At 35.6% G+C, this 111541-nt stretch overlaps 2 protein-coding genes across 3 annotated transcripts; one reads left to right on the forward strand and one right to left on the reverse strand.

Annotated features, from left to right (window-relative positions):
* Positions 1-1528: 1528 nt before the first annotated feature.
* Positions 1529-83186, reverse strand: LOC136026387 (ran-binding protein 3-like). Of its 2 annotated transcripts, XM_065702939.1 has the most exons (11): positions 83063-83186; positions 72427-72467; positions 65565-65631; positions 45254-45400; positions 38016-38150; positions 31649-31754; positions 19524-19632; positions 12019-12255; positions 8606-8758; positions 2747-2839; positions 1529-1815 (listed from the first exon to the last, which is right to left on the reverse strand). In XM_065702939.1, the coding sequence occupies exons 1-11, from the start codon at positions 83070-83072 to the stop codon at positions 1654-1656; spliced, it is 1260 nt and encodes a 419-aa protein (XP_065559011.1). In that variant the 5' UTR covers positions 83073-83186; the 3' UTR covers positions 1529-1653. The 2 variants fall into 2 exon arrangements, with proteins under 2 accessions (XP_065559011.1, XP_065559012.1); XM_065702940.1 differs by lacking the exons at positions 65565-65631; positions 72427-72467; positions 83063-83186 and adding an exon at positions 48217-49412.
* Positions 83187-91451: 8265 nt separating this feature from the next.
* LOC136026388 (small nuclear ribonucleoprotein F-like) lies at positions 91452-102480 on the forward strand. Its single transcript, XM_065702941.1, has 3 exons — positions 91452-91592; positions 97684-97812; positions 102311-102480. Exons 1-3 carry the CDS (start codon positions 91587-91589, stop codon positions 102437-102439), a joined length of 264 nt encoding a protein of 87 aa, XP_065559013.1. The 5' UTR covers positions 91452-91586; the 3' UTR covers positions 102440-102480.
* Positions 102481-111541: the final 9061 nt, after the last annotated feature.

Raw genomic sequence — 111541 nt, forward strand, 5'->3', positions numbered from 1 at the left:
GAACATTCAACATAAAATTGTCCATGGGAAAAACAATCCGTATTCAGATCTATACCTCATTATTCTAATGATTGCCCTTGAGCTTTGTTGATGGTGATTGCTAATCGAACATTCCCTGTGTCCCCGTCGTCATTTGTATATCCCCCTGTGCCCCCGACATCCCCGTTGTAGTTGTGTCCCTGTGTACCGGTCGTCATTTATATTCCCAGTATCCCGGTCGTCATTCGTGTCCCAGTGTCCCAGTCTGTAATTTCTCTTTGAGCGTCCCGGTCGTCATTTATATTCCCTGTGTCCCGGTCGTCATTTGTGTCCCGGTCTGTAATTTCTCTTTGAGTGTCCCGGTCGTCATTTATATTCCCTGTGTCCCGGTTTTTAATTTTCTTTTTCTCTTTTATTTTTCAGTTTTTTTCCTTTTTTTAGTTTTTTTCTTTTTCAGTTTTTAGTTTTTTTTTTCTTTTTTAGTTTTTAGCTTTTTACCTTTTTTTAGTTTTTTTTTTAGTTTTTTAGCTTTTTTAGTATTTTCTTTTTAGTTTTTTTTTTGTAGTTTTTATCTTTTTTAGTTTTTTTCTTCTTTTGTATTAATGCTAAAGCCAAGGTTCGAACCTGGAACCTCTCGGACCTAGAACCTGGAACATAACGCTTTACCAACTCAGCTACTTCGGCTTGAATACATTCGTTTTTGAATTGGTATATGATGAAATAATTCAGACGTCATATGCGGACAGACAGACAGACACACAAACAAACAACTTATTTTGTATATATATATATATATATATATATATATATATACTAGCTGTTGGGGTGGCGCTTCGCGCCACCCCAATATAATGTTAGAAATATAATGTCATTACATTCCATATAATGGAATGTAATTGCGGACAAAAAGTTAGAAATCAGTTGTTTAAAATTATGATTACAATTAGAAAAGTATAGAATTCACTAAAAGTTTAGAAATACAAACTGACAATTTTTCCTCTCCTTCATTGGCATGCCAATTCAACATATTACAATAACTAGCCCAATCTCCAATGTCACCCTGCTTTTGCCCACATTTCCATTTCATTCTCCTCTGCTTCAATTACTATCCTTTGGTCCTTATGTCACCCACAACTAATCCTAATTAGGCACAAAATAGAATTATCGTTGATGAATCAGATAGCTTGATTTGAATCAGTAAGAGCCAACAAGCAACGGTCTCACGCTAATTGTGTGTGTGTAGTGTCGGCAACTTCTTCTTGTTTGGATTATTATGGAGACATATTTGCATAATCTCATCACCAGAGTTAAATTCCGAGCTCTGCAGCAAATATTGGCAAAAATCTATACAAAGAAGCCTCCATTATTTTGACGATTAGAACCTGTTTTCATTGAATCTGAATCGAATTATTAAGCACAATTTGATGACGCAATTCCATATTAATTGATAAACGTTAATGGCAAGTATGTGTCTTTAAGGGTAAAACTCCAAAGGTTGTAGTACCTAAGCGCTTTTTTTTCAATGATAAATATATTAATTATCCAGTGGTCTACATAACATTCTAGTTTAAGCCACAGATTTTAGCAACATCAAATTAAGATCAAAAATATAAAAAAAACGTCAAAATTTCAGCATTGCTCTAAGTGAACAAGAAAGTGCAATTTCGGAATTGGCTAAGCTTTTTCGGGCGCTTCGTCTGATCCCTTGCGTCGTTTTGAGCCCATTTCTTCTTTTTCCTCTTCCTCGTCATCTTTCTTTGACTGTGAATGCGCCTTCGTTGTTGCGAGGCGATATTCCAAGGCTGATTGAAGTAAATCGGCATCTTTAGGACTTGCCTGTAATGAAAAGACTGCCGTGAAAAACTAATATATTTTACAACATGATGAATGTAAAGCATAAAAATTACTTAAGTTTCATAAGAAAGCAAGTAATCATTCTAAAATTCTTCGCCAACTTCATAAATTTGTATTACCAAGGACTGAGAAGCACTAAGGCACCTGATAACTAGAACCTGGAAAAAAATCTTCCCATTCCCACAAATTTTAAGCTTTCAAATTGATTAACACAAATGCAATCCAGAAGGATTTTAGATCAGTCTTTAACATTTTGAATAGGTATAATCCTTTTATTAGACAGTGAAAAACAATGGCAAAAAATCTGAACATTTTGATCACATATACAGTGACCGTCAGCAGCAGATATATTCAAAGTGTGTTATCATTGTTATTCACTATCTAATAAAAGGATTTACCCCTATTTAAACTGTTATTTGTACGTCACAGAAAGGCAGTGTGGTCTTCAAAAATACCTTAGATAGGTTTTTGTAATCCAAAAAATTAAATCTGCTTAAATAGGACCAACTGCTTCCGCCTATGTATCCACAAGAAACAGACGATTAAATCACTCTTGCTCTCATTCTCTCACTCCTCTCAGTCTTCCTCGCTTAATTTCTGATATTCCATCACCGAAGATTTAAATAAGAAATTCTGAAATATACACATTGCTTATCTGAATATTTGAACCTGATTGAAAAGACTCGAAAACATACCTATGGTAGCCCGAAAGAAATTTCTTCGTGAAAGAGAAGGCAAAGAAGAAAAAAATTGTACAAATTTTGGGTTCGATTACGCCTGCCAAATTCCTTACAACAAAAGTCAGAAACAACCAATATCTCAAGAATACCACTGCAAACTTTTAACTGTTGGACTTACAAAAAAAGGACCTTTTTTACGAATTAGCTAGTTAATAAAAAGGCGTTATACTTACAGTGATTAAGAAAATCTTTATCTGTCCATTATCATAACCGGTAACACGTATGCTTTTATCGCTCATCCTATCAACTGTCATATCAGGCCATACCTAAAAAAGGGGTAGGAACTTTAATCAACTTACATCTATATGAAAAAATAAACAATAGTAATAGTTACTGATAGGAAAAAAAAGTGCTGAAAAATCCCCCTCCCTCTGCTCAATACATATTCTGGCAAAATGAAGCAAATTGACAAATTAGGCAGACAAGTTGAGTCAGAATATAAAAGGCAGGCGTTGGTTATATTGTCATTTATCTTATAAAGTCAAGTCTTTAGCTATAGTAACCTATACTCTGATTCCCCTTCCGCCGAGGTTTATAAAGCCATTGCCTTGGTAGGATGGGTAAGTAAATATTGCCTCTACGTTTCAATCCCAATCTAATCAGTTCCTAAGTCATTTCAGACAAATTCGCTCACAAGAATTTGATCCCAAGAAATATACCTTTTAGGAATTCTGGAGCCCCTTCCACAAATAAAAAAGATCCATTGAGTTTCTCACCTTCCCTTAGACTTGTATGCATTAATGCAACTGTGTATAACCGTCCCTCAAGTTTGTACAGAATGTATAACTTTATGTTTAAAGACAAATTTAGCACGATGTGGCCTCTAAAATTAGGACGATATTCATACAGCTTTTCAGAAGTTCCAAGTCAATTAGCTATCTCCTAGTTTTCCGGATAAGTCGGGCCAAAATCGACATTTATCTATTTGAAATTACTGTAACAAGGAGATTCTTGATATAATTTTTTTGTTCACAATTTCATTCTTCAGAGATTCAATTTGGTTCAGAGAACCAAATTGGTTACTGGAGCAAGTCATGTGCATGTAGTTTTCTCTTTTTTACTAGACTGTCTAAATGTTGAATCTGCTAAAATTATTTAAACTTACACTCTGGTTACTTGAGCTTTATCTTAATATGTTTAAGCATAAAATTACTTTCGATCTAACTGGTTTAAAATTAACCCTGCACAGAATCAGTTTTCAGTACCATAATTATAAGAACGTTCAAAATGTGTTGTTTTTTGGGGGGAGGAGGGGGGATACAAAATTAATTTTAAGCAAATTGGTTTAAAATTGACCCTAGACAAAGTTAGTTTGTTATTACCATGAGTAATAAGAGCTTTCGCAACATACTTTTATTATTATATTTTTAAGCGTAAAATTAATTTTGAGCAAACAGGATTAAAACTAACCGTAGACAAATTCAGTTTGTCAATACCGTGACTTTAATCAAAGGGATTTAAAATCAGCCATCGACAAAATCTCTCGGTTCATGCAGACTTTATGCACACTGTAAGATCAGCTTGTAGATACAATGATCGTTCACACTTTTTTTTATATTTTTTTTTTCGCAAAATACCTTTTGAGCAAACTGGTTGAAAATCGCCCCGTGACACAATCTCCCGTTTCATTCACGTTTTTTTTAAATAATTATCAAATCTGTTTGTTAATACCATATTTAATGTTCCGTGAATAAGGTGTTGTGAGATAGTTTGGGGTCACCATTCCTGTATAAGTTCCTTTATCCATCCCTATCGCCGAAAGGGAAATTCTGCTTGCTCGATTTCATAGTGGCGTCAAGATGGACCTGTCACAAAATTTTCCAACCACAGCCGGACAGCAAAGGACACTGCAGGGTGACCTTGGGGAGTGGCACCCCTCAAGATAATTATGGCCTAGTAAACCAAAGAGCATTTGTAGTGGATTCTGACTGATAGTTAATGGTTCCAGGTTTTGTCAATTTTGGTGGGGTCCTGAACTGAAAAATTTCTTGCTAGCTAATTATCTTTTATGGGCTGCCTCCCATTGCAGTATAATGTTTGTAACCATGGATATATAATATGTCGAAGGTAATAAGCTTGAGACTGTTAGCGCAGGACTTCGACTCTTGTTGATAGAAGAGGTTTTCCACCAAATGTGGAAAACCATGCAGTGACTAAGGTAGGGCCCACTAACTTTCATAAGGCTGTAATAAATTAAATGATTTCAATAATATGAAATTTGCAAGTTGGAATGTCACAACGTCAATAAATAACTATCATATAAACATATGACTGAAGAATTCAAATACTTTGAACTGGACTTCTTACGAGTTTAAGAAACTAATATCCCATGGTAGGAATCACGGAATTAGGTGATATGAAATTTACTTACTCCGGCAGGAAGGAAAAAAAGAATAAGCAGGGACTAGGGATCATGATGAGTAGGGTAGCTGCTAAGTCTTGCTTTGGTTGGGAATGTATTAATGATAGAATTCTAGTTGCTCAATTTACGACTAAAGAGTGCAAGGTCTTAGTAGAATATGCCCCTGTAGAACCAACTGATGGAGATTAGAGTGAATCAATTGCGTTGTAAATACAGCTACTGGAACAAATAGACAGGATACAATGTAGAAATATGATGCTTTGATAAGGGAATTTTAATGTCCAGATTAGTAGGAATTTGTTGGTAGAAATAGGAATAATTGTATCCTAGCCTATGTAAATTTGATGTGGGAAAAGAAAACAGTACCGGTTATAGACTGCTATAACTTTTTAGGTGCAGCAATCTAGCTATAACCAGTCCACAATTTGATCATAAAATGGCCAATAAGATAGCATGGTACTCAACTGATGGTATGGCGGCAAACCTTATTGATTATGCTATTGTAAACAGAAGACTGGCGTGATTGACATAAGATACTAGGGTACTTAGGATTGCTCTTACTAATCTTAAAAGTAAGGATCATCACATAATTGTGTCTAGGCTCAATCTAATACTGAAATCTAGGAAAGGTAACTATCTTCCGGGAAGCTAGGTCATTGGTCGACTCCAGGATGAGAATTTCAGAAAAACTTTCCATGAAGAGTTGAATATCAAACTAAACAGCATAAAATTGAACAACGTGATCGAGTTATTTTAGGAAAATAATATGGGAAGTAGCAGATAGTATCTTAGAAGGAAAGTTAGAAGCACAGTTAGGAACATCAGTGAAAATACTTTAACTTTAGTAGAGAAGATGGGGGGGGGCTTCTTCAAGAAGTATTTGAGAAATAGATCATATGAAAATAAGAGTAATGTGAGGAAAGTAGAAAAAGCATCAAAATATGACTTAAGGAGGTGTTAAGTGGAGGCCACGGATAAAATTGCTGAAGATCTAGAAGATGCAGTTAGACGGCAAAAGTAAAATATTGCATTGGTATACTCAAGAGGGTATAGTCAATGTGGACTTGTCCCAGTTAAAGATAGGAACCGGTCCACAATTAGTGTTAAGGAAAGAGCTAAAGAGAGATGGGCAAAACATTTTGAAAATATGCTAAACCCTGGTATAGTTACAGGAGATAATATGATAAAGAACGGAAATCTTTTTGAAACTTTGGAAAAGAAGGAAGATATATTTGCAAGGAAGAATTAGAGAAACTACTATAAGGATGGAAAAATAATAAGGCTCCTGGTGCATAGATTTTTCTAGATATGGTGGTTGGGAAGTTATGGCTAAATTGGTAAAGATTATGAATATGCTTTTTTTTTATTTTACGGGAAATACCTACTGATTTTCGGAAAAATTCAATTAAACCCCTCTATAAGCAAGATGATGAGTCAGTTTGGTAATTAGGTTTGTTTCTGTAAGACGCAATTTACTTTGTGTGATGATAATTTTTATTGATGATTTAGATAAAGTTTTAGAGAAGAAACGTGTAGTTTTAGGAGGGGGAAGATGTGCCGATCGAATTTTCACTCTTCGATTAATAATTAATAAGTGCCTGAGTCATAAGGCCTTTTTTATCCATAGCTTTATAGATCATGATCAAGCGTATGATTCAGCCGATAGCGAGGGTCCTATCCCTGTATGGTATACCATATAAATACATTAAAGTGACTAGTGTTATGTACGAGATTTACATTGCTGCATATAAGGTAGGAAATGACGTTCGTAGCTGGTTTTGTCTTGAATAAGGAGTTAAACAGGGTTGTGTCCTATCCACATTTAATATGGATTAACTTGATGGGCTTTGTCCTAAGCAACCCGGCAAAGACTATGGGATACCATGGAATCAAATAGGAAAATGAAACTCCACCAGAATTAGGCAATTCTGATGATTTGAGCGTCCTAGATGAAACTGCTAACAAAATGTGTGTTTTGACTTATTGGAATTTATTGCATGTTTTCAGAGCTCAGTGCGCAAGAACAGTCTTGAAAATTAATGTTGAAAGGACTAAATCGCTTAGATTGGGAAAAAGTGAAGGTGAAGAGGTAATGTTGGGTAACGAGAAAATCGATCAAATGGATAGTTTCACTTTATTTAAATAGTTTTAGTTATTAACGATACTAGATGAAGTAAAGATGTTAAAGATGGAATAGCGAACACTTTAGTTATTCTAGTGCCTCTAGAGGCACACAGGGCGTCAGTGAGTAGCCTCTAATATTCCATCAAGTAAATTGCTACGGGGACGACCGCCCAATCTGGGATAAGACTTGCCTGGAGGGCTCTTCTGTGACGTTCGTATGGTCTACAGAGCATGTTTGTTGGTCTTCCTCGGTGACGGATGCCTTCCGATTGCCAGTGGAGGAGTATTTTGGGAACTCTATGATTTGGCGTACGGAGGATGTGTCAAAGGTATCGCTTTCTTCGTTGCCTAACAGCGGAGGCGATATCTGGTTAGCATTTGCGAGTACAGATCTAGTCGCTGCTGACTTGGTATTTCCAGCTGATCCTTAGGATCCGGCAAAGACAGTTATTTTAGAAGACAGTAAGATGTTTCTCCTGTTCCGCAGTTAGCCTTAGACAATCCATTGAGTAACTAGCCTTAGGCATTCCATAGGGTAACTATGGCTATTAGAAAACTTTTTTGTTTAAATTTTGTGTTTGACCATTATGTTCCATTAACCATTAATTAAACCATTATGTTCTATTTGACGAAACAATTCTAATTAGCAATGACCTAGGAATCAAACAAACTGTCCGCGAGGCAATCGAAATCAAACGAAACTTAAATAATAATACATCCCTAAATAGAGACTTGGGTGAATACACACTCAACCCTATGTACACAAAATTAATTATAGAAAATAATCTAATTCAACATGAAACAGAAACAGGAACAAATAAAAACAAGCCCAATCCCAAAAGAACTACAAGATTAGCTGCAGAGAAGGCAAATATCACAATAAGAAATTATTCCAATTTTTAATAAATACAGTTAGTGAAATGATTGAACCTTTTTAGCTTGTAAAATGTTAGCTTTTATCACACAGTCTTGGCTGAACTTTTCGTTAAGAAGTAATGATGCCAAGGCTATTTTAAAAAATGGATTTTAGCCGAGAACTTTTATTGTAAGTGTGTTATTATCTATTATTTTTTGCTGAAGACGAACCTTAGATATAGGGCCAAAATATTCAAATAGGTGTTGTTCGGTTACTATCTTGGGAAAAAAGTCCTCATTATTCTCTCTTCTGTATTTGTAGTAGTAGTAGCAACAGTAACAGTAGTAATAGTTTGGTAGTAATTGTAGTAGTAGTAACAGTAGTAGTAGTATGGACGGATGATAGATAGACTTACCTATCAACAAATGAAATTACTTCATTTTTGTACAATCCTAAAAAGGGCTTATGCCAGATTTGCCTCTTGCTCACACAGACTGTCTGTCTTGGCTTTTTCTACAATTAGCCATGGCTTGATGCCATCAACTATTAGATTTAATTCAATGTATAAGAAATTCAATGTATGAGTAATTAGAAAATTAACAAAACATTTTATTTTCCTTGAACTGTTTTTGCCATAGCGGGCTATTTTGGCCTTGCGAATCTTTTCTGAAAACAAAGGACAACAACTACCTTTGTATTAAGAACAATCCTCAACGTTCCTTGGCATCTCATAACAATTCTGGAAGTAGTTGTCTCATCAGATACGCTGTCATTAAGTCGTAAATGTCCACGGCCTCGTTCAGCCCATAATCCCTTGTCAAACACATGAAGCTTGCAGTGAACCTAGTAAAGAAGAACCATTAATAAATTGTTCAGGCTGAGTTCGCTGTAACATGTACCAACAGTTTCTGGATATTCAAAAGGAAATAATCCTAGTATAAGATAATAAAACAGTTCGCACTATCTAAGTATATATTTCGAATAAATGTAGATTACTGTTCAGCTTACTCAAACATCGACAATGCTGACCTTTGTAGATGGGAGTGAAAATTTCGTAGAAAGATTTTGAAAAGGATAACACCATACCTTACCTTGGACCTTAGTTCCTCCAGAGTCATTAGCGGCCCATAGGACGTCAACGAAGCTTCTCCACTCTTCTCAAAGTAATGCTACAGGGGTGATGTTTTTCCATTCAGGTAATAATGGGGTGTCAGTCGTCCTCAAATCTCGGTCAAAATTTCGCCGCAGTGTTCTTTTCACGACCTCATCTTCTTCTGTCGCCTGGTTTCCGGTCATAGGCTGTCCAAGGAAGGCGGTTTTCTTTCATGCGGAGTGGCGGCCTCTTCTTCCTTATAACCGCAGTAATGAGAGGCTGACCGGTTCTATTACGAATTTCAGAGTTATGGACTCTCCTTTGTTAGCTTATGTTTAAAATTCATCACAGGCACATATGTAAGAATTCTCTTTCCGAGCTGTTGATTCATTTTCCAGCTTTCAGTAGCGTAGAGGAGTATGGAGAGCATTACACTGCTACTGAAGAGACGTAACTTCAGTCACAAAGAATATTTGCTACTCCTCCCAATAGGCTTTAGTCTATTAAAAGCTCCGGTTGACTGACCAATGCTGCGTTAATCTTGGTTATTATTTCACCATCACAGTTGATTCAGCTACCCAGGTATTTGAAATCCTTCACCTGTTCTAGACTTTTATTCTTGTGATACACAACAAGCGGTGAGCTTGTGATGAACATGCTCTTTGTAAAGGATAAGAAGGCTATTTAACCTATCTTTAATAAAGAATGATATCTCTTAACGAAATGAATTAAAGACAAATTTTCAGCCAAGTTTTTTTTGTTTTAAGAAAAGTTAATAGCGTTATTAAAACCTAAAATGAATAGAAATGTGCTCTTATAATAAGTCAAATTTTAAACAAGCATAAATTACTATGAATACATCAATAAAAACTAAATGAACAAAACTTAAAGTTAATAGTAATACATTCAAGCCTAAAATAAACAGAATATACTAGTAAGGTTGCCATTCTCTCCAAACTCCCTAAAGAACAGAGTGCCTTTGTAATTTACTATAAAAAACAAGCATTTTGCAAAATATTTTATTTTTCAAAAATGAAAAAATATTAAAATGAAAACACAATGCCAAACTAAAAAAAAAAAAAAAAAAAAAAAAAAAAAAAAAAAAAAAAAAAACATCATAACGTATATATGTGACGATGAATTTTGTTTTGCTGTTGTTAAATACCCACTTTTTTCCGTTTAAATTTTTTCCTTTGAAACCCTCCAAGAGAATATAGTGTCATTTACACTTTACTGAAAACAATTTTCATTCTGAACTGTTTTATAATTTCACTTCAAAATCAATCGAAATATTACTTAATTTTAAGAGAATACTTATTTGTTACAATTTTTCCTTTTTTAAAAGGGGGAGTACCCAGTGATTTTAGGAAAACTTTAATTAAACCACTAAATAAGAAAGGTGATGAGAGCGAGTTTGGTAATTATTGAGCCCTTGGCTTTGTTTCTGTAAGAAGTAAATTACTTATTACGATGGTACTTTTAGACAAAAAAAATACTAATAATAAACTAAAAAAACAAAAAAGAACGTATATTTTTGTGACGAATAGTTCCATACCTAGTTACACACGATACGATTGCAAACATTCACTAAAACCATTAAAAATCCATTTGATTCAAAATTAAAGAAAATTTATGGCTAAATAAAGTTTTATTTTCTTGAACAGGTTTTTGTAAACCACTTTTTAGTTAGACTTCACTTTTTCCAATTTTTTGAAAATTATAGGAATATTTGTAGTATTTATTATATTTCTAATAGTTTTTGTGTTTAAACACTAGAATATTGGATTGGAATTTCATTTCTTAGCGAGATTGGAATATGCATTTGGAATTTTCAACCACTCCTAGTTCTTGTGCAATAATGTTTTAAGATATGCATTTGCAAACTTTGTTTTTTAGTTACATAGTTACAGTGATTTTTTCAAATTACAACTTAATAAATTACAAAAGTATTCACAAATTATAAGAAAATTAATAGTCGGTTAGACAACTAAGAAAGAAAATAAATAACTGGTTCGAAACTAGTGTCACATGTTGAAACTCTTGTATTGCAATCTACTGTTTAACAGACTTTGCCACCACTTTGGTAACAATCACACAGTGTTTGTGATTAACACTGCGTTTTGATTTTGGACTTTTATAGTGATAAATCTAATCAACAGTTTGGAAAATCCTGACTGCCCTCCAATTTTTTTGGTCACTTAAAAATGGCACTGAAACTTTTAATTTTCGTTCGAATGAGCCCTCTCGCGACATTCTAGGACCAATGAGTTGATACGATAACCCCTGGAAAAAAATTGACCCCTGATCAGTCTTCTGGCAAAAACAAATACAGAATTCCACATTATCTCCCTCAGATTTCTAATCAAGAGTCTGGAAAATCCTTAAATATCAACTCTGGAGGAACACTATTCGTGAAATATGTACTTAACGCGTTTTTATTATGTTTTGTGTTTTTTTTTCAAAGTGGTTTTTAATTTAATATAATTATTTGCTGTTTTATGCTCATTTATGCTCTGAGTCTGCTAAATTTTGGTATCTGAAATTGCAATATTTTACTCACCTTTGTAATCTACAGCCTGAGAAATCATTGGATACTAAATTTCCAAAAATTGCACTTGTTCATTCTGATTTATTGTATCAAACAGTTCGTGGTAACGAAGTGTAAGTAAGATGCGAACCGACTAAATAGTAACCAAAACTCTAAAACACAGAATTTTGATACCAATATATACATCAAAAGAATCGGATTTTTCTGCTCATTTTAAATATATAAATTTCATCAAGTGTAATCTTACCCATTAGTTACCAGTGAACAAAAATTTACTAGAAGCATCTTTCCCCTTTCTAACTCATTTTTAAACAGTGAGAATCACCTTCCATTCGCTCAACATACAGATTTTCCTTTCATTTAGGGAATAACGATATTCACTGTACCTAAGAAAAAACCTAATTTTATAGTCAATATATCATTATTTTGATTCTGTGATAGCCAACATTGTCATAAACTCACTTGCAATACATTTGTTTCATCTTCTTCTCCGGTAAATACTTCAACTTCGTCATACCTCCTCTTGGCAGCTCTTGCAGCTTCATATTCCTGGGCAGATTCAGTTAAGGATTTCGTCACCGCTGGTGTAACTAATGCAGGAGCTGATGAAAATAACAAACCTACGTGGCTCTCACCATTTGACGAGGAGGACTCTGTTTCTAAAATAGGGGCCTCAGACTTCTCTCCTTGCTCAACAACCTAGAAAAATTAACCAACCTATGACTGATTACCTGGTATTACTAAGATAATACTTGCAATCAAGATTTTATTATCTTGAACCTATACACACTATACATAACTGGATCGTTGTCCCAGTGAAATTTTTTGAAACAGTATATACAAATGTTTGGAATTATAAAACAACAGGAATTTACTTAAGACAGTGAAATTTGTTTAGACCTTAAAAAATATTTTGGCTAGTTAGGGGGGAGGGGAGGGGAATACCTCAAAGGGTGCGCTTTACTGCAAATTTCTCAACTCTCATTGAGTCCTCGTATAAAGACATAGTTAGTTCTAAGGGAGAGACGAGGGGAGGTGTAGGCAAAATTGATGTATACCCTAGGGCCGTATCAAGGACTTTTGTTGGGGGGGGGGGGTACTTTTGATTTAGTTCAACATCCACACAAACATCCATCGAAAGCTTTACTTTAATAACCTTAGTTTCAGTCGGAGCAGTAGTTGTAGTAGAAGTAGTAGTAGCTTTAGTAGCAATATGCACATACCACCTACTTTGTTTTTAGCATCCCCCGCCCCAACACACGCTGAAAATTTCAACTTCATAAAATAGACTGGTCCTGAGGGATTACTAATATGCCCTCTTGACATCCTGTATGCGTAGTGTGTTTTAGCTTAAACCAACACTGTTTGAACATTAATGTAATAGTAAAATAGTAATGTAATAGTAGTAGCAGTAGAATCAGTAGTAGTAATCTTGGCTTTAGTAGGAGTAATAGTAGTAGTAGGATGCAAATATTGCCTTTTGGTTAGTTCAACATCCCCTAGCAAGCCCTGTAAGTTTAAACTTGACATTCCTCGCCCTTATGACAACTCGGATACCGAAGGCATGGGGTGATTCAATTCAACTTCCCCCTCAATACTGCCTAAAACTTTCACCTTTATACCCTTTGCTATATTTGGAACAATTATCACAGCAGTAGTGGTAGGAATACTAGTAGTAATGGGTGTAGCACAAGTCGCATTAACAGTAATAGCACTAATACTACTAGTAGCAGTATTAATTTAACACATTGCATTTTTTTTCAGTTGAACATCCCCCTCACCAAGCCCAGGAAGTCTCAACTTAGTACAATTAGCCGTTGTTATGATACTGCCAACATGCCCTTTTGATAAACAGTATGTTCATAGTGTATTTTAATTTAGTTCATATTTCCCCTAAATAAAGAATAGACATCCTCCTGACCCATTGCTGGAACATAGGGCGTCGATTACTCCCTGAAGTTTCTATCTTAATACCCTTAGCGTTAGTAGTAGTTGCAATGGAGTTAGCAGCTGGAATGGTAGTAGTAGTAGTAGCAGTGATAGTAGTATTAGTAGTATTGTGCATACATTGCCTTTTCGTCAATTGATCTTCACCTTTAAGCACTCCCTGAAAGTTCCGACTTAATACCCTAATCCATTCCTAAGATAAACCTTTCTGACAATTTTCTTGTAAATAGTGTGTTTATCTCCAGAGACGGAGGTGACATCCCCAGAGACACGGTTACAGGGCCTCTCAACTAAGGGGAAAAAAATGGTTTTCTCAAGATTGAATATGTTTGGGGAATTGATGGGCGTAAGAAGGGGGCTCCTTGTACTCCAATTCTTTTGACTTTTAAAAAGGGCAGTAGAACTTTCAATTTCCAATTGAATGAGCTCCTTCTAACGTTTCTACGGCAACTCATTCTATAGGAAGTGCCTTGGTTAAAAAATGAAATAGATAAATAAATAATACAGTGTGCCCACATCGCTCTTTACTTAGCCAGCGCTAATGCGCTGCCAAAGACAACTTAGTCCGACTATTTGCACTAATTTGTAGCATACAATTATTTTCATTATTTAAATGCCATCGATCTTAAAAGCAAAATGATGATTTTTCTTGTTTCCTAAAAAATAAATCTTGACAAGTCTCGCCCTTATCTACTGAATTTATAGTCAAATGTACTTCACTTTTTCTATGGTGTGGAATAACTTTCATCAATATTTTGGGAGGAGGGAGTGACAAAGGGGTAAAATTTCTCTGAAGATAAAGGGAGGGGATACAAATTCCATGCATAAAATTTGCAATATTCGTAAGAAAGAAATATTTCTTTAACCTGTTTTCAAGACCTCTGCCACGTGAATAAATTATGTAAAATCTATCAATACCCCAGAAGAATTTAAATTGGACCCTTCGTTTCCCTTATTTAAAATCTTTCTTTACTCATATAATGACTCAATGATACAATGATGCAGAAAGTGAAAAAGAATTACCAAAGATTTCTGCAAAGAGCTTAGAATCCGAGAGTTGGTAATAACATCGGTAAACGTTGGTTTTCCACTTTCCGTCATATTTCTACCGACTCTTTTGACTATTCTTATGCTTTATTAAAATTTTCAAATGTCCTTTCCCTTGATCATTCAATCCCTTTGCTCAGGTCTCAGGCAGCTCTTATTTTGTACTTAGCCTATTGTGGTTACGTTTGATCAGGTTGAATGCTGCGAACACTTCGTTGTTAGTATTTGACTTTCCAATATAGACAAGGATCCACAATAAAGAAAGATAGCTAGCAAATAGTTATAAGGCTCCAGCGAGCTAACGAAGATTTGAATATGGAATCTAGGGCAAAAATAAGCACTGAACAAATATCTGGTGGCACATTCAAAATTCCTTGCGCCAGTGGCAGAAAGGACGTATTCGTCGTGCATTTTTATTCTCGAGAGCTTTTTTGATCATTTTGTCTGGTAGAATATTTCTCCATGAATGCAGTTTCAGATCAGATTCCACGAATGAGGGAGTTCAAGGGTAGAAGGGGACTTTTATCTCTCTACTCTATTTTTTGCATTTACCTTGTCTTAGTTTGCACTTGCAAGTATGAAGAACTCATGAGTTCTTCAACTGATCGACATTACCGTGAAAAAGCTATACTCTGTTCAATACAAGTATTTTTGCAAGCTCTGTGTTTTTTTAAAGCTTCGTTAAAGAAATTCTTCCTCAAGTTTCTCTTTAAAAAAATCCTTATGAATGTGAAAACCAATGAGCAGGCACGTGCATCGGTTGTGAGCTCCTTACTTGCAGCTGAGGAACGAGAACTTGAAGCTGTAGTGCCAAACGGGTATGTCAAACGTGATGAAAAATCCCTTTCAAAAGTTAAAGTAACCCAAATGGAAAATCGGACAAATCGCCGATTTTTTAGAGCTTATTACAGTGAAGGGAATCCAGTGTGGGATAGATTCCAGCACTAACAGTTGTACTGAAACAGCTTAAAAATATTCTGAATTTTGAACTTGTTTCACATGCTCCTTCAATTGTTGAGCTCAGGGATTCTACGTTGGTGCTTCGAAGTGGTTTTAAATCTACCGTGCTAGAATTTCTGAGTGAGGCCAGTGGCTTGCGTGAATGGGCTGAACACCAGAACTTCAAAGAGAGACGTTGCTTCTATGGACATGAAGCCTTTGATATTGACTTCATACCACTGGTTCGTAAACGCCACCGGCTGAACATGAAACCGTCGAAATCTATGCCATGCGGTTGCTTAAAGCCATGTTGAAAGAGATACTTGAAATAGCAAATAAGACTCATATTAGGGGTGACAGGTATGCCAGACTGCAGTGGGTATCACCAGTTATGTGGCCACTGGTCGACAGTCTACTCCTTCTTGACGAGTTCAAAAATTATAAACTAGACAAAGATTGTTGCAAGTACTAAGAGCAAAGGAAAAATGATGAGAGGAATTTACGAAAACATGGGAAGCTTTCAAATTTGACTATATGAGCAGCTTAAGTAATGCCGACAACTTGCGTGTACGACTGTCTACAGGATTCGAAGACAGGATGAGAGTTGTATGTTTAAGTCATGATGTTGATTCAGTTTTGAGGAATTTATATGTAGCAAACATGGGTAAGCATGTTTAAGTCATGGGGAAGCATGTTTAAGTCTGTATGTTTAAGTCAAGATGTTGATTCGCTCAGTTCCGAGGAATTTATGTGTAGGAACATGGGGAAGACTGGAGAGATACTTGGAGAAGACTAACGGCGTTGTCAACCAGTTCCCTCTACGCTGGCGACCCTGCTGAGCAAGAGAGTTAAGTCAAGTCAAAGTCAAAACATGGGGAAGCGGACACCAGAAAAACTCTGCACGTTGCCTTTTGTTTCAGGGACGGCTTTGAAAGGGTGACTGTTTGTGCTAACGAAATTGACGTAATTGTGACGCTAGTGGACCAATTCCCTCGTCTCCTCAACATTTTTCCTGGGGGGAATGCTGGGCCTCAATTCCTCGTGAAGTTTTCAAATCATCATGTCCCCATTGATATTTTGTTCCAGAGAACGGGGAAGCAAATGTTGAAATCCCTGGCGTTCATTCACTGCATTTGGGACATGACACAACGATTAATTTTTTTCTCCAAAGGAAAACGAACATTCTTAGCCACCAAAAAGAGCGGTCTGTACATGGAGATTCAACGCGTAGTTCAGAACTTGAGAGATGAAACCTTCGTGGAAGCCAGTATGTTCTCCTTCCAAGATTTTGCAAGTAAGCTGATAATCAACGCTTATGGAAGGGATCCTAGTCAGTTTACTCTCAGTGATTTATGAGTACACTTGTACCCTTGTAAGAAGGAGCTGAAAGCATTTTATCCTATAGAGGAGGAGTTTGTGGAACATTGTGAGCGTTCTTATTATCAGCTAGCGAACTTCGAATGTCTCGTTGATTGCAAGACCATGTCTACCAAGCCCTTTGAATTATGGATGGCAATTTTCTGTATGTTGTTCCTGTTGTTTCAAGCGGTTCCTCTCTTCCGTCAGGATATTCACAACTCTTTTGTGAGTTTAGCAAAAAGTGTACCAAGAACTGTGAATGCCTTCCTCGATTGTGTGATGTTTTGCGTGCTTGTGCCGGAAAGTGTGATAATTCGCCCGAATAAGTATAACATATACGTAATTTGTGGTCGTTTTCTTTATATTGAAATGAATTGAATTTGTTTAAATTCTTTATTCATATTCTTTTTCTTTCTCTTTTTTTCCTCAAAATTTCTATTTCTGAAGCTAATTTTTGTATTTTGGACGTACTTATGTCGAGGCTAGGATTCAATATCTGTGCACTTTAATTCATTCTAATTGGCTTTTGTACTGACACCACTAGCGGAATGGAGTTGCAAACGTGTTGTCATCTTCCTGTGCAGTCCCAATTGCACTGCCCCCCCCCCTTTTAACATAACTCTAATGCAAGTACAGGGAAGTTGGTTTCTGGTGTCTCCACTTAGGTAAGCTTTAATAATGAGCAATTAGGCAGCTAAATCTAATTGTGCTCATTATGTGTTCTTTTCTCTCTCGGTACCTTATTCTATTTCACGTTCTAAGTTCAAACCTCACATCTAGGTCAAAACACAGAAAATATAGCTGATGACGTCATCGATTAAGCAAATTGAAATCTCCTTTGACACACAAAATTTTTGTTACATCCGCCTATATTCGTCTTCAGCAACCAATTCTATCCCTGATAAAGTTTTCAAACCTTCTTTAGCTCGTTGAAGCCTGTGATGTTATATTTTCGTTTGCTGGGTCCCTGACTAATACTCAATGGTATTTAAAAAGAAAGTGAAAGAAAGTGACTCAATGACAATTAAAAGAGAGTTTATTGACAGACATCATAATGGCGAAACATAACTGTCTACAATCTCTTTATTATTATTTTTTTAAAAACAGTGCGTGCAAGTTGACGATGATGGTGCTTCGATTCGTACTGTTCCAGTTGTTGTAGCAAGGGTAGAGGCTACTTTTCGCATCTCATTTCTGGTAAAATCAGTCCACTCAAAGGGATTATTAATCAATGGCATTTTTATTTCTTTATTTTTTCAGTTATATAAATGAGTTCCCTATTTTCACGTTTCTAAATGCTCAAGAGGGATTGGACATTAAGAATGAAACAGATTAGCCCTATAACAGCATTGCATAATTATTTTCAACATTGCTAACCAACATAAAAACCACAGCAACAATTTAAATACCTTATCTCACTTCAAATTCAAATTAAATACTTTAATTGTAAATTCGAACCTTTGCAATACATCATCTCTCTTTACTACCTTAGAGAAGTTAAGAAATTCTTGAAGTTTTTGTAGTTATAAAGCAGCCCCCAGAATTCCTCAATCATATGGATTGTGTAAATGGTCTTACGACAGAATAGAGGTCTTCAATTTGGTTAATTGATGTGATTATTTTATCTGTTTCAGGTAGCATAGTAAAAAATAAGCTCACAAGGGGACTATGACAGTAATATTCTTAGCAGCTGGTAAGTTCTTGGAGCTTCTGTAGCTTTGAGTTGATCCCCCCCCCGGACAGAAATCATAAATACGCAACTACTTGCAACTCCAGGAACAGTGGTTCTAAGTTGCATGGGATACCCATTATTCACAGATGCTTTTTAGCACATGTTTGGTCTTGGCGGTCTGATCAGCCAAGAATTCTTAGGAACTTTCGCTAAGTCAAGACTTGCCAGAGTTACACAGAGTCATGGTGCTCCTGAGAGTAGAGAAGAGAAGAGAGAGGAAATAGACGAGAGAGAGAGAGAGAGAGAGAGAGAGAGAGAGAGAGAGAGAGAGAGAGAGAGAGAGAGAGAGCTCGAATTTAAGAAATGCAATTGAAACCAATCTAATTTTTCAGAATTTTGGCTTAACAGTCGTTGGGGAAGTCGCTAGCTTTCAGAACTTAAAAACACCAGGTAGAGAGTGCCAAGCATGGCAAAAGCACAAAAAGCGTAGCGGAACTGTACAAGCGTTAGAGAGGCTTTGTCACGCATGGCAGAACTGTGCAGTATACATGGTTTGCCGAGATTTACACCACGTTGCAGAATGTGGGGGATATATTGAAATCCATCAAAGTCAGTTTTTGTTTCTGAAAGTTTTTAGTTTCAATCCCTTTACAATTTTCTTAATAATTTTTTTTCTGAGTCTCAATTTAAGTCCTCTGTCACCGATAGCTTTCCAAGTCTAAAATCATTTTTGTATATTTTTGACTCAAAACTCATTTGGCCCAAAAATACACAATAGGGAATAGGAAAGCCCACTTTGGTATGTGTAGAAGCGTCAGACATATTTGGAAGAAAATACGTCAATATGCATAACAGCGTAGGCGTTTGGATCCAAAAGACAATTCTTTTCAGCATTATACCCTCATCCAATACCCCTACTACATGTCAACCCTACGATAAGTCATATAATTCGTTTAGACATGTGGAAATACTCAATGTTGTAAAATAAAAAAAGAACACAAACCCGTGCACGCTCGTGTAAGTTTTGGCCAAAGATAAAGGTGGGATTGGCATTTGAGGTGGCAGCCGAGGTAGCTACTTGGGATTGAGCCGTCACTTCGGTAGATATCGTTCTAAAATAAATACAACAGATTACTTCCAAAAGTTTTTACTTCAGTACACTGAAGAGTCTATTTGAAGAACTCTGTTTCTGAAGGGGACTCAAAGAAGCATCACTCTTTCTTGGAATTTTCCTTGGAAGTTCAAAATAAAGCCATCTTGACAGTATTAGGACTAAAGACTAGCTTTAGAATTTGTATTATAGCTTGAAATTCACTGTTGTATAGAGGGAAATAATCGTATTTCCAAGTTTCATTTTATTTCTTGTTTGATCTTCATTCCGAGTAATACTAAAGCATATTTCTTGCAATTAGAGATTGTATACTACTCACTATGGGTATTATAGCTGACGTGACCAAAATGCTACCTGATAAATCAATCCAATATTTCTGTATGATGTTCAATTACTATGCAGTTATTTTAAAAATAATTAATTTTACGCTTAGACCTATGTTTTAAAGATGATTTTTAATTATATACTGAAAGTTACTGATGTCAAAGCTGGTGTAAGATTAGTTTAACAATAAAATAATCTTTATAGATTAGTTTATTGTTGTCAGGCGACATACTCACTTTTTTCTCCCCAGTCAATATTCCTGATTCTTATACTTGACTTCTCTGTTTTCAGTAAAGCGCTAGTTTCTATAACCCCAGAAACATAGGGAAACATAATTAGTTGATTTATTTGTATTAGTTTTATTGATATATATTAGATAGGCTGTGAAGTAATAGTTTTTGTCTGTTTTAAATTTCAACTTTGCTCTTTACTTCCATCAGAAAAACTATTCACTTCAAACGTGCAAAAGATTGTGTTTTGTCTTTGAGACTCTGTGGTACTTGTCTTTCGGCAATCAACTTGTTTTGTTTGTTTCTACACACATTAGAACTAAATATCCTTGCAATTCCTTGCCTAGCTGTAAAAAGCATTTGAATATAGCTTTACGTACGAAAACATATGTCTATATGTACTGTAAAATATGAATTAGGAGGGAAATTCTAAAAGTATTGGAATTTCTAAGAGCTTGAGGTTTGCTGCTAAGTCTTCTTATCTAGATTTCATTGTATTGTTACAACCCCCCCCCCTCCAACTGACGCCAATGATGATTGCAATAATGAAAATGAATACATTGCGCAAAGCATTTAAATCAGTAGTTCCCAACCGAATTTGGGCAATGTCCCACCAAGCCATTTCTAAAATCCTGATGCCCCTCATGATATTTAAATTTTGTTAATAACATTTTCACATTATTTTACAAAATATCACCCCTAAAAGTCGTAACTACATACTTATGACCATCAGGCGTACGGTAAAAAGTGAAAATTATGTCTCCCTGTAGCCTTATACTTAGCGTAGTGTCCTAGGAATATCAAATACATATGAAGTCTAAAATGTCTGATATGGTTTTTAAGCTTACCAGCGACTATATAGTGTGACGCATTCAATGTACAACCACAACCACTGATAGTATAGTCAATCTAAATTAATTTTAGGGTTACCTCACAAATTGCAAAAGTTTTTATTATGGTATCATTAGAACCGGAATTTTTTTACAACATATACAAAATCAGCCAAAATCGATCGAGGCAAAATTGACGTTTCTTACTCTTTTCTTCTAAAATAACAACTTAAAAAAAATTAACTTGCACTTTTAAATAGTCGGTGATAGGAAAATCTGGCACGTAGATCACGCATATGGACTCGGTTCTATGTTTTGACCATCTCTGAGCCGTTTGCTCCACCTCCCCCCACACGCGGCATAAAGCAAGCATTAATATACGTTGGATATTACACGAAGTCGGATCAAAGCAGAGAAAATTTACGCTTCCTATGCCGAAATGTCAAGAAAAATGTCGTGCCCTAGTATCTTGCATATTTTGTCCCCCCCCCCACATACACCCAATCAAATAAATGGTTTTACACACATCTCAAAATTGTGCGGGATCTGCAATGACCTTAAACGCTCTTGGTGAGAAATTATTCAATAGATGCGGTGATGCCCAAGAACAAGGTGACTCATTTTGTCGACATTCGAGTTTGAAAGAACGTGTAAGCAGTATCCTTAGTGATCAATGTTGCCTTCTAGTTAACTTTTTAGTTACATTCAAGATCCAAGGTAAGTTTTCCCAAGCTGAAATCACAGCATAGCTAAATAATGAAAGGACGTGATGGGTATATTCAGTCCTTGGCCATCTAGTTACTATGTTGACACTTTAATCCCTATAAAAACTTTATTATTCCACCTAGAAACTTGATTTTTTCACAACTAGAAACGCCATTTTTATACAATTCAATGGGTTTGAGTTCCCCTCTGTGATAGACATCTTGGGAATTCCATTTTATTACCTTTCAAGTAAGGTGTATATTTGAATAGTTTTGCTGTATACAACGCTGCCAATTTCACGAATATAATACCTGAACAGAACGCCTAGTCTTCGTCATATGGATAACAACTTGAAATTACGTAATAAACCCGATTCAATAGGCAGTTTGAAGTTCAATATAATTAACACAATTCTTACACAAAAATGTACAATCTACTACAGTCTAATTAGATTTAAGAAAATCATTGTTTCCAAATTTTGGCTGACAGGTTAGAAATAAACCGCCTGTTGAATTACAAATTATTATGGAAAAAATATTTAGTTTATTATCTGACAGGTTAGAAATAAATAAACAATCCCTAGCTCTAGGAACAAAAAGTAGGCTGTACAAGAATACAAAGAAACAATGTGTAGGACGAAAGGTGTTGTTAAAATCACCCAATGACGAAAAGTTTAACTGCATGGATAAGAGTAAAATGTATTAAGACAGGAAAAAGGACAATCAATTATTAAAAAGATATTAGGCGTATGCTGATAAATAAATGGGACCACATCTCCTTAATAAGGAGGTGTCTTGCTAAAAAATAACAAACAAGTATTCGTCCAATAAGAGAGGCATAGTAACTACCGCTCTTTACTCGTGCCATTTAACCAAACACTTGGAAAACCATAGATTCTATGACTATCTTAGCTCTATGACTATCTGTCTTAGTTCTTCAGCCCTAGGAATGACACATGGACGGATAATAAATAGACTTATCTATTAACAAATGAACTAATATCATTTTTATACAATTCTAATAAAAAAAAAAAAAAAATCAGGCATTAACCCCCTTAAACGCCCACAACTATTTGATTTTAATTCAACATCTCGGACAGATCTTAGGTCGGTTTATCTACAGATTTGGTCATAGAAAAAGAATTGATAAGAAGTATGAAAAAGGCAACCGGCTTGACTAGAGGCAGAGGAATTTTCATTGCTGTTTCAGCGTCTTCTAATTGTATTCAAAAGACTGAATATGGACGAGGAATCTTCATTTAAATATGAGCTTTGCTCCTATCCTGGGTCACTTTTTGACGATTCTGGCACGTTCCGAAATCCAAATAAACCAGAGCTAGCAAAAGCTATCAAGCGACTTTCAGAAATTGTTACTATCGGGGAAAAGCTTAATCTGACTTGCATCTACCTCTTAGATGGGGACACTTTGTTGCTCAGGATTCCCTGGGCGAAGAAATATCGGAGATCTTAGAACGATACTGCAACTACGTTTCGGCCAAATACACAGACGCCATTATTGTCATTGATGGTTACGACATCGCTGCTTCGACAAAAGATATGATTCATCTTAAGCGAAACCGTGTCACTGGACGAGAAGTACTGTTTAGCCCAAAAATGAGACTCACGACAAAAAAAGAGGAATTTCTTTCGTGCAAAAAGAATAAAGTCAATGTACTTTCTGATTATTTACAAGGCAAAGGTCGAAGAACCATCCAAGCTAAAGCTAATGCTGATTTGTTTATTACGCTTACCGCGGCTGAGTGTTCGAAGACTTGGGATACTGTAGTTATCGGTGGCGATACCGACTTGTTGGTGTTGTTAAAAATATCATTGTAGTCCTGAGCACCACAAGGTCTACCTGCACAGTGAGCCTAAGACAACCACTTCAGGCGCAACTTTGGACATCGAAGCCTTTGTTAAGAAGATTGGGACTGAAACCTCCAAACTGCTTCCTCTTGCTCACGCAATTCATGGCTGCAACACAACTTCCCGTCTACATGGCCTTCGCAAAGAGATTGCGCTTAAGCGGCTGAGAGACAACGAACAGTTTAGGGGAAATGCTTCAACGTTTTCTCGAATTGATGTCTCGAAAGAAGAGATTAAAGCAGCAGGAGAGGCTGAAATTTCTATATTGTATGGTGGAAAATCTACAGACAATCTTGACAGTTACCGGCACCGAGTCTTTCAGCAGAAAGTAGCAACATCTACAACTTTCATCCATCCCAAAGATCTACCTCCTATTTCAGCAGCAGCGAAATTTCACTGTTTTCCGAACCTATCTTCAAGTACAAGATTGGATCGGGCTTCAGAGCACTGCCCTTGATCTTGAGAATTGAAGATGGAGACCCCGGAACAGCATGCTGTACCCTATCCTCACGGATCTTTCCGCGGCACCTAAGAAAATTCTCACAGCCGTGAAGTGTAGTTGTAACAGATTCTGTGATAATGGCCGTTGCAGTTGTCATCGAAACGGCATCGAATGCAACATTGCTTGCAAATCTTGTAAAGGAACTAGTTGCTTTAATGCTCAGGTAAATCAAAGATGAAGAAGACATGTGAATAATTAAATAAATGTGATGAATCTCTAATCCCTTAGCAATTTCCCTTTCCCCTTTCCCTTTGCAATTTCAAATTACCTGTGATTTTTTGTTCAAATTAAAGTCAATGATTTACCTAGTTGTGAGAAGTTACTTATTGAATTCTAAGAATTTGAGGTGGTCACGTTTAGGGTGGAGAGTAAATTGACGTGCAAGACTTCTTCCCTGTATTAGCAGTACTATTTGTTTCTGTATGGATTCAACTTCGTGGAATGTTCTTCTCAGACCTATAGCGACGCTTGATTTGTGGTCGGGAGAGGGGGGGACTGAGCATGAGCGTTCAAAACAAAAACAAATTGCATATTCGTGTTCTACGTACCAGATTTACCTATTACCGATTTTCTATACGTGTCAATTAAGTTGTTTTTAAAACGTCGTCATTTTAGAAGAAAAGACGCAAAACGGTCAATTTCGTTTCGTCCGGTTTTGACCAATCTTTTATATGTTGTAGAGAAGTTTTTCCGGTTCGAATAATTTCAAAATCGAAACTTTTGCAATTTGTTTGAGGTTAAACCTTAGATTGACTGTACTATGAATAATAAGCCATTTCAGTCCTTTTTCCGGATAATCTTAGTGAGTTGCACAATCTCATAGACAAACATTACAAAATATTAGTTGTTTGGTTTGATCTAGTTTGAAGTAGTTTTACGAATCAATATACTGGTTTGTTTACGCACAAATATGCAAGTACGAAGTATTTGGTAATCTCTCATTATTGTAAGATTATCTTAATTGCCGAACATTCGTGCTCAGCGCAAGTGTGTTGTAATTTCAAAGGGATTATTGTGTGCAAATATATAGCCCAAATTATATATTCCCCGTTATTATGTCACTTGTCTTAGTCTTGTCTCACGCCAAACAGCGGGTACCCAATTTAAGAAAAAAACAGAATAAGAAAAAAATGTAAGCAAATAATCACCAAAATTAAGCTAAAAACCTATCCCACCAAAAGGTTTGAGTTCATATACGTCATAATTTATGTTCGTTTTATGTTTTGATGTTACTCCTTACTTTCAGTTGACAAAACGTACATTTCGCGTGGAGGTATTTTCCGGGGGTGGTATTCTCCTCGGGGAGGGGGTAAACACCGGCCTTCATGACAAAACATATAGTGAAGATTCATTGCTAACTTTGACGTTAATGCAAAAGTGGAACGAAATGGCTGGAATTGATGTTGCTTGCATGTCATAAAAATCGGACTAAAAGGTCGCATCAGACATTCCCCGCTTCCAAGATAATTGCCAAGGAGTCTTAGCCAGCCTTAAAAGGAGGATTTGCTTGGCAATGTATGTGCAATGACACGTCGAACCCCTTGATCTACTTTACCCTGCTGTAAAACAAGCAAACGCTCTTGGGAAAGAGTAGAGGATGTTTCGACCAAATTTTCAGTCTTGGGTTAATAATTGAGAAGTGCCTGAGTCACCAAAGACCTTCGGTCCTCAGTTTTATAGATTATGAGCAAGCGTTCAATTCATCTGATAGAGGAGCTCGTATCGTTGAATGATATACCAGACCAATACATTGAAGTGATTAGTGCTATGTACAAGAATAACACTGGTGTAGTTAAGGTAGGAAATGAGATTCGTAGCTAGTTTCATATTAAATCCTGAGTCAAGAAGAACAGGAAAGGCAGTGGGAGAACATGGAATCAAACGGCAAAGTAGAACTTTCCTAGACTAGCATTATGCTGATGATTTAAGCATATTAGATGAAAGTACGAGCAAAATGAATGAACTTTTAAAGGTTTTGCGAGTTCAAGGTGCTAGAATAGATTTAAAATTTTTGCACTAAGAAGACTAAGTTGCAAAGCCTAGGAATAAGTGAAGATGAAAAGGAAGCGTTGGGTAATGAAAAGATAGATCAAGTAGACATCTCCGCTTACCTTCGTGGTATTATTAGTAAAGACGGCGGGAGCAATGATGATGTTAAAAGTAGAATAGCCATGGCTCAGAGGGTATTTTTCACAGTTGAAAAAAAGTTTGGAAGAATATCAAGATTAGAATATTGAGTACTAATGAATTAGCCAGACAATACTCAAGAATTTTCTCAACTGAATCAGCTAAAAATAGGTTTACAATTGTTTATTGGGAGACAATTAGCTTAGGTTCATTAAAATAAACGACGGTGTAGCTATATTTTAGTTAAATATTTAATATATAGAATTGGTGCTTTGGTTAGGTTGTGTTAGGTTTAGGTATTTAATTTGATACGTTCTGGGTGGCCTCTTTTACATAATACTTTGTTGTAGTTTCAATATTTCTGTTGCTAAAGCATTATATTTTAGGGTATTTCATTATGATTAACCTAACTTCATTTCTTGAGTGTGGCCGGGCTAAGATGTAAGTACCGAACATTGAAAGCTACAGTGACGACAATGGTCAAATATGGTTCTGAAGAATGGACGCTCCGAAAAACAGAGGAAGATTTGCTAGATGTTTTCCAGAGAAATTGCCTACAGATTCTTTTGGGTACCCGGCTGACTGGCCGTATTTCAAGCAGTGGGCTGTGCGGAAAATGTGGTTCAATCCTGCTTTCTAGGGCAATAATGAGAGAAAGTTTGAGATGGCTAGGACACTTCCTGCAAATGAAGCATGACAGATTGCATGACAGATTTCTCCCTTTCGGTAAACCTTCTAGGGCTAAACAGAAAGCAGGTCGTCCGCAAATGGCGTTTGAGGATGCCGTAAAGAAAGATTAAAAGAAAATGAGAACTTCCTTTGAGGGCGTAAGCAGGTGGGCTTTGAATAGAGATGGAGGAGAAGCGTGCATAGGTGTGTTGGCCTCAGGCGACTTGGTGCTGCGGTGAATTGTTAGCAGTAGCAGTATTTTTTTTTCCACTGGCTGACAATACCCTCGTTTTCTAGACTATTTATTATTTTTCATACGTCAGGTAAAGTTAGTATGGTCTTAGAATGTATTTAAACCGTTTATCGTTAAATAACTATAAAATAAAGTATCATAAACGACAAAACAGCAAAATTCGTGCTTTACGTCATGAGTAGTTTAAACAAAGGCATACTTGTATGATAAACCCGATACCGCTCAAGTTGTTCATTCATTAACACATTGCAGAACTGGTTATGGCACTTGGTATTTACCAAGTGACCTATAGCGATCGCAAATTATGTCCGTCTGTCGGTCCCAGTTTTGCTAGCTTAGGCACTTCCAGATAAGCTAGGACGATGAAATTGGCAGACGTATCAGGGACCAGGCCAGATTAAATTAGAAATAGTCGTTTATCCGATTCTACCATCTGGGAGGGGGGAGAGTGGGGGGACGGTTAATTAAGAAAAATTAGAAACAATGAGGTATTTTTAACTTATGAAGGAGTGATCGGATCTTAACAAAATTTCATATTTAGAAGGACCTCCTAACTCAGATCTCTTATTTTAAATTCCGACCATATCCAGTGCCATTGGGGGGAGCTAGGGGGGACCGGAAATCTTGGAAAACGCTTAGAGTGGAGAGATCAGGATGAAACTTGATGGGAAGAATAAGCACAAGTCCTAGATACGTGATTGACATAACTGGACTGAATCCGCTCTCTTTGGGGGAGTTGGACGGGGTGTTAATTCGGAAAAATTAGAAAAATTGAGATATTCTTAACTTAAGAACAAGTGACCGGATCTTAATGAAATTAGACATTTAGAAGGAAATCATGTCTCAGAGATCTTATTTTAAATCCCGACCAAATCTGGTGACATTGGGGGGAGTTGGAGGGGGACCGGAATTCCTGGAAAACACTTAGAGTGGAGAGATCGGGATGAAACTTGGTGGATAGAATTAGCAAATGTCGTAGATACGTGATTGACGTAGCCGGACTGGATCCGCTCTCTTTGGGGGAGTTAGAGAGAATCCAGTGCTTTGGCGAAATCGGTACTTCTGGATGTGCTGGGACGATGAAAATTGGTAGGCGTGTCAGGGACTTGTACAAATTGACTTGATAAAGTCGTTTTCCTCGATTCGACTATCTGAGGGTCTGAAGATAGAGGAAAAATTAGAAAAAATCAGGTATTTTTAATTTACGAGTGGGTGATCGAATCTTAATGAACTTTGATATTTAGAAGGACCTCGTTTCTCAGTTGGGATATATATTTGCACATTAGGGAGAATGGGGGTAAAGTATTTGGACAGTGTGAAGTAAGAAAACAATTCTTACTACATACTATGCAGAAAGATTGTACCCAAAACATTATGCATTCCGACCCCCTATAATTTACCCCCACCCCCTACTGTGCAAATATATAGCCCAAATTTGTTTCTAAAGCATTATATTTTTATCATACTTCGGTATATTTCATTCAAAATATCAGAAGAGTATTAGGTAGGGTGCATATCATACAAATATCAAAAAAGGTTACCAAAACTTTATCGTTGGAAAATTGTCACATGAAAATGCATGATTTTATAAACCTGCTCATCCAGGCGTTTTCTTTTTAGTTAGTAATGCTCATAGGAATTAAACGCGAATTAGAAAATAAAATTAACGGTAGAGCTTCGTCAAAGGCTCTGGACAGGGATGCCACCTCCTATTACCATTTCTAGTTATTTTCTTGGTATTTGTGTATTATACGGCCAATACACAAGTACTTCATTTAATTAGAACCTGTTCTTTGACGCTCAATCCTAATGAAATATTACAAAATATGATGAAAATATAATACTTAACAAACAAATTTGAGCTATATTTTTGCGTATTAGAGGGGGGGGTAAATTATAGAGGGTCTGCATGCAAAATGTGCTAGGTACAATTATTCTGTATATTATGAAGTAAGGATTGTTTTCTAACTTGAAACTTCACAAATGCTTTACCACGACCCACTCCACCCCCTAATGTGTAAATATATAGCCCAATTTATATATTTCTCATCTATTCTGTCACTTGTTTTTGTCTTGTCTCAAGCTAAGCTGAAAGAGACTAACGAAGAAACCGGGTTTTACATATTCTCGAGTTTATATAGCGTTAACTTAAGTGTTTGTCGTAAAATACAAGTAAGATTTTCTTTGTTCCCTAGTGATTTTTTTTTCGGTTAGCAATTTTTAGTGTTTTTTTTAACTAAAACTAGCAATTTTTTTCATTAAATCAAGTGATTCTTCAGATATAGCGCATAAATGCAACCGAATAAATCACCCAGGAAGCTAATTATCATCAATAATTATATTAATAATAAATTGAAAGCAAGTGGTGCTTTAGTGAAAACTTACTGACAGCCAAAGACAACCAAAACTGCTCTCTTGTTCTGTCATAGATAACACATTTAATCGAAAAAAGGTTATTCATGTTTGACAGAGACTGAGTGAATATAATTTGCGTTCTAATTCAAAAGTTGATAATAAATTGCATATAGTTGTACTGCCTAATTAGGAAGTTTTATGGCAGTAAGCCGGCATAATAAGGAAGCTGATTTGTCACTTTTATTGAACATTTGAATTGAATCTGTATTGATTAATCTGTGTTGCCTTTTTTGTCTTTTTATTTTCATTAGTAGTATCCTTTTCAAAACTTCAGTTGTTACTTTGACATTTAGGGGTTAATATACTTTGGTGTGGCGAAAGTAAGACAAATTAAATGAATTCCATGCCTGAATATGGAAAAATTCACCCAACTCCCGTGTAAAATTTCCCAATAAAGTTCTCCCTGGAAACTTCCCTCCCGCAGAAAATTTATCCTCAAAAAATTACCAGAAAAAACACTAAATGCAAAAAATGGGCAAATTGCATAACTTACAACCTTTTCCCTTTAGGTCATGGGGGCCATTTAATCCCCAGAGATGTGGTTATTGGACCTTTCAACTGTGCTGAATCAAATGGCTATATCGGAATTTTAACCAGATCTTTCTGGGGGAAAAGAGGGCCCGAGAGAGGGACTAGTTACACTCCCAACTATTTGTTCACTCAAAGATGGCACTACAATTGCTAGTTTCTGCTCGAATGAGCCTTCACCCGGTCTTCTAGTATCATTGGTTCGACACAATCACTACTAGAAAATAAAACAAACAAATAAACACCAATCCGTGATTAAACTCCTGGCAAAAACAATACAGAATTCTAAATTTTAGTAGATACAGTACATAGAAGCTTGAAACCGCCACGGTGTTGCTGTCTAATACGCTAAATCTGGTGGCATGACTTTCATTAAGATCACTTGACGTTTTGGGGATGTTTCGTCCTTTTTCGAAAACCAGGCAAATTTTCTCAGGCTCCTGGCTTTTGGTGGGTAACATTAAACTTAAGAATTTTATATACTTTGTATCAGCACAAAAAGCCAATCCTTTTGACGTAATAAATGTTATCAGACGTCCCTTTTTCAGAGTTTCGGTTACTATAAGGCTGAGTTGCCTTACTTACTGTTCCTTGCCAGGTACTGTTTGAAAGATACAAAAAATAAAAACATTTTCCAGAGAGGATTTGTACTTAGAAAAAGAGTAAAATAAAGTTGTTTATCTTAAAAAACTAGGGGGAGTAGTTCCACCCCATCCCCATTGGTACCGTGATGAACATACCAAAGAAACATATAGATTAATCTTACTAAAAAAAAAGTCTATAAAACAACTAAAACCACCGATTTCAAAATACAAAACCATGTTGCCTGTTGAAGCAGCTATATTGTAAATTAGACGTTTATTTGATAATTTTCTGATTGTTTGATCATTTAACGTTTTCTCTTTTTCTTTGCAAGATCCTAGTAAACTTTTGCTGATTCGGAGATTTTTTCCAGAATCAAGCCATTTTCTTTTATCTGGTAGCAACACGGGCTGCTGGCTCTGAGAAAAGCTTTTATCGTTGGTGCTTAAGTCATATAAAGTGTAGTTCCGACATCTATGTGTCAAATCTGTTAAAATCATATATTTCGTACAGGCAGAGATTCAATAGTTGTTGCATAAAAAAGCCACCCATTTAAACTGCTTCTTCTACCTAAATTTTAGGTTTTTACCACCTAAGTTTTAAGCAAAATCCAAAACTTCAAAGAATTTATCGACACACCCTTGTTCGAAAGGTAGACCCTTTGTGGCAATCCCGAAGTAATCCTACATTAGGGTCTAAAAGTAAGAATGAAACGTGCCCGGTGGGAAAAATGCAGCCTATGGGCAACAAGTTGTGAGCAGCTAATTTAAACCGTATCAAAAGATCTTCGTGACTGTAGATCTCAATTCGATTTTCAAGGCAAAACCCTATATTTTCGCTCTTCCGAAAAATAATTTATCAAAATATAATTGTGATCATTGGAACAACGCCATAAAGCTTCACAATTATGAATGTAGTGTCGATTCATTATGAAAAGAGGGGGGAAAATGCAAAGTTCAAGTGAATTGAATTAAATAGGTAGCATACCTGAATAAATTATTGGACATCGGATGAATTTCTCCTTCTGGGGGATGGTCTGGATCTTTTGAACCATTGCTAACAGATACTGCCACTTCCTTGTCTAGATTACCCACTAAAAAGAAGATAAGGAAATAAGTTACTAAAGATTATGAATATGATTTTTGAAAAAGGGGAAGTACCTAGCAATTTTAGAAAAATCCCTAATTAAACTCCTATATAAAAGGATGATAAGAGTGAGTGTGGTTACTATAGACGCATTGACCTGGTCTCTGTAGGCTGAGCGCGGTTTTAAGAAGGGTGGAGGATATGTTAGCCAAATTTTCACCCTTAGGGTACTAATTGAGAAGTGCCTGAGTAATCAAACACCTTTAGTCCTCAGTTTTATATACTATGAGCAAGCGTTCGATTCTGTTGATAAAAGAACTTCAGTGAGGGTTTTATCCTTGTATGATATTAAGTAAAAAAAATAAGTTTTTTTAACTGAAAGTAAGGAGCGACATTAAAACTTAAAACGAATAGAAATTACTTCGTATATGAAAGAGGCTGCTTCCTCATCAACGCCCCGCTCTTTACGCTAAAGTTTTTTACTGTTTTAAAAAGAAGAATTGAGAGAAAGAGTCAAACTTTAGCGTAAAGAGCGGGGCGTTGATGAGGAAGCAGCCTCTTTCATATACGAAGTAATTTCTGTTCGTTTTAAGTTTTAATGTCGCTCCTTACTTTCAGTTAAAAAAAACTTGTTTTTTTTTTAATTTCTGAACGTTTTTGAATCAATGCATGTTTTGATTTTGGCTCTCCGCAGAGGAATAATCAAAACGAAATTTGCATATTTTTTTTTTGGCCCAATGGCTTTCTCTTAATTTTGATCGAATGATTTTGAGAAAAAAGAGCGGGGGACGAAGCCTAGTTGCCCCCCCCCCCCGATTTTTTGGTTAATTAAAAAGGCAACTAGAACTTTTAATTTTTTACGAATCTTTTTATTGGTAAAAGATTTACGTAACTTATAAATTAGCTTACGTAAAGAACTTTTGTATTCTCATGTTTTTATTACATATATGAGGGGATTCGCCCCATCGTCAGTACCTCGCTCTTTACACTAAAGCTTAAATTTTATCCCAATTCATTAAGAAAGACCCCCTGAATCACAAAAGCCGTAAAATAAGTAGTTGAAATTACTGAAAATACTTTAGCGTAAAGAGCGAGGTATTAGAAGGAGGTGAGCCCCTCATATGGGTAATAATTTCTGTTTGTTTTAAGTTTTATTGCTGTTCCTTACTTCCAGCTGAAAAAGCTTTTTCACTTTTATTTTTTAATTGTTTTTTTTTTTAAATAATGCTAGTAAATCCTGCTCTCCCTTCATGGAAATTTTCTTCTCCCATTACAAATTCTCGAAGGAAAGTTCCCCCAGCATATTCCCCTCTTCTCAACCCCTCCCCCAAACCAAAAAAATCCTCCTGAAAACGCCTGTATACTTCCCAATAACCATTACTATATGTAAGCACAGGTCAAAGTTTGTAAATTGTTGCCCCTCCCACGGGGACTGTGCGGAGGTAAGTCGTCCCCAAAGACATAGTTATAAGGTTTTTCGACTACGCTGAATAAAATGGCTATCTCAGAATTTTGATCCGTTGACTTTGGGAAAATAATTAGCGTGGGAGGGGGCCTAGGTGCCCTCCAATTTTTTTGGTCACTTAAAAAGGGCACTAGAACTTTTCATTTCCGTTAGAATGAGCCCTCTTGCAACATTCTAGGACAACTGGGTCGATACGATCACCCCTGGGGAAAAAAAACAAAAAAAAAACAAATAAACACGCATCCGTGATCTGCCTTCTGGCAAAAAATGCAAAATTCCACATTTTTGCAGATAGGAGCTCGAAACTTCTACAGTAGGGTTCTCTGATACGCTGAATCTGGTGGTGTGATTTTCGTTAAGATTCTATGACTTTTAGGGGGCGTTTCCCCCTATTTTCTAAAATAACGCAAATTTTCTCAGGCTCGTAACTTTTGATGGGTAAGACTAAACTTGATGAAACTTATATATTTAAAACCAGCATTAAAATGTGATTCTTTTGATGTAGCTATTGGTATCAAAATTCCATTTTTTAGAGTTTTGGTTACTATTGAGCCGGGTCGCTCCTTACTACAGTTCGTTACCACGAACTGTTTGATACCAGACAATACACTAAAGTGATTAATGTATATACAAGAATAACACTACTGCGGTTAAGGAAGGAAATAAGGTTAGCAGCTGGTTTCGTATTAAATCAGGTGTTAAGCAGGGGTGTGTTTTATCCCCCTTTATATGAATCATTTTGATGGACTTTGTCTTAAGGAGCACATGAAAGGCAACGGGAGAATACAGAATCAAAGGGAGAGGAAAAAATATCCTAGACTTAGATTATGCTGATGATTTAAGCTTCAAAGATGAAAGTGCGAACAAAATGAATGAACTTTTAGAGGTTCAGGGCGTTAGAATGGGTTTGAAAATTAATGTTAAGAAGACTAAGTCACTAAGGCTAGGAATAAGTGAAGATGAAAAGATGACGTTGGGTAACGAAAAGATTGATAATGTGGACAGCTTCACTTACCATGGTAGTATTATTGGTAAAGACGGTGAGAACAGTTAAAATGTCAAAAGCAGAATAGCCAAAGCTCAGGGCGTTTTTTCACAGTCAAAAAAGTTTGGAAGAATAGGAAATTAAGTCTACCAAGACTGGAATATTAGAAGCTACAGTGATGACAGTGGTCAAATACGGTTCTGAAGCATGAGCACTCCAAAAAACAGATGAATATTTGCTAGATGTTTTCCAGAGAAATTGCCTACGGATTGTTTTGGGTATCCTGCTTACTGGCCGTATTTCAAACAGTAGGCTGTACAAAAAGTGTGGTACAATCCCGCTTTCTAGGGCTACAATGAGAGGAAGTTTGAGATGGCTAGGGCAGGTTATGTGGACGAAGGATGACAGATTGCCGAAGATTGCCCTTTTCAGCCAACCGTCTAGCGCTAAAGAGAAAGCAGGTCGTCTGGGGTGTGGGTGGGAGGATGTCGTAAAGAAAAATTCAAGGGAAATGGACAATTGCTGGATGGGTTTAAAGAGCGAGGCTTTGAATAGTTTAGGACGGAGGAGAAGCGTGCGTAGCTGTGTTGGCCTCAGGTGGCTTGGTGATGCGGTAAGTTGTTAGTAGCAGTAGTAAGGTCAATTGTAGGACATAGACCCTACCGGCGATTCTTATACCTGTTTCATAGCCCTGCAGCTAGGACGAGAGATCGAGGCTGGGGGCCAGCCGTCCCGTGCTTTCGCACACCCTTCCTGTTTACCTTCCCCAGACTTCTCCCGGAGCCCATTTAGAGCTGGGCAGACTCTGGCTGAACTTATATAGCCACGCCACTGACCCCCGTTCCAAACCAAATAACCAGCGGTACCAGAGTTCGAACCGCTGTCCTTTTGAACAAAAGTATTTCAAGTCTAGAAAAAATATACTCCGGCCAAAATAATAGGACAGTGACATTTTCAACATTATTATACACATACGGGTTATTACGTTCCAGAGTCCACATGTTGTTTCCGCCATTTATGTTATATAATATTTGTATGAATATACAGACTTGCGACTCTAAGATTTCTGCTACTTAAGCTCTAATTCGAAACATTGACTTAAGCCCCTTCTTCAGGCCACTCGACATACCACTCAGTGTTGGACAAGGGTTGTGCAGATCATCACTTTGAATATGTGATCGGGTTTTTCAAAAACCGTGTCCAACCACATCATTCTAGGGCGTTCAAATTTCGAAGAATCCAAGTCCAACACGGTTGGACCCGGTAGATGATAACGTTTAAAGTATTGTTGGGTTGAAAACAGGGAACCTGAAAACAAAATCTGTCGAACCCTCTTAAAACAAGCTTCAAACCCGATGCCTGAAAACCCAGGGGTGGATCAAGAGCAAAATCGGGAGGGGGGTAATGTGACAAGGGCGCCAATAAGCAAGTCTTTTGGGGATAGCCACTGAGCAAAGGACACCAATAATTGACCAAATTGACATATTTATTCAAAAAAAGAGTGAAAATAGAAAAAAAAGGAATGAGGGTGTCATATAAAAAACTTGGAGACGAGTACCTCCCGGTCCCCTGGGTCCGCTAGTGTGAAAACCGGACTTAAAATTGTCACATTTTAATTAGTCGTAAACACATATACAGTGTTCATCATCAGCAGTAAAACTGTTTTACTGCTGATGATGAACACTGTATATGTGTTCGAAATATCCAGTTAAATAATTTTATATTTCACTGTCAATAAAAAGGTATCATCCCTATTTTGAACTGTTTTACTTTCGTCATGGAAAGGCAATGTGGTCTTCGAAGTTATCTAAATTAAAAATACTTTGAAAAATAGAGCAAGGACAAGGTTCCCATGATTCTTCTGAATTTCTACAGGCTCAGTTCGGTATTACAAGTTATCTGGGCTTTTTTTGCTTTCATATTCTTTTTTTACTTTTATATTAAGATTTAACTTCAGAAATATAATCTTACATGTAAAAAGTAGCATTTGTTACACAATTCTTTCTCTTTTGAGTTTTCGTGTAACTTTACCTGTCTTTCATTTTCCTCAATCCTTAAACCATTGCAATATTTTATCTAATTTAAGTTTCAGGTTCAGGTCTGAAATGATCTCAATTTGAACTAAAAACAGCCATTTCATTTATTGCCTTTGAAACAAACCATTGAGTACAATTCGGCATGATTTAAATTATACATACAAAAAAAGTCCAAACCTTGGAAGAAGGATATCGAAGATTCTTTCAGAGGGGTGATGCTTTCCCCTTTGTAACCTCCCATGCAATAATATCAAAGAGAAAGGCCCAAACCAGCCTAATTCTTTTGAAGAATGTCAAAGGAAAAAACAAGTGTGATAAATACACCAGCCGTGTCGTGTAAATGACATCCCATCATTGTCAGACCAATCAAATCATGACCAGCCAGTTATAAGCCAGTGGTAATGAACAAGTTTATAAGCAGAGTAAATAGAAATTTACAGTAATAAGGATCAGCAGCAGTAATTTAAAGTTGCATAGTTAAGAATATTTCTATCATATGCATGCATATAATAGAAATCGATAGGAGATCAAAAACAGATCAATGAGCTTCGTGTTTTTCAACTTTGAATGACGACGGGTAGGCCATTCCGCAAAATTATAATTTTTAGCCGGTGCCTCCAAGAAGATGACATTAAAGCTATATACAAAATCAAGCATTTACTTGGTACTTGGCAAAACTAGGTGGATTTTAAATACCTTATTTGAGGTCACTATTAATTTTAGAGACAAATTTTATTTTGCGAAAAGGTGTATTTGGTGTACAAGGAAGGCTTTTTTAATACCTCCAAAGTACCAAAAAACTGATTTTGCACCCTTATTTTCATATGATCTATCACTCAAATAATTCTTGTACAAGCCCCTCCTTCTCTCTGTTAAATATAAAGCATTTTTACTAATGTTCCTAGCTGCGATTTCGATAGCAGCCCCTTCAATTTCCAAAGTTAGAAAAGAAGACATTACAGTTTTGGTGAAATTATAGCCATTGATTATCTTGAGAAGAATAAGAGACATTGGAAAACGGATTCGATCAACCACGTGCAAATACGTATGTTCGATTGGCGTGTAGAAATCTGTTTCGCAAAATTGTAAAAAACGGTGTTATAAATTGTCACAACTAAATTATTACAGAACTGTGCAAAATCTAGTCAAAGAAGTCTCCTAATGGAAACCCAAGAAACCAAAAGTTAAGCGGGAAAAGCAACAAGTGCGAATAAAAATCAAAAATTTCCAAATGTGCTACCCATCTCCCTCCCCGCTATTGTCTCATACCCCCTGTTATTTTGTCTTATGCTAGGGATAAGTTCATTTTCTATTTTCTCTTATGACCTTTTTTATCATTGTCTTGTATTGTCCATTCTGCTAGCGAGAAAAGGAGACATTATATTTTTGGTAAAATCAAACCACTGATTATTTTGAGAAAAAAAAGAGGCCCTGGAGAATGGATTCGATCAATCGCTTGCACATACGTAGTTTCGATTTGCCGGTGTAAAAATCGATCATAAAATTGTAATATAGTGCGTTTTGAATTGCTTGAGCTAAAATATTTGAGAACTGTGCAAAATCTATCCGGAAATATTTCATTGAGTATGCATGGTTCTTTTGTCAACTCAGATCAACTATATCGTAGAATGGTTTTTATTTTTCAGTAAGTTAAATATTTATCTATATCCGAACGACTGATAAAACAATAAGTCTGCTAGGAGAATATTACCTTTTCCAAGGAAACTGCAACGATAATTTGATTTGCTAAAAAAAAAGAAAAAAAAATTGCATATGGCTTACCTCTAAGAAAAGAATTCGACACGGACTCCCCAAAGGTAGATGCCGTTGTCGTTGGCTCTGTTGTGCCATTTGTAGTCACTTGCGATAGTAAAGAAGGTCTTAAAAATATTCTAGATTTTGCACTTGAGGACTGGTCTAAAAATGAAGAGAATCCGATATTCAATCGTTTTCACTGCTTAATTTCATGAATATTATTAACTAGCAAAATCAAGTTTTATACTAGACATTAAATTACTTTATAATATAGTTAAATAGATTTTAATCTTTTTTTAGTCCACAACACTTTATTTACGACTGTTCTTAGCGTTTCATCCTTTGACTGTTCCGTTAGTTTCATGCTATTCAGTTGTGCCTATTCTTCAGATACTCATCAATCTCCTTTTTTTCTGTTGCTTCTTGTTTTTCTTTTCCGACTTTTCCATATTCAAGAAGGGAAAGACAGGCTTGAAGATAATTTGAACAATAGTTTTCATAATATTCCACCAACTTGTTGATCCCGTAACAAATAAGTTTAAACAAAATGAACTGTTTATAATATCCTATGAAAGTGTCTTCAACTTAAGAATTCAGAAAGAATTATCCCCAAAATCCAACCGGAAGAAGAAGAAGATAGAGATTTAAAGAGAATTTGGATGAGCTTTTGAGAAGAACCAAGCGACATGATATTCATGATATTCATTCAGATGAATGTGGAATACAGGCACTTGAGAGATAGCTAACTACTTCAAAAAAGACACATGTTCCAGAACAAGAGAAAAAACATGAAAATGATTAGCAGAGAAAACACGGAGAAACATTAACTTCATGGCTAAATTAGGTAAGTAGTCATTCTTGAAATACGCAGTAAATATTATCTGTTTGCAAAGCGAAGTAGTAGGATGCTTTCCTTAAAGCCGAAACTTTTTTTTAATGAAATTCTTTTTAACGTTTTAACGCTTGCGGTTTAACGTTTACTTAACTCACGATTTAGATTATACAAGTTGCATTGATATGTCTCCGACATTCAACCAGAGGATTAGAGGTACTCTAGGGGATGGCTGAATACACTGGGACCTAACAGGAATTTTGGAAAATATTCTTTGATGCTATTACTATACAGATTTATAGCAATGTTAAGCCCTTTAAGGCCAAAATTCTTCTTCTACTCTACCCTGTTTTAAACTTCTCCTTTGGCTACCGTCCAAAAATCTCCGAATATTTCAGTTCTTTTTTCTATCAAACCTCAACATATTCTCAAGGGTCTTGTTTTTTTCATTGCCATCTTGCGAAACATTGAGCAATTGAGGAAATATTTCGGAAAAACTAACGCTTGGTTAGTCTACATAATTACTATGCTTTACTGCACTTACATAATTTCTTTGAAAAGCCCGAGCATATGCTCCACTTCTTTCTTTAGTGCCCATGGTCCCATGCCCTCCACTAATTATTCCTTAACCCCTCCAACTCATTTTTCCCCTAGTTTTGGCATATCCGCCAAGGAGGAGAATTAGGGGGCAATAGCCAAACTCCTGTGTGCAGTATTTTTGTTCGTTTTAAATTTGACTTGAATGTTCAATTTAATTTTTACTTGTCTTAAGATTTATTTATTCATTTATAATTGTTCCTGTTTTCTCTATGAAACACGTGACACACGCACAAGGTTGCAAGATCTAAGAAATATGTGATGCTTTCAAGCCTGCCAATTAGAAGGAAATGTCCCCCTTAGATTAAAAAAAAACTTTTTGGTATTTTCATTAAATAATAAAACGTCCCTCTACCCATATTTTGAAAAATACTTTTCTAGTATCTTTATTATAAAAAAAAATCGAGAAACATTCTGCCCCTCCCCACTCTCTATCTTTTGAATTGCCGTATCTGGACACGTTTCTGGAAATATGTGAAACTTACAGGTGTGATGATTAGGGGGAAGGGGAATTTGTCCTTCTTATATTTTGAAAAAAGTATTTTTTTATATTTTCATTAGATAAAAAGAATACCCTCCCCCCTTAGATCTATAAAAATATGTTTTTCGCATCTTCATTAAAAAAAAATCGATAAACATTTCGTTTATCGAACCTATGATCGTTTATTTTAATTAATAAAAAAAAAACAAGTTTCTTTAACTGAAAGTGAGGAGCGACATTAAAACTTAAAACGAACAGAAATAATTCCGTATATGAGATTGGCTGCCCCCCCCCCTCAAAGCCTCGCTCTTTGCGCTAAAATTTTTATTGTTTTAAAAATTCGAGTTGTGATAAAATGTCAAAGTTAGCGTAAAGAGCGAAGCGTTGAGGGGGGGAAAGCCTCTATCATATACAGAATAATTTTATCATATGCGGAATAATTGCAAAATTCTACATTTTTGCAGATAGGAACTTGAAACTTCTACAGTAGTTCTCTGGTACACTGAATATGATGGCGTAATTTTCATTAAGAATTGAATTTTAGGAGTTGATTTTCATTAAGATTCCTTGAATTTTAGGAGTGTTTCCCCCCTATTTGAAAAATCAGGCAAATTTTCTTAGGCTCGCAACTTTTGATGGGCAAAGTAAGTAAGATCCGTTTGAAGATAAGTACACAGTGAAAGATTATTTTTAAAATGTAAATTTATTTCCAGAAAGTACTAACTTCCTTCTATTTAACAGCATAGTTGACAAGTTTGTTCAAACAATTATCATACCTCTAAACTAATATTCAAGTAACCTTAGAAGTATGGGTTTAGGCGTTCCAACAGGAACAAAATTTTCCTTAACTCCAACATGAATGCCTGAGGCTCTAAAGGTTAGCCCTAAACCTTATCGCATATACCCTTAACCTCATTGGCAGACGGAACATCTTGCTTAGCATATTACAGGACGGTACATATTTAATATTCAGTAATCCCATGGTAATTCTATGAATAAATTTTTATTCGGGTTAAATGAAACTGGTTTCCATTTTTATAGGCTTCCTACACTGACAGAATATACACTCACAGAATGTGGAATTTTAAACGCATTTTATAATACGAACAGAATTTTAATGAATCGAAAAGCAACAAGTCTGCTAGCCCTTTTTTCTAATGACGCGCGCTTGGGTAAAGTAAACCGGCGAACTTATGTCCCCAATGAATCAATTGCTATAGTATTTTTTATAGAGTGAACTTGTGGTCATCCACGACCCACCTTCAATCAGCCCCAATGTCCCCCCTCCGAACTCTTTTCCTCCCCCCTTTTTTAAACTTAGAAAAAAAATGTCTTAAAAATTTTTGAATTTTTTTTTGGGGGTAGGGGGACTTAAAAAAAATTTCATCTTTTTTATATGTCTTAAAATCATAAGCAGCGCAATATCACTAACTAAGTAAAGAGCGACGTGGGAACAATATCTTATTTATGTTTTTTTTGTTTTTTTTAGACCAGTTCACTTCGCATCGAAGGAGTTATCATAGACACTTCGAAAGGGACTCATTCGATTGTAAACTGAAAGAGTCAGAGCCCTTTTTAATATTCAAAAGTGATTGGAGGGCAACTAGCCCCTCTCCCAAGCCCAAGTGAGCTCATTGGATCGCCAATCAGAAGTTTTAGTGCCCTTTTTGAGATTGGGTGGCTTACCAATCTCAACAGTAGGTATTCACCCACCGAATGATGGGTGGGTGGATACCCCCCGCACACATACACACACACACAGACCTTGTACTTTCCCGAAATGCATCTGATAGAAATTTTGAGATGGCAGTTTGCTGTCGCAGAAACTTCGAAAAGAGCTCATTCGATTGAAAACTGAAAGGGCTATTGCCCAATTAATATTATTCAAAAGTGATTGGAGGGGAACTAGCCCCCCTTCCATGCCCACCATTTTCACAAGCCCATCCAATCAAAATTTTGCGATAGCCATTTTGTTTAATGGAATTAAAACTTCCAGAAATCATGTCTTTGAGGATAAAACCCCCCTCCAAGAGCCCTCAGGTCAAGGGCTATAAATTATGCCTTGGAGACATATAAGGTATATATATATATATATATATATATATATATATATATATATATATATATATATATATATATATATATATATATATATATATATATATATATATATATATATATATATATATATATATATATATATATATATATATATATATAGAAAGGGTAATCGCAAAAACACCGAAATGGGCTCATTTGATTGAAAATCAGAAGTTCTAGTGCCCTTTTTAAGATTCAGTGATCAGAGAATGGATACCCCCCCCCCCCCAAACGTCGTATTTTCCCGAAATCCATCTGATAGAAATTTTGAGATGGCCATTTACCGTCATTAAAAACCACAAAAAGTGCTCATTCGATTGGACATTTAAAGGACTACTGCTCTTTATAAATGACGAAAGTGATAGGAGGGAAACTAACCCCCCTCGTATTTTCCCGAAATGCATTTGATAGAAATTTTTAGATGGTCATTTGTTGTCGATGAAAGTTCGAAAACAGCTCATTTGATTGGAAATTGAAATGGTCAGGGCCGCTTTTAACAGTCGAAAGTGATTGGAGGGCAACTAACACCCCTCCCATGCTCAGCATTTCCCCAAACACATCGAATCAAAATTGTTAGATAGCCATTTTGTTCAAAGTAATAGAAAGGTCTAAAAATTATGTCTTTGAGGAAGACAGCCCCCCAGAGTCCTCAGCGAAAGGCTTGTAAGTTATGTCTTGGGGGGATATAAAGTATATAAATATATATTACCGTCCCAATAAAGATAATATATACGCTTAATACCCTGACACCTTTTCTGTGAGCATCCCCTTCCGGCTTCTAAAAGCCAGACGCAAGACATCGCATCCTTATTCCAAACTCAGATTGAAAAGTTAACGAAAAATATCATGAAACTTCGCTTGTGTTATGGAATCGCAACGAAAGTAGCCGAGTAGACAGGGTGAATTTTGCTAGTTCGAAAAATTCAATAATAATAATAATAATTTATCTGTAACCCACTATACAAGTTTAATGTAGTGAAATATGAAAGAAAAAGAAAATACAACAAACTACAACTGAAAATCACTCAATGAAAAAACCGGATGAGACCATGGTACGCACCAAGACGGAAAGACGCATCAGCGCCAATATTGGTCTTCAGGTTCTTCAGTGAACACAAAATTTCGGTAGCTCCGTAACGATCCAAGGTGTCTGTTTCGAACCGATCTGGGTAGGTACAAAGAAAATTTCCAATAACGAAAATAATTAACCCTCATTTGCCTAAGATCAATCTTTATAAAAATGGGATACAGTCTAGACGCAGACAAAACGGCATGGTCGCAAAAACTAGAATACAGCTAAGCCAGTCCACATCTCCTAAAACGACCAAGATTGGCAACAACTTTTGCATAGCCTATTCTTAACTTATCTCTAGTATCAATTAAAAACTTCCTCCGGATGCAAGCAAGTAAATCGCAAATAGATATACTTCAGCCACTACAATCAAGAAGAAGGATCTTGCAGTCAGACAGAAATTAAGATAATATAATTTAACCTAATTGTAGCTGTACATAGAGCCGTTCATTGGGTTGGTGGTGTCAGGGGAAAATTATTTACAGCGATATTGCAACTAGGCTGTGAAAGGTAATAAAACCTATAAAATCATTTACGGCAACTATATAAATAATAAATATGCTCCTATTCCGGAGATTTGGGACTTTGATATGTAAAGGGAGATTAGTGGCTCTTCATAATTATGTGCTTCCATCCTTTCTCTCTCCGAATGGCACTGACCTTTGATGATCTTAGAATACGTTAGAGTGAAATTATGGAACAGTATTCTGCTGGAAATAAAAGATTCTGTTTCAGTTCCATCATTTCGATAAAATTATAATAAAAAAACACCTTCTTTCTACCAATACAAATGAATAATGTTTATTCTCTCTTCTCTTTTCTGTATTCAACAGTGCCTTTTTCAGTATTCTTTCTATTTCAAAGTTTAACACTTTGTTGTTCTGTCAATAATCAGTGATGTTTATATGAGTACTCAACGTTCTGCAGGGACTACATTGGGGCCCTAGGGATCATTGACCAGTATCTAGAATTGTGGTTTATTTGTGTGTTTATATTCAATAAAGTCAAAACAGTCACTTATAAACTATTGGACATCTCCCAAAAATGGCATCTGGGAGTTCACCTCTTTCTTTTGTTACATTTCTCAAGACAAGGAAGTACGACTTGTCTTAGCCTTCGTTCGGATTTACTAATATTATTAACGATAATGTGAAAAAACTAATGTGTTTGTTGTGTTCCAAAGTTTTGGCTGCTGATAGTATGAGAACCGGCAAATTGAAACGGCACCTTGAAACTATTCATTCTGAATACGTTGGTAAGCCCCAAGTTTTTTTTAAAGAAAATTGGATGAAATATCTAAAAACAAGCAAAAATTTCAAAAAACTATTCATGTTCCATCAAATGCCTTACAAGCATCGTATCTAGTCTTGTACAGAATCGCGCAATATAGAAAAAAAAACATGTAATAGCAGAAACCTTAGTTTCTTCAACAGCTATTAATATGGTCAAAACAACGTTCGGCCAATCTTATTCGAATCAGCTTCGAAAAATACCGCTTGATGTTAATACAATTGGTAGAAGAATCAACGATATATCTGAAAATCTTTCTGACCAATTAGTTTATCTGATACGTTATTCGAAATTCTCCATACAAGTAGATGAAGCTCTACTTCGAAATTCTCCATACAAGTAGATGAAGCTACTGATGTAGCTAAAGACGCACATTAAATTGCATATGTTTGATATGTTAACGATACTAATATAATTGAAGACATCTTATTTTGCAAACCAATTCTTATTTTTCCAACACATCCAATGAAATTTTCCAGCTAACTGACAGATTTTTCAACGAAAACGACATAATATGGAATAATTACATTGGGTTCTGTACTGACGGTGCACAATCAATGGCGGGACACAATACTGATCTTCAAATAATACTTAAAATGAAAACCCCCGAGCTTCTTTGAACAAACTGCATGCTCCACAGAGCAGCTGTCGTATCAAAAACTATAAGCGAGCAACTTCAGTGTTTTGCAAAAGTAACGAAAGTTATAAATTACATTAAAAACAGTAAACATACATTAAAACATAAATATAAAATATTTTTAAGGGAGGCGTGGTATAGTATATCCTAGAATAGTTTCAGCAACGCAAAAACAAATTCTTAACGCAAAAAAGGGGGAGGGAGTTCAGAGATGGCGGTAGCCCCCCTTATATACAGGATAACAAAGTCAACTTACTTTCATTGGCTAGAGGACGGGCACCAAACTTACTTGGTGCTAAAATAGGTCTTTGAATAACATCTGGTTCTCTAAGTCGAGGAGGACTCCTGCTACTAAATGGGTTAGGTGGTCCAGAGGATATGGACTTTGGAGTAGCGAAAACAGCTGAAAGAAGAAAGGACGATTGAAAGCTTAAAAAACCTATGCACGAAAAAAAAAAAAATCATCCGGAAAACATAATAATAGAAATAATATTTCTTGTCTTCAAACAGCTGAACACCGGCAATTCTTATTTTAAGGAAAAACGACCGAGATAAATCGCTATGTGAATTCCCGCTGGTATCACTGAATGAGCTTACAATTTAAGAAGTCTTCCTAGAACCCCCCCCCCCACACACACACACCAAAAAAATGATTTGAACATCAATACAGAAATTAATCCCAGTAATAAATTTTTACCAGTACATAATCAGAAAAGTTTTATTTACTTTAAACCTGTTTTTCACGTCGAATAATTGTTTTTTTTTCAATCTTTGATCCTAATCAAATATTGAGCATGATATTAAATGAGCTTCATTTCTAAAAAATACTATTTAACAACGTTCAATCCCCCCTCCCAATCTTTTCCTCATTTTACAGAGCCCAATGCCGTTTTTCATGCACGCAAAGAGGTTACATTCTATGCCAAAAAAGGAGAGGGGGTGGTGATATTGACTCACTGGTGTTACTGGACCCAGATCTTCAAAAAAGAATGGATACATTTAGATTGTATTCCAAGTATCGTCTGGTAGTCAACCACCACGTAGATACTTTGGTGATGTCGCGATGTTGAGAAATTTTGCTATTCCAGAAAAGTTTATTATCCAGTGATGTAATTATTTTACATTCGATAAGCTTCCCAATTTGTAAACGCGCATTTAGAACCGTTGAAGACACAAAAGGGTCAGACACAGAACATACGACACGGAACAGAAACACAGAAACACAGAAATGTTTCGACAGAAACACAGAAGACATGGAAACATACTACGAAAAAAAAGCTTTGAAATAAAAGTCAGAATCTTTGAAATAGGCAATTTTACATGACAGTTCCAAGAAATTCTACATCATTTTCCACAAGCTTCATAGCAAAATTGCTTTGGCTCTAGAAAGTTACACTTGTTTAGAATGAAAAAACGAAATCAGAAATAATTAGCAAGTTTGCAGATGTCACTAATCGAAAAAGCACTCTGTATAAACACTCATTATGCTTGTGGTTCAGAAGACAGCTTGTTCAAACATAATCAAGATCCTAGAGTTGCAAAGTAAATATTTCTAATGCTTCCGAAAACGGCCTGATTACAGGGGAAAACCATCCGACCTGTCTTGGACAGCCTAATTCAGTTCAGATTTCACAGATATTGATGTATTTAGTCTCAACCAAATTTGCAGTCGTATCGAAGTTTTCTTCATATGGTAACCGAGTACGAACTATGCACTGCACGGTAAGGATACTCCGTATACGTTTAGGGATAAAATTAAATGCCTGAAGCACTCTGAAGCATGGTCTTGGTCTTGAAGCATAAACTCTGAAGAAACTTGTCATTCTTATATTCTTTATGATACTTTATTTGAATATTTGAAACCTTCACATTTTCAAACAACAAAATGGCATCTCTCACAAAGAAAAGTCATACTTTTATGTGAGTAGCCCAGTGCCAGCAATCTTGTTTAACACCTTCCAGTTTCAGCATACTAGTCGTTACAATCAAAGACACAGGTTAAACTTAACTAACCAAAATACGACTTCTTTCACATAACATGAACACAAATTACTCAATAGTTAAAAATCATTTCAGAGTGCGTGGCTTTTTTTAGAGTGCGCTCCATTTTAACTCTTGACCGTTTTAAGGTCTTAAATCAACACAATAATTAAAATCAAAAGCAAGTCAATGCTTACTATTCGATTCTAACCATAATTTTCGATTGCTATGGGCTGGAATTCATCCTTTACTAGACCGTACCTGACACTGCAACCATGAAAAAACACCCCAAGTAACCCTCGACCACTCCAAAAGTCTACGGCAGCTACGCGGACAAAAAATAGCTTGAGCGATGATAGTCACCCAATCGAGAACGCTCGGGCTAATTTTCCAAGTTAGGATTATTGCCATTGAATAAAATTATCCACATGTGTTTCAAGGGATCTCATGACAGACAAAGGAAAGAGATATTTTGGAGGCAATTTGAATAATATTATCAAAAAATAGAGGACTATTTGAAGCCAATGCTTTTGAGAAAATTGGATATAATAAAGAATATTTAAAGCAGTTGAAGTCAGGATTATTTATTCATGCTCTTTTCTGATCCAACAGTGTTTTTTTTTTTTTTAGAACTACAGATTCTTCTTTGCAACCGGAATTGCCAATAACTAATATCCCTTCTAAAAGGTTCAAGCCAAAACGTGAGAGAGGAATATACTACATTAATTTTAAATATACGTAATTTGGTTGAGTATTCGTAATCTCAAGGTGGTATTTTTTTTTTTTGAGCAGTATGACTTACTAATGGCAAATTTGTTGTTGCCAGCGTCAATTTTTCTCAGACTGACTAAAAGATTCCAACTAACACGTGGCAAAGTATCACCAAATCAAGTATATGGTGATACTTGAATGAAGATAGAGAAAACTTACTTGAGTTCCTCAGAGCAAAAATAGAAGCCCATATTTATATTCATGAAACCGAAAGATTGACAATAATATTTGATAGCAGAGTCTTGACATGATCAAATTAAGCAGGTGAAAAAAGAATTCCATATCTGAATATATTTTTGATTAGTGTTTTTTCATCAAATATTTTTTAAGATATTTATCATTTTTAAGTCAAAAATGTCTAACACTCAAAGTCGGTGCTTCAAACGCAAAGGAAATGGACCCGTGCTAATCAGATAAGAAATATTTAAATGTTGAAGCGAATAAGTATTTCACAATATGAATGCATACTTTTCTGACTCTTTAACCAGCATGAGTATCTGGCAACCATTTGTGTCCGATCAAGGGGCTTTCTCTTTCGTCCAGCCGTCGTGTCGAGTTTTTCTAGCCTTACGTCGGCACTTGCTATGAAACAGGGTAGTCTCCTTGAAAGTTGAGATTCGAGCTCGTAGTGATGTCCTAGGGTATTGATAAGCGCCCAATCTCGGGTGCATTCCCTGGATGTTTCGGCCTGTAGGTGATATTTACGTCAAAGGTGCTTTTTATGGTATAATAAAACATGTTCTATCTAGATATGGGGTGACACATCGCTTTCCGAACACGCAACTATCAGTCCCTTACATTGACAGAATTTATCTCTCAGCTTAAAAAAAACTAAGAAAATACCAATATTTGACAGGGATGTAGACAGAGGAGGGGAGGGGGACACCTAAAATCCTGAGTGTCCCGAAATTTCTGGGTACTTCTTGTTCAACTTGATAAAATTTGGGTTTTACAATTATGGGCCCGCCCATAAAAAAAAAAATAATAAAAAATCCTGCGGAAGTGTCTGATATCTGTTGCTAATAGATTTCAGCTTCTTTATCATTTTAATTAACCTCCATAACCTAAAATTAGCTATCACCTATGCTTGTTATCCAATGAAAAACAATATAAGAAAAACTGTATTCACCCTTAAGGAACACAGATTGATTCCCCATCATATGTGACATAAATAATAATACACTATGCCTATTTCTTCCAGCATACAAACAGAATAGTGTTAGTTTCAATCGTGCTAACAATTGTATTTTCACAATTAACAGAAAATTGTTAAAATGTAAAAGACATTTGATAACAATTTGAAACATTGTTAGAGAAAAATTGCTGATTCATTTTGACCACGAAATCGGAGATAAAAAATAAACCTGGAATTCCATCAATTAAGGAACAAGGGTGAAAGATTAGTGTTTCATGATTCTGCACTGCATTTTTATACTTGATTTGAAAAGCTATTTTAAACCAGTTTTAACAATTAGATGTTCTATTTTTAAATACTGCACCAAATTAATTTTAACGAATTGTTGTTTAAACATTTCTGCCAGTTAACAAATAATTGTTAGTAATAACTTTTTGGTGGTTTACAATTCTGTTTATACCTTATACTATAACGATCAATCTTTCACAATGGCTGAACCATTCAAACTGGAGACGTGAAATTTTGCCACGATAATATTGAAACCAAGAAAATGGTTGTGCATAGATTCCCCCCCCCCCATAAAATATACATTAAAAATCAAGAAATATCCCAGAAATGCAATACTGCCAAAAAAAAAATACAATCGTGTTAAAATGCTTCGACTGTTATTATCAAACAGCTCGTCGCAACGAACTGTAAGTAAGGAGTGATTCGGCCAAATAGTAATCGAAACTCTAAAAACGGAACTCTGATATCAATAGATATAACTATAGATAGGATATATAAATAGAATTGACTTTTTGTGCTGATTCCAAATATATAAAATTAATTAAGTGTAGTGTTACCTTACAAACGCTACGGGCCTGAGAAAGTTTGCCTGATTTTTGAAAAAGAGGGTAAAAACCTCCCAAAGGTGAAGGAATTTTAATGAAAACCGAGCCATCAGATTCAGCGTATCAGAGAGTCTGCTGTATAGGTTTGAAGCTCCCATTTGAAAAATTTTTAAATTTAAATTTTTTTTTTTTTTTTCCAGAACAGAGATCCCGGATGCGTGTTTATAGGTTTTTTTTTGTTTGTTCTTTCCCCAATGATGATCATATCGACCCAATAGCCCCAGAACAACGGAAGAGGGCTCATCCTAATACAGACTCAAGGTTCTAGTACCTATTTAAGTGGTCAAAAAGGTTGGAGGGAAACTAGCCCCCCCCCACCAAGTTTTTCAACTGGAACAAGTTTTTTCAACTGAAAGTAAGGACCAACATCAAAACTCAAAACGAATAGAAATTATCATGTGTAAGAGGTGGGTTGCGCCCTCCTAAATACCTTGCCCTTAAAGTCAAAGTCTAACTTTTTGTCTCCATTCTTTAAGAATAACTCCTGACACACAAGAGCCTTTTATTTGGAATAAGATACTTTTTTAAATTACTAAACAAACTTTATCGTGAAGACTGTAGTATAAAGAAGGAGGCAACCCTCCTCATACACAGAGTAACTTCTGTGTTTTAAGTTTTAATGTTGCTCCTTATTTTCAGGTGAAAAAACTTGGGTACTTGTGTATTATCCAGAACACACTCAAGAAGTTAGACCAATCATAATGAAATATACCAAAATATTATGAAAATATGATACTTTAAAAACAAAATTATGGAAACTACAACAAAGAATTATGTAAAGCAGGCCGCCCAGAAGGCATTATGTCAAATACCTAATTAACCCTATCTTCCTCTATATACTAAATATTTAATTAAAATACCCTGTACTGGCATCGTAGTTTTTCTCATAGACACAAAGCTAATTATAACTGATTGTAGACAGTCAAATCGATTTTTCTGAGATAAACAGAACAAACTTCTCTAATGTGTTCTGGATAATACACAAGTAGCCTACCAAATTTTTTTTGTTTTTCGAAAGGGTCGTATCTAGGGGTTACAATTTACACAATAACAGTTTTACTGGAGATTTTAATTATTCTCCCAGCAATATCTTATCAATTTCTTTTTTTAAATCTTCTGCTAAGATGCACCGTCGTCATCGCGGATATACTCATATTCTGTAAAGTGCCTATTTCAGTTGCAAGAAATATATAGCCTACTAAAAATATACAATGCTTTTCATTTGCAATGAAAATGATTAAAGCACATGTGAGTACAAAACAATCATAGAATAATCGTAATAAATGTTAATGTCAAAACCAGGCAATCCATAATTAAAGTGACTTGACATGCATCTATTCCTCAAATTTATTTATAGAAAAGATGTGCATTCTAGCTTCATGCGCGAACAAACTGTGCGCAGCATCCCCTAGCCCTCCACTTATTATATTCTGGGTTTGAAAAGGGTGCTATAGCGTAACTATTTTACGTCATCTATTGCGGTGCCTATTGCACTAACACATATACTACAAATTATAAACTTTTTTAGTTGAGTGGCAAGTCTTGCCATTCCGTGTGGAACTTGGATAAGAGATCCAAATAAAGAGACAAAGAACTAAAAGCCGGCAGCTTATTTCCTGGGAATCTAAGAAGACCATTTACCTTCTTCCGTTTTATGCCAGGGATAATAGATATTAAGTTTCAATGAAACTTGCATCATCAGAGAGTTGTTTTTGTTTTTTTTTCATAAAACGGAGCAGAATTTTCGTTTTAAAGTTTAGGAAAAAGCAGCCCCTAAAACTGTTCTAGCATACCAGCAAAGAAAACGCTAAAATACAGCTAAAATGAAATTATAATTCAATCTATTTAACCGTCACAGGAGTTCCCTGTCGTGTTAATCCCTTTGATTGACAATCGCGGGGACAAAAGGGACGTAAAAATTCACTATCTTTAAGTCAAATTTCTCCGTCTAGCCATAGATTCTCGACGACTATCGATAATAGCCGGCCCCCTGGGGGAATCCGCTAATTAGTCCTTTGTCTTTGTGACTATAATCCGACAGTGAGGCTTGCAAAATCATATTAAAATATCGTATTCTTCTTTTATATAACTTTTTTTCTCATTGTAAACTTGGTCAAGGATCTTCTGGGGGGAGGGGTAAATGACGACGCGTTTGCTCTTAGTTTAAATTTATCTTTGAATAAATTTATTGAATAAGGCGATCCATTTGTGTTGGGTTGAGCAGTTAAGGGTTGAGTTATGTGGGACCCAAACATTACTTGAAAACCATTTGTTGTGCATCACTAGAAAAATAACATCATAGAAACAAGGGTTAAACGTTATTTCAAAATCTTTCAGTGTTTTTATGGATTAACAGCTTGATTGTAGCTAGAAGGGCAGTAGCCCCCCCCCCCAAAAAAAAGAAAAGAAAACCCTTGTGTTCCCAAAGGAACTCTAAATTCTGGCAGAAGGTAAATCTTCCTCCTCTAACCAAGTTGGTCGGTCACCCACCCTGGAAAAAAACCCTAGCTATGTCCATACTGGAAAGCCGAGTTATTTATAACCCTAGCAATTCCAGTTTAATTTTAAAGTTAAGTGCATTGATGAGGATTTATGTAATGCGATGTTTAAAAGCAGACGACTGGTTTTCAGAAGGAAAAAAACGGAAAAAAAAACTAGATTTCGTCGAATAGTTAAAAGTTGCGCAATTTGGAGCTTTGACAAGAAGATCTAATTCTGGTTTGGCTCGTCAATTCCCTCTATAATTGTGTACCTTTATATAGGAAAACGCAAAGCGTTAAACATTTTTTTTGGGGGCAGCTTGATTAGATTCTCATTAAAATGCGCTGAAGTATAACTCTTCATGTTTAGGCCCACGAGCGAACTCCCAAAAAAAAGTCCTGGGTATTAAACATCCATTAGCTGTGTAAGAGGGCTATCAGGTATTACATGAAGAGGTTGGGTACAATATCAAGAGCCACTGCTCTGCTATAGCTTGCCATGCTCATTTGCAGGGTCGGGACTAGGGGGTGGCGAAACGGGGCAACCGCCCGAAGCCCCGCGCGTAGCCCTTTAAATGTTGTAATATAGGATAGGGTCTAGTTCAGGATCCAGTAAGCAAAGGTTATCATGAGACCTACTTGTGAGTTTCATTACTGGTAAGTTCAAGTCTTTGGTTTACAAGAATGTTCTTAGTTGAAAGAAAGGAAAATGTTCACTACAAGAGCTTCAACTTCACTACAATATATCAATCATAAAAATTATCATTCGTTTGATTCAGTCCCTTTCCGTTCTGCGTTATTTCCTAATTGAGTCAGTAGTTGCCAACTGGACACATTTTAAAGGACACATTCTCAAGTGATGGGACACAATTCCCAAGCACCATGAACTTGGGACATAAAAGGGACACATATTGCAAATTTAAGACATAAAACGAAACATTTCCCAACTACATATATACTATGATAAAAAAAGTCACTTTTTACCACAATCATTGGCCAATAAGTTGGCAACCCTGTGAGTAAATTATGAATAGTTTCTAGATTGAGCGTTGGTTTAAGGGGGTTCCAAAAAAATCAAATGGCTCTATTCGAGTTAAAGAGAAAAATAAGCGTACGTTAATTGACAAAGTTATCTTTAAATTTTTACTCAGAATCTTGGTTTTCAAACGGATGCCTTTACTTCCTTTTGACGATTTTTTACCTTTTTAAGTTATTTTACGATCTTCGCCAGGCTAGTTAGAAAATCGATCATAGAAGACCAAGTATTTTCTGTTATCTTCCGAAAATGTCATCACTTGATAAGGATCAAGATATCACTTGAAAAGGATCAACAGATACTTTCCTGGAGGCATTGTCAAAGCATGAAATAGAAATGGGAAATTACGGAGCTTTAATCGAAAAGGGTACTTCTTTATAGAGATTTAAAAATTTGGTCGAGAGTTTTAAACTTGGCACACCAACCCACCTCTGAGTATGACCCCGGCCAAAGAACATACTGTAGCACTCCAAGTATGAATCATATTTAAAAGTGATTGATAAATCAATACCTGAACTAAAGTTATGAAGGATTAAATTCTAAAATTAGAGCCGTTCAGAGACAAAATCAATCAAGCCAGCTTTTTTCATTTTTTTGAAATAGTAGAGCAACAGCACTTGGATAACGTTTAGTTTTGTAGGCCTGAGGGATTATCTCTGAGATGAAGGATAAAAACCAAAATGACAAGCACATTCTGGCCATAAAATACTAAGAATTTTTTTTGAGACCAGGTCTACACTGAAGCGGGCATAGAAACATTTTCATTCACACAAAAACACACGTATACACCAATACCCCGGATTTTTTTTTTCAGCAAAATGATTGGTACCGTTCATTCAAATAAAACAATATAACTTCTTCTTATTTTCTCCATTATTTGGTTTACCGACTTTCAATTTGGCTTCTGAATGGCCCAACTGGGGGCTCAAAGACAGAATTGGTGAGACAAGCGGTAACGTAGACGCTGCACATCCTAAACCTATAATACTAACTACTGGCTGAGGTAAAATTTGAATAACTGATAAAAACAGCAGAACTTATCGAGCAGCCTAAATCTAAAACCAAAAGATGCCTCACTAACAAAGAATGAAGAGAAACTGGAATGGAATCAAACGGTTTGCCGCTAAGTTTCGTAACTAAATTGATCTCTGGAAGGACACTTGGTTCTGGATTGAACCGGATAATCCATCTCTCTGATTGGTACAAACTTGAGAAGTACTTTCCTACACTAGTTCTCCAATATTGAAATCTTCCAAGGGGATTTTAGGAGATTAGGGAAACAAGGATACTGGTTTCACACGTAATATATGCTATCAAACGAAGAATGACTATAGGGGACTTGGATATACTTAATCTTACCGACGTTCCACATTACCAATTTAAGTCTCAAGTTACACATCTTACACACAAAACATGCAGACACGCAGGGGTGAGGAGGATAGAGACACCACACCCATATACAGTTTCATTATTTGCTATTTTTCATTTTCATTTTTCATTCCCCATCTTTTTTGCGGTTCTGACGACTCGGCGCATTCTTAAGTAGAAACTACTAACGTGATCTTGACATAGTATGTTGAAAATCAGGGCTTTGACTAACGAATTTTAAGAAAAAAACAAACGCAATAGAATTATTTAACATCCGAAACATTAATCCACATCTAAAACATGACTTAGGTACATCAACTATTGTTTCAGAAATAAAAATTAAGCTTCAACTTCCCCGAATTCAAAGAAAAGATTTCAATTTACGTTACATTGCCACCATCGTTGCATAAAAATAGCGTCAGTAAATAGAGTAAAACTTCGGTTTAATAAACGTAAATACAATGAAACAAGGTTTAAGCGGTAGCCATATTGTGGCTTCAAATTGCAACTTAGGGGTTAGATTATAGACTTTAAACCTCATAATTGACAAATGACCCCCCTTTTCGAAAACTATAAATCAGTTTAAACACTGAGGAGGCGCTACCCATACTACAGGCTTCAATCTGACAATTGAGGATCCCACAATTACAGCATTTTACGAAACCTGGTCAAATGGATTTATCAAAAATATGCGTTACCGTAAAGTTGGTAAAGTGTAATGGCCGAATAAACCTTGGGGATTCCTTCAATCGCAATCTTAAAGTTTTGGTGCCTGTTTTAGGGGGGGGGGTCAATAGTGATTGGTGTGCAGCAAATATATCTCATCCTTCCTTTTTGCCTTAGGGTACCTCTATAGCCTCTCATTTCGAAGAAAATGCTGAGGCAGCTATTTCACTCAGATTGATGAAAAAATCTAAAAACACAGTTCCAGAGAAAAAATAACGAGCGTAGCCCATGGGAAACAAATTGGGGTTTTAACTCCTCCAGACCACCACCCCCTCTGTCCATAGTCAACTTTTTAGCAAAAACCCGGGCGTTTCATCTTGATATAATCAAAACTCATTGATGATTTTTACTCGGTGTGATTGGAAAACCAAAGTGGGTCAGTGGCTGCCGAAAACCCTCATTCTCCCACCACTTGACATGAAGATTCCCAACCTATAGATTGAGGAATTAAAGGGGGTCAGTGGTCCCTCGAACACCGTACCCACACTACCATCAATTTGGAATCTGAGTCATATAAGGGTTTTCAGTCTACTGCAGGCACCATGTGGGATCATCCCCTCCCCACCTTACCAACTTTTCAGCATAAACACAGGCAGGTTTTTTCAACGAATCAGCAAGAAACTTAATGGGGAATTATCTTTGGATAATGGGACACGAGAATGAAAATTTCAGAGGCATATACCCTTTTCCAATCTTTGCACGGAAGTCCTCAGCTGTCTAACCCAATTCAAACTTACGGTACAAATTTCTTTTTACAAATTTGCACACGTTCACCAGTTCCAAGCTCCACTTACCCTCAGCAAAGGATTGATTTTAGCCTCATTGGTTCTAGGTACCTGTAAACCGAATTTTAATCGAATCAAAACATCCTGTTTTCATTTATTTTCAGCAGAAGGGTAGGTTCAACTTGACATGTTTCTTTCCAAAGAAATAATTAATCAGCTTACAGAACTTTATCAGAAGAATTTACTGAGCTATTGTACAAAAAAAAAATGCTTACGGCATTACTTCACTTAGCTGAGAAGGTCAATAGTATACATTCATGCTTAAGGTTAAAGACTTGCCACTACCTTGGGTTTATTTTTGCATTAATTTTGAAAGAAGTTTTCCACAAAAGAAAATTTTTGCAGGGAAAGGTAAAGAGCTATCAATAAATAAATGAAACACCAAACGAACAGAAATTACGGTAAATAACCAACTCAAACCAGAAACTACCGCAAAGAGGTAAAGGACTAACGCCTGCCGTGTCTTCTAAAGATTAAATAAAAGAAAACAAGTTTTTTCAACGGAAAGTAAGGAGCCGCATTAAAACTTAAAACGAACAGAAATTACTTCATATATGAAAGGGGCTGCTCCCTCATCAACGCCCCGCTCTTTACGCTAAAGTTTGACTCTTTCTCTTAACTCTACTTTTTAAAACAGTAAGATTAAATAAAAAAACAAGTTTTTTTTAACGGAAAGTAAGGAGCGGCATTAAGACTTAAAACGAACAGAAATTACTTCGTATATGAAAGGGGCTGCTTCCTCATCAACGCCCCGCTCTTTACGCTAAAGTTTGATTCTTTTTCTTAACTCTACTTTTTAAAACAGTAAAAAACTTTAGCGCAAAGAGCGGGGCGATGATGAGGAAGCAGCCCCTTTCATATTCGAAGTAATTTCTGTTCGTTTCAAGTTTTAATGCCGCTCCTTACTTTCCGTTAAAAAAACTAGTTTTTTTATTTAATTTCTGAGCGTTTTTGAATCAATGCGTGTTTTGATTTTGGCTCTCCGCAGATGAATAATTAAAATGAAATTTGCATATTTTTAATTTTTTGGCTAAATGCCTTTCTCATAGTTTTGATAGAATGATTTTGAGAAAAAAGGAGCAGGGAGGAGGCCTAGTTGCCCTCCGGTTTTTTGGTTACTTAAAAAGGCAACTAGAATTTTTAAATTTTTACGAATACTTTTATTAGTAAAACATATACATAACCTATAAATTAGCTTACGTAACGAACTTCTCTATTCTCATGTTTTTATTACGTATATGAGGGGGTTCACCCCCTCGTCAGTACCCCGCTCTTTACACTAAAGCTTAAATTATGTCCCAATTTCTTAAGAATGACCCCTGAATCACAAAAGCCGTAGAATAAATAGTTGAAATTATTAAAAATACTTTAGCGCAAAGAGCGGGGTATTAGGAGGAGGTGAGCCCATCATATGCGTAATCATTTTTGTTCGTTTTAAGTTTTAATGCTTCTCTATACTTTCAGTTGAAAAAACTTTTTCATATTTATTTTTTCTTTTTTTAAATAATGCTAGAAAATCTTGCGCTCCCTTCATGAAAATTTTCTTCCCCCATGACAAATTCCTCCAAGGAAAGTTCTTCCAACATATCCCCCTCTTCTCAACCCCTCCCCCAACCTAAAAATACCCCTGAAAACGTCTGTACACTTCCAAACAACCATTACTATATGTAAGCACTGGTCAAAGTTTGTAACTTGTAGCCCCTCCCACGGGGACTGTGGGGGAGTAAGTCGTCCCCGAAGATATAGTTATAAGGTTTTTCGACTAAGGTGAATAAAATGGCTATCTCAGAATTTTGATCCGGTGACTTTGGGAAAATAATTGGCGTAGGAGGGGGCCTAGGTGCCCTCCAATTTTTTGGTCACTTAAAAAGGGTACTAGAACTTTTCATTTCCGTTAGAATGAGCCCTCTTGAAAGATTCTAGGACCTCTGGGTCGATACGATCACCCCTGGAAAAAAAAACAACAAACAAACAAATAAACACGCATCCGTGATCTGCCTTCTGGCAGAAAATACAAAATTCCACATTTTTGTAAATAGGAGCTTGAAACTTTTACAAAATGGTTCTCTGATACGCTGAATCTGGTGGTGTGATTTTCGTTAAGATTCTACAACTTTTAGGGGTTGTTTCCTCCTATTTTCGAAAATAAGGCAAACTTTCTCAGGCTCATAACTTTTGATGGAGGACTAAACTTGATGAAACTTATATATTTAAAATCAACATTAAAATGTGATTCTTTTGATGTAGCTATTGGTACGAAAATTTCATTTTTTCGAGTTTTGGTTACTATTAAGCTGGGTCGCTCCTTACTACAGTTCGTTACCACGAACTGTTTGATCAGAAGGTAATTTGCACTTTGCTGTGCCAGGCCTTACGACTCAGGCGCCACAGGTTCAATTCAGTCATCCTGTAAAAAATACGAATTCCTTCTTAAAGTCCTGACTTATTTCGATTGTTTTCACGGCCTATGACCACTGTTCCTCGTTTTTTTTTTTATTTAATTACCATGTTTTTATCATTTAACAATTTCTATTTCCGGATTTGAGCTTTTATTCCTCATTAAATAAAAAAAAATCACTATAATAACCAAGATTAGTGAAAAAAAATCACCATAATAACCAAGATTAGTGAAAATATTTGCCACCGGGCCCAACTCTCAACCACCACAGACTCAATACAGCCACCCTGTAAAAAATACGAATTCCTTCTTAAAAGTCCTGACTTATTTCGATCGCTTTCACGGCTTATGGTAACTGTTCCTCGTTTTTTATTTAATTACCTTCTTTTTTCATTATTTAACAATTTTTATTTCCAGATTTGTGCTTTTATTCCTCATTAAATAAAAAAAAATCACCATAATAACCAAAATTAGTGAAAAGAACAAATGAATGTGGAATATTCGCCGCCGGGCCCCACCTCTCAACCACCACAGACTCAATACAGCCACCCTGTAAAAAATACGAAATCCTTCTTAAAGTCCTGACTTATTTCGATCATTTTCACGTCCTGTCACCGCTGTTCCTTGTTTTCCAACCATAGATTTGATTATCTATTTTTGTTCATCTTTACCTCAAAATTTACTAGATGTTTTCCAGAGAAATTGCCTACGGATTGTTCTGGGTACCCGGCTGACTGACCGTATTTCAAACAGTAGGTTGTACGAAAAGTGTGGTTCAATCCCGCTTTCTGGGGCTATAATGAAAGAAAGGTTGAGATGGCTAGGCCATGTTCTACGGATGAAGGATGACAGATTACCGAAGATCGTCCTTTTTGGCCAACCGTCTGGGGCTACACGGAAAGCAGGTCGTCCTTGTCTGGGTTGGGAGGATGTCATAAATAAAGATTTAAAGGAAATGGGAACTTCCTGGGAGGGTGTAAAGAGGGAGGCTTTAAATAGATTAGGTTGGAGGAGGAGCGTGCGTAGCTGTGTTGGCCTCAGGCGGCTAGGTGCTGCAGTGAGTTATTAGTAGTAGTAGTAGTAGTTATAGCTAACAAATACATCTTTTCCAGTTTCCAACCACAGATCAACGTTCAATATATCTTTTACAATTCAATGTGATTCTCGCTGCAGTTTGTTCCATGTCTTTTTCTTTAGCTGTTTCAATCCTCACTTTCACTAGCTTTCTAATCACATTTATCGGTGCTTCATTTTCATCAATCAAATCCTTAAACATTTTAAACGCTTTAATTAGATTTAGCGCCTTTGTAAAATTACGTTTTCTTTTATTGGACCTTTAACTTTTGCCTTGGCTTGTCTTTTGTCATTATGCAAAACATATCAATCGATCAAAACATATGCAAATCAAGGGCCGCATAACCTATGGAGTTCTAAAGGCCGACGGAATTTTAACACCGTCATATAGCCATTCTCTTCTACTTACCTTGAAAGTTTCAACTTAATTCCATCAACCTTTCCTGCGATATTATGGATTCACCCTTTTGACATCCTTGAATGCACATAGTATTTTTTGACGTAGTTCAATTTCCCACTCAAGACGTTTTTAAGATATTTTAGAAGTGTCCTTTTGATAAAATTGGGCGAACATAGTATCTTATAATATAATTCAATATTCCCAAAAACGAGCCCTGAAGTTTCAACGTAATACCCTTAGTTTTCAAGAGATATTGCACACACGGCCTTTTAAGAATCTGGACACACTTAGTTTCTGTTGATTTACTTTTACATCCCCCTCAACTTCCCCTGAAAGTTTCAACTTAATACCTTATTCTATTCCTAAGATATTGAATCTGTGCCATTTTGACAACCTGAATGCACTTAAAATATTTTGGGTAAAATTCTAGTTAATTGACTTCTTGCTATCTCAGAAAGGCTTTAGGTTAGGAAAATGAAACTTTCAGGGATGAATCTACAGACTAAAGTATGTCCCGGGAAGGTATTTTGAAGCAACTACCTCCACTCCTTCTCCCTCTAGAGGGCCCTGACCTTTGATGACCTTTGAAAATGTGTGTTATAAAAGTGAAACCTTGCAAAATAGATCTTCTGCTTAATTGAAGTACAACAAAATTGTTTTCAGCTTCATAAATTTGCTCAATTCCATTTTATAAGGTTTTAAAGATTTGCAAATACATTTCCTAAATTTTGAAAAAAAACATTGATAATAATGGCTCAAAATTCTACTCAAATAACAGGAATTGCATTTTCAGAACTAATGGCAGAGAAAAAGCAACTAGTAACTGAAAATTAAGGTAAAATGTTGTTTTGTCGAAATTTCAATAGGTATAGTAGACCTGTCATGTAGGTAAATTTCGGGGCCCTCTAGAGGGAGAAGGAGTGGAGGTGGGCACTTTAAAATACCTTCCCGGGACATACTTTAGCCTGTTGACCCATCCCTGAAAGTTTCATTTTCCTAACCTAAATCCTTTCCGAGATAGCAAGAAGTCAATTAACTAGAATTTTACCATCTTTTGAATTAGTTCAATAATAGTAGTAGTAGTAGCAGTAATTTCAGCAATAGTAGTAGCAATAACAGTAGCAGAGGTAGTAATAGTAGTAGTAGCTGCAGTCACAGCCGTGATAGTAGAAATGGTAGTAGCAGTAATAGTTGTAATAGCCGCAAGAAATCGCGGTTGTATTTCCAAGTAGTCACAGTCAAAATTAGTCACGGTCACTGTGTAAAGAAGTCACAGTCAGAAAAACAAGAAGTTGCAGTCGCAGTCAAAAGCAGTTGCAGACTTAGAAGTTATTGTAGTCTAGTTGTGTGTAGACACAATCACAGCTCCAAAAAATCGCAGTTGGAGTCACAGTTGGAAGCAGTCAGAGTCGCAATTAGTCGCATTTGAAAGTAGACACAGACACAATCAGCAACAAGTAGTCACAGTCACAGTCATAAATAGACACAGTTGTAGTCATAAATAGTCGCAGTAACAGCGGTAGCAGTAGTAGTAGTGATAGCAGCCCTGAAAGTTTCAATTTATATCCTCAGCCATTCCTGAGACATTGCTGATACACCCTTTTGATAGCCTGCATGATAGCAGAGGCAATAGATAAATTATCAAAGATCCAGTAAATGCAGCCAGACAGCACAATAGTAAAATATTGTTCTGGCATGTTAATAAACTGAGAGGAAATGGTTAATTTAGACTTGCTCCACTCAAAGATAGGAAGGGGCCACAATTAGTGAGACTAGACGAGTTAAAGAGAGATGGGCAGAATATTCTGAGAAGATCTCCTAAAACTCAGGTCCAAGAAGAAAAACAGCGAAAGTGAAGTTTCTTATCAGAAGCTCAAGATACTTAACAGCATGCAGCAGAAAAATTGCAATTGTAAAAACAAAGGTTTCTGTAAATTATACTAGCTCTACATAAAAATTCCTTTTATATCCTTCTGTTTTCTAAAATCTCTATATATTTTATATAAGACAATATTTCACAAGTAAGTGACTTTTTTTCTGCAACTTCTCAAAGACACCGATGATAATATACTCCTTTCTACTCTTTATTTGACAAAACTCCACATTTTTTGGAGGAAAATTCTAAGAGAGGTAGGAAATAAAACCCGTATTTAATGCCCGACTTTAACATAAACTCATGTTGGCTTCCTCTGATTTCATTGCCTAAGTAAAACAAAGATCTTTTGTAAGGTCTAACGCGTATATTTTAAAAACCTAAAAACAAACAAAAAATAATTTTGAAAAAACGAAGTTTTTATGGAAATAAATAGCGAAGTGGAAGCTTCAAACTAGCAATACAATTCGCACGTTTTCTAAAGCCCAAACCAAGTGAGACATACCACAATGACAAATCTTAGCATCCATGTCCAGCAGATATGAGAAAGAAAAAGGACTTTCCAAAACCTGTTCCTACAATTTTGTATCTTCATTTTTTTTTTTTTTTTTTTGCCGTCCCAGAAAAAACGCGGTTCCACGATTTTCTCGAAAACTTGAGAACTGCACACACTTTTCTGTGACAGATGACAACTGAAAACTGAATTCGGCTTTTTTCGGTTACATCAATAACATAGATTAGCAACCATAGAACAACGTACAAATATTCGAATTTAAAATTTAAATGAATAAAAACAGGTACAGATGGTTCTGAAACTAAAAATAAAACTAGCATTAGACGTCAGCATTGGAGTATATGGTTTCAGCGAAAAGTCTGTTGGTTTTTATCATTTCACTTTGCTTTGAAAACTTAGTTGGTGCAGCTCCTTAACCCTTTAAGTCCGGATGTCCTTTTAAAAGGACAAGCACGTTTGATTGGTAACAATGACTCGCGTATGGTTTCAATCGGCATACGCCATCTCTTTCAGCAGTTCAAGACGCGTCGAACAAGATGTCGCACAAGGCGGTGGGACACTCATTTCAGTTTCTAGGCGAGGATTGATGAGAGGTCCAAAAGGGGTGAAAGGTGGGTATTGATTAAAATATTATTAAAATTATTAAATGAATTTCAAAAAATTCTAGGAAAAAATCAGAGTGCAGTTAGGTAGTGTTAAAATTAGAATTTGATAAGAGGCTAGGTTCCAACGGTAACAATGCTGGTGTATAAACTAGTTTCTGACAAGCTGTCCTTTTGAAAGGACATCCGTCCATAAGGGTCAACAGCCTGACGATTATTGCATGAAAGAACATCGAAGAAAACTAATAAGTAAATTTAATATATTTGAGTATGTTTTAACGAACTTATATCCAAAGTATATTTCCAGATAGGTGACGAGCTTGAGAAGGCATTGAAGAAGTCACGAAGCTTGCGCGCTCGGCGAAATCTTGAACCAGAACGAGCCTTAGAAATTTTTATGTAACCACCAGATGGAGATGTTTCCGAGATGTCGGATCTTTCAGATTCCGATAATGACGAGAGTGATAGCCAGTGTTTACCGCCAAATCCCAAACTAACCGACTTCTACGAGTTAACGCAGCTGGAACCGATGCGAGACAGCCCCCCTTCCAATAACTTTCTTGAGTCCCATGATCTTGAAGAACCTGGGCCCTCTACCAGCTCTGACAGGGCAACTGAAGATCAGCAACCTTGTGCCAAAAAGGTAAACCGACAAAATAGGGGCGAATACAAGTCGTGTTACAAGAACTTCGAACCTTATATTGAAGATCAGCAACTTATGTGTGCGTATACTCCCCCACCAACAGTGTCCATGTCCCCAGCCGAATAATTTTCTATGTTTTTCTCTGATGAAATGATTGATAAGATATTGTAAGAGACGAATCGCTATGCAATGATGAAGGGCAACAAATTTATCGATGTCACACAACAAGAAATATACTCTTATCTTTCAATAACTCCCTACATGGGAATAATAAGATTGCCTAGCTACAAGCTCTACTGGGAGGAGCTGAACTATACTGTCGTCTCTGGAAAGATGTCCCGAGACCGTTTCACATTGATTCGAAGGTACTTGCACTTCAATGACAACAGTAAGTGCAAGCCAAAAACCGATCCTAGACATGATCGTTTGTTCAAGGTGAGGCCCATAGTTGACCTGCTGCGAGAAAATTTGATGAGAACTGAGCCTGAAGAAAGACACAGTATCGATGAACAGATTATCCCATTCAAGGGAAAATCTGTTATGCGGCACTATCTCCCAAACAAGCCGCACAAGTGGGGGTTCAATGTATTTACTCGAGCTGGAAGTAGTGGGATCATGTACAGCATCAAAATATACCAAGGCCAAGGGACTGCGGTAGCTGGGCCCTTCGGTCTTGGTGGAGATGTTGTTATAAGGCTCTTGAGATCCCTGAAGCCCAAAGGGGGGCGCAAGATATTTTTTGACAAATGGTTTTCGAGTGTAGACCTTGTCGTTCATCTGAAGGAGATTGGATATGAGTGCGTTGGGACTATTCGTCAGAACCGTCTTCCAGGATGCAAACTGATAGAAGAAAAGGAACTGAAACGGTTTGGCCGGGGACACGTCGACTGGAGAGTTGAAAAATCGATAGAAGTTTGCTTGGTCCGCTGGTGCGATAACAAGGCGGTCACGCTTTTGTCGAACTACGTTGCAGTTGAGCCCAAGGATACCTTTAGACGTTGGGATTCCTCCGAGAAGAGATACGTGGAAATCGAAAGGCCCGCAGTGATCAAAGAGTACAACAAGTACATGGGCGGCGTGGACTTGGCTGATATGCTTATTGAGCTCTATCGCTGAAACCTGAAGACAAGAAAGTGGTATATGCGCATATTGTACTACGTTCTTGACACTGCAGTAGTCAATGCCTGGCAAATTTATCGTCGTCACTGCTGGCAGTCCAATGACAAACCAATGCCTCTACTGAAGTTCAAAACCTCCATTGCATGCTCTCTCGGATACTCCGACACACCCCGAAGACGCCTTGGTAGACCATTATCTCTGGAAGCCGAAGATACTCCTACACGAAAAATACCTACAATACGGCATTACGGGTACAACCATTTTCCTGAATTCGGAAAAGATCAAAAACACTGCTGAATTTGTCAGAGGAAGACAAAAATCCTGTTTAGCAAGTGCCTTGGAATTGCACTGTGCTTTGTTCCCGAGAGGAACTGTTTTCTCTCCTACCACAGGAAGTGAACGCTTTTTTACTTTTGTAGCAGTTACTAGTTTTGTCTGATACAAAATATGCGGCATTATTTGAAAAAAATACTACACTAAGGACGGATGTCCTTTTAAAAGGACATGATGGATCTTGAACCCTGAACCAGATACCATAAATGAGACTCCATATTCGAGTTCAGTGATTTTTTTTTTCATCTGGGAACATCCTTCAAATATTTTTTTGCTATCGATTTCATAATTCAGTACTTAAAGGGTTAACTGAATTTCTTCAAAAATTTTACATGGAAAGAGTGCATGCAATCACAACCTTATGCAAAATCCTAAGTTAGAAAATGGATGTCATCTCTCTTTTATTTTTTTAAGCTAGAACAGGGAGGAGAACTTACCCCTTTGAGTATCTGGCGGTGTTTCACACTCTTCTTTTACGTTTTCTTCTTCTTGCTCATTGACTTCCTAGAAAAGGGATCATTTCAAGGATATGACAAAAAAAACTGTCAATAATCCACAAACAGAACTGTCATACCATTGAATCATTTTAGGGATAATCCGTCCCAGTCCATAGAATAAACTGTGCAGAGATTTCAAAAATTGGATTCTAAGTTGGTTCTCGGTTTTCCTGCAGCAGTCATAGGGGAGGGCGGGGGTTCTTAAAGTTGTTTCGTATTTGCATATGAGCTGGACAATGGTAAGTCCTTTAGTGGATTTAAAAAAAATTAAACTAATCAAATAAGCAGGGACGTAGCTACAGTATTTTCATTGGTGGGGGAGGGGGTAAGATGGGGTGCTATGGAATTAGTTGCTATTCAGGCTGTAGTCAAGAAAAGTAACTATTTAACAAACACGCTAATTGGTGAATTTAAGAATATTATGCAATACATTATAAACAATAAACATACATTGAACAATCATAAATATAATTGCTGGTGTTTGGCTTTTACTAAAATTGTCAGCAATGAGCTCCTGCAGATGACAGGAGTAGAGCATAACCAAGCTTTCGGTTGAGCAAAGGTGAATGTCGTATACACTTGGCTTTTATCAGCTAGATTCACCACTAATGCTGCAGTACATATTGCACCTCCAGTTCCACCAACCCCACACCCATATCAGGATGCTCAAACGCATAATTGAACCAAGCTCTATACAAATAGCCCCGGGTATCGCGCTATTCATTTGCTCGCAATTTTGAATGGATTACGAGGCTGAAAGATTTAATTTGTTGTTCTAAACTTTTAATATACGTGATTTATTGAAGTAGTATGTATGATTTTTATTGAATTGATTTGTTTGAAGGTACAGCGATTTATATTAATAAATAGTATTGATATCAAAGGGCCTAATAAACCGAAACAAAAATCATAGGCAGCGCAGTAGCGCTGTCTAAGTAAAGATACAGGATAAGTCAAAGTATTACCAGAGATTGTGTAACATTACATTGTGACATATTCCCCGCATGTAAATAGCAACCGTATTTCAAATTTGAAAATATTAGAAAAATAAAATAAGAATTATTAACTTATCCATTGGGCGTTGTTTGACAAAGAATTTCCAGAAAATTTGAAAGATCATTGGCATCATTGCGGCAGAAACCTCAAATTAAATAAATATTGCTGGTATTCCAATTGGAAGAGAAAATTGAATCCTAGACTTTGAAAATTACCTTTCCTTTTGTATCTTTGTTTTAAAAAAAAATCGATAAAAATCACGCAAAAGTTTTTCTTGTGTAAATCAAGGTATGGGGGTATATATTCCCGGATGGGAGTTATACTGAATATCGTTTTTATATCTGTAATTCTCTTCAAAAGCAGAGTTTTGTCTCTTAGTGCAGCATGATAAAACTTTGTAACAATAAAAAAAGGAGACGGGTTGGTACCACTTATACGTGTACGAAAAATTTCTAGATTGTGACAAAAATATACATATTTTGCTTAAATTAACTTTATTCTATTCTCAGCAGACATTTCGTACAGTGCAGATAAATGTCTCGCGCGTACCGCTGGTGTTGTGTGAAATGAGAGTAATTTCAGTCATAATTATATCTACGTTGCATCGGCAACGTGAGGTGTTGCGGCAACCTTTGTTCGACTTCGCCGAATAAAGTGTTGCGAGAGAAACACTTTGGTTTCCTCGCTTAGACCAAACGCTGTAAGTTGTTAATCGATAAGGATCTTACAATAAATACTAGGTACACCAACTCGCAAAAGTCACAAACCCCTCATTGCAACTAGCAATAGCTATAAACCCCTCATCGCTGAAGATGATTGTAGCCTAACATCCGATTATTACTTACAAGTCCCCTACATGTCTCACCATGGAACCAAATTGGTTTTGCCATCAAATACACCAGAAACAAATAATAGGTGCACCAATTAGCAAAAGTTGCGAACCCCTCATTGCCGAAGATAATTATGAGCTGACAGCTGACTGTTGCTTACAACTCCCCTATATGTCCACAATTGGTAAGGGCCTATTTTCGGTTTCAGCGTGTACCTTACTACTAAAGTTGTCAGCCCCTTTAAACTTTCAAACTGGTATATCTCATGGAAGGAATGTTTCTACCAAAAAACGGATGACAAATACTTTGATCAGCTCATCAAGAGCTATCGACTGTACGTCTGACACCATTTCTCTACCGCGATCCCAAGTACAAAAAAACTCAGCTGAAATCACAAACAGAAATGGGTAGAAACAATAGATGGCAGCACCTTCAGTCCCAACTTTTTTGTTTCTGTAAATTTTTCTATTTATTATCAAAGAAGGTATATGGGCTGCGGGGTTGGGTAACTGCCGCATATATTTAACACTTGCAGATTTTAGTCCATCTTCAATTTGAAACTGGTGCCTGCCTGCTTGCCTTCTAGAACGGAGCTTTCCACTTGAAAGCGGAAACATGGTTTCATGAAATGAAAGCTTGACTGCATAACTTCAGATAGTTCTCTCTGATTTAGGCTATAAGTTAGAACTCCAAGTCAGTTCACACTCTATAGGCTCTGGCTCAAGGACAAGCAAAAACCATCCTTTTTGGCCCCAGGCAAGAGCTTTACACAGCTTTCCAAAATGCAAAGTCATATTCATTATTCGGGCCTAAGGTCCACACTTTCCGTAAAAAACACCTAGGTTAGACCCTTACCACTTTCTAGGAATAAGCTGAAATCGGGGTGCTAGGGGAAAAAAAGACAAACCAAAGTGTTGCTCTTGCAACACAATTCTTCACATATTTATACTCATTCTTCTTTTTGATCTGGTTAAAAGAAATGTTTAGAAAAGCGGAAATAGCAAGAAACCAGTATGGTATTAGACATAGAGCCAGTTCTAAATTTCTGGATCAGTATGTGAATCTGAAACGTAAGAAATAGGATGTTTTCGTTGCTTGTTAGGAGTTTGAATTACAAATGACAGAATTTGGAGCTTACAAAATTACAATTTGGAACTTAGTGGGTGTATTTGTTTCCGCTCTTGAAAGCTTTAAAACAGGAGAACCTAATCTTAAACTGATAGATTTACGGAAGTAAAAGCACCTTAAATACCAGGGAATAATCGCCCTGAGTAAATGCAGCGAAACGGGAAAAATGGAACATTTTTCAACTTTGCTGTTAACTAGGCTCATGCTTTTATTTGATGATAAGGTTTCAAAGACAGTATATTTGGAAAAACATTAATTTGGAACATATTATGAAGTGTGATAGACCCTTATTTTTTTCGTTTTCCTTGTGTTATAAACGAGCATTGACTGATTTTAAAAAATTATCTGCTCAAAAAGCAAATTTAACTCTTAAAACGAGCCAAAGTTTCCGAAGCTACTTAAAAAGTTATAGTTTTTTCCAAACTATTGGGGGGGGGGCAAACGTCCCCCTCAACGACGCCACTACAAATAAGGATCTGAAAAATATTTATTATTTTATGACAAACAGTTTTTTTTACAATCTTTAGCACTATTCTTCATTTTGAAGATATTGTTGCGATTATAAAAATTCAGAATTAGTCAAGTGCTTTAATTTGAGAGCTTCCAAAAATGTAAAAAATTGATTTACTCAGAATTCCCCCTGACCTGCTTACTAAACGTAAATTTAAGAGAAGGGATGTAAATTTAATTGCAACGATTTCTTTCTTCTTTTTATTAACATGACAGTCCCACTGTAAATGGCATATTTTATATACATGCTATTACTCCATTAATTCTCTGAAATGATCAATGTTCAGTCTTAATACAAGCTGTATAAACGAAAAGTCTTGTTTCAGATTAAAAACTGCCTGCATCATTTGTAAGGAAATGGAAACACAACAATCACTTTTTTAAATCTAAAAGAGCAATGTGTAAATTTGAAAGTATCTTGATGCATTTAAAACTCTTTTCTCTTCTAAATCGTTTATGGTATGTGCAGAGTTTAGCAGCCTCAGTACCTTATTTTTCCAAAAGAACAAGCCTTAAAATATCTCAAGTTCAAGTGGGTAAAGTATTTGATTTAAATTATAACAAGTTGTTCAATTTTTGTTTAACATTAACTGAAAAATTCACACTTTCTTCTTTTCTTAGTTACAGAGAGAAGAAAGCATGTTTGTGATTAAAAATTAGAAAATTACAATTGCAATTGTAATTATTGTGTTTTGATCTGGACAGCCAAGCCATTCAAACGTATAAGATTGAGTACACATGATTTTTGAAATTAAAAGAAATTATGGTTTAAAAAGCAATCGGGTTTACAACATTTTAGGGTAAGATAAGTGTACAAGGAAACTGGGCACTCCCTAAATCTGAAAATGGTTTCATCAGAAAAGCTAAATCTTTCAAAATTCCAGCTGGATCTTTATTTTTTATTGTCACTATACTCAATATTCCCTTTAGTAAGTCCAATGAATTAATCTAGTTGCTACATGTTTGGTAACAATCCATACTATAAAGCACTTCCTTAGTCTATCTGTCTGCCCGTCTATTTGCTTTGCATTTCTTAACAAATGGACCAATCAGGCAAGAAGCATTGGCAAACTGTTTTAGGCAGCAAAGGAAAATCACTGGCTAAAAATTCTTTTCTTTTATTGTCTGATTGCTATGCATTTCTCAGACCAATAGGGTCGAAAATTTGCACACCTGACATTCACTGGTAGGATGAAAGAGACAGGAGAGAAATCATTTGGGTGTATGGATAGGAAGGTAGAATTTAGGGATTTCTTTTAAATGGTTTACATTATACATGAATTAAAACGTAATATAATTATCATTTACCATATCAAGGTTAAGTTTGTCAAAAAGGGGAATTCGGGGTTCTCAGAGAAAACCATCACAAGCTCTTAAAGGTCAAACAGAAGTGGTGGGAGGCTACCACTTCAAGTGAAGTTAAGAGGGAAGGGAAAGGGGTCCCATAAATTCGTCTTCAATATTGATAAAAACAATATTAGAAACCATTAAAAACTTATGGTTTTTAAGTGTGATACCAAAAACCTATAGTTTGCTGGGAAGCACAGGCAAATCCAAAAAGGAGGGGACAGGTCCCTCAAGATTTTTTCTGGTGCCCTCTTTTCCCATTTTTGCTTTTTTTATTATTTTTTAGAATAAATTTGTCAATTTGGTCAATAATTGGCACCTTTGTCACATTGCCCTCCCCCCCCCAAGATTTTGCTCATTGGCGCCCATATCACATTGGGCCTCCACCAGGATTTTGCTCTCGATCTGCAACTGCTGGAGATGAACGGTGGGGAGGAGGCTCACCTTGTGAGCAACTATACAGAGGGATTGTGGTTTTCTATTACAAGTTTAAAGCATACTTCTCTTCTTCTTTTTGATTATAAAGCATTACATGCCCCTCTGTGTGCCGCCCTTCAATGAAATGTTGTCCCTTTTCTTCAGCTATTTACATAAATTACGTATATAGGATGCAAATCTTCCATTTACCAGGATGTAAGTCAGAGATGTGATAGGATAACACATTGAAATAATAATGGTTGAGCAACTTCAGGCTGTTTCAAAACTTTGTAATGGATTTTTGTAGTTTTCTTTGATGAGAATTTAGTACAGCTTATAGTCGGATTGGGACAACATCTCTTCATTTCCTCTCAAATACTAGGTTTTGCAAAGAACAAAGTTAATCAGGAACAGCTAAGAAATTCAGAAGTCAGATAGTTAGGTAATAATTCTTGGTGAACCATTGATTGATTAGCCAAATCAAATTACTGCTTCCACAAACTAATCATATCACTTCAAAAAATTCCCAATATTCGTTTCAAGATTTTAATTTGGCACCAATTTTTTACAAACTGGAATTAAATATAATAAAATGAAAGTACCGTTTTAAAATAGCGCAATTAAATCATAATTCATGAATGTAATTATTCTAAGAGTTGTTTTCCCCGTAACCTTAATTAGCTCAATGGTTTTCTTCTTTTTCTTGTTTAAGTTTTCAAACCATGCATATATCAAACCTGTGTACATTCAAGATGTCTCAAAATGGGCCAAAAATAGCTTTTTTCTCTCAACTGGCTTGACACTTTAGGAATGTGTAGACAAAAGCTAGGGAACCTCAATGAGCAGGAATTAAAAAAGTTCCAAAGCAGACAGTAGCAGAATTTGACAAAATTCCCAAAGCTGACAACACTTTAGCAGCTAGTTTGCAACAGCACTTTTTGTATGATCAAGACAAAAAATTGAGATTTAATTGTTTCAATTTGTGTTGCATAAAATAAGGATTTCTTGTTTTTGCCAGTCAGATTGAAACTCAAAGAGCATTTAGAGACGGGTAAGAAAACCTTAATAAAGGTAAAAAGTTTGAAAATATATTTGTTTGTACAGATTTGGTATGTCCATTTCTTAAGGTACAAAACAGATATCTTTTTATAAACAACCTAGATATGAATTCATTTAAACACACCAATAGTGACACAAAGTAGACTATTAAAGGATTATTTTAACAGGAATCAACACAATTCTAAATTCAGGCATTTCTGCAAAATTTGAATCAAGATGCCTTCAGCCCCATAAAAGATAAATATCTACCCAGATTTTAAATCTGCATGATTCTCAAACCCATCCATCCAAAATTTTATACCAAATATCATTCCAATATTGTTGCACAAAAACTATAGCTGATTGAACATATTGACAAAAAATTCAAATTTTGTCTGAAGTTTAATTTACAATCCAACATTTTGGTTCTTAGAAGAAAAACTGAAAAAAAAAATCCAAAAATTTGTTCTCTCTCTCTCTTTGTGCAGGTATAATAGCTCAAATGGGCGACGAGACTAGTGAAATAAATTTGTTACCTTTGGTACATGTCTGGAGTTATCTTCCTGGTTATGAGTGCCTGAAAAATACAAAGTTATAACAAATCAGCAATGACTTTGGATACCTAAGATACATAATTTATCATTTTGACAATATCTTCCAGCATAGTAAAACTAGGCACTATTGCCCTTTCATTTGGTCAGCTGTCACGTATTGATATTTTTATCATTACTATTAGTATAATACCTAACAATTTTGATTCATCAGTAATCTAGAATACCTGCTATCAGACCTTAAAAGAAAGCACCCTTTGGTAAAACACACACCAACAAGTTCTATCTGATAAGAAGTCCTTTTAACAAAATTTAAAGTGGAGGTACATTTTATAATGAGTTTTAAAGCGCACTGATCAACTTTAACATAACTACAATTCCAAGAATACAAAGACCTTCCAAAATACTGAAATTTTCCAGAAAACAGGCTGAATATCCTGAAAGTGGTACATATCTAGCTCAAAGAATTTTAAAGATTCAAGGAATTTACAAAGCAGGGCTGCCACAGGTTCAATTGGAGAAAAATAGGGACTTGGGGACTTTTTTCTAGTCAAAAAAGGACCTCTCTATGCAAAATGGATCCCAAAACTCAGTTCTCAAAAAGCTTTTGAAAGAAAAAGCAGTGACACAACATCAGGTGACACTTGACTAAGAAAAAAATGGAATGATCATTTGTAGACATTTCTCCATGATCAGAGGCCAAGTGATAATTAAGAAACCAACCACCTGAGAATCATCAGCTCCTGAGTAGGAGCTTTTTCCTTCTTTTTTTCAGAACACTTCACTTCAGATAAAAAAAGATACAAAAATATAATGAAAGAGATGAGGGTACAAAAACTAGAACACACAACCTATTTGTTTCCATTTTTTGCACTACCTTCTACTGGCCTTTTTTCAGCCAGTCATGAGCTTCCTTCAGTAACTCATCTGCAGTCTGTTCCTTGGAACCAAACATTTCTCGTTTTTTCTTTGAAAAGTTTTTTGAGAGTCTCTGTTGCCTGTCTTTTCAAAAAGGTTTTAGAGAGCAGTTGCTCTCTCAGCTGTTCTCTTGCCTCCAAATCCTGCTGCTCTTTCTCTGTTTTTCTTTAGAGGCTTTTCCTGCTGTAGGTACAAGTCATAGCTCTTTCTAGTAGATTTGGTCAGTTTTATCAAGTCTTTAGTGACAAGAACATTTTGCACATGTCCTACAAATATACCACACCTATCTATCAAAAACAGTTTTGCATTCAAAGTTCAGTCATTCATTGAAGCTCTTTCTTAGCTGAGAGCTAGCCTGGAAAGGGAGATGCCCCACTGAATGCTGGCAGACCCATGTGAAATGGTCAAAGCATTTTTTACAGCTTCAGACAAGTTTGGACATTTGCCTCCCTGTATCATGCTGTCCCACTAGTTGTCAATCCTTCCTGGATCTGATGGAAGTCCAGATAACTGGACTAGCTTAAACTTGTCAACTAACATGTCTTTTTGTGTTGCAATGGGTAACTTTGTGGCAACATATAATAAACTGTGAGCCAAAACTGGCTTTGAATCTTCATTGGGATACAGAAAAGTTAATGCTTTTCGAAACTACTTCCTGCAGACTTCGTCAAGGGGTATTTTCCAGAAATAGAGTCCAAGAGCTTTGGTTAAAAATATTGAAAGTTCTGAGTTTTCAGAAATGTGTGGAGCCTCAACACCGTGTATCAGAATGTTATTTCTTCTAGCATACATTTCCGACCATAGAGCAGTGGCCTTGACATGAATCAGCTCAGTCTTTAGCAGTTTGTTTTCTGCTCTTAACACTTTATTCTCAGTCTGAAGTTTCGAAATTAGTTGTTGCAGCTCATCCATATGGCGGTCGAAGTGTTCTTTCGTCACTGACATATTGATACCAGTTAATACTGCTCTGCCTTTTTAATCACGTTAAAAAGCCATAGAGCAAAAATTACATGCAAGGGCCCCTTTATGTACTAAAACCAATTATCACTTGGGGCCTGCTTTCATCAAAATGTAGCTGCTCCAAATATCCACACCTGAGTTAAGTTCTGAGTTCTTAAGTTACACCTGCTAATCCCTGAAAATGAAGGATTAGGCCTGGTGACAGCAAGCATGTTGGTAAATTTACAGTTTACAACATAATTTAGCAGGGATAAAAGTGAATATATCTTTTGATACCTTTTTTATGGTATTTTACAATTCAATAATTGCTTCCAGAGAGATCATATTTTGAGCCATTCAAGGGCTAACAACAGCCCATAGTAACCCAAAATTTAGAAAAAGTTTTAAAAGACTAGGAAGGGATAAAGTACTTCATTCAGGGGTGACAATTATTATTTTCCTTAGTCTTAATAGTAAAATGTTACTTTGAAAACAAATTTTTAAAAATTTCAAAAGCACCTAGAAAATCCTCAAAAATGAAGTCAGTTTTACTGTGATATCATTGTTTAGAGGGTTCAGGCTCTTTTTAAAAAATTTCCACAAAACTGTTTTGAAAATAGCATTTTAATACTAAAACTAAAGAAAATAATAATTAGCATTCCTGAATCAGCAGCAAAATGACACATTTTTTTCACTAGAGTTTTTAAATATTTTTGTAACTTTTGGCAACTAGGCCTATGGACTCAGCTAACAGCCTAAAAACAAAAAGTTGTTGAGCTGATTTTTGTTAGCCTTGGTGACAATGACTGTTCAGCCATAATGAAGGAGTGTGGAAAGCTGAAAAAGATGGGTTTCAGTGTGTCAATAGACTTACCAGCTGAGCTCGGTAAAAGAAGAAAAGAATTACTAGCACTTGGGTACAAGCTGAAAACTTCAAAATCAGCAGCTGAAAAGGTTACAGAAACGCGGGTGGTCCAACGAGGAATAAGACTGTGGTTGGATGTAAAAAAGTCGCGAAGTTCTGATTGGTCGAAATTTTCAGATGAGTGCTTTGATCCGTTTACAGTGAGAATAACAGCACAACCTGACGATCCTGATTCAGATTCTCAAAGATTTGAGTTCAGTTTTTGTGGTTATAATAGTAAAAGTAGGCAAGAATGTCATTGATCAATAAGTTGTTTCTGCTTGCCTAAGTGATTGATGCGTTTTCCAAAAATGTCTCATTTTCCTTTTTTCCTGTGTTTTGTAGTTATTCATGTTTGTTTGCGTTAGTTTACTATTGCAGTTTGGAAGAAATTCATTTGGGTGTGTACTTTTCTCAGTTTATTACCCAGTTTATATAAATAACCAACTGACTCGGAACATGGAGGGTGTATTTGAATCACTTTTCCTTGAAATGTTGCTTCCTTCACAAAGAAAATTAATCATTGGAGAAATTTACCAATCCACATCAGGCTCTGGTTTCTTCTTTTATGGATATATTATCAGACACACTCCAGCTGCTGGAGAAACAGAATCATGATGTGCTCTTTATGGGTGATCTCAATATCAACCTGTCCCATCCCCTTACAAGTAGCACCAAAGACCTCCTCACGCTCAGAGTCTGGATCTACCCTCTATCCGTCAATCACTATCCCAACAAGAGTTACAGAAAATACTTGTTCTCTAATAGACAATATTTTCTCGACTTTATCTCCACTCTCAGCTTCAGTCATTGTCAATGATATGTCAGATCATTTCCCCCTATTCACCATATTCAAGACATCAAAAGTAGCAAGGTCATTTTCGAGAATAAGAGAAGACGTACTGATTATTGACCTACGTGAAGAAAATTTAAGGTCATTAAATGATGAACTGGAGAAAACTACATGGGATAGTGTTCTGGAAAAAGAAGTTTTGAACAAAGGTTTCAAAGCATTCCATAATGCATTTACAACTTTATACAAAGCACATTTTTTTATAAAGAAAAAACAACTAAACAAGGGAGAAAAAATACACCAATTTATCCATGGGCTACTGAGAGTTTACTCAGATGTATTAATAAGAAGAACAAGCTTTGGGCTAATTACCATAACCAACCAAGTATAGCTAGCCTAGAAATCTATGAATCTTATAAGAAATGCCTCCAATCAATCCTCATAAAGGCCAAAAGAGAATATTTTAATACAAAACTAGCTGAAAGTGGTAAGGATGGAAGAAAAGTTTGGAAAAGAATTAATTTGCTGTTACAACCCAACAACCAAAAACCTGAACTACCCTCCAAAATTACTGTTGATGGGAAAAACTTTACTGAGCAAACCAAAGTTGTGAAAGCACTGTGCACTTTCTTTGCCAGCATTGGAGAGAAAACAGCGAACACAGTGACATTCCAAGCAAAATCCTACAAGGATTTTCTAGGTCCAGCATGTGTTAAGTCAATGGCAGTCATTCCTGTAACTTCCCTTGACGTCTCAATGATTGTCAAAAACTTGAGAGGTACATCTACATCCGGATTCAACTGCGTTCACGCAAAAGTGTTGAAAGCAGTGTTGCTGTCTGTATTACAACTGTTAACACATTTGATAAACCCCTCATTGCAGAAGGGGGTATTTCCATCACTCCTCAAGAAAGCATGAATAGTACCTCTCCATAAAGGTGGCCCTAAAGATGACCCATCTCAATTCTCTTGGTATTTTCCAAAGTCTTCAAAAAACCTATGAAGAATCAACTTTACTCTTTTCTTGAAGTGAAGGGATTCCTCAACCAACGACAATTTGGATTCAGACCAGGACATTCAACTAAAGATGCGCTGATGTCACTGAGCTTATTTATCAACAAAGCTCTTGATCTGGGACTTTTGCCAGCTGCTATTTTACTTGATATCAAAAAAGCATTCAACAGTATGGATCATGGAATTCTACTAGGCAAACTAGAACAAATCAGTGTTAGAGGAGAGGCACTGAAATGGTTCCAGTCCTACCTTAGCAATCAGTGCATGTACATAGGAGAAGATCCATTGAACAATATCATGGTAAATTTCGGTGTGCCACAGGGGTCAATCCTAGGTCCACTGTTATTTCTGATTCATGTGAATGATCTAAGTCATGTTCTGAACCCAAATTTCAGGACCTCATGGTGCTGCAGACTCTGCTGCAGTGAAGACACTTCAAATAATGACAACAACTCTAGTGAGCTGCTGGCATTCGCTGACAATACTACAATGGCGTCCTGTGACTCTGGCATGACGTCACTCCAGAGAAAACTAGAGATTGTCTTACGTCTGGATGGATGCAAATTGATTTGTAATAAATGTCAACAAATTGTGTGTGCTATTCTTTTCAAGGATTGGAACTATTCATCCAGATATAACTGGAATTACAACTTTCTTACAACAATCAGGCATCCAGAAACGGGTTTTGCAAGGTATCTAGGTGCACTCCTGGACAAAAACCTCTCCTTTCTAGACCACATCCAGGCTGTGGAGCTGAAACTCTCTTGCAATCTTGGCATCAACTGAAGCACATATTTCCTCAAAAAACCCTTTGTCTACTTTACAATGGACTTCTGAAACCTCACCTTCAGTATTGTGCCATAATTTGGCAGTCAACCTTCAAATCACACCTGAAGAGACTTGACTCAATCCACAAGCATGCATTGAAAATTATTGGAAATGTAGAAGACTATCTGTCCCTTGGTTCTCTTGGTTCTCTTTACCGTCTGTTGTGCTCAGTTTTTGTTTTTAAATTTTTATTGAGTTTACTTCCATCTCCCTTCCACAATCTGTTTTGGTTGATATCTGAACAACATAATCAAAACATGCACTCTGCCTTTGACCTTCAAGTGAGATGAACTCCATCAGTACATTCAGATTTTTCCCTGGATGTAGCATGTGCTAAAGTGTGGAACATGCTTCCAAAAGAGCTGAGATGTAGGAGCTCCCTTGGGTCTTTCAAAAATGGTTTAAATAAATATTTAGTTAAAGGTCAATGAGTGAAAGATAAAAAGAGAAAGATAAATTAAATTAGATGAAGCTTAGATTTTTTAGTATGTTCAGGTTAGGTGGTAATAGGTCTGGGGAGGGAGGGAGGAACCCTATTATTAAGATTAAAAAAATTATATAATGAGGAGGCATGTGGTTGTGTTGAAGAGTGAAGTGGGAGCTGTACTGCATGTTAGTGAAGAATCTTTTATGTTTATGGGTCTCAATGTGAGTTTTGTCACAGAGCAGTGTACTTTAAGTTTAGTTATTTCCTTTTTTTAATTAAACCCAATTGAACCTTGAACCTAAATGACAACCAGGACATTCAAAGAGAAATTACAGACTGGGACACTGGGACACAAATGACAACCAAGACACAGGGAATATAAATGATGACCAGGACACAGGGACATGACTACAACAGGGACGCCAGGGGGCACAGGAGGGATATATAAATGACAACAGGGACACAGGGAATGTTTGATTAGCAATCACCATCAACAAAGCTCAAGGGCAATCATTAGAATAATGAGGTATAGATCTGAATATGGATTGTTTTTCCCATGGACAATTATAAGTTGCATGTTCAAGAGTTGGTAAACCTGACAATCTATTTATATGCATAGACAATGGGACAGCAAAGAATACTGTATATTTGCAAGTTTTATGTAGTTAAAAACATATATATATATATATATATATATATATATATATATATATATATATATATATATATATATATATATATATATATATATATATATATATACATATATATATATATATATTATATATATATATATCTATCTATATAAAAATAAGTTGTCTGTCTGTGGATGGATGGATCAGGTGACGTCACCTGAAAAAACTTGATCAGGTGACGTCAAAACTGAAAAAACTAAAAAAAAAGGCAAAAACTACAAAAAAAACTAAAAACTAATAAAAAAAATAAAAAAGCTAAAAAACTAAAAAAACTAAAAAAAGGCAAAAACTACAAAAAAAACTAAAAACTAATAAAAAAGCTAAAAAACTAAAAAAAACTAAAAAAAGGCAAAAACAACAAAAAAAAAACTAAAAACTAATAAAAAAAATAAAAAAGCTAAAAAACTAAAAAAACTAAAAAACTAAAAAAAGGTAAAAAACTAAAAAAACTAAAAACTAAAAAAAACTAAAAATAAAGGAAAAAACTGAAAAATAAGCTAAAATAAAGGTAAAAACCAATAAAAAACTAAAAAAAAAACTGAAAAAACTAAAAAAAGGCAAAAACTACAAAAAAAAACTAAAAACTAATAAAAAAAGTAAAAAAGCTAAAAAACTAAAAAAAACTAAAAAAACTAAAAAAAGGTAAAAAACTAAAAAAAATAAAAAATAAAAAAAAAAATAAAAAAAAGGAAAAAACTGAAAAATAAGCTAAAATAAAGGTAAAAACCAATAAAAAACTAAAAAGAAAAAAAGGAAAAAACTAAAAAAAATTTTCATCTAAAAAACTAAAAAAAACTAAAAAAGGGAAAAACTAAAAGAACTAAAAAAGAAAAAAATAAATGACGACACTCAAAGAGAAAGCGACCAGGACAAAAGGAATGTTCGATTAGCAATCAACAAAGCACCAGGACACAGGGAGTATAAATGACGACCAGGACATAAGTAAAAAAAAAAAAACTATCTATATATAAAAATAAAAAAGCTAAAAAACTAAAAAAACTAAAAAAAGGCAAAAACTACAAAAAAAACTAAAAACTAATAAAAAAGCTAAAAAACTAAAAAAACTAAAAAAAAGGCAAAAACTACAAAAAAAACTAAAAACTAATAAAAAAAATAAAAAAGCTAAAAAACTAAAAAAACTAAAAAAACTAAAAAAAGGTAAAAAACTAAAAAAACTAAAAACTAAAAAAAACTAAAAAAAGGAAAAACTGAAAAATAAGCTAAAATAAAGGTAAAAACCAATAAAAAACTAAAAAAAAACTGAAAAAACTAAAAAAAGGCAAAAACTACAAAAAAACTAAAAACTAATAAAAAAAGTAAAAAAGCTAAAAAACTAAAAAAACTAAAAAAACTAAAAAAAGGTAAAAAACTAAAAAAAATAAAAAATAAAAAAAAACGAAAAAAAAAGGAAAAAACTGAAAAATAAGCTAACATAAAGGTAAAAACCAATAAAAAACTAAAAAGAAAAAAAGGAAAAAACTAAAAAAAATTTTCATCTAAAAAACTAAAAAAAACTAAAAAAGGTAAAAACTAAAAGAACTAAAAAAGAAAAAAATAAATGACGACACTCAAAGAGAAAGCGACCAGGACAAAAGGAATGTTCAATTAGCAATCAACAAAGCACCGGGACACAGGGAGTATAAATGACAACCAGGACATAAGTAAAAAAAAAAATTAACAAAACTAAAAAGAAGGTAAAAACTACAAAAAAACTAAAAAGAAAAAAAAACTAAAAACTAATAAAAAAACTAAAAAATCTAAAAATCTAAATAAACTAAAAAAGAAAAAAAAAGGAAAAAAATAAAGGAGAAAAACAAAACTAAAAAACGAATGTATATACAGACCGGTACACCGGGATACAAATGACGACCGGGACACAGGGAATATAAATGACGACCGGGACACAGGGACACAACTACAACGGGGACACCAGGGGAAGCAGGGGGATATAAATGACGACCGGGACAAAAAAACTAAAAAGAAAAAAAAACTAATAAAAAACTAAAAAATCTAAAAATCTAAATAAGCTAAAAAAGAAAAAAAAAGGAAAAAAATAAAGGAGAAAAACAAAACTAAAAAACGAATGTATATACAGACCGGGACACCGGGATACAAATGACGACCGGGACACAGGGAATATAAATGACGACCGGGACACAGGGACACAACTACAACGGGGACACCGGGGGAAACAGGGGGATGTAAATGACGACCGGGACACCGGGACAGGGAATGGTCGATTAGCAATCACCATCAACAAAGCTCAAGGGCAATCATTAGAATCATGAGGTATAGATCTGAATACAGATTGTTTTCCCATGGACCATTATATGTTGCATGTTCAAGAGTCGGTAAACCTGACAATCTATTTATATGCAAAGACAATGGGAAAGCAAAGAATGTTGTATATTCGCAAGTTTTACGTAGTTAAAACCATATATATATATATATATATATATATATATATATATATATATATATATATATATATATATATATATATATATATATATATATATATATATATATATATATATATATATATATATATATATATATATATATATATATATATATATATATATATATATCTATCTATTATGGTGTATCAATTATCTATTATGGTGGGGTGCATAACAGGTGGGACATAGGGACACAACTACAATGGCACGTAACTATTATGGCGCGTAACGACTTACGCGCGCGGGGGGGCTTGGGGGGGGCGCGAAGCGCCCCCACCAACTAGCTGTTGGGGTGGCGCGAAGCGCCACCCCAACAGCTAGTATATATATATATATATATATATATATATATATATATATATATATATATATATATATATATATATATATATATATATTCACAGGTGGGACACAGGGACACAACTACAATGGCACATAAATAATATGGTGCATAACAACTTATGTGCATAAGGGGCTTGGGGGGGGGGCAAAGCACCCCTACCAACTAGGTGTTGGTATCTCATAGTAGACTGATTGGCAAGTTTCAAGTGATGACCTTTAGTTCTTGATTTGCTACCAACATTAGGGCATAATGCTGGGAGAGTATTAGCCATCAATTACTTGTAGACTAAAATTGTATCCTCTCTAATATCCTCTCCTGTAAACAATTGAAGGAAGAATCAGCTTTGGTAGTCTTACAGGGTATGAAAGCTCCCACATGCCAGATATAACTTTAGTGGCATGTCTCTGTACATCTTCAAGAGCTTTTGTGTCTTTTATAAAATATGGAGAGGCAAGAGACAGTCTAACTTCAAGCTTAGGATGAACAAGTCCCTTATATAGAAGACTGATCACATCACTATCCTTCTATGGTCATATAACATGTCTAGAAATATTCAGGCCTATTATTTTTTAGTTATCTGAATGCTTAATAAATCCAGATATTAATCAAAAATTAAAAATAGCCAAAACACATTTTTAAAAATGGGACACAAATTTTGAAATGCCCTAGACCTCACCTGTATTTAAGCAATGTTTACAGTGAAATACATGTTACAAACAAAAAAACATTTTACCTTGATTTTCAGTTAGTGTACTAGTTGCTTTTTCCCTGCCTTTAGTTCTGAAAATGCAATTCCTGTTATTTGAGTAGAATTTTGAGCCATGTCAATGTTTTTTTTCCAAGATTTAGGAAATGTGTTTGCATATCTTTAAAACCTTATAAAATGGGATTGAGCAAAGTTATGAAGCTAAAAACAATTTTGTTGTACTTCAATTAAGCAGAAGATCTATTTTGCAAGGTTTCACTTTTATAACACACATATTTTTAAAGGTCATCAACTGTCAGGGCCCTCTAGAGAGAGAAGGAGTGGAGGTGGGTACTTCAAAATACCTTTCTGGGACATACTTTAGACTGTAGACCCATCCCTGAAAGTTTCATTTTCCTAACCTAAACCCTTTCTGAGATAGCAAGAAGTCAATTAACTAGAATTTTGCCATTTTTTTAGTTGTCCATAGTGTTTCAGCTAACAAGTAGCTGGATAAGTAGTTGTTACAAATTATATTTGGGAAAGTTAGCCTAATATTAAGCTAAGAAGTTGGATAATGGAAGATACATGGTTGTTTTTTAATCCCAGATTACCTTCTGACATATCTGTTTGAAATAAAAATCTTGTAATATTTGAAGTGAGATTGATAAAACCAGGTTTCGAGGTAAATTTCTAATTTATTTGTTCTTAAATCTAAGTCACTTCTTCCGAAAGAATGAAACGGTATATTCGAGCCATATTATCTGACATCTATCAAAACCTTCTTAAATAATCTTCCAAGAAAATTTTCCAGTGTCACTGAGGTATTTTGCTAGAAAAGCACTTCGATCAAAAAGAGAAACAAATAAGTAGGGACAAATCTGGGGGTATTTTTACATTCCATAGAAATGACCTTAATGGGTACGAAATTTAACTGAAATGGGTATGAAGTAAGCTTAAAGTTTAAACAAAAATGCCACCCTGCACAATAAGACTGAGGTGAAGCAAGATTGTTCAAGTGCAAAAAAACAACTATCTTTGAAATCATGATGTGAGAACGGGACTTCTCTTTATAACAAGGACGATACCCACAGTATTTTTACTGGAGGAAGGTGTTATATTGCAGTAGGTGCTACTTAAGCGGTTGTGACGAAAAATAACTATTTAACAAACACGCTGCTTGGTGAATTTAAAAACAGTACGCAATACATTGTAAACAGTAAAAACACGTTAAAAAATCTATATGACGTCATTATAAGTATATAAGGGGGCGATTAAAAGAGAAATTTTAGTATAAATCCTACAATGGCAGAAGAAACAGCCGAGGAAGCAGCTCAAAGAGTTAATGCCAAAAGACTTGCGGCTAAAAGAGAAAGTAAGAAAAGAAAGTGCGCCGAGGAATCACAAGAACAACGTGAAAACAGGCTTGCGTCTCAAAGAGAAATTACCACAAAAAATCGCACCGAGGAATCACAAGAACAACGTGAAAACAGGCTCGCGGCTCAAAGAGATAATACCAAAAGAATCCGTGCCGAAGAATCACAAGAACAACGTGAAAACAGGCTTGAGGCTCAAAGAGATAATGCCAAAAGAAAGCGTACCGAGGAATCACAAGAACAACGTCAAAATTATCGCCTGGTATTCAGGTATAGCCCTGTCGATGATTATAGCTTGAGTAGATATGTTCAAATCGGGACTATGTCTAAAATTTGTCCCTATTGCTAAGCCTTGGAATTTAAAGGTGAAACAATGGGAATGTGTTGCGCCTCAGGAAAAGTTAAACTTCCTCAACTGGCTGCACCACCAGAGCCATTGAAGACTTTATGACGTTACAGATCGGGATACCGGGACACAAGGAATATAAATGACAACCGGGACACTCAAAGAGAAATTACAGACCGGGACACTCAAAGAGAAATTGCAGATCGAGACACCGGGACACAAATAACGACCGGGACACAGGGAATATAAATGACGACCGGGAAACAGGGACACAACTACAACAGGGCGCCGGAAGGGCACAGGGAGGATATATAAATGACGACGGGAACACAGGGAATATTCGATTAGCAATCACCATCAACAAAGCTCAAGGACAATCATTAGAAAAATGCAGTATAGATCTGAATGTAGATTGTTTTTCCATGGACAATTATACGTTGCATGTTCAAGAGTTGGTAAACCTGACAATTTATTTATATGCACAGACAATGGGACAGCGAAGAATGTTGTATATTCGCAAGTTTTACGTAATTAAAAACATATATATATATATCTATCTATATTCACAGGTAGGACACAGGGACACAACTACAATGGCGCGTAAATAATATGGAGCGTAACGACTTACGCGCGCGGGGGGCTTGGGGGGCGTAAAGCGCCCCCATTAACTACATGTGCCACCAGCTAGTTATAAATATAAATTTTAGTGCTTAGCTTTTACTAAAATTGTCTGCAATGAGCTGTTGCTGACTGTGGTAGTAAAGCTTAAGCAAACTTTCGGGTGGGCGAAGGTGAATATCGTGTGGATTCGGCTTTTTGACCAGATTCACCCCTAATATTTCAATACATACCCCCCCCCCCAATTTCTCCAGCCCCAACGCTCATTGCAGGACGCTCAATCCCATAATTGAACCAAGCTTTATTTTAATAGCCACAGAAATTGTGTTATTTATTTGCTTGTAATTTTGAATAGTAGTAATAATATCAATTTGCTCACCATATCAACCTTGCAGCGGCCAGGAATCGAACCGCAGCACCCACGATTTGCAGACGCTGCTTTATCCACTCAGCCACCACAAGGGTTGTAATTTTGAATGGATTTTGACTTTCCAAGATTTAATTTGTTGTACTAAACTTTTAATATAAGTGATTCATTGAAATATTATTTGTTATTTTTTATTGAACTGATTTTTTCTGGGTTAAATTATTAAATAGCATTAATACCAGGGGATCACATAAAACTGAAACAAAAAATCAAAGGCAGCGAAATAGCACTGCCTAAGTAAATATACAGGATAAGTCAAAGTATTACCAGAGATTGTGTAACATTATATTGTTTCATATTCCTTACTTTGTATATCTAATCTGAAGCTATTCGAGAATAAAATTATAATTATCAACTTATCCGTTAGGCATGGTTTGACAAAGAATACCCTGAAAATCTAAACATCCCTTGACACCCTTACGGCAGAAGCCTTAAATTCATTTTAAACTGCCAGCGATGGCAATTTGAAGGGAAATCGACTCCGAGAGTTTGAAAATTACCTTCCCCTTTTTTATCTTTGTTCCAAAAGAACCAATTCTAAAAAAATTCTACACAAGTTTTTCTTGTGTAAATCAGGGTATTGGAGGTATACATTTCCGGAGGATGGTTACACTGAATATCATTTTTATGTCTATAATTCCCTTCACAAGCAAAGATCAGTCTTCTAGTGCTGTGTGGTAAAACTGATAACAACAAAAAGAGATTGGGTTGGTATAAATATAGTTGGTATAATGACGTCATATACAAAGCCTTGTATACTTATAATGACGTCATATGCAAACCCTCTTTTTACAAAAAGAAACATACAAAAAAAATGCATACAACTTATTTTTATATATATAGCTTTAAGTAGCTTTAAAATTGATGCTCGGTAGCTAAAGGGATTGTAAGTTGCTTTTGATATACCAAAACGATAAGAAAAAGAATCCCTGTCAAGTGATGGTTCCAAAAAATGTTCTTGTCACCGGAAGCCGACATAGCGCTATTTGTGTCGTAGAAATGGCAGGAGAAATAACACCTGACTTGCCTTGTTTTCAGGACATATTCATCACCAGAAGCTTAGATCACATAGTGTGTGCGTAATGGGAATGCTGAGATGTGTGTGTCATGGGAATGGAGGGGTATAAGTATCATAGGAATAGAGGGGTGTTTTGTCATGGGAAAGGAGGAGTGTGTGTCTCATTGGAATGGAGGGGTAGGTTTCTCGTAGGATTACAGGGGTATACAATAGCTTTAAAAAAGTTTCAGCGCTGAGGATCGATGGGATAGGGCTCCTGTTGGATCCTAAGTCCCTATACTACCAACGTCACATCACATTTTCAAACTTGTTACCGAAAGTCCTTAATCGGGTGGTGTCCCTCCTGTTTTAGTTGAAACCCTTCTTAGGGAATCCGATTTATGCCCCCATGGAAAATTCTCTCATAAACTTGCCCTCCATGGAACATACTCTCTTCAGAGATCACCCCCCCCCCCAAAAAAAAGAAACCTCTCCCAGACAATTTTCCATTGAAAAAATTTCTCCAAACATAAAATTCTGCAGCCAAAGGGAAATTAAAACGAATCAAGGAATTAAGAAAAGACCATATCAGAATTTTTTTTACCGAAAATCCTTAATCGGGTGGTGTCCCTCCTTTGTTAGTTGAAACCCTTCTTAGGGAATCCAATTTATGCCCCCATGGAAAGTTCTTTCGTAAGCTTGCCCTCCATGGAACATACTCTCTTCAGAGATTACCCCCCTCCCAAACAAAAAAAAAACTCTCCCAGACAATTTTCCATTGAAAAATTTTCTCCAAACATAATATTCTGCAGCCAAAGGGAAATTAAAACGAATCATGGAATTAAGAAAAGACCATATCAGAAATTTTACCTATACTACAAAATAAATAAAGTAAAAATATATAACAAATAAATACATATAAAAAATGTTTCTTTTATGGTGATTCCAAATATATAAGTCTCATTAAGCCTAATATCACAGATCAAACGTCACTAGCAATAAAATTGGATGATTTTTAAGAAACGGGGAACACACATCCAAAACGACAAGAAATCATAATGAGAATATTATCATCCGATTCAGCATAGAGAGCCCCACTGTGGAGGCTTCAAGCACCTATCTACAAAAGCCTGGAATTTCGTATTGTTCGAAGAAAGATACAGGATCTATGTTGATTTCCTTTTTCTTTTTTTTTTGATGAGGTATCTTTGACAGCAATATTGCCAAGGAAAGTAATTTTTCGTATATCACGAATGCGTGTTTGTTTGCTTGTTTTTTGTTTTTGTTTTTTGCGAAGTAAGTTAAACAGTAATATTTCCCAAAGCAGTTGGTAAATACGGTGAGCCGCTTGGTAAAATCCATTACCCTATCCCTTAAGATTTTGGCTAATAAATGACTCTGGTCATTACCGAACCAAGCCCATGGGGAGTAATTACTCGTACTTCTTAGTCCCTGCCTGTTACCTCTGTGTACTTCCATCATAAGAAAACTCATATACTATTTTCACAGATTTCATATCTTCAAATATGAAATCTTACCCTGCAATGACAACTCTACCCTAAAAGAAGAAAACGGAACTAAAATAAATTGAAACGTAAAAAAGGTGCTATCAGATGTTCTACCTAATTTTGGTAGTAAAAAAGTCTTAAGTATGGTAGTCAGTTTCTACGGCGGGAATTTTCTATGGGGGGATAGTAATTTCTCTAAGAGAGTACTTACTACCATGTATTTATTATGGAGTTAAATCGTTGCGAATAGGTTTTCTCAAGATTTTTATGCATACCAAAACTAAATATTTTAATATTTAGTTGGTTTTAGTCGAAAGCATGCATCAATTATTCATTAGTTTCGCTTTAACGTAAGCAAACCCCGGGAAGCACAGACATCAAGCATATCAAAGGCACATGTCAGAAATCTGAAGTCTTTTGCTTTTGGTCTTGTTTGCCAACAGAACTAAGTTCGAAAATTTAGATTTTTCTTATTACTGCTCTGTGACCTCTTCAGTTGAAAGTCTCAAGAACTGTTGAGGGGGGTGTTTAGCATATTTAAAATGCATAACGTCCTTCAACGTTGTCAAGAGGAGGTATCTACAATATCGAGCAAGTTAAGCTGAAACTTTCAGAGAGTTTCTTGCTCAATCAAAACACACTATTGGCATCGAGATTTGGCATCCCGATAAAACTCTTAGAAAAAAGTAGTGGCAATATTTAAGTGAAGCCTAAAAAATTATTCTCACCTTGGTTTGTCAAAAGGATGTATCTCCAAAACCTCAGCAACAGCAAAGAAAATTAAGCGAGAATAATTTAAGGAAACCAAGATATAAATCAATGGCTAAACAGAATGACCCTACATTTCATAGTGTAGGCCCATGTATAGCCATGATGTATATTTTTCTAATAATGAAATGTCATGGTATGCCGGATGCACTTTGTTTAGAAGGGTCACAAAATCCTTTTCACTTTCTATGATTTATATTGTTTCTAACCGTAATTCTGTGTTGGTTTTTTTCCCTTAAGATATATGATCCCTCTAAACAACCAGTTTAACAACTAGCATGCAGCAAAAGAACAAATTACTAGTATCATTGGATAAATTAGTCTCAAATCTATCCATTCACCGAGCCAAAATTATAACATTACTTACAATTATTCTTGGGGAAGGTTGGATGGCGCGCCATCTAACCTAGCCTGGGGCTGCTGGTTCCTGGGATGTGTCACATCTGGCTTTTAAAAAAATTCTAAGTAGCACAAAGAAACACAAAACAAGTTTTTTTAAAGGTACCCGAGGTGCGGCACATCTGGGTTTGAAAAAAAAAATCCAAATCAGCAAAAAGAAAATCAAAATAAGTTTTTTTTTTTTTAATTCAAAGTAAGGAGCGATATTGAAATTTCAAACGAACAGAAATTATTCTGTGTATGAAAGAGATTGCCCCTCCTCAACACTTCGCTTTTTACAAGGTTTGTTGTCCATATTTGAACAAAATTTGAGCAATTAAGCATAAATTAATGTAATCAAAACCATATCATTTCATTTTTCCTAGGACATGTTTCTTTGGTTTTTATTTTAAATTTTCCAACTGATATCTAACGGACATTGTGGATATATAAATCCAATACTTTTGTAACTATATGGGGACAGTACCCGTGTAACTAGAAGAGCTCGGTTAAATAAACATTATTTTTCTAGTGGGAAAAATCATGACTAACATATCTATATCATCTTCATCTCATATTTTGAAATTATCATAAGTGAATTTCTTTTGTTATATGTGTACTTAATGGCATATTGAAACATGTAGAAATAGTTTTAAAAATATCTAAGTCCCCCCCCCAAAAAATGGAAAAATATCTTAATAAAAAATAAGGGTATTGGGTATGATGGATATTGGGGGCCCTTGGAAGTGTGAGATGGATGGCCATAATTTCCGATAAAAAAAAACACCATAGCAATTGATTCACTGGAGACATAAGTTCACTGGTTCACCGTACCCAAGCGCGTGTCATAAGAATAGATCACTTATCACAGTCCCCTACTCAGGTCTTCTTAACGATATGGGAGGGTTGTTTAGGTCATATGTCCAAATATGTTATACTTAATGAAAAATATTAACAAAGTATGAACAATTAATAGGTTGTTGCCATGCCACAATGAGAGGAAACAAAAGAAATGCCACAAGGACTGGAAATAAGAGAAATGTTTTTAGACGTGGTAAAAAAAAATAGTCCTTAAATTAACGCAATTCGTGGCAAAAGAAGTTCTTTCGGATAAATCGCCCTTTCAGAAAGTTGTGTGAAATTTGCAATAATAAAAAAAAGAGTATTTTCTAAGCTTTATAACATAATTAAATTTATAATCATTTGCATTTGAGTATTAGAATGCTTACAATACTTTGAATTCGTTGGTTTTCTGCATATCACTGCAGTAATAATATTTGATGCAATTCAATAATTTAAAAAAAAAACTGTAACCAAGGCAAGCTCAGAAAATGCCTCCCTCAGACAATGAAAATTCCCACTCTGCTCAGAACTTCACTTTTCGTTCTTTCCGTGAAGGTCTCAATCCTTTTAGTACTTTTTTTTATGATGTATTAAGGAACAAGGAAAACACTTCTTAGACAAGGGAGCTACTTTCGTATAAATTGTCATACAATAAAGGTTCAATTTTAAAGGACGACAAAAGTAAACAATCTTAAAGTTAGTATAGTTTTGATTTATTAAAACTTTGATTGAAATTAAAATTGGAAAGTAAAAGTAAATCTAAAATAAGAAGAGATGAAAAGGTGAAAAATAAATAGATCTTAATCCTTTGGCAAAAAAACACATGCGAGATAAATCGCTATTTAACAAGTCCACTCTAGCTAATCCTGTTAATTCACGGAAATGTTGGGGGCGAGGGAGAAAAATATGCTTAGTAGGAAAATCCTTTGGCTTTTTTTTAGCCGGATATAGTAAACATCGACACCGAAGTAACCACGCACTACATTGACTAAAATATATTATTTTACCTCATATAGAATAATATTGCAATCGACGACTTTTTTTGTGAAAAATTTAATTATAATTCAAAATTCTGTTCAATTAATTCCGAAACTTATTTGATATAGAGGTTTTCTTTCAAATGAACTGCTAAACAGTCATTTATGATGTTCTAGTACCCCAATGACAATAAAAATGAAAAAGAGGACACATCATTCCTACCCACGTGAAAAAAGGAATTTCCCTGTTGTTCAAGCCAGAGGAGACTAGTTTTCCTAAGCAGGGTTTTTGGCAATGATAATTCTAAAGGTCAACTTTTTGTTTCGGTCGAAAGCCATTTTTTTAGGTGCTACGGGCTATTTTTGGAATTACAATTTGTTCTTTTTCGTAACAAACTTTTGCTATTAAAACTAATCGAGATTATAGTTGCCAGTCATGAAGCAGCTAAAAATGACAATTTATTCACCACAGGTTCTTTAAACGACATCCCCAAGTTGTCAGTAACCCCCCCCCCCAGCAAAAAGTCTTGACAAAACTAAGATAAGCCTTAATAATTCAAGCATCCGCAGAAACTTGTCAGTTTTCTGTAGTATATTTTTTCTTTTGTGGTATTATATGGCTCACTTGATTTGGGAAATTAGCTCCAACTTTACCCTCGCCAGGATTTTGACGAAATTTATCCGTTGCTATGGATCGTGGTTTGTTCTTCACTAGGTAGTTGTAAACCATGAATAGTTAAATTTCGCAAATTACCTTGAATTGAGCGACAACGCTGTTATTGCGCTGTGTGCCAGGAAAGGAAGAATTTCTGACCCGCTGTTAGGTTTGCTGATTCAGCGATTCGAACTTGAATTTCATTGATCTCTCATTGTAGCCTACCACTCTCATTTCCAATCAACATGACTGTAAGTTTTTTTTAATCTAATATATTTTATTAAAAAACCAAACTTCGTCTAGCTGATGTACTAAGGCGAACCTTTGGGCATAGACTATTTTCCATCAAAACTGTGACATGGCTAGTTTAAAAATATCAAAATCAGCAATTTAAGAAAAAATAATGCCTCTTTGCTTTCCATCCATTCGACTTTGTTCATTCCTATTATGTTTTACAATGGGGTTAATGTTGCTCTTTTCTTTGCTACTTCAGCTGTAGTCTAGGCTATTCTCTGCTGTAAAATTCTTGGTAAATATTGAGGAGTTCACATAATTCACCTACAAATAAAGTGAACATGCCACTAAGTGCTATTTTTATGCTCTTCCTGAATATAGTAGGCCTAGGCCTAATTGTTTTTCTTTAAGCCTGTTTTGGACCCTTGAAAATGGATAGGTAGACTACTTGTCTATTATATGAAACACTCAAGAAGTGAAATTTGGTTAATTTCTATTATAGGCTACTTGTCTAGGTAAAATTATAGCAAACCATATGACTGGCTTTTGTATTAAGTGAATATACCACTTGATACCTTTTTTATGCTATTTATGAATATAATAATTGCTTCTACCTCAAATTCAGATTTAAGCAGTTTTTGAGCTCTTAAAAATGACCTAAATATGGAGTATAAAAAAGACCAAAAATATTTGTCTCAAACTTTAAAACATTGATCTTAAACTTACTGTTTCATTATAAATCCGTTTTTTTAATGTTGTAAAATCCACAACCACTGATTTTCCAACAATAATTTGGATAAATTAATTTTACCAATGTTATGGCATTTTCTTCTTTGCACTGAGAAAATGTAGTATTATTTTGTCAAAAATAATGCAGAGAAAATATAGTATTATTTTGTCAGAAACAACAGATACTTTGTACTTTAATTGAAAATTCATCATTTTTAAGAGCTTAAAAAGTGCTTAAATTTGAAATTGTGGTAGAAGTGACTATTATATTCATAAAGAACATAAAAAAGGCATCAACTGGTATGTTTACTTTATTGGTAAGTTAGTTCTATGAACTGTCATAACTTTTTGAAAATTTGTCATTTTTAAGAGCTAAAAAAGTGCTTAAATATCAGTTTAAGGTAGAAGCAATTATTATATTTGTAAAGAGCACAAAAAAAGGCATTGAGTGGTATATTTTCTTTATACAAAAGCCAGTTATATGGTTTGCTATAAATTTACCCTTATCTATTACTATAAAACACACTTGAGAAGTAAAGTTCCATTAATAATAACAAAAAAGATATGATAATAGAATACTTTATTAGCAAATTGTCAGAACTACAACTTCAAAATATGCTTCCAATCCAGAATGCAGAAATGTCCTCAAGAACTGCATTAAAATGAACTTGGCCTTCTGCCTTTACTGTGGTCTGCCACATATACTCTACTAAGCATGAATATAAATGATGACAGGATGTACATTGTTGTTGTTTGTTCCTCCACTTTGTGGAACCCCACATTCCCTCTACTTTTTAGGTAGAGGTCCAGGTTTCTGGGTAAATATCTTGCAGTTTATATAGCCTAATTGACTTAGGCTACCAATAAAGTGAACATACCACTTGATGCCTTTTTTATGTTCTTTACAAATATAATAATTACTTATATCACCATTTCAAATTTAAGCACTTTTTGAGCTCTTTAAAATAACCACAATATAGGGCATAAAAAAAGACTTAAAACATTGGTCTCAAACTTACTGTTTCATTATAAATACATTTTTTAATGCTGTATAATCCACAAGCACTGATTTTCCACAATTAAGTTGGATAAACAAAATTTTTATCTTGCTGTTCATGCCATTTTCTTCTTCCTTGACACCAAATTTTCAATTAAAGTATTTGTTTTTGGTTGTTTTCTACAAATAATACTGTGTTTTTTCAGTGCAAAAATTATTTATAGTTAGATTAGGTTGGGTTAGTTAGGTTAGATTAGGTCAAAAAGTGCTTAAGTTGGAATTTGCAATAGAAACAATTATTATATTTGTAAAAAACATGAAAAAGGCATTGAGTGGTATATTCACTTAATTGGCAAGTCAATTATATAAACTGCAAAATATTTACTGGTTTCTTGGTTGACAAAATTATTTTTACAGTTCACTTTCAAGTGAGTGAAACCTGCTTATTACTGCTTATCTTGGGAAAATATAAGTGCATGTTCTTTGGTCCTTGGCAAAACCCAAATATTAATTTGAATATCCATGGTGAGACACTATATTCTATCACTAGTCAAAGCAGACTAACCAGTGTCCTCAAGAATTCTGTTAATAATGAACTAAAATGAACTAGTTCCAGAATCATGTTAAAAATGAACTTTTCTTTGTCTTTGAGATGGTCAAATGATGCTGAAGCTCCCAATTTAATTTCAGCTGATACTGAGCTCACAAATGACCTTCATAATTTTGCTAATAAAGTATTCTTTTTCATCATATTTTATTGTCACCAAACTTTGCTTCTCAATTATGTTTTATATAATAGACAAGTACCAATGGATAATTTTGTTCTATGTTTTTGGTATAAAAAGAATTAAAACATAGGTTTTTAACTTAATATTTCATTATTAAATCCATTTTGTAAAAGCCATGAAATCTGCAAGCATTGATTTGTAACAATTAAGTTAAAAAAATAAATTCAGGTAAAATTCTAGTTTAGCTACTTTTTGTTATCTTTGAAAGGGGTCAGGCTAGGAAAATGAAACTTTCAGTAATGAATCCAGGGCCAAAGACATGCTCTAGGGAGGTATTGCCAAGCTTCTATGTTAACCTTCTTCTAATTTCCAAGTCTTAGACTTATTGAATTTGGCAAAACAATATTTTAGCCTACCTTAATTTCAAGTTATAACTTTCTTTTTCTCTGGTTTCAGCTCTGAAAATGCAATTCCTATTATTTGAGTTGAATTTTAAACTAGATCAATGTTTTTTTTTTTTTCTAAATTTAGTAAATATATTTGAAGACCTTTGAAACCTCATAAACTAGGATTAAGCAAAGTTCTAGAGATGAAAACAGTTCTGCTGTACTTCATTTAAACAGAAGATCTGTTTTGCAAGGCTTCCCTTTTAACACAATGATATTTAAAGGTCGTCAAAGGTCACTGCCCCCCCCCCCCCCCCCCTAAAGAGAGAAGGAGTTGAGGTAGATATTTCAAAATACCTTTCCAGGACAAACTTTAGTCAGTAAACTCACCCCTGAAAGTTTCTTTTTCCAACCTTACCCCTTTCCAAGATAGCCAAAAGTAGCTAAACTAGAATGTTACTAAAATTCAAAACAATTTTTCTGTTTTCCCATCTGCCATGGTTCTACCATCAGCTTTGATTTTTTTTTTTTTTTTTCAATATATAGGTGAAACAGCAGTTTTTAAGCAGCCTAACAGAATAAGAAGAAAACATGGCAAATTTGTTCTGATTTTTATTTTTATTTTTTTTTTTTTCAAATCAATCTTGACAAGCCAATGTTGTGAATTGTACATATTTTACAGAATTGATTGATTATGAAATAGTAAGTTTGAAACAAATGTTATAAGTCATTTTTATGTCCTAAAGATATAAAATAAAATCATTATTTACAAAGGTTGCAAAAGGACTTAAAATTGAATTTGCAAGAAAAGTAATTATTGTATTCAAACAGGTAAAGTAAAGTTGTATACTTTTTCAAGGTACAATGTTGAATTTTGAAACTGAAATGAGAAAGAAGAAGGTGAATATTTAACAAGATGCACCTTCTTAGACTCTTTTCAAATATAGGCCTATTTTTGGCTTCCTTCACATTCTATTTTGAGCCTTTAAGGGAATTTACTACATTGAAAATCATTTTGCAAATCTAAGAAACATCATAAAAAATACGTTTCCTGTGCTAGCAAAATTTTGATTTACAGTAGTTTGTACAACAGAAAAATTGTCAAATTATGTTTCCTTTTAGCTGATTTTTAATGTTTTCCAAGCAGACATGTTAGGAAATAAATTAGAAAGTAAAAAATATTTTTGGGAATTGGGCTTTCTAGAACTTCAAAACAATAACTGTAGTTATGTTCAATAAAAAAAAAACTCTTTCTATAGATGTAAGTATCATACGACTGAATATCTCCATCTCTTGCACAAAGCAGTAGTAGCTGAATAGTTTTTTGAAAATTTCTTGGAAGTTGCCAGCTTTTAGTTTTCTTCATTTATTTGATTGCTATTTTAATGTTACTATTACTCCTGAAATAAACCATTTTATGCAGATTTTAAGAAAATATAGACTTAAATTGTTATAAATAAGTGCCACTGGAATATTTCACTTTTGAAAAACTGCTTTATAAACAAAAGTTATTTTTCTAACCAGTTTTTTTACCCATTTCTGGTGGTGGTCACCTTTTAAGTAGAGGTGTAGTTTAGGTTTTGTGCCTGGGGACAATACTGGTTTTACAACCCCTACCATCACTATCGCAATAGAAGTAAACAAAATATAATAAATTCAGTTTGGTGCCCCATCAGGGGCTACACCTGCAGACAGCTGTCCTCTCTTGCCCCCTAGCTATGAAACTGATTTTAGGGGACTTTAATGGGTCAAAAAGCAGTTTGTATATTTAGAAAATGTAAAAAGATGCATAATTTGGGTTGTTCATCTTCTTCTTAGCTACTCAATGTTTCCCTTTAGGGATGGATTGCATAAGTATTTATGATTTCTTTAAGTAGTTTTCAGATTTTCAGAATATCATTACTTGGTGTTATGGACTAACTATTGATACGAGATTACCTTAAATTGTAACTAGGAGCAATCTAAGAATTCTTTTACCCACAATTTTTTAGGGTTTCCTTCAAATGTGCTTTTGATCTGCATCTTTACTAGAAAAAAGTGTTAAATAGGAGGAATCAGTAGTATTGCTCTTTTGTTATTGTAATATTTATTCCAGAAAAAAAATCACCAAGATTACCCAAAAGCTTGCTGTTTTTTTCAGAATATAATTACTTGGTGTTATGGAGATTCTACTGTAAATCCTTACTTTTTGGCCGCTATTTTCTTTGGTAAGGTAGCGTACCAGCTACCAGGCACTGAAAGTAGGGTTGACATGTGTGAATACCAAGATTTTGAAAATTTACTGCTTCAATATAAATAATATTGTCATCTCATTTTTAATTGCCTGAAAACAGATGTCATCAGTAAATATTTACCAGCCCCCCCCCCCAAATACTACAGATGAGTTTTACTGCAAAAAAAATGCATTTTCTTTTGATATCTAGCACATACATAAGAGTGCTAGTAAAATGATATTATAATGGTGGAAACATGTACTTTATTTTTTTAATCAAACTCATATAACAAGCCAAAGGAATGGGAAAATGATTGGATATCCCACCGTGAGTCTACAGTAGCCTTCTCTAACATCCCCAAGAATTGCATAATTTTTCCCCCAGCCCTGATAAATGAGATTACTATTTAACTTAACAATTGACTAATTGAGCAGTTTATTAGCAAATCAACAATGAAGTGATTAAACTTTCTTGTGTGGATTTTTTCTCTGTTAAGAAGAAGGTTAAAATGGTTTTCAATCTTGACTTATTAACATTTGGTAAATAAATTTTCATAATCAAAGATTTATCTTTTACTCCTGCCTAGATCATATTATCCTTTGTCTAAATCTTGCTTAGGATAAACAATTGATTTCCAGTTAGATTCTTTTGTATTTTGTAGAAAATACTTATGTCTAGAACAAAATTTTTCAGGTTTTTAATAATTGCTATCTGAGCTGTTTCCTGAAATTTTATTTACTTGACCTACTCTTATTTTTGAAGTTCAAAGATTGGGGGGGGGGTGATTGTTTTCCCTCGACCATTTACCAAAATACAATCATATTGTATTGCTATGAATGACATGAAAGTGCACCTATGGTTTGTGAATGAAATTAAGGGATGTGCATTTTATATACTCTATACTGAGCAGGGAGATCATTTCAGATAATTTTAAGCCAAGAACTATCACTTGCCCAACTCTTGTAGACTAACCTTACTTACATTCCCTTGCCAAAATGACTGTCCTAGTTTTCAAGTACTTTCTTTTCTAATTTGATATACATTTACTGTTTCAGAGTTCAATGCCTGTTAACCCAAAGCCTTTCATCAACTCCCTGGTTGGGAAGATGGTAATCTGCAAGCTGAAGTGGGGACAGGAGTACAAAGGTTACCTTGTTTCAGTTGATGGATACATGAATGTTCAGGTATAAAAAATAGGGTGCTTTTAGTTCTTGCTCAGTTATGAAAGTCCTATAACAATACAATAGTTATTGTGAAAGTTTTTTTTTATGACCTCTACCCTTAAGATAAAATTTTGGGATTTCATACTATTTTATCAGTAGAATAGTTCAAGAAAATGGGTATAAGTACTGTTATGTGCAACACCTGCATATGCCAGATGTTTTGGCAGTCTCCTCAATGCACACTCTCTTGTCTTGCAGAAGAAAGCAAGACATAGTTATTGAGAATCTTGTACGGTTTGACATCAGCTAAGCTAATAAAACTTGCCTTCTTCAAAGGCATGTAGATCACAAAGAAGTTAGGTTAGTAGCTCCCAAAATCCTAGTTTGATGCTATATTAAAAATAAGAAATTTGCTTTCTAATGGTTACTTTCCTTTGCTAAGAAAAGCTGCAAATTTAATGAATGAACTGTAAATATTGAAAAGAAAATAGAATTCAGCAGAAAGTGTCCAATATTCTGCTGCAAAACTGCAGAGACACCCAAGACCTTTCTTTTACTTTAGTGACTTCTGTATTTTACTTCAAGTATGGTAAATGGTTTACCACTTGTATGGGACTGTGCTGTATGCAGTTCAGTAGTTTAAACAGTCACTTTCTGGATGCTATGCTCTTCAGTTTTTTCAAGGAAGTAGTTTAGCTATATCCATCAAAATTTCAGGGATTTCAGAAATTAATGTTTGAGCTTGTTTCTCGAAGTTTCATTAACCTAGCTCAATGGGTTTCTTTTTAGTATTAAACGCCATTTCACAGTCCAAATACAGAAATGAAAAATAAAACGATTTTACAGCTTCAACTTGTCATTCCATGAGAGTAAAGCACTTTGAATAATAATTACCACTAATATTTACGCTTTCTTTGCCTCAAGCTCTGTTTCTAACATTTTAAAATAAAAACTTCTTTTTTATCAAGTAGTGTCTCCAACATTTAAAAATTAAATCGTTTTGTATTCTCTGATCTTTTTAAAGTGTTTAATCCAAAAACGGAAATACTTATTGAAATTCAAACCTGTTTGGAAATAAGTATCATACCAAAAAGTAGTATTGTTTCAGAGAACTGTACCATTTTTGGAAAATGGAAAAAAAAAGTTTACCAATGTAGATAGGCAACATTGCTCAAGATGTACTCTAGTTTGCTAGTAATGCTAGAGGATTTCTAGTCGAGGTAAGGCTTTTTTAGGACTACTTGATATTAAAAAAAAAAGAAACTAAAATACATAAATTTGATATGCATGTTTTTTTTGCTTAACCTGATACTATATACTTATATTCATAAGATTCATCACATTTGAGCATGAGCTTTAATACACATCTATTCTTTGTTTGTTATTTTGTCCTAAGTCCACACTGGCTATATACGACGTTGGACAAAAAAAAATATAATGAAAAAATAACCAAGAGAAAGAGAGTAATTTCAGCCAGGAGACAAAAAGAAGTGGAAAGACTAATATTGATGTTTTTTTTTGTTAGTGTATTGATATGTTTTGGGAATTGTAGGTACTTGAGCTACCTATCCCCAGCAGTTTAAGGCCTATAGGCCGGTCGGTACCAATACGGTTCTTCCCACTCGCTTCCGCTCTTCTGCAAACTCCAAAACAAATGGTAAATAACCCCTTGTTTATTGTCTTCACTATGCATTAGTAATCACTAATCAATTTATCTCTTCTTTAAGGTATCAATAGAAGCCTTAACAATCTTTCTATCAACGTGCCAAGGCAGGTTAGAATTCAGGATTACAGTGTAAATATTCGGTATATTAGCCATGTAGCAGAGGCGCTTAAGGGAAATAGCCTCCACACTCAGTGGCTGACAATCAAATAAGACATGCTGGATAGCTTCATTGGTTGATAAGTAGACATGGCATAGAGGGGAGGGATGCAACTTCCAATAAAATAAAAAACTATTGAGAAGAAGGGCACATGATTTCAGACGGTAATAGAGCACTGTGTGTAATCTAATATGAAAAGGAGATAAAAATCAATTTTCTTTGATTAACATTAGATCTTTGCCTAATAATGCCTCGTGAATTGAGGTCAGAGGGAGGGCTTGGGTTTAACAAAGAAACATTGGCTGCTTGTAAATCAGCAGTATCATTATATTTGATGCCTTTATGGCTTAGAACATGTTAGAAATGAATCTGGTTGCCTTTGGACTGAAGGTGCAGAAGCTGTCTTCTAATATTGAGTAAGTCCTTATTATTGTCAATTCTATTAATAGAGCAATAGTATTGCCGATTTTGAGTCCGAAAGGCAAAGAATAATCTCATCTATGATGTTATAATTTAGAAGAACATCTAGGACCAGGCGAATGGCACACAATTCAGCGGACAAAATGAAAGATTCCAAAGGAAGGGGTGAATAAAGGTTAAGGTCCAGAGATGGAATGCATACTCCTGCTCCAGCTCTTTCACCCTGGAGAGATCCATCTGAATAGATTTTCTTGTGATTAGGGTACAACTTCGAAATCTGTTCAGCCAGAATAGTCTGAGTATCATAATTGAGAATTAGGTTTTCATTGATTGGAATAAGTTCTTCTTGACAAATAGGTGGACACATTTCCAAATGCGGAGTGTCAGTAAAGGGATATGCATAAAAGGGAATACTGACTCCCACTTGGGACCTCCAGTTCAAACTGGAGGTCCAACTGTGAACTTGGACCCCAAGATGAGGATTAGTGCAAGCTGCCTTTAAAGCAAAGGTATGTTTATACACAACATGCTTGCTTCCATAAGCTCAGATTCGGGAGAAGTATTTCTTCCTTTGACAGGATGCTCTTTTACTTAGGGAGACCAAAGCAGACAATTGTGTTAATTTAGACACAGAGTATGCTTGTGCAAACCCAGACGAATAGCAGAATTTTGTAAAGATTCCAGAGATTTAAATGCAGATGAAGGACGAACTGAGAAGAACTGGATACCATATTCATGATTAGAATGGATATATAATTTATAACAATCCAAGATAACTTTAAGGTGGCATCCCCATTTACTTTCAGTTAGTCTCTTGAGAACACAAATTCTCCAAATAATCGTGGATTTCAATGTACATGCCAAAACATTTTAGAATCTATTTATAGGCCAAGTAGCTTCACTGAGTTGCAATATGAGATCTCACTAGAAAAAAATCTCTTAAGCAATTAGTAAGTGTAATGGCATTGGTTTTGCTAATCGAAATTGGAAAACCAAAAGCTGAAGAAAATCTTTGAACTAATCTTATATCCTCTTGAATAAGGCTTTCAGCTAATTTCAGCAAAACCACTCGATTCTTGATAAGATAAGCCTTTTAGGGACTTTACTGAAGGCGGGCAAAACAGATATAGGTCGGTAGTGGTCACTAGATGGGTAAGAAGGGTTTAAAGCTGGAAATACTCGGGCAATCTTCCAAGCATCTGGGAACTTTTTACTTGTCCAAATAAGATTATACAGACTTAAGAGGGCAGAATAGAAAAACCTATTGGGACTCAAAAATCCATTTATTATAATTACCATCATGTCCTGGGAAGACTTGATCTACATTCAATTCATCTTGGGGAAATGGTTCCATCAAGGCCCTTTTATCTAAAGACGTATGAGACCGGGTAAAAAGTATGTCCTAATAATGACCAAACTGGCCATATATGACGTTCGACCAAAAAAGAGAAAATATAATGAAAAAATAAACAAGAAAAAGAGAGTAATTTCAGCCAGGAGATAGAAAGAAGCGGAAAGATAAAATAATATTATAGATAGAAGCGATAACTGTGAGTATTATTATTGTTGATGAAGCATAAGCTTTTTGTTTCTTTCAAGAATGAACTAATGATAGATTTTTTTTTCAATTCCGGTAACGATAAAACTGACCCTTTATATAGTCCCGTGTTCTTGTGGGAAATTTCATATTGGCAGATCAATAGCTGAAGAGACGACTACATGAACACACGGTTTCAGTAGATAAACCTCTAAAATATGAAAATAAAAATGAAGATTTTGATTGTGACCTGGCCCTCCATGTTTTTGAACAGCCAACTAATTTAGTTCCCTTTGACGAGGCATTTCGAATTCCCAGAGTAAATGGTTTACCACAGTTTTTTTTTTTTTTTTTTTTTTTTTTTAGGGTGGCAGTCGAAATTAAAAAACACAAATAGAGATCTTGTTTTAAATAGAGATATTGGAGGTATTTCTGTAAACCAAATCTACGATAACTTAATACTAAGAAAATCATACAATATTTTTCGCATTTTAAACCAAGATCATCTGAACGCGTTAATAATAAAAATCAAGGCAGAAGTCAAGCTAATCGCTAAGCAGATAATTCTTGCCCAATATAATTTTGTAAATATTCTTTTATTTATTATGTTTTTTTTCCGTGTGTGTGATTCAGTGTCTTTTCTGCTCTGTTTGATTCAATTTAAACAATCTTGCTTATTGGATGAGTAATCTTGGTATGCTAAACCAGGCTAAACATGCTTCGTGTCTTTAATTTACAGATGGAAGGATGTGAAGAGTTTGAAAAGGGGATTTCCACTGCAATTGGTCAAGTTCTTATCCGGTGTAACAACATTCTCTACATCAAAGGCGCTGATGAAGGTGGAGAAGAAGGGGAAATGAACGAATAGATCCCTTTTTTATATTTTTTTAATTAAACTTTAATAATTGATGCGTGTTTTTGATTGTTGGGTAGAGAAAGTCTACAAATTTATTTTAGGTAGAAATTGCCAGTCTATGGACTAAAATTTGGATTTTCTACTTGCTACCATCATCTTAGACTACTTTCCTTTGCAAGTGCAAGCCTTATAGATTTTACGAAAATTTTCTCATTTGGAAAAAATTTGTTGATTTAAACATAGTGTAAGAAAACACTCAATATCTACTACTCAAAGAACAAACCACCAGCGCAACAAAAAGGGTAGAAGAGCATTATAGGATCATTTTTTGATCTCTGTTCAAATTGTGAAGATATTGTCTGTTCAACTTTTATGTCTTTGTAATGATGATTTGCGCCTCAGAATGAATTATGACTAGTAGTAACTAAGCAATGGAATGAAGTCAACATATCTAAATGCGTTTTGGAGAAGTCTTGGTAGATGGTGGTGGTGTCATATCAGTCCTGGGAGTCGAAGATTTCTGGGGTTTCAGGGGAACTAAATGATTAATTTTCTTACTTTATCTGTTGATCATGAAAAGATTAAAATAAGAAACGACCCGGAAAATGGTCACAAATAGGAAAATGTAATTGTATAAAAATATAACTATTAGTAACTGTCATGTTATGGAAGAGTAGGCTACGACACGATTTAAATTTGGGGAAAACCAAAAATGAATATGATAAATGACTCCGCTCTTTTCTCTTTTTTTTTCTTTTTTTTATCAAGAAAATTTTTAGGTTGTACTATTTGCTGCAATTCGAAAAATTTCGTATGCATAGTCCCTTGAGTAAATTAGATAAATAAGAAAAACAAGCTTTTTTCAACTGAAATTTAAGAGCTACATTAAAACTTAAAGCAAACAGAAATTATTACGAATATGAGGGAGGTTCACCCCTCCTCACTATCTTGCTCTTAGCGCTGAAGTTTGACTTTTTATTTCAATTATTTAAGAATGCCTTATGAAACACAAGGGCCGTTTATTTATAATAATAAGCTTTTTATGGAAAGTTTGAGAAAACATTAGCATAAAGAGCAATGTATTGAGGAGGGAACCCCCCTCCTTATATTCGTAATAATTTTTATTCGTTATAAGTTTTAATATTGCTCCTTACTTTCATTTGAAAAAAAAACTTGTTTTTTTCTATTTAATTTCTGATTGTTTTTATATAATACCGGGAAATCCAGTTCCCCCTCCACGGAAATTCCTTCCCCTACGAAAAATTCCCCCGTGGAAAGATCCTCCCACGTGACCACCTACAAGAACACCCTCCCCCTCCTAAAATTATCTGTATACTTTCAATACTATGTGGAAACATAGGGCGATGTTCATAGCATTTACCCCTTCCACCGGGGGCGCTGAGGGGTCAAGTCATCCTCAAAGATATAGTTATTAGACCTTTCGACTATGCTTAACAAAATGGCTATCTCAAAATTTGATCGGAAAGTTCGTGACAAAATGGGAGAGGGGGGCTAGCCGCCCTCCAATATTTTGGTCACCGTTGCAAAAAAAATTGCATCCGTGATTTTACTTCTGGCAAACAATGCAAAATTTCACTTTTTTAAAAAGTTCGTGGTAACGAACTGCAAGTTAGGAGCGACCAGGCTCAATAGTAATCGAAGCTCTAAAAAACGGAATTTTGATACCAATATTTCTCAAAATTTCTATCAGATGCATTTCAGGAAAATACGAGGTTTGTGGGGGGGGAGAGATCCACACTCCGATCACTCTGAACCTTAAACAGGGCACTAGCACGTCTGATTACCGATCCAACGAGTCCCCTTCAAAGTTTATACGATCCAGCTCTCTATTTATACCTTATATACCCCCGGGGATTAACTCCAAACCCTTGCCCTGAAGGGTCTGGGGGGGGGTGTCATCCACAAAAACATAATTTCCAGATGCTTTCAATTATGTTGAATAAAATGGCTATCTCAAAATTTTGATTGAATGGGCTTAGGGGAATGGTGGGCGTCGGAGGAGAACTAGCTGTCCTCAAAACACTTTCAACTATTAAAAAGGGCGCTAGTCATTTTAATTCCCAATAGAATGTGCTCTTTTCAAAGTTTTTACGACAACAAATAGTCATCTCAGAATTTCTATCAGATGCATTTCAGGGAAGTACTTGGTGTTGTGGCGGGGGGGGGGGGGTATCCGCCCTCCGATCACTCTCAATCTTAAAATGGGCGCTAGAAGTTCTGACCACCAATCCAATGAGCCCCCTCCGAATTTTATGCGATCACTTTCTGTTTATACCTTAAATGACCCCAGGGAATCACTTATAACCATTGCCCTGAGGATTGTGGGGTTTTGTCATCCTTAAAGACATAATTTCCAGACCTTTCAATTACGCTGAACAAAATGGCTATCTCACAATTTTTATTGGATGTGTTTGGGGAAATAGTGGGCGTGGGAGGAGGGTTAGTTGTCCTCTAATCACTTTCGACTGTTTAAAAGGGCACTAGCCTTTCAATTTTTAATCTAATGAACACTTTTCGAAGTTTCTACGACCACAATGGTCACCTCAAGATTTCTATCAGATGCATTTCGGGAAAATATGAGGTGTGGGAGTGTATCCACCTTCTAATCATTCTGAATTTTAAACAGGGCACTAGACCGTCTAATTACCAATCCTATGAGCTCCCTTTGAAGTTTATACGATTACCCTTTCTATATTTACCTTATATGCCCCCAGGACATAACTTACAACCCTTGACCTGAAGGGTCTGGGGGGATTGTCATCCTCGATGACATAATTTCCGGACCTTTCAATTATGATGAACGAAATAGCTATCTCAAAATTTTGATTGGAAGTGTTTAGCGAAATGGTGGGCGTGGGAGAGGGATTAGTTGCCCTCCAATCGCTTTCGACTATTAAAAAGGGCACTAGCCCTTTCAATTTCCAATCAAATGAGCCTTTTTTGAAGTTTCTACAACAACAAATAGCCATCTCAAAATTTCTTCAAGTGGATTTAGGGAACCCTTGCTCTGAAGGCTCTGGGGGAGGGGGGTTCATCCTAAAAGACATAATTTTGACCTTTCATTTATGTTGACCAAAATGGCTATCTCAAAATTTTGATTGGATTCGTTTATAAAAATGGTACGCGTGGGAGGGGGGTTAGTTGCCCTCCAATTACTTTCGACTGTTAAAAAGGGCACTAGCCTTTCAATTTTTGATCGGAGCTCTTTTTGAACTTTGTACGACAACAAATGGTCATCTCAAAATTTCTATCAGATACATTTCAGGAAAATACAATGTGTAGGGGGGGTATCCGCCCTCTGAACACTGAATCTTAAAACGGGCACTAGGGTTTCTGATTATTAATCCAATGAGTCCCCTCCGAAGTTTATACGATCACCCTTTCTATATATTTCTTATATGCCACCCATGGCATAAACTACAACTCTTGCCATGAAGGCTGTGGGGTGGGGGGGGGTCATCCTCAAAACACAGATTCTGGACCTTTCAACTACGTTGAACAAAATTGATACCTCAAAAAGTTGATTGGATGTGTTTAGGGAAATGATGGGCGTGGGAGAGGGGTTAGTTGCCCTCCAAACGATTTCAACTATCAAAAAGGACACTAGCCCTTTCAATTTCCAATCGAATGTGCTCTTTTCAAAGTTTTTACGACAACAAATGGTCATCTCAGGATTTCTATCCGATGCATTCCAGAAAAGCACTAGGTGTGGTGGGAGGTATCCACCCTCCAAAAAGGCCGCTAGAAGTTCTGACCACCAATCCTAATTTTATACGATCACTTTTTCCTGTTTATACCTTCTATGGCCCAGGGAATAACTTATAACCATTACCCTAAGGATTATGGAGGGTTTGTCATCCTTTAAGACATAATTTCCAGACCTTTCAATTAAGTTGAACAAAATGGCTATCTCACAATTTTTATGGGCGTGGGATGCATTTCGGGAAAATACGAGGAGTGGGGGGTGTCCACCCTCTGATCATTTTGAATCTTAAGCAGGGCACTAGAACGTCTAGTTACTATTCCAATGAGCCCCCTCCGAAGTTTATACGACCACCCTTTCTATATATACCTTACATGCTCCCAGGGCATAACTTACAACCCTTGACCTGAAGGGTCCGGGGGGAGAGGGGTGAGTTGCCCCCAAACGCTTTCGACTATTAAAAAGGGCACTAGTCCTTTCAATTTTCGAATGAGTTTTTTTTTAAGTTTCTACGACAACAAATAGCCATCTCAAATTTTTTATCAGATACATTTTGGGAAAATACAAGGTGCAGGGGGAGGGCATCCACTCTCCCCTCACTCTGAATAGCATAAAGCTTACTAAAACTTCTGATTATCCGTCCAATGAGCCCCTACTGGAGTTTATACGATCACCCTTTCTATATAAACCTTACATTTCCCCAGGACATAACTTACAACCCTTGTCCTGAGGGCTCTGGGGGATGTCATCCTTAAAGACATAATTTCCGGAACTTTCAACTGCCTTGAACAAAATGGCTATCTCAAAATTTGATCATATGTATTTGGGGAAATGGTGGGCGTGGAAGGTGTGTTGCCTTCCAATTACTTTCGGCTATTAGAAAGGGCATAAGCCCTTCCAATTTCCAATCAAATGAGCACTTTTCGAAATTTCTACGACAACTCCTTCGATGAAGGAGTCTAAAAATAATATATTGTGCCTTCATCACTCTTTACCTAAGCAGAGCTATTGTGCTGCCTATGCAAATACTATAAAACGTGTAATTGTGGGTTTATAGAGAGGGCAGCCCCCTCGTATGTAGAAAAATCTTCAGTTGTTTTAGGTTTTAAAGGTTCCCTTTCACTTTCATTTGATTTTTTTTTTTTTTTTTTTTTAATGTATAAATTTGAAGCATAATCCTTCACGATAGAAAAAGTAGACTATAGCCAAGAAAATATAAATTCACTAGGTCACAGGTTTCTTGAGTTCCTTTACGTTTACTTTCTGGGTGATGAGGAGGGAAAGTGAATACCTGTTCGGAATGTCTATCATTTTCTTATGCTCTGTCCTCGCCCAATGGTTCTTTTATCAGAAAACCTTAAGATTTATTTTAGATTAAACTTATTCGTTGGATTATACGAGGCTTAAATGAATACAAATCACAAAAAAGGAGCATCCAAGTTGATAAGGATTGTACTCTAATACGCCATCGGTTGCGCGATTACCACAATAAAAAACCTTTAATTGTGGGAACCAGGTCAAGTTTACGCCAGGAATGTTTTGCCAACAATTTATCTTAAAGAAACCTTGGATAGTTTGCCAGGTGGTAAAATTCTCCAAGAAAACTGCCAGTTGTTTTTCATTTTATATAATTTTTTAAAAGTATGGAAAAAAAGCCTCCGGAAGGGGAGTGATCTTGAACATTGTACTGTTAGATTCAGCATGTCCAAAACAAAATTTTGCGTTTTTCGAGAATGTTGGCCTAATCTGCTTCTTTTTTTGTTTGTTTGTTCATTCCTTCATGCAATAATTAATGACGCTTCTCGAACCATATGTCCTTGGCGGTCTTTTGGTTGCTGGGATCGAACCATGGGGCATGTTTCAGAGGCAACGCTATAGCGTTGCCTATAGTAAAGGTCATGGTGTTCCAATGTTTTATTATTTTTTCCTAGTGGCATTTCATATGGAAGGGGTGGCCGTATAAACTTTAGAGGGGACTCATTTGATTGGAAATCAGAAGTTCTAGTATCCTTTTTGAGAGTCAAAAGCGATCGGAGGGCAAATAGCCCACCAACACACTTGTTTCCCTAGTAGGCCCTATGGATTCCAAAATACCCATAGCCGCTTTTATACCGTTTAATGCTTTTATTATAACTTTTATTATACTTTTTATTAACTTTTATTATTGTAACTTTTAATGCTTTTATACCGTTTTGTACTTCCAAGATTTTCAACTTAAGAAATGGCACCAAAAGTGTTTTTTTCAGTGCAATATCTCCCTTGTGAATAGAATCGGTAAAAAGCACTAAGATATGAGCAAAAGTTTTCAAATGATGGTGCAGATTGTGGTATTTATAGCAGATTGCAGATGGTGGAATTGATAGGGAAAACGTAGATATGAGCAAAAATGTTTTATATGAGCTATCACAAATCTGTCTACGATTGCATAGAAAATTTCTTTTTCTTGTCATATGGCACTTGCAGACGGCGGAATTTATATATAAATCACGTACATATGAGAAATAGCTTTTGAATGAGATCGTAAGTATCTCTCTGTGGTGATTTAGTAGTCCGCTAGGCCTAGAAAAAAGACGGTTTTAAAGTGTTTCAATTTTAGTTACTATGGGCGGTGGTTCGCCCTTTACTATGTTGCAGCTAATGCTTCAATCATGACAAAGAGTTCATTGCAAATTCTCCCAAGAAACTACCTAACATTAACATCTGCGAAATCTAATAGATGGTATAACTTGTAAAATCAAGTAAATATAAGCAATAGCTTTTAATTGAGCCATTAAATATCTATCTACTATGGTATGGTAGCCTGCTAACGTTCCGGCAGCTTACAGGTGAGCAGACGATTTATGGAACTTACTAAGGGGGCTGGAAGGGGAGTATAAGGGAGGGGTTCTTTTCAACCTCCAGTTAAGGGTTCTTAAACATAAATATTACGATAGTACTTGTTTTGCACTTCAGAGCCTTTCCACTGAAGAAGTGGTACCAAAAGTCTTGTTTTCAGTGCTATATCTTACCTGCGAATAATAGAATTAATAAAAAGCACGTAAATATGAGCAAAACTTTTCAAATGAGGTATTAAACATCACTATAAAAAATTTCATTTAGCCCACTAGCCCCAGTTCTTCCACTTGAGACATGGCACCAAAAGTGCCGTTTTAGTGCCATTTGTAATTTGAATATGGTAAAATTTATAGGAAGAACGTAGATGTGAGCGATATTTTTTTATACGAGCTAATAAAAATGTATCTACGATGTTCTGATAGCCCGCTAGCCCCACCCCTTGAGAAATGGCATAAAAAGTGCTTTTTTTCGTGCCATATGACACTTGCCCGGACGTATGAGAAATAGCTTTTGAATGAACATTTAAGCATCTCTCTATGATGTCGTAGTAACCAGCTAGGCCTGGAAAAAAGAAGAAGAAAAAGACCGTTTCAACGTTTTTAACTTTAAGTTACTATGGGCTATGGTTTACTCTTTACTAGGTTGCAGCTAATGCTTTAACCATGACAAAGAGTTCATTGCAAACTCTCCCAAGAAATATAAGCAATAGCTTTTAGTTGAGCCAGTAAACATCTATCTACTATGGGGTGGTAGCCTGCTAAGATCGCGTTAGCTTACTTGTGAGCAGACGAATTATGAAACTTACTAAGGGGACTGGAGGGGGAGTGCACAGGAGAAATTCTTGTAAAACCCCAGCTAAGGGTTCTGAAACATAACTATTACAGTAGTACCTGTATTGTACTTCAGAGCCTTTCCACTTAAGAGGTGGCACCACAGTGTTGTTTTCAGTGCTATATCATACTTATTGAGGGTAGAATTGGTAAAAAGCACGTAGATATGAGCAATGGCTTTCAAATGAGCTATTAAACAAAAGTCTTAGTTTTTCTAGCCAAATAGTCCCAGCTTTTCCACTTGAGATATGGCACCAAAAGTGCCGTTTTTAGTGTCATTTGGAACTTGCAGATGGTGAGATTTATAGGAAGAATGTAGATATGAGCAATATATTTAATATGAGCTATACAAAATCTTTCTATGATATTCTGGTAGCCTGCTAGTGTCACCATTTGAGAAATGGCACAAAAAGTGGCATTTTAGTGTCATATGGCACTTGTAGGTGGCGAAATTCATAAAAAGCGCGTCGATATCACAAATAGCTTTTGAATGAGCCATTAAGAATATCTCTATGATGTTCTGGTAACCCGCTAGGCTTGCTGAAAAAGGGGGGGGGGAACGGGAGACGGATCAGTGCTACCGATGCAAAAAAGTGATTTTGCTTGTTGTTCGAGGAGGGACATTGTAATTTCCATATATAAAGTTTTCGACCATGGTGATTCCAATTGTAAGATTTTCATTTTGATTTGACACCATTTTCGAGGGGTTTCAAACTTTTTTTCAAAATCACCATAAACTTCTTTTCGTAATAAAACTTTTACTTTTAAGAAAAAGCGAAATAATAGTTACTATTCCTGAATCAGTGTCAGCTTACTCAAGTTTGCGCTATGTAAAACTCAAGAATAAACCGTTTGTTCATTAGTTTATTTCAGCTTAGAGCGAGACAACACAAAGAAAAGTGACATAATATATGAGAAATATATAATTTGGGCTATACATTTACACATGAGGGGGGGGGGAGAAAAATAATTTGGACAGTTTGAAGTCAGAAAACAATTTTACTTCATAATATGCAGAATAATTGTGCCTAACGTATTTTGCATACAGAACCCCCCCAGCTATATTTTACTCTTCCCTCCCTAATGTGCAAATTTATAGCCCATATTTGTTTCAAAAGTAATGAAGAAACTAACGAAAACGTTGGTTTGTTCTCGAGTTTCACACAGCGTAAACTTGAGTGAGTGGCGCATAATAGACAAGCACCAAAATTCCTTCCCCCTGCGGAAAAAATTCAAATAAAATTCCCAAACTTGGAAAGCCTTATTTCCCACGGGGGAGGTATTTTTCGCGGGGCGGGGGTATTTTCCGCGAGGGTATTTTCCAGGGAGGTGTTTTATGGGGGGAAGTATTTTCAACGGGGCTCCCGTGGAGTATTTTCCTCGGGGGGGGGGATATTTTCTGGGGGGATAAATGCCAGCCACCATTTGACTTATGTGCTATAGTATACCTAGCCATTATACTTACGAAAATACAGCAATCTATATAAGTGTTACTATTGACACCAAATTTACTTTTGATCTGTACCAAATTTACTTAAGGCTCTCTTAAATGCGAAGCAGGGCTACTACTTTCTCTTCAAAGTCCCATTTCTTATATTTAAGTTTAAGATCCTTAAAATAATGCTTCGAGAGTGGTAGTAATTCCTAAAAATACTAAAACCCACCAAATGTTTTTTAGTATTAACAACCAGGATCTTAAAGTTCATAATCTAGACTCTGAATTCG

This window comes from Artemia franciscana, chromosome 4 (genome assembly GCF_032884065.1).
Source record: "Artemia franciscana chromosome 4, ASM3288406v1, whole genome shotgun sequence".
NCBI lineage: Eukaryota > Metazoa > Arthropoda > Branchiopoda > Anostraca > Artemiidae > Artemia > Artemia franciscana.

Excerpts from the sequence above, each read along its gene's own strand:
- LOC136026387 (XM_065702939.1), bottom strand. Across the intron at positions 65,632-72,426 it reads ACTCCAGACATGTACCAAAG|GAAGTCAATGAGCAAGAAGA; the intron begins GTAACAAATTTA and ends TCCCTTTTCTAG. Across the intron at positions 2,840-8,605 it reads GGATTGTTCTTAATACAAAG|GTATGGCCTGATATGACAGT; the intron begins GTAGTTGTTGTC and ends CCCCTTTTTTAG.
- LOC136026388 (XM_065702941.1), top strand. Across the intron at positions 97,813-102,310 it reads ATGGATACATGAATGTTCAG|ATGGAAGGATGTGAAGAGTT; the intron begins GTATAAAAAATA and ends TTTAATTTACAG.